Consider the following 144,179-nt stretch of genomic DNA (forward strand, 5'->3'; position numbering starts at 1 on the left):
AGTTTCCATTGCCTTTTTAAGCAGATTTCCTGACAGTTGAAAACTTGACAGTTTTTCTTTATTTAGACATGACAGTGTAGAGAGAGAGAGACATTGAATTGCTATGTTATGTATTCTGAACCTGGTATAAACAGCTGCTGTGATGTGGTTGGTTGGTTGGTTATTAACTCATTTACTGACAGAATTGATTCTCGCTGCGTTTAGCTTCTGCCACGTCTTTTCAGCCGGACGTTTTATTTTGAAGACCCCAAATTCACAACCCCTGAACCGTTAGGCTAACTTTAGCCGTGATATTTTTTTATAAGTCACCTGAAACGTTAATATTGTAACCGCAAGGCAGCATTATGAGCCGTGAACATCACCGTCAAAATCAAAGTCGTCCTTGGCATGTCAAGCTCTTACCATGTAGTGGCATGAGCTGTGATTGGTCCACCATTTATTGATATTCTTGAAGTTTACTGTAGATGTATCTGTTTTTTCCCCGCACGCACGCGCACACACGCACGTGCTCTCACACACACACACACACACACACACACACACACACACACACACACACACACACACACACACACACACACACACACACACACACACACACACACACTCCAATTCTATTACCCCTCTAGCAAGAAAGAAAGAAGCCCAAAGCCCGCCCTCAGAGCTCAGGGGGCTTCGGGCTCCTCCCTCCTCCTCCCTGCAAGGGAGGACTCGTCGCCCCGCCGCCAGCTTCCACAACGACCGATAATAACAACACAGAGCCGTCTCCAGAAGGAACTGAGTCTGACACAGGTACAACATTTGAACAAAGACCCTTTTCATAATACACAAATTATGTCTGCCATAATAATCTCTAATACCCAATCTATCTGTATCTGAGTTATTGAGTTATATACATTTCTCTATTTTCTGCTGCTTGTACAGTATATAATGTATCGTATAGCACCGAAGTCTGACGTCAATATCGTTTGAGGGCGCAAATCCACGGGTTCATGTACTTTTTTATTTGCATTGTAATCCCCATAGGGTTTTTTTTAGATCGCCTCATATAAGAACTGTGTTTGAAAAATAAACATTTAATCCCGGCCGTTTCACTCATATGGATATGAAGAATCAACTGACTGAGGGAAAACGCTATTGTTACTGCTACTGAATTAGTTACATTTTCGCTAGAAACAGACTGTATCATATCTGAGTCGCAAACAATACAGAGACACCTCCCTGACAATAACGCAGAGACAGCTTCTTTATTTTTGGACCACAATGCTTATATACTTATGCTTATACTTCCGTGAACCAGGGGAATCGAGGGGATGAGGACTTAGGCGTTAGGACTTCGGAGCTCTATTACATTCTATTCTATTTTGTTCTGTGTTGTTTCTAAGGTTGCTTGCTAGATCTGGACGCTAGTAACTCTACCTCAGTGGCTCCGAACAGCTTCAAGCCCACAGCCAGCTCTGACCTGTGGGGAGACTTTGATTCAGCGACCGAACAGTGAAAGAAGATGACGGGAGATTCTCTTTTCGTTTTCCTCACCTCTCTTGTCTTTTCTATGAATTGATTTAGTGCTTTTTAAAAATTATCATTCCAATTGTGGGTACCCACCACCCAGTAGGTATATACGTCTCTTCCAGAATCATCTAAAAACCAGTTTTCTTTCTGTGCAGTTCTGTTCTTCAGACTCCCACAACGCCTTTCTCCCGAACAACACCTTTGCGCCACATTCCACTGGACTGCACAGTCCACTCCCATCCCTGCCTCGTGCACCACGTCCCCTAAATCAGTGGTTCTCAACCTTTTCAGCCAGTGCCACCCTGAGAAGCACTTGGAATGTAGGAGTTGAGGCATTTAATTTAGTTTGACTCAGTTAGATATTTTGAAAATAGCTGATCTACAAGCTCACTTGCCCCCCCCCCCCCCCCCTGGGGGTCCCGGCCCACAGGTTGAGAACCACTGCCCCTAAATGTTATACTTTTCTTAATGGACGTGTGTGTGGCAGGGAGGTGACACCTTCAGCCATTTATAATTGCATATCACGTATTTTAGTTTCCATAACTAGACATGCTGGTAATTATGGAGACATTTCCTCCAGGAAAACCATAGGTCATACCCTCCGCCGCACCTTGGCACACTCCATCCACACCGCTCTCCTCTCTCTCTCTCTCTCTCTCTCTCTCTCTCTCTCTCTCTCTCTCTCTCTCTCTCTCTCTCTCTCTCTCTCTACACCTTTTTCCATCCGTCCATCTACTACCTCCTTCTCTCCGTCGCACAAGCTTCCATTTCTCCACTTTCCCCCCATTCCATCTTTTTCATTCACGCCTTGCCCGGGTGCCCCCCCCGCCCCACCCACATCCCTGTTTTTTTACATTTGATTTCCTAACAACCAGATCACTGAGAGGGTGAAGACTGAGGGCTAATCGTAAAAAGATGATCCCTTGGGGACATATAATGAAACTAATAATAATAATCATATGAATTAATTTATGTACAGAGAATATTTATTGTATTATGTATATAGTGTCAGTAGATTTATTGTCCTTGGTGTGTGTGTGTGTGTGTGTGTGTGTGTGTGTGTGTGTGTGTGTGTGTGTGTGTGTGTGTGTGTGTGCGCACGGGTGTGTGTCGTAGCTCATTTTCCTCCAAATCTAATTATATATGCACTGACCGGCGATGCCAGTCTGCCTGTCTAGGTGGTTACACATTTCTAATGGCAAAACTTATTATATGAATATGCTTTAGCCTTTAGGTGAAGGTTGCAGCCACTCAAATCCATCCTCTCACTATGGTCGCCTACTGTATGTTAGCCCGGCTAGATATTAGTGCTATCTGGCACACTCTAGTGTTATCATCTGGAACTGCAGCCCCCATCCTGGTGCAGATCTGCAGAATGATGTGATAGTTGAAAAGGCAGTTGTGAAGATAGATATTTTATTCCTAGCCCTGGGTCAAAGGAACTGGTCACCGTGACACTGTTTTTAGTCACAACCTAATCTGACTGACAGCATGGAGGAATACAGGGGGAGAGAGACAAATAGGCATTTGAGATTTGAGTTGTCTGTCATGGCAATAAAGCCTGTACCGCTAGTCCGCTACCAAAAGCTCACAAAGGCTCATCGTTTGTATAATTACGTGTTGACCTTGATGAGGTCTTTAAGAGCAGCCAGAGTCAGCGAGTGAGAGAGAGAGAGAGAGAGAAAGTCCTTCATCTCAGCCTCTAACCAAACAGAGGGACGATTTAGTTCACGTTATGTCATGTCCTGCTCAGAGGGGTTTGTTGATGCCTGCTGTGACTCAGTGAGTAACCTCAGTTCAACAACCCCTCTCCCTCCCTCACATCTCTTGTGCCCCAGGGGTCGAGTTCACCACCTCTCTGCCCTTTCGGCCGGGTTGCACTACACGGTACATACTACTAGTAGAGGCTTATACCCGTGAGCTAGTTCAAACTACGTATCTTTTAAGATTTACAGTAGCCTTTGTTGTTCTGGCTCATAACAAGATGAGATGCAGAGTTTCAACTCTTTTATGGTGTTTACGAGTTGATACAGTAAAGGGAACGAGTCATACAGTACTTCACACGAGACCTGACAGATGTTTGATTGATGTACAGTATACAGTATGTGGACTGGGCCCAGGTGGCCCCAGTGTGTGTGTGCGTGTGGAGGAGTTGACCACATTCAACCCGGCGTCCATATTTTGGGCATGTCATAAGCAAAACGTTCGAAAATAAATGTCAGATCTATAAGGTCACAACGCCTCGTATCGTGACGCGTTCGTTGTGACCCTGCAGATCGCCGGTTTTCATGCACCGCCGCCGTACGACTAAGATAACTATAATATAGATCTTAAGTGGTTAACTCATGTCGGTCAATGTTGGTTTGCTGTAGAACCACATAATTATGTTATGTCCCCATTGGTGTTACTTGTTAATTACACTGTATATGTGTATGTAAATGTATATGTAAATTAAAATCTAACGATAAATAATATAAACAGACGTCTCCTATATAGCAACCAGTGAAGTGTGGTGGCTGTTTTCTTTCTCCATCGAGGAATGAGTGTGGATATGATGAACAATTGATTATAACAAAACAGGTTTTTATTAGATATGCAAAGTGCACATAGTGATACTTGTAATAATTGCATTGTCAACAAGTGTTTTACAGATCATACATAGTACTCAGTACTGTAATACAGCGGTGGGTGGCTTCCATTATATATCTGTCATGACCACCAAATGTATAAAATTGGAAAGTCTTTGAATCTTTAAAGTATAGATTACCATGGGGCCAAATGTGAGCAGAATTGTTTCTACACGCAAGTCATGGAAGTACAGATGTCCTGCCCTCGCTGTTAATCGCGTAATGACTTTTACAGAGCATAATAACTTCATTTTAACGTAACAATTTGCCGTTTCCTTTTGGCTTTTACAATGCTGTGCTTCACCATTCACATGATTCCACCCAAAAACACTTACATGGAAACATAGCTAGCGAGGTGACGCATCAGAGAGGCTATGGGTTGATTCCTACAGAACACTTAATGGATCGTAAACTATGAAAGATATGATCTGTGTCCTACTAAGTCACTCTGAGCAAAGGCTGATCACACCCTCGACGCTCGCAGACACACAGAGAGAAGAACAGACTAATGCAAGATCTGAGAGATGCTGTATGACTCACAACTCTGGAGAGGGAGCGTGTGTGAGTGTGTGACTGCATACATGTGCTTGCACGCGCATGCACGTGTATTTGTTAGTGTGCATGTGCATGTGTATGTGAACATGCATTGCATATGCATGTGTGAGTGTGCATGCAAAGTATGGATACCGGTATGTTTGTGTGTGTGTGTGTGTGTGTGTGTGTGTATGTGCATGAGCACCAGGTGCTGAGCAGTGGATTTATGGTGTTATGGGCTGTTTTTATGACGACGCCCCGGGGTCACGGGGTCACGTCTCCAAGGGACTCCTGCTCCATCGCTGACCGCCCGCCTCAACTCCGCCATCTTGGCCCCATCAGGCCTTGTTTGCCCAGGGTTTGGGGTTGCTACGGAGATTGCGGCAGCGTTTCTTATGGGTTGACCTCTGGAGGCGCTTGGGCCATCCTGAACGCTCTCTGCACAGCTCAGCTGGAACGGAACGGAGTGGAGGAGGGAAGACAAGGTTTCTCTGTGCACTGCACACACATTTACACTATGTACTTTATGACACTTTGGGTATGTCAGTTCAGACTGGCAGCCCAAATCAGATCTTTGGCTTATATCTGGATTGGTTTGATCAAGTCCAAACAGAAAAAGAATGCATGAAATCTATCATTTTAAAATCAGATTTGTACCGTAAGTGTTTTTCTTTTTGTATTTATTTATAAGACCCATCAGATCCTGTGTCTAGGTGATGCATGACCTTTGACATGATCTAAATGTCCCAATAGAAGAGCATGGAGACAAAATACAACCACCCCAACTGACTGTATTTTCTTAATGCAATATAACTATTGCATTCAAATAAAGTTACACAGTGCTGCTTTAATAGACATTTACCGGTAGTTCATTTATCTTGTCTTATTGGTTTGCTCACCTCTGCGGTACTCCTCATCTTGGCACACTGTCCTTGTACAGATCTCATTGTTGACGACGTAGACACGAGAGAGGCTGAGGGCACAATGCGGAAACACATCACATGAACTCACGAGAGAGAAACCTACAAACGTAAGTGCTTCATTTGAAGCTCAAAGCAAACCTACTATAATTATGTCTTTGTTGCAAACTGGAAACTGAGCTTGAAACATGGCTGGAACGTACAAACTACAGTAGAAAGTGCATATAGTGGCATACCTCCAAAATCAATCATCATGACTTATCCACCTGATAATTTTTCATAGGGGGACCATCAGATAATGGGCCCCTGGGCCACTGACATCCAAATTTGGGCTCATCTAAATTAGCAAGAAATAGGGTTTTTTATGTTTATTTTCAGTTGTCCCAGCCAGGTAAGGCCTAACACTAGTAACACAATCAAAGTGTTATTATTATGCTATTGTATGAATGAGAGGGCTCCATTTAGATACATCGGAGTAGATAACATAATAACATTGTTATCTACCCCAATTTATCTAAATGGACGCCCACATTGTAATTAAAGCGTGGACATTAGAACATCTAATGTTGTTTTTACACTTTCTTTTTTGATTCCTCCCTCTGGAAGCCTTATGGATAAACTGAGGGTTTAAACACTTGCAGTAATGTATCATGATGGCTTGGGACTTTTGGGCTTCTTTTTTGACTTGAATGAATAAGCCCATTGTCTGACAAAAAGTGCTGCAAACCTCGTCACTGTTATTAACTTTGCGCAACCTCAATTTGGACCTTCGCCATGACCTTGACTTAAGAAGAATAAACTGAAATGAAAGAATTAAAGCACGGGTGGGCCGCTATAAAAGTCGATAAAAAGGCAGGCCTGTCCTGTTTTATGCGAACATAGTCTGAATTTGCCTGTGGTTGCCTCAACCTACAACCTATTAAAGTCTGGTGACGTGAGGTTAACAACCTATAGACCATTGGCACTTCAGTAGCATCAGCATAGATGAGTCACAGGGGGAGGTGTAGGTGTTTTTCATAGGACATGACACTGAAGACAGACATCACCTGTAGAGGCAGAGACCACCAATAATTCTCTTCATGGGCTGGTGAATAGAGTACATCCTGGTGCATGGATACATCTCCTCCCTGCAGTCTGGTAGAGATCATAACAACACAGCAGGAGTACTGAATGACAATGACAAAAGTACCCAGAAGGATATTTGGCTACAGCACACATGCAGCGAGAAAAATAAGTCAAACCTCGATGGCTCCCCACACTATTTTCTACGGCCCTCCATCTACTCTACTGCAATCTACAACTAATACTAACAGTTGTCATGGTGTAGATATAAGCAATCTAGATAGATGTACATTTAAATAACTTTGTGCGTAATTGTTCCCCCTAATCACTGGGGAACGTAGAAGCAAGCATGATTGATGAAAAGACTTGAGACCCCCCCCCCCCCCCCCCCACAAGTTCAGCCACTCACTGTTTGGTGGTTCATTGGTAGATACCACAGCATCATCTACAGACGGAGAAAACACCAGTTCAGCTTGGAAACACATCAGTGTCTGAGTCTGTACCACAAAACTAGAGAATTACAGTACATAAAAAAAATATATACACACACACACACACACACACACACACACACACACACACACACACACACACACACACACACACACACACACAAATTTCCAAATGGTCAAGTAATAAATTGTATAGTAGTATTAACCACTTTCCCCCTCTCATCCCTATTTTGGGAAGGTTCTACGCGGAAATGTTCAAAATCTTTCAGATATTTCAGAAGATACTTGACCTACAAGCTCAAAACACATAACAATGCAGCATGTTGTGAACTTATAGATTGGCTAATTTTCCTAAATATAAAATGAGGTTAAAATAAACAAAAATAAACACGATTTTTTTGTGTCATGCAAGTCAACATTATTGTCTTGATTTAAGGGCGGTGTTACCATACCGGTCTCCTGCGCTTGGACCACAGCTGTGAGACCTGTAGGAGAGAGAACCACATCAATGGAGGTCTGTTTCAAAAGTGTTAAAAAACCCACACACATGTAACTCAAATATACTCCAGTCTAGGGATGGGAGGGATTGCCGGTCTACGGGCCAAAGGGTCTCTGTTCATGATGTATATGTGATCTGGCATGTGCCCATTGATTACTTTAGTCTTAAGGCCTATTCATACTCCAGTTGTAGGTGATAAGGTGACCTCAAGGTGACTCACTTATCACCGCGGCGTGACGTCATGTTGTACAGTAGTTTTCAGTGGTCACCTTATCACCTAAAACTGGAGTATGAATATGCCTAGTAGTATGAATATAACCTGTACTACTGTATAGGTTAGTTGGGGTTGCTGTTGGGCATCTAGTCTGTTTTTTGTTTTGTTTTGTTTTCAACATTTCAAGGAAGCCATTAATTGGTTTCCAACTATAATTCACCAAATCTGTGTGTGTGTGTGTGTGTGTGTGTGTGTGTGTGTGTGTGTGTGTGTGTGTGTGTGTGTGCGTGCGTGCGTGCGTGCGTGCGTGTGTGCGTGTGTGCGTGTGTGTGTGTGTGTGTGTGTTTGTAACTCTGTGGTCAAACTGTTTCTCATATGACCCTGAGGTGTACAGTATCGAATATGGCAATTCAGATACACCAACAGTTTCTGAGAACCGAAAAGCCACAGATATCTGTTTGTCTGGGGTCTGAGGAGAACACACAACGTTGAATGTCAAATAAAGATGGCAAACACAGCTTTACAATATGTCTCATTTTAGTTTGGCCTATCAGTGGCCACTTTGGACACAAATAACATGGCAGCCAAGTTCCAACATCTTTGACTTCATTACCCAAGAGTCTCTGCAAGCAAGGATGCGCTGTGATTGGCCAGTCTTCGCTTTGATGCCAGTATGAAACTCTAATTCTGCAGAACTGAACTGCACTTCCTGGGAAATCTGTTAGTGTGTGGAAAGATTTAGGCTAGCTCCACAAACCAAGATTTGGATGTTGGATTGCAGTTAAACGGTGAGTTAAGTGTCAAAGTCAAACTGTTTCTAACAGTTTGTGCCTCCAGGGCTAACCTAAATCAAACGGTACAGAATGTTTGTGTTTTGTTTTGTTTGTTACTGCCTGCACAGAGTGCAAAACACTGATGTTGGCCTACAAAGCAACCATACAAACCACCCCCATATCTTAAAAGTCTGATCCAAACCTATTTCTATGTATTTGTAGTATTACCGTGTGTTCTTGCTTACTGTAAATTAGTCTGGATTAAGAGTGTCTGCTGAATGCCTAAATTGTAAATTGTTTGTCTCCTCGGAAAGTGTGAATAATATATTTACCAACGTCATTCTGTTACTCTTCTATCATATTTGCCATTTACCAGCATAGCAGTGGTTGCCTGACAACCAACTAGCCAGTGACCCTCCGGTCTATGGGACCTAGAATCAATTAAACGGGATGATTTGTGTTCTCTGTTTGGCAGGGTTACCGTGGAGACCGCAGAGAAGCAGGACCACTGGAAAGGTGCCCATATCCTCCGCTGACTTGTAGACGGGGTCGAGTTTTTATGAGCTGGAGAGGGAAAACCGGAGAAGAAACCCAAATTGGTATGATTTCACACAGAGGAACTGTTCAATATCCTGTCTCCATATTTTTTTAAATACTGTTTACATTTCCTTTTGACACAGTGCGTGTGAATGTGAGCCAAGTGTTCCTCACAGTTCTGGGTGACCGGGATGTTTCCCCTCACCCAGAGCGAGTCCGCTGACATGAAAACACTTAAAGAGTAAATGTAGACTTTGTTTTGAATGCTTCCTTAATCACATGAACCCTCCTAGCGTCCATACTCTGGGTATGTTGGCTTGCAATAGGCGATTTGGTGAACAATCGGCCAATATAGGTGAACATTCAGCGAAAATAGTCAATCTACCAGCTCTGAGCTACGTGTTTTTTTTGGGGGGGAAGATATTTGGTATTGATGGGGAAATGGAAATGGACAAGACGAATTATAGAGCCCTGGGGGTTTACGTTTCTGTTATCCAACAACTGCGTGTGTTTTTGTTTTGAGTTCACCTTGAGGCTCAAATTGAAGTTGGACATTTGTTATGGGGGAACAGGACAATATGCTCACAAGTTCAACATCAAGGCTACTTAATGAACACAGACAGATCTTTCTTTCTTTCACTTTACCTTTGCACTTGAATTTCAACTAAACTAAAATAAGCTATAGCTTTAGGTTACTCTATCGTCTTGATTTATGTTCGTCTCAGACTGTAAACATATTGAGGAATATTGTGTAATAATGAACAAAACAAAGTCTTAAAACTTTCCCCTGTACGTCCATTCCTCTCTCTCCCCCTCTCTCCGTCCCTCCCTCCCTGCATCATTCCTCTTGTGATGTGTCAATGTAACTTTGGCGTCCAAGGCGTGACTTCTCTCAAAAGAATGTGTTATTTTTTGTACCCTGTTGTAACAGCCCACTGCCACCACCCCTCCGTCCATACACTTTCCAGTTTTTCTCTCTTTATTTTTTTTAATAAATCGTTTTCCTAATAGTTACTGGCCCATACAGACTGGTCATAATTTACGACCATATCTCCTGTCCTTGATGACGGCCGGTCATGGTTCTTCTGAAGAAATGTTGAATTGGCGGGTGTGGCCTGCGTGGTACCAGGCATGGTTTGATCTGAGTGCCAGATTGACATGTTTTTCACTCTCTATTGTTACTGTACGCATGCCATTGCATATCGCATCACTCCAGACTTTCACATCATAACATCCACATTCCCACCTTCACATTTCACAAGCCAAAAGACATAGATCCGGAAAACACAAACAAAATGTAATCCACCAACGCGCCGCAGCTCATGATATGTTCATCACACCTCAGTGAAAGCTACTCCCTCATCAATGTGTTTTATATAAGTCGATGATCTTTTTCCAATTGCAGATGTTCAGTCCTGCGATTCTGTGTGTGTGATATGTGAACAAAAAAGAAAATAAGTATAATCATTTCATACTCACACAACCTTTTGCTGTCGTACAAAATCCTCTATGGTTTTATGAATCTTCTCTTCTCTCCTTTCCTCTCCTTTCCTTTCCTTTCTTGTCTTCTCTCCTCCAACCCCCCCCCCCCCTCTCCCCTCCCTCCATGTCCTCCTCCTACTCCTGTCCTCCTTGACATCATATTATTTTGCTCTCCTCCCATGAGTCTGGGAGAAATTTAGGGAGCAGCAAAAATCTGTTAAGTTATGTTAAGTTTTTTTCTCTCTCTCTCTCTCTCTCTCTCTCTCTCTCTCTCTCTCTCTCTCCATCTCTCTCTCCCTCCCCCCCCCTCTCCCTCTCCGATTCCCACACCCGCCGTTTGCAGTCACATGAAGCATAAACTGTGTATTTTTCAGTGACTTTGATGTCTCTCTGGTGTTGGCCAAGTCTCTTTAATCTTAATGGGACCACCTGGTTAAATTACATAAAAACTTGACCAGCCATTTTAATAAGCATCTGTGCACAGTGTCTGATTACCGCACACACAGATTACCCCTGGTTGTTTTGGAAAGGCACCGCACCGCTCATCAAAGTGACTTTTTCTCTCGGTGAAACAGTTGTGCTGTGTTCTGTTCGGCTGCACAAAACATTGTGCTTCATGAAAAACGTATAATCGTACAAATCATGTGTATATATATTATTGCTGCATGACAAATCCACCCCACATATTTGGTCTTAATATAGACATGGAAGAAGATGGCCATCTTGATGGCTATCACTCAACTCTCAAAAGGCCCCATACGTCACAAACTCAGTTTAATATAGGCTCGAGTGGCTCTAAAATATGGAATTCTCTGCCTTTACATCTGTGGGAGTTGTCTTATCTTCAATTCAAGAAGGTTCTAAAATCACTAAAAATATATATACAGTATATATGGACAAATCAACAAGACAACAGCAGAACAAATCACATTAAAATCTAAGTTACAAAACAGGTTAAATTGGCAGATCGTCAGGGAAGTATATTTTTTTGTAATTGTAATAGATCTGAATATTTAATGTAGTTTTTGTCCTGTGACTAGTATACAGATGTTCTTGGAGAATGCCACTTCTTAAGTTCCCGGGTTTTTTTTAGGCATTCTCCTTCACATGTATTATTGACTTTGTGTAACATTTATTCATTTTTTGTAAGTGAAATATAAACAAACAAACAAACCAACTCCCCCACAACAACATGGAGACCACAAGATCAAAGCAGACGACTGAGATTAGTAAATCAAAGGAAACATTTTACTGCTCAGCACAGCACAGCATGCAATGACTGCAATGCTTCATGTTCACCAGCAGATGGAATAATGCACATCGAAAACACACTATTTTCTTTAGAAGGCCTTGTTGCCATTCAGGGTTTCAAGGGGGCAGTAGGTTAGATGCGGGTCACAAATAAATACAGGGTGTATTTATTTGACATTAAATTGCATTAAACATGGTTATATAATTTAAAAGAAGTAAGAACACACCCGGAACATGATTTTCAATTACAATTCTACAAATTTCAGTTATTATAAAACCCACTTGTAATTTGATGTCTGTGCCAAATGCCGAACCTTCTTCTCATTGGCCCTCATTGGTTATCTAATTCAGGTTTTGTTCTGTTGTTTTCCTCCAAATGTCTATGTTGGTTGTTTTTCTACCATTTTTCTTTTAGGACAAACACAAATATCTGTACAATACAAAAAAGAAAAGGAAAAGAAAAGCAAGAAAATAGAACTTCACAATTCTGTGTTAGTGTTGAAAATATTACACCATTAATATTTTCATGAGCTCAGAGAGAGAGAGAGAGAGAGAGATAGAGAGAGGGAGAAAGTTTTTCCTCACAATCACATCACATCAAAAATCACACCCGTGTGAAGTGAGGGGCGCTCTTATCATTGTACATCATCATGACATCATGTAAAATAGTCCATTCGTTGTCAATGGGAATTTAATGTTCGTGTAGGCAAAAGCTGGACAAAAACCCTAGCAACTATACTTCACAAGCAGGCAGCAACTGCCAACCAGCACCCTGCATTTTCTCAAGAACATGCACATTCAATAAAAGTTGACTGCGGTTTTCATACATTTGGACAGCAGTGCATTTTTGTTGCCATTCCCACTGTCTAACAAAAAGGCTATTTTCCTCCTGTGATTCTGTCATCACCACCAATGATTCATAGTCCAGAGTCCAGACACACTTTTTTTGCACTATACTGCTGGGTAATCTACTATTTTCACTTTTGTTTGTTGTTGTTGTTGTAGTAGTAGTAGTAGTAGGCTACAGTAGCCTACATTATGTAGCTTTAAAACCCTTATTATAATTTTTTTTGTTGATCTCCATGTTTGAGCCGAATCTAGGGGGAAGTGGAGCTAGGTCAGAGAAGCTCCCTCTGACGTTGTGCCCATGGGTGTCTCTCACCTTAGAGTAGCAGTTTGACAGGTACTGATCCTCTGAGTATTTTGAAGACGAGACCCATATTGCAAGTTTCTGTACTCGCTCTGTCTTCGTCTATCATGAGCCCATCTCAGCCGTCTCATCAGTTTGTTTTGAGAGGTCTGTAGTTTTGTTTTAGTGAAGATTGTTATTGAACTATGAAGTACAAGGATAGTCAAAATGGCACTGGGGACCCGCACCCTGTCCCTGACCTCTCAGTCTCAGGTAACCACAAGGGCTGCAAGCTTGTAATCGAGATATACTATAAGATATTTGTCCGGAAATATTTGACACAGCCTACACTCACTGCCACACTGAAGGTATGCTGGTTGAGCAGAGGACACCCTAACCACAAGGCCACTGACCTGGTAATGAAGATATACCGTTCTCTATAAAATAACACTATTTGTCTCAAAATAACATTTTACATAGTCTACACTGCCACACTGGAGGTATGCTGGTTGAGCAAAGGACACCCTAACCACAAGGCCACTGACCTGGTAATGAAGATACCCGTTCTCTATAAAATAACACTATTTGTCTCAATAACATTTTACACAGTCTACACTGCCACACTGGAGGTATGCTGGTTGAGCAAAGGACACCCTAACCACAAGGCCATTGACCTAGCTGGTAATCGAGATCAGATACATGAATGACATTGACAAGTAGGTCGGTATAGCTCTACTCCCTGGTAAGCGGGGTACAATTCTGCTAGATTTTGCCCCCGTCATCTATCTAAGATCTGGACATGTACTTAAGAACATGTCCACAAACATTAAAATATCTCCGCCAGGCCGGAACGGCCAGGGGTGCAGCGGATTATGTTTTTGCCAAATCGGCCTCAATGTTCAATACCGTCCGAGTGGGACAGCAAGGCGGGAGTCTCGCACGACTGAACAGTCTACAAGTAAAATGGTGTTGTGATTGGGGACTGCCCATAATTCCGACATTCTATAACTCCAACTACGTGGCTTCACGTGTGGTTATAGGGTTAGGGACAGGGTTCGTAATGCAGCGAGTCGGACCAATGCGCCGTCGGACTAATGACACAGCACCGTTGTGATTGAGAGAAGACTTTTGATATATAACGACCGGTCCAAACAACCTGGGTACATTGGACAGCTGAGGCTTGTTGTGGCATGAAGAACACGACTGTATATAACGTTGCTTGTCTTCATCTTCCCAGACATATCAGAACCGTCTGTCCGTTGCCACAACAGGCTCGGTTGTTTACCACTGCTTCTGCATATGTGACCACAGCATGTGGAGTTTCTGCGTTTGCGGAATGCTCTGGAAAGCCTGATTATCTCAATAGAGTTGTTTCCGATGCCCAATTATTTAAAACTCTTGCAGCTTATAATAGAAACGTATGGTTAGTGTAGTGTGTGATGCTACCATATTTCCAAATCATTCAAGATTTGAAATGTCCTGTAAACTGATCCCAGTTTTTGTCGGAAGCATTTGAAAATTGTCTGAGCCAATAAACTGTCTTGAAACTCTAATGGAAATACAACTCCTGTCTGTCTCAGACAGGGTCTCTTTGCCCCAGCCACTCCTAACATGCCTTTCCACCTCAACGCAGTCCCATGGCTACACAGTACACACCTGTTGAGTGGCATGGTTGCCATCCTGCCACTTCATTCATCAGCACATTATTCACCTGTTGCTCCTTCACTCAACAGCTTGACTCATTCATGTTATCGTGTGTTTCCGTTTTTGGCCCCCAGGCCTTTAAGTTCCTAGTGTGGTCGGTGGTTCTGGTTCCTGTCCCAGATTTTGCTCTTTAGCCTGCTTCGTGTTTTGACCTTGTTGCTAGATTTTGGATTATTGGATTATTGCCTGCTCCCTTGAATGTGTTTGCCTGCTTGGACTGCCTTGTAGGTTCTGATCCCTGTGTGCCTCACTTTTTTGTTGCCTTGTCATGCACTTAGTGAAGTGACACACACTTTGTGATGTGACAAGGCAACAAAAATGTGAGGCAATAAATGGTTGCCTGTATATGTTGTTAACTTCAGTTATTAGATTTTTTTATTACATTTTTATTACCATTTGTGGATATTTAGTTGAAAGATTAAAGCACTATATTCTATACTCCTTGCTCAGTATGTTCAGTAACGGGAGTCTCCCTGTCTCTGAACCTCTTTAATAAACAGAAAATACATTTTCAGGGGGGTTGCAATGTTTCAGCCAATGAGGAGAGAGTACCGTACTCATTTATCATCTTAAATTCTGTACAGTTCCTGTTCCAATTTTGTCTGCTCATTTCTTTATGTCACAGTTTCACTTGTTTTAATCTGTATCCTGTGCGAGTTCCCTCTCCTGATTGAATACAATTGCTATTCCTGACCATAATTTAGCAATTTCTTTCTTTCATCTTTAATTTCTTTCAAAAAACTATATTTAACTCCACAGCTTACCCCTCCTGGCTTACTGGTGTCCACTGTCCACGCGTGACTGAGTGGCCACACAATGTCATCATCCAGTATGGAGACGAGTCAGACGACACAACGGTGATGGGCTGGATGGCCGATGACGACGACACCCACAGGGACGACGTCGCATCACTGACACTGTCGGAACAACCTCGCTCTCAACGTCAAGGAGCACGCCCCTATCATCATCGACGGCGTTGCAGTGGAAAGGGTAAGTGACTTCCTTAATTGGCATACACGTCATTTAGGACATTCAATTATGGTAATAAATCTCTTCCAGGCCTTCCAGTTATAGTTTTTTGTCATATCTGACTTTCTGACAAACACCCCTTGCAACCTTTTGTTTACAAGGCCTAAAAGCCACACAATTAAATCGTTAATCGCAATTACTTATATGACAATTAAACTGTCAAGTATAATTTGATAATCGTGACAGCCCGAGTCATAGACCCCGAGGTGTGCAGTGCCGACAGACCAACGGTTTCCAAGTGCTGAAAAATGATGAATCTGTGCTTCATCATCGGGTCTGGTGAGGACCAACAAATTCAAATTGGTTGTTGGTTGGCCAACACAAACCGTCAGCTTTACGGCTTACCGCTTTGCCAGTATCCCGATTGGCCAACCCGACTCGTCTGGCTAACTGATTGGTCGAGCTTCGCGTAACGTTTGTGCCGCATAAGTGACAGCGAATAGAATGGAACGGAGAGTAGTAGAATGACATAGGGGAAGAATGTGATGCCAGTCGGGAATAAATGCCATCATACACACTATGACCTCCTCTGTCAACAAGACAGACTAAAATACTACAGACTAAAAGACAAATACTCAAATATTATTGTAAAAACGATTTAATAAATCACACCCGTGTGAAGTGAGGGGCGCTAACTCTTAACTCTTAAGTCTAACTCTTAAATGCCATTAACAATAAAGAGACAATATGACGTAATGAGGGACAATATGACGTAAATTTTCCCTTCATTGTCAATTGCGTTTTTAAAACAAACATTGAACTAAAAACTTACTAAAACTAAAATTATTAAAAAACAGTATAAAAAACATTATAGATAATTGTATGAATAACTGAAAAAAAAGGTTAGGTCTACTGCATTGAGACTGATTATTATGTGTTCTTGTTGAGCGGTGCAGCCGCTCCTATGCACAGCTTTGTGTGTATGTCCATTTAAGCAGGGAATGCTTGTAGTGTGCATGGAATGTGATCGGTGCCTTTCATCATGATGAAAGGCACCGCTGTGATTTTTGTTATACATTTTTGCTTTCTTATTTCATTTTTTACTTAACCGTAGTCTACTTTGGTAATGCGCTACATGAATAAATTAATGTAAAACAACATAGCCTTCCACTATGCAATTATATGCAATAATGCACATCAAAGTGCAGCAGTGGCTGAAACAATCATCACGATCATAACTCATATTTCTTGAGCTTGATCTCAGCCAACCTTTGTGTTGAAAAGCATCTTTTCATAGGAGACCGTTATAGCTGCACAGAGAGGGGAAGAAACCTGACGCTGCTTGAGTATCTGTGAACCGTACCAATATAAATATTGTCACGCACACACGCACGCGCACACGCACAGAGCCACTGACAACAAGACTGTATAGCTGCCACGGCACGCACACTGCAGTTCAAGAGGGGGAACACTCATCAACCCCTTGGCATATCGCCGGGGCTACAACATAGTCTCCGGTGGAGGGTGAGGGGTGGAGGGGGAGGGGTGAGTGACGGATGAGTTGCCCTAACAAGGTCGGCCGTGTAAGGCTGATGACAACTTGACATATGGACCAAGGGGGTTAAAGGCGTCGGGAGGTGGGGGGGGAGGGGGGCGTCAGGAGAGAGGAGCAGGACGGTCCCGCCAAGGAGCACTAAGAGGGGATTGAAAACGGACAGAGGGAGAAGGAAGGGAATGAAGGAATGCAGCTGAAGCAGAATGAGAAGATAGGCATGCCAGATTGTAAACACATGATCATCTCTAGACTTGTTTATCGGCTGGAAGGCAATAACGCATCTTTACAACGATCGTTTCCTACCACCACGGCCAGCCCCCAACAGCACGCTCTCTCCACATGACCTCCTCTTCACCCCGACACACTCCCTCGTCCCCTCCCAGCCTGTCGCTTTTCTGAGCTATTTCTTGCCCCTTTCCACTTTCATTCTAAAGTATTCTGTACTGCACACTGCACTGCACTGCACTACACTGCACTGCACTGCACTGCACTGCACTGCACTGCACTACTGCAGCGCACGCACAGCAGCAGCCATGCTATTCCGACGGACACGCACTCGCTCAATCCAAATGCACGGCCTTCATAAACTGGATCAAATGGCACGTTGCGCCAACTTGCGCGCATGGCAGCATAATGTTCCGCTCCTAACAATGGCCTTTTCCTAATCCTGCTGTAGCAATGAAACTACAGCTGAAACGAGGCTGGGGGCAATTTACTTTACCGTCTACACACAGAGAGGGCAGAGCAGAGATACACTTATCATCAGGCCATGATGACCCCAGGCCCAGTGCTTTGCTTGGTAGCTCGGGAGATCCATTTCCAATGCTGGGCCATCCGAGCCATTCTTGCTCCACTCCAGGCATGATCCATCTTTCTTTTTACGTGTCTGTCTGTCATTCTCAGAGCCTGTTTCATCCATCTATCTATCTCTATTTTCACATCGCTTCCATTTCGTTTACCTGCTTTTCCCCCACATGACATAACTGATATTATATCCATAACACCTGCTGTGAGCCTATCAGTCGCTAGTCTTATGTCTTGGACTCTTGGTTGCTCTGGTGTGCTGTGTTTAACCACTTCACTGGACTTGGTACGGCGGAAACTTGCCCTGCCCTTGCTGCTGTGGTCAGTGTGAGGTGAGCGGCAAGTTGCAAAAAAAAAAAAACAAGGCATTCTACAGTAGCTGGCTAACATATTGAGCTAGCTGACTGCCTGGGTAGATATCAATGAAGTATAGTGCTTATACCGAATACTGGAAAGCTCGCCTCAACACACAGTAACCCGCCCGGGCGTACAGTCGGTGGACATGCTCAGCCTGGTAATCCTACACGTAACACAAGTAAACTATGCTTAAACAGTTAAACCGGTGATAAAACCGGTGATAAAACCTAACCCTATTCCTAAACTTAGCCCCAGTAAAACTATGCCTAACCCTAAACTTATTTATATAATACAAATACAAGAATACAAGAACCGCCCCACCAGAGCGGCAAGCAGTCTGCGTGAGGTCGGTGGAAAAAATGAGCATACCCAGTTGAGATCTGATGTTTCTGCCATGCAAATGTATCTATTTAGCCTATTAAAAAAAAAGAATGTAGTCCTGACTCCTGAGTGTACCAATTGTACAAATGTGGTCACACAGTGTTCATTCTGTGTGTGACGGGTACAGACGGTGTGTGTGGTCGTTCACCATGTCCCATCATCCACTCTGGCTGCGCGTTGAAAGGTCAGAGGGGTCAAAGTTGAATTTGGTTGAAGAGTGGTGACAGTGGAAATGGCTAGTGCCAGAAGTCCCAATCACGGCTTACCTTTTTGATCTACAACCCAAACTTCTTTATAACATTCCGAAGCTTAAGGCGAGACACCCCAGGTGAATAGGGAAAAAAAGTTAAATAATAGCTATCACAATGAAACTTCTCCAGTTGATTACTTATATTAAAACTAAGATTTTTTGTATTACAAGTTTTCTGAAATTATATGTTTAAATATGCAAATTATGCATTATATGCGCTAATTTGCATACATTTCGGGACGATAAATCTGAAGATCGGATAAAGCCAGGTTCAAAATTATCATTTCATTTTGTTGACACATTAGAGACAAAGAAAATTACACATGGGATTTTTGATATCTCTAATTATCACTCCACAAATCAGAAAATAGTGTCAACAGGCATAAAAAACCCAATTTTCGGCATTTTTTTGGTATAAAATGTGATGTAAATCAGGCTGTGAATGATATATCAACAAATCCATGTGTAAATGTCTGCGGAATATAGTTAGGAATAAGACTGGAAAGTTTGGTGTATGTGAGTTCAACTGAAGTGGAGATTCTTTGTCCCAAGTATGAGGAAAACTCATTTTGAGAAAACGGCCTTTAAAGATTTGTATTGTAAAATTCCAAAACGTTTTATTTGAAGCCACTATTTTGAGACAACATATCTCATCCAAACCTTGGCAACAACATATAATGGCATATATCATTGGAAAGGTCTGGACCTCAAGCTGACTGTGGTCTGATCCAAATATGGTCACTTCCTTTGTACCAACAACCAATCATGAAAATAGAGATGGTGGCTTTTCACCCCGAAAAACGAGCTGTCATTGGCTAAAATAAACTATCCAACTAAACATCTAAATCTGTATTTTGAATGTGTATTTTGCTTTAGTTTGAAAGAAAACATGTTTAGGAAGCAAAATAGCAAAAAAAAAAAAAAGAAGAAAAATCATGATTTCACCTGGGGTGTCTCACCTTAATCTACATATGAAGTGGGTTCTGGTTTTCAGATTTGTGGAGGCCGGGAGCTGGTTTCTTTCTCAGCTATTGGAATATACATAACGAATCCGATATCCCTTTAACTGTAAGTGGGTCAGTTCCTTGGTCCCTGAGATGGGCAGATGGCGGTTCATGGGTCTTCATATACTGTAGTGTAGACAGCTCCCTCAGTCTGCATGCCTATAGCCGGCGACAGTCCATCTAACCACCTGTCTCTGTGTCTCTGTACTAGTCTAACTAACACTCAGTGATTCTCACCTTCTGTACCCTTCTAAACTTTTGCAAGTTGCTGTGCTACTATTGCACTGCGATGCGCTCCACTGGTAGGAATTGTGCATAAAATGTGTTTTTTTGTGTTGCAAAAGGCCCTTTCAGATCTATGTATAGAACATATAAAACACCAGACACTAGTCGTTCAGCAGTCTGAAGCGTCCGTCTAAATATCATGCTACAGTATCAAAATCACATTATTAACATTTATAGTTGAGAGAAAAAAACGAATCTATAAAACAACATGAAACATCTGAGAGACGCATACGGGTATTTCGTGGCTTGGCCGAATCCGCCATTCCTTCGCCTGGTGAAACAACAAGGGAATCATGTGACGTTGATACCCTTCCCCTATTCGCTCATACTATTACACAACGTACATGTAGGCAGAAGAATACTGTAAAAGTTTTTGGTTTTCTATACTTGACATTGTAGCAAGTTCTAGCAACAATAAAGAAAAAGAAAAGGCTGTAAATTCAGTAATCAATTATAGCACGCACTGAGGTGCCTTTGTGCTGTATGTCTCTCTCTCTCTTTCTCTCTACATATATACTATATAAATATATCATAAGCCTAGTTGCCTTTTGGAAGGCAGTCTTTAGCTTTTTGGTCCAGGCCTCGAGTCTGCAGAACCGTTTGCCAGACAGTAGCAGCTGAAACAGTCCAGGAATGGAATGACTAGGGTCCTTGGTAATCCTAGAGATTATACCCTAGAGAGATTACAGTTGCTGTCATTGTACAGTGCTAAACAGACATTAATTGAAGACGCAATCGATGCAGGATTGTTTATGATCTCCACTTAGTCCAGTTATGTCCTGTTTCTCCAGGTTGCATCATCAACTCTTTGTCCTTGCAGGCTCTCACTTAGATTTGCACCTCAATCAGCATCGTGCCATCTGCCGACGATCCATTGTTGTGTTTCCATCTGCCAGGTCCAACCCATGTCACCGCAAAACACCCACCTGTCCACCCGCTCTCTCATGTTTACTGGAAATAATGGTATCCCGAACAACAGCAACCAGTCTACAGGGAATATCAAACACAAGCATCTGTCTAAAGTGGGCTAAGAGGTGTTAAGTGAGAAGAGTTTTAATGTAAATGTCACAGAGACGGGCATGTAGTCGGCCGGCTGTTCCTTGCGCACGTAAGCAGTGACCCGAGCGGACAGGAGTGAGACAGAGGGTGAGAGAAGGAGACGTGAGTAAGGAAATATTACTGAAGACAAGGGGATGGGGGGCCAGGGAAGAATGCATGGGTATCAACAAGAAGGCCTTCCAGTTATAGACATGATTACATAAGTCCCCCTTCATGTAAACAGTGATAATTACATCAGAAATATTTTAGTCCCCCAGACAGTAATAACTGCAGTGCTATTGTAGACATTCTTGACATTCTTGATGTATGCACTGTACAGTAGAAGTCATAACTAGAGTAAAGGCGGTTGCACACTGGTGCCTTTGCGGTGTTTTGCGGATCCGAAAGTGGTTCGCTATCACTACGGAAAACTGATTAATTTAAACCCGGTACAAAAAATACTTTATACGGACGAAATATTCGGTGGCAGTGTGCAAATGTGATTGACATAAAGCGAGGTCGATTTTTTTTATTTATTTGCTCTGATATTTGCCCGAAAAAATGCGCAGGTGTGCAAACACCTTGCTTAACCCAACTTAACATATTTTGAGCCCAAGACGTCCACAGACGTCCTGGGAATTCCCGCTATGCAGTGCCAAAGACGTCTGTGGACGTCTAGGCAAAAAAACAAAAAATAATAATGTAAAAAGTGGGCACCCTGGGTCACTATTTTGAAAGTGTTGTGTGGGCACACAATTTGTTAATTGTCACATCACAGGTTTAGAACTTAGAAGTGTGAAAAAGTGCCTGAAATTCTTTTGCCGAATAAACTCTTTTGCAGTTTCAAGAAGGGTGGAAAGAGATCTATAAAGAAGGAAACAGAAAAGCAGATCAGATATCCATATGAGCAGTGTGAGATATAGATACAGTGCATAATACATAAGGTGCATGGCTAAAAATAGCCAATAGAATGAGGCAGTTAAAATAGCAGCAGACATAATAACATCTGTATCATGCCTGGTACGTGAAATTTGCTGACCTCAACCGCAAAGACATGCGTGGTGGGGCGAGCAGACAGCCGGGCGCACCAGCGGATGCGAACAAAACATATGGATGCTGTGTCAACATCAAAGATCATAGCCATCCAAACCATGGCCTGTTTCAGATACTGCCACATGGAAAGTAGCTCCGCAGCGATAAGGCCATTGCCAGCTGTCCAGAAACTTTTGAGTAAAACTCAAAGTTTCAAAAGTAAAATTACATTGCTTAATACTCCCTGTCAGTCAACGGTAAATAGTTACTTTTCATGTCACCCCAAGAAATTGGTAATTGCATCCTTGCATCCTTTTTTTACTTTTAAAAGTTCCTTTTCTTTGAAAAACTGGAGCAGACTCCTTTCTTTTGTTTGTGCAGCCTAAATCCTCAGTGCTGAATTAAGAGAGCAGAGTGTACAAATGGAACAGGCCGGTTTGGTTCCATTTGTACACTTATCAGAGTTAAATTCTGTGTATTCAACGTACTGCATATACGACCCCGGGTAAGAAAAAAAGTCAGCACGCAAATCACGTTATGTGAAACTTGTAACAAGTTACTTTTTGGGAAAGGGTAATTGTAATAATAATAATACTGAATTGGCCTACAGTGGTCTCGCTGCACGCATAGCCAGACAACTATTCCACAATCTCCGAATGCTATATAGTACTGTAGAGTCTCGAACTACAGCTCCCAAGAGCCCAGTAACAGAAGCTGTCTCTGCTGCTCAGACCGGAAAGATATTCGACCAATCACGTCGTGGTGCTCACGGAACTGTAGTCCCGTTGGAAACACAACCGAGACATGTTTGAGTCTCATGGAATTAACACAGACAAAACTAGTGAAAGAAGAATAACGTCAAACTAGCCATCTTAGCTTCAACGCGTTAGTTACTAGCATTAGTAGTTACTAGCAAGGTATTACAGACCAACAATCAGACTATGAAAAACTGATCAAATGCTCCCCCCATAACCTGGCCTTTTTACTTCTTTACACCCCCCTCCCGGACCCACTGCCTGTTTTGAGGTGGAGCCACGGAGGCAGCCTGGATCCAACGACATTAGCTGGCCTGGCGCACATAGATTTTTATAAATTAGGATTAGGAATACAGTGATAACTACAGTAGAACTATTGTACCCCACCTTAATGCATTCATTATGCATATGCATTGTTCCTGCAGACTATACTCTCTTTTGAATGCAGTTCCAGTTTGCATCGTAATAACAATATATTAGAACACAAAACTTGTAGTGTCTCTTTCTTGACCACCTGTTTACGTGACGGGGAAGGCAGGAGAGATGAAAGGAAAGACAAAGGCCCCAAGTGACACGGGAGGAGAGCCAGAAAGAAAGGTCTGCTATCGGATGCCGAGATAGAATGAAAGCGAGAGTGGAGGAGTGCGTAAAAGAGCACGTGCGGGTCGGTGACCCTCCAGATTGTGCCGTAACAGTCATGTGGGCGCCAAGGCGGCCTACATGGCGCTGGAGGTTTTGGAGCTTTGGAGCTTTGGAACTGGGGGACCTGCAGGATAGCGATAGTGCAGGAGAGAGAGGTGATGATGTGAGGGGAGTTTAATAAATGGGCCTGCAGTCTATTTATAAAGCCATCTGGAGTGGTCCTTAGCTGGGGTTAGCGCAGGCCCCACATACGCAACACCCACACGCTACTTATTAGCAAATCGCTACCAGCGGGGCTGCACTCCAGCTCTGATTCTGTGCTCGCAAAAGTTGAGAGGCAATTTGCTTTTACTTTCAGCAGTGCAATCGAGAGGATGTGGAGGCCAACCCTGAACCCTATACTGCAGTAACTAATATTTCTGTTTGTATTCGATTCAAATCAGCAAAGCACAGTGCATTTGCAAGCATGCAACTATGCACTTATAAAGGATACTGATATCAGTTTGAAGAAATGGTATGCTCTACTGTAAAATGTAATTTAATATGGTCACAGTTACAGCTTCACAAACATAATGTATAGACGCAAATATATTTTGAAGGCTTCCACTGGCAAAAACCAATAACCATTACTCAGCATCTATGCGTGCAAGGCCTATCTGATCTCTGAAGAGACAATGGCATGAAGGTAATATTTCAACTTGTACATTGTTCCTTTTGAAAGATTTAGCGCAAGTTGCCCCTCACTAACAGTATGGAGGTCAAACCTGGAAGTTGTGTGTCTGTATAGTCTCTACTAGTGTTTCCCACGTGAGTTGCCAACTTCACGTGTCAGTCAATCATCATATAGTATACAGAAGGTCACATTAACCTTAATTACAGGTCCAGCAAAGTGCAAATAGCAGGTCCGGTCTGTTCGTGGCTTGCGATGTAGGTAGAGCTCTCAGGTTATTGGCCTCAGAGTCTGGAAGAAGTTCACGCAGTATTGGTGTCACTATCACGGTGTATTGTTCAAGCCAATTTTAGATACGGCTCCCTGTTCCAAAGCACCTGTTACCCTGTCAAAAAAGTCATCACGTTTCTTCCATAGCTGCGCATCAGCATTGCAGCAGTGATAGTGTGTTTTGCTTTGGCCTGCTGTGAGACAAATTATTTTATTTGTTGGTTTAGTTTTAATGATGCAACAATTGAGGCAATACGAGTCAATATGACATATTACATCGCCTCTGTCAGGTAGAAATCTTGTATGTCCAAAGCTTTTACTTTTCAGGAAAAGACCCTGTGTTCCAATGTAATTATAATTTGTCACAAGGTGCAGACCTTGTGACAAAATAATAACTTTTCATTGGTTACATTGGTTTCATTGGTCACAAACACTTAAATGCTTACTGTGTCCCGGTAGCTCAGTCGGTAGAGCTCTCGCCTTTGGACCACAAGGTCATGGGCACCATCCCGGGCACCGCCAACTCAGCGTATGAGTAGCACGGCTTCGGTGCGGGAAGTACTGAGAGCTGATGGTAGGTGTGGCGCACCTCCTCAGCAATCCATCTCCCAGGGGTCTAGCACATTGTAACAGGGACAGACTCCTGCGTGTTACCGGCTGATACCGACAATAAGCCACTCCCGTCTCCCAAACTACTTAATGCTTACTATACTAGTCTGCCATGTTTTTAATCTTCTGTAGTTTTTCCACTAAAAGGGGAAAACAAACTAAATCAGCCCATGAAAAAAAGATGACAATACAAGGTTTCTTCCTGACACTGACAAAGACATGGTTGTGCAAGTCAAAGTGTCACGTAAAATAAACCTCTCACCTGAAAACGAAATAAATTAGACTATAATTATGGGCAAAATAAATACATTTTAGTTTTGTTGGTTTTCACAACAAAGTGTCACTGTTGCACACACACGGTAACTCTGTCCTTTCTCAACCGTTTCCGATGCTGGGCGGCTTGCCGGAAGCGGCCCGGCCCCCCTGGGCGCGTTCCTGGGGTCTGGATGTTCCGGGGGGACTCCCCGGAGACCCCCACATTTGGCCACGGTGGAGGAGACCTATAAATGGTATCACCATAATCCAATTGGGACAGAAAGAGACCAGTGACCTGTTTTTTGCGAGCTGAACAAGGAAAACAAGCCTTAAATTTGTAGATGAAGCCCAAAGTGAATTTAAGCTTTTTGCACAAAAGCTTCTTATCCAAAGCGACTTGCAAAGTGCAAGATCAGAGTAAATGGGTGAACCCGTCAGTCAACAGCAGGCCAGGTTGAAGCAGTCAACTAAATAGTCTGCCAAGAAAACAAGTGCTGGCCGCGGTTCAAACAAACCCAACCCGAGGCACTTTACTGCATGGTCATCCCCCCTCTTTTCATGACTTTCTTATAGTTTTGTTCACTGCCCTGTTGAAATGTAGGAAATATTCTTAAATAATGGCATCTGTGGACAAGCATACATACTGTATGTCAAAATAACATAGAGTAAACTAAAGTAAGTTAGCTTTCAAACTGGTGGAAAACGAGGAGTGAAGTGTAGTCCCTTTAGTGCCCCAAAGATCTGAAATTCTGTAGTATTGATCAATCTGCATTGGGCCCTCTTTTCAAGATCATTCACTCTGGTGACCTGGTCTGAATTCTGCACATAAAGTGAACAGCCGTTTCAAACGTATGAGCAGTTAGGTTGGTACAAATTAGTTTATTAAACTTGTAGTTTGACATTCAACCACAGATTCTTACAGACATACAAGTTTGGTTTACAACATTTGCTTTTCTTCAACTATTAACACTTTCCTCTTAGATATGCATTTTAAAGTGCTAGTGGAGCTATTTACAAAAACTGAAAAGTAGTGCATCATGTAACATATAATTATTATGTCATGGTAAATGTAGGAAAACCTTTTACATTTCCTGGGAAATGTGCGCCGTCCGAGTTGGCAAGCCGTGCTGGACGGAATAGGTTATCACAAATTTGTACTCATTGTACACAAAACATTGACGTTCCCCCCCCCCCCCCCCCCCCCGACTCAACTATATTCCTTCCTCCTTAAATATTATTTGGAGAAAGAATCAAGAATATGAATTAATCGATCTGACTTAATTACATTAAAATTAGTAATAAAAAATAAAAAGTGGAATGTAGATTTTTCTGTTGGGAAATGTCTACATTTCTCCTTCCATGCTCTCAAGCCAGCTCTCTTTCCTTCCTTTCAAGCAGTTGCACACCTTTTATAACACTCACACACAGCACACTCCATACATCCATACTCATCTCATACCAGTTTATTTGATTATTGCCTAATTTATTTAATTTAGAATAATACATATATAATTTAAAATGTTTGCCTTGTGTGTGAACTCGAGTGCATGACAAATAATGTAGACATTTCCTCTTTTTCTACATTTACCGTACCATACAGTATATACAATAGATTAGAGATGTCCCGATAAAGTATCGGTATCAGCCCTTATTTGTCATATCGGGTCATATCGGTATCGGTGAATATGCCAGTCTAACCAATGATCCGACACAGGGGTAAGGCATGGTAAATAAAATGTTGGGGCATGCTTTCGAGTTGCCTAAACTGCAAGTGCACATTTGAGCACTGGTATCTGTATCGGTAACACAGAAACTGTGGTGGGATCGGATCGGGAACAAAAAAAAGGGTATCGGGACATCCCTACATTAGATTGTCATGTTATACACAAAACTATGTCAGCAATAGTTTTCATCATCATGTCAAACATATACACTCTGTAAAAAACCCCAAAATATCTTCTGCTACAACACAGTGCAAATAGTACTGATAATGACCTATATATATACTCGTAGAAACGGTTAGTATAATTAAAATATATAGTCTCCGGACGTAAAAACAAACAACAGCATAGTATAACAATACTTGAATGAAGCGCTTTAGCATTATTTATCTCTCTCCTCTTCCCTCCCTCACCAACTCCTTCACCCCGCCCGCCTCTCTTATTTTGCTGGCCTCCTTCTCCGCCTCCTCCTCTTTCCTCCTCTCCTGCTCCTCCGTGGCCGTGGTCCAGGGCCCTCCCAGGTAGCTGAGGATGTCCTCTGGGCTGCCGCGGAGCTTGGGCTCCGGGTGGAGCAGCTCCCGTATCAGAGTCATCGCCAGCGTGCTGAGGCCCTCGAACTGGGAGGGCGGTTTCTCGGGCTCCTCCGCGATCACGAGATCGTCCGTTTCGTCCCCGTCGCCCCCGACCCCCCTCCTCATCCTCCTCTCCTCCGCGTCCCGCTCCCTGTCGGCCTCGCGGCCGAACCACGCCTTGTACCGCCGGTAGCGGAAGTCGTCGCTGGTGCTCTCTCCCCAGGGGAAGCAGCCGGTCAGCAGGGAGTAGACCAGAACTCCCATTGACCAGCTGTCGATGCTGGTCTGTATCGTTATCCACTGCTCCTCCAGCTCTTCCTCCTCCTCCTCCTCCTCATCCGCCTCCTTGTTCTCTTTCTCCTGTTGCCTCTTCTCCCACTCCCTCTGGATCTCCTTGGAGGGCTCCACCTCGGGCGTGCAGAAGGGCGAGTCGTACCAGACGGCGCGCACCTCGGTGCCGACGACTCGCGTCAGGCCGAAGTCACCCAGCTTGACCCAGCGGCAGCGGGGGTCGCACAGGAAGATGTTCTCCGGCTTGATGTCGCGGTGGACGAAGCCCAGGGTGTGGAGGTGAGACACGGCGCCGCTCAGCTGGGACATCACCCTCTGGGCACGGTCGTCCTCTATGCCGTTCTGGAGAGAGAGAGGTAGAGAAGGATGGGGAGAGAGAGAGAGAGAGAGGTACAGTAGAGAGATGAGAAACGTTCCTTCTCTGCTAATTCCAATTTCATTCATTATTTTTAGTTTAATTGTATTCATTAATAATTATGACTCTTGGTTAATCTTCTACCATTCCTCATACAGTAACTCTTGTCCCTTACTGTATATCTGGTCTCTCACATGCACTTTCTATGCGCGCATGCACGCACGCATCCTATTCTTGGTTGGTTGTAATTTAGTTTATTTCGTCACTTTTATGACTGCACTAAATGTTCCATTCCATTGTGCTGCGTTCTGTTCTGTTCCGTACACCAACTCTAGGCCATGTGTCTGCCTGGTTGCCTGCTGCTGGAACTCCCTGCTCCACCTCACGTATGCCACTGAAAGCTGTGAGAGCGATCTGTCCTTATCAGCTCTCTCTTATAAGCTTTACTGGCAGCCAACTCAAACAAAATACAGCGGCACACTATGAGGTGCGGGAGGTCCATAGGGTTCCAGCTAAGGCATCTTATCTTACTCTTAGTAGCTAGTGTTTTTGCTGACAGAGGCAAGAGCACCACAGGACAGAGGGTCCTGTGATTTAGATACGCTTTCTGACGCTCTGCCATCGATAAATCCCCCGGGGATGGGGAAGGGTGTCGAGTTGGATTACAGCAGTGAACCGCAGCTAAGAATGGAATATCCACCTGAACTGAACTGCTTCTGTGTGTTACAGTTAAACGAAAATTACTGCATACTATACAGTTAAATGAGGGTACAGGATTGAATCTTTAAATTAAATCAAATGGTGCATTTATATAGCACCTTTTATCCAAGGCTCTTTACATAGATTGTGCTTTACATTCACCCATTCACACACACATTCATACACCGATGGCGGCGGGAATTAACCATGCAAGGCACCAGCCTGCACATCGGGAGCAATTAGGAGTTAAGTCTCTTGCCAGTTCGGGGTTCGAACTGGCAACCTTGCGGTTACCATCCAGCCACTCTACCCCTGAGCCACCGCCGCCGTCCCTTCTGTTATGTGATATTTAACTAGCTTTAGTTCTGGGATGAATGGGAATCTATACTGCACAAGCTTCTATTCTGCTCAGACTTCACAACGCGCGCACGCGCACGCACGCGCGCACACACACACACACGCACGCACGCACGCGCGCGCGCGCGCACACACACACACACACACACACACATGTGTGTGCATTAAGAGCCTATCGTCCCCCTCATGATTAAAGCCCTAACGACCACACCAGAGGGTCGCCATGCAACTCCTTGCAACATGGAACTCCTTGCTAGTAATCATTATTCCCAATGGCAGTCGCAAGGAGTTGCATTGGTGAGGTTTGTTTTGTTGCAAGGAGTTGCGAGTAAGTTGCAAGAAGTTGCAGCTGGTGTGGTTTGGGCCTTAGACATGTGGCACTCATGGGGCGCCCGCTGGCCAAGTGGTCCAGGTGCATGCCACATATAGGCTTTGGCTTTGGTCTCTCCACTTGCACCCCATTAGACCGTTATCACGCCATCGAATGGGTCCAGTATGGCCATACTGGCATACTCACTGTTTCAGTATGTCATTATCACCGATTGAGACGGGTGATAATGTCACTGATGTCCTGACGGAGGCGCGCCGTGTCTGGTGGCCTTGAGCCACGTGAGGCACCACAGAGCGAGGCGCCTTGCTGAGCGAGTCGCCTTGCTGAGCGTTGCGAAGGCCACCAGACCCGACTCAGAGTTACGAGTTAAGTCCCGATAGGCAGAGAATAGTATATATTAGTAGCCCCTAGTTTCCATGTGCCGACAAGAGTTGGAAATTCCAGTATGCCAGTATGGCCATACTGGCCCCATTCGATGGTGTGATAACGGCCATGCTGGCCCCATTCAATGGTATGATAACGGTCGAATCCGCTTCTCTCTCTCCCTCTTTCCTGTCCATCTTCACTTGATACTATCAATGGGCCGCTCCATGGGGCCTACACACACGTGTGGTGCTGTCACTTGCCCCGTTCACGATGACGTTGTAGAGGTCTCCGTAGAGGCCGGCCTGCTGCGCGAACACGTAGTAGGTGGGGGTGGAGTAGAAGATGCCCAGGGCGCGGGTCAGCGAGGGATGGGTGCAGTAGGACAGGGAGAGGTTGTATTCACGCAGGAAGGAGAAGAGGGAGGTGGATTTCCGCGGGGCGAACTTCAGAGCCATGGGAGTCCCTGCAGGGTGGGGTGAGAGACGCCACTGTTCTTATATCGGCAAGCGAGTAACTTGAGCTTCACGCCAAACCTTCACGTCAAAGGATAAGCCGTCTACACCAAGGTTTATCTGTACTGTAACTATTTGTCTATAGTATATACTGTATGTATATGTCCCACAAAAGCAGACCAATCATGCCTGTCTGGTCGTGTCTTACATGTCTGGTCAGAGTAAGTCTTAGGGTAGTAAAAATACGGTATGTGCACTCCACAAAACGGCACTGAAGTTAACGATTTGTTCGCCAGCCAAACCGAACACTTGCATTGTGACAATCTAGTGATTTGATATCGCTAAAGATTGGACAAGGAGCCCACTCACACACTGTCTTGTGTAGACTCACATTTGCGAATGTTGATAAAGTCACAATGACTGTAGGTAGGCTGACCCCGAGGACATACCCGAGCTCAAAAGGGGTCAACGTAAATTCCGTCGATGGAGAAAAATTGTCATCATCAAGAGAATGTGACGGCAATCCGTCATTGACGCTGTGAACCAATATATCTTCCCCTTAGGGAAGGATGCGAGTGCATTAGCCGTCCCTGAAGATGCAGAGGCTACACCCCCTGCGTTGCGTGCAGCAACCCTATCCCCAAGAATGTAGTAAAGAACTTGGTTACAGCAACACTGGCGCTAAAGGTTAAGTGAGCACTATATAAAGACAGACACATCTACGCTGCCAACTCAACTCATTAGAGCTCTCGCATGTACACAGTATAAAACTCCTGCAATGTAGACCCGACCGCAATGTACTCTTCTACAGCTTCATTTGGTTTATAGTGTACACTCTCTATGAGTTATATGTGGATGCATTGACACTGAGAGGACCTTAGTGTGCTGCTCTTGCATGGACAGGAAACCTGAAACATCTAAATGCACTGTGGTGGGCAGATAGAATGACACTCCGATTAATTAACGAGATTCTTAATTGACAACTGATTACGAGGGTGCAATTCAAGCCGGATCCTTAATGTTGGATCTGTATTCCACCTGCGTTCCCCCTTCCGCCAGTCCCCTACACCAGGGGTTCTCAACCCCTGGACCCCCCTGGGTCCCCAAATTATTAAAAGAAAAAAAAACGTTTTCTTTTCTATTTTTGGAAAATGGAAATTAAGAGTTTACATTATAGTATGCATACACCTTCCCTAATGATTATATCTGGTTTCAGTATTTATTTATGGTGTATTGTCTCTATTATTAAGGTTATTGTAGCAGTCAATTTATATTAGTGGTCGGGAGGGGGTGGGGCGGGGGTCCCGAGACATTGCCAAAGCATTTCCGGGGGTCCCCGGCGAAAAACGTTGAGAACCTTGACTCCTGAGCATTGGTCCTTGCACAAACGGTTCTTGCTTGAATATTGCTTTAACTGTTAACATGCCATATCTCATGTTCATGCTACAGTATACAAACTTTCACCCACCTCTCTTCTTGTGCAAGGCGAGCATGACCTTGCCGTACGAGCCCTCCCCGAGCTTCTTGACCAACTTGAAGTGTTCGGAGGTGACCAGGCTGGCCAGAGACTGGGATGAGAGGAAGCACAGCTCATCCAGTTCCTCGGCTCCGGGCTGCACACACACACGCACACGCACACACACACACACGCACACACGCACACACACACACACACACGCACACACGCACACACACACACACACACACACACACACACACACACACACACACACACACACACACACAAAATCACTGTCAGATTCAGATTATGTAACGATGCTGTTACTGTACATCAAACGGAATACATAATCTCTAGCACATTTGACGACCACGTTGACATCTGTGAGAGGGTTTGGGTTTTGCAGAACATTGTAACGTTACGATCCATGTCACTCACCACACGCTTACTGACAAGTTGTGTCATGAACATCGCGCGTTTCATTTCAGAATGCAAATATAAATTCCATTCAGTGTGGGTTACGGTGCCAATGCGTATACAGTGTCAGGCTGGCAAAGTATGAGGAAGTGGCCTTTTCTTGAACCAATGAAGCCCTATTTTATGTATTCTTTGATGTACAAAAATAATGAAAGTAGCTGAAAATAGACAATCTATAATGTCACAACGTCTAGAGATAGAGATAGAGATATACTTTATTAGTCTCCCGAGGAAGAAATTTGTCTTAGACAAAGGGCTCGCATGCAAGCGTAACCCTAGTCCATGTCGCCACAGTGCAGCGCCAAATACATCTTTCTTGCATCATAGAATGATATCATAGCGATGAGCTTATAGATACAATGCAGTTGTGTCAATTAGAATACTTGTTCGATAGCGTTGTATTCATCAAAATAAGCTCGACTGGACTGGTGGGTTCAACCAAAGGCTGACAACATTATAGACATTAACTGAATTAACACTATCTGCAGGTCTAGCATATGACCTCGGCCATTCTCCATTGTCTGGGATGAATGGATGATGAAGGTGATGAGCTGATGTCTTATCTGAGCAAACAGAACATGTCGTCCTGTCATTTGATTCCCTATGTATAGTACCCCACTGTGTGTATGTACAGCATGCAATTTCTATAACGCACATCCTTGCTGACTTTCTTTTGAACTTGATCCCCTGCCACATACCACCGCAGGAGGGGGGGCACGGTGTGAACACGGTCCCAGCAAGGATCACAAATTATGAGATAGATCACAAAGCTTTAGCTTATTTTTACCTTTGACCTTCTGTATACTGTACACGTACAGTACAAGTTACATAAGAGAGCATATACATGTACTGTAGGTGTCAACCGGTTCGATTTTAGTTTAAATTACACTGTAGGGTCACCGTCGACAGAAAAGGAGAGCGATCCCCTGTCGAGGAGGTGTAGTTGACAGCTCTGGCTGGGTCACTGACATCTGCTTGAGCAAAAGGTTTTCTTTTAAAGTAAATACTTTTATTCTTTAAATGAGATTCATTGAAGATAATAGTCGTAGTTTCCGACCATAAACGATGCCGACTCGCGATCCGGCGGCGTTACACCCATGACCCGCCGGGCAGCGCCCGGGAAACCAAAGTCTTTGGGTTCCGGGGGGAGTATGGTTGCAAAGCTGAAACTTAAAGGAATTGACCGAAGGGCACCACCAGGAGTGGAGCCTGCGGCTTATTTTGATTCAACACGGGAAGCTCACCCGGCCCGGACATGGAAAGGATTGACAGATTGATAGCTCTTTCTCGATTCTGTGGGTGGTGGTGCATGGCCGTTCTTAGTTGGTGGAGTGATTTGTCTGGTTGATTCCAATAACGAACGAGACTCAGGCTTGTTAATTGTTCTCCATAGTTAATTGAAGACTACGAAGGATATCCCAGAACCTTCTATGAGCTGAAACTTTCCAGAACCCTCAAAGTTGAGTTCAGTGAATTAAGTACAAAGGACCCCAATGGAAACAAGTCATAGGCTTTCTTGTGTTTAAATTCCTCTTATCAGACTTTGTATTGAACTGTACTTTCCTGTGCTCTTTGTTTCCAGTATACAACTGTGGAGGTACGTCATAAATATGGCAACCTTCCCCGTGTTTCTTCACTAGTCCAATTCAGAAGAACACAGTTTTCCGGCCACTGCTACAGAGCTGACAATGAGGTTATATCTTCCCTTCTTCTCTGGAGTCCTGCCTCAAAGCAGACCAGAGGTAGAAAATTGTCGTACCCTGATGTCATCGCTAGGGACATATGCATCAGTAAGCAGGACCTGGGGATGGTAATGAAGGACCGGGAAGTCTGGCGTGGCATTGTGAAATCCATGATCTCGACCGTGGTCTAAAAATTATGATGACGTCATAAAAAACTACAAAGTAGCAAAACTACAAGCTCACACCACATTGTACAACTACTGACTCCTGGTACCCAGAACTCAAGTCCTCCTGAGCAGGGCCCATATAAGGACTTATCTGGAACTCAGCCGTAGCGTATTGAAACAAATAGAAACTGTGAAATATGTTGCGCGTCATGGTACAGCTCACTTAGTTCTTGTAGTCGAACAGACCCATAACCATAATAGACCTGAATCAGGTCTTCCAGGACATCCATCCATCAACAAACACTGGCAGACTTGATGAGTGATCAGGCTGTGTACAGCCGTCTGTCATTTGTGTCTTGCCACTTGACAAAGCCGTGCATGACATGTGGAGCCAAGAATAAGGTTGCAGGTTTAAAGTTGTCTGAATGCGTTGCCTGGTACGAATAACAGCGAGGCAGTTGCATCATGTCAAACAGAGCTGATGACGAGCATGTCAAACTCAATGGCAGACGGAAGGATTGATATTTCTCTAGAGACATGACATTCCAGAATTAGATTTCTTTCTTTCTACATTATTCAGCAGTTGGTTCTGATCAAGCAAAATGATTGGCCGAACTGTTTGTGTTATCGTGCGATAACATTCACAGCTAAGAGTTGTTAGAAAAGTGTGTGGCACTGGAGAATAGAATGAACTCAAATCAGTGGCGTGATATCTGGCGTGATATCTGTCTAAACGTTCTCTAACTGATTATTGTTGTTAATGTTAAAGAGCTCGAACTATACACATTCTGTAATCATTGCTATAGTAGAGTGTTCATTCAGACAATGGGTTCCCAGCAAAGATTGAGCGAGAACACTAAAATCGAAGCTGATAAATATGTTCTCTCTCCTGATTGTATGAAACTTGTAACCCACTTGAAAATATATTTTCTGTTCACTAAAGAGCTGTTACTGAGCATGTTCTAATATAGAGCTTTTTACAAATGTTTGGTTTCAACCAAACAATATTACTTACAGTGCCTTTTAGTTGACAGAATTATGTACAGTAGAATACTTGAGGTATAAATCATCAAAATTAATACATTTTGATGATTTATGGCACACGCCTTCAACTTGTGCCTGTGGTCCTATGAAGTTTATCTTTGCCTATTTTCAATATTCACCAGTTTTGACTGAATGTTCGCCTATTACGATGTGCCCAGAATAGGGATGCTAAAATACATGCAGTGGTTAGATTAAATATTGCCTATTTGAAAAGGTATGATTGATTGATGGCATGAAATAATAGTTTTTTTTGGGGGGTACTGCAAAATTAATGTTCCAAACTTTGTTCACAAAATAGTACTGTTTTACAGTAATCTATCTCCCAGGGGTCTTTAATATTACTAATTGTAAAGAGGATAGACTATCTCGTTGCTTGGCTGATACCAAACGAGCCACTTACTGACCTGACCTGACCTGCTTGCTTACTTACAGATATAGTACTTACTTACATACATACAGTGCTTGCTTGCTTACTTACTTACTTATTGAGTGATATATAAGTAAATAACTGTTGCTTTCTTGCAACCACATCTTACCAGGAAATGACCTGGTCTTTTCCTTAATTTGCTTTAAAGAAAGAAAACAAAAAAAGTAATATAAGAAAAAACATAGTGAAACTGGACAAGTGAGTTTACACAAATCTATAATTTGTTCAATGGATACAGATAATAATATAAATTACTTTTATTCCAAGCAAATACAACACATTGAATCACTTCAGTATATGAATCAAAAATCTGTTCCCTTCACACAATGCTTCTGATGCAGAGCTCTAGCTATGATTATTACATTTTTAACTGTTAAAACCTGCCAATTTCACACCCCAATAATTCCATTACACAGTGCCTATTACACAATGTCCTGGACTGCAGGATTATTATTTAATCATAATGGTAACTGGAACTCCGAGTAGATGGGCTGTGTTTAAAAAAAGAGTTCCCAGATTTTATTAAGAGCTGTGAGGGAGCTAATCTAATTAGCACGGACCCAACAAATCCTCACGGTTCTGTGCACCAATCAAAGCATGGCTATCATCACTAGAATTTAGCAACAACAAATGTGAAAATGGAATCACAATTATCACAATAGCATCCAATTACGCTCTTGGCAAAAAAAACACATTTACAGTTTGATGCCTTAGCTTAAATCCTCATCTCTATTGCGTTACCCCACTGGGACATGATCACATGCATTTGTTTTTCAAGTATTTGTGTTTTATGATAATATGATGCAGTTGCAATATCATTTTGAAGTCGGTTCAACTCATGTCAGTGAGAGACTATAAGGACAAGGTCATTTCGTGTGTTAGTATAAAGTTTGCATGTTGGATTTGTGCATGTAGCCTTCTGTATGTATTTGAGACTAGAATTCAGTTGTATACTTGCTGGGATTTTAGTTTGTTAGTGGAGGGACAGAAAATACTGTCAAGCAAGCCATCAGAATGCCAATATGTTAGTTTATTAAGTATGTATTTTTGTGTACTGGTGGTGGTGACTGATATGTCAAGGTTTATACTCACTGTCATTTTAACAGTTTTCTTGGTGTCTGGGTCTCTGCTCACTGTGCCTCGGTTCTTGGCAGCATCTAACCAAAGCCTTGTCAAAGGACAGCTACAGCCCCTCTACACTCAAAGTCCTTGGCTGTAGTTGCCGGTTAAGCTCAAAGAGAATAGTTTGTGTCTTCACTGTCTTGGCTCTGCAGGTCCATGCAGTGATACAGCAGCTTTATAGCAGAGATGGACACATGTGTCTCTTTCTCAGGAGACCTGAGCGGTGACTGTGACTGTGCCTATAGCCCGCTCACTCACTCACTCTTGCTTGCTCCCGCCCTCTAGCACTCTCGCCAACTCTCATAATCACTTGAGTCTGTTTTACCAGCTGTAAGGTATGTCAAAAATCTCTCCCTCACGCTCCCTCTCTGTCTCTGTCTCTCTCTCTCTCTCTCTCTCTCTCTCTCTCTCTCTCTCTCTCTCTCCATCTCTCTCCCCCTCTCTCTGTCTGTCTCTCTCACTGTACCCTGCTCTCTCTCCCTCCTGCAATACAGGGTTAATGTCCCCAATAATATCCGACACTGTCATTCAGACTGTCTCTGTTAACTTGTCGCTTTCCTGCAGGCACCCATTAACTCCTTCACTTCCCTAATTTCTACACAGCCCTCATTCCTCTCTCTCCTCGCTAATCCTGACTAATTCAAATGCCTCTCTCTACTCTGCCCCATCTCAGTTACATCTCAGTGGCTCTCAAACGTTTTCATTTCAAGGAACGGCATAATTCGGAGAGAGAGAAAGTTACATTCAATTAATGAGCTTTAATAATATCAACTAGAGAGGTGCATGTTGGGCACTGGCCTACTTGGAACGATGCAAGTTGTAAATTCATGCCCCTGCACCCAGTTATTATGTCTGTGTCCCTTATATGCCCATATATGGAGTTATTTGTCAGGCATGCCAAAATATGCATGTCTATGCAGATGTCAGAATACCATTTTGATGTCCGAACAGGCCAGCTCTACAGTATATGCCTGGGCAGGGGACCTCCGACCTACATGTATATCCAGACCCCGGGCAGAGGCTTTTGTGCTGGTTCTGGTCAGCCGGCGATCCGACGGACTTGATTGACACCGGGCACTGCACTCCCTGTGGTGGTGTGGAACGCATGTGTCGATGTGTTGAAGTCGGTGCAGGGCGAACGGTTCTCGAGTTACGTGGATTACAAACGTACACACAGAGACGTTGTGCATTTATCTAAGATCGATCTTGTTCTGTTAAATAACCCATTCTGACCTGAGATCAGATTCATACGAGGTTTCCACGGGACACACACTGGTCTGATTAACCCATTCTGACCTGAGATCAGATTCTAAAAATGTCAGTCGTTCTTCGAATTTTTCAAAAATAGCAGACCTACAAGCTCGTATCGCGCCACTCGGTGGCGCGATATGAGCTTGTAGATCTGCTATTTTTCAATAGCTAAAGCATAACACGATGCTGACACCAAAATGGGTGCCCGGTCAGAATGGGTTAAATAAAGGAGATTGCTCTGCATTATCTGGTGGACCATTAATCAGAATGTGCGTCAATTTTCAAAATGCACAAACACAAAATGATTTTGTGTGGGCAGTTCATTCATACTTCATGCATAGGAGTGAAGGCTCTGTTGGGAATCAACCACATGACAGTAGGTTCATGGAGTATGAGGCCATTAACGCATACTCCATTGACAGGTCCTTAATCATAGCGGCTGTAATCCTACACTGTCCATACACCGAGGAAAGCCTTTGGCCCAAAATGCCTGTACTCGGTGTACTGCATGCATGCTGCTTTTATATCGCCCTACTATAGCCTAAAAAAACAAAATCAAGTATTTTTGGATGCCTCTTTCTTGCTTTGGGATGATGATGATAGTTAGGTCATATACGTAGATGCATGCTGCAATCGAAGTGCGAAAAGCTGACATTTTCGCCTTTTTCGGTCAGAATCTGTTTTATTTGTCAGCTCACACAGTTTTACAGGTGTAAAGCGCGTAAAGCAATGGGTGAAATTCTTGTTTTCCGTGCACGCTCCATCTTTTTGTAGTATTCCGTGAGAAGAGTGAGTCACTGTTTTATCAGTCGTCCTAATACTGCACATACTGTACTCTTTGATTTTACAAAGACTGAGAGTTACGTGGCATCACACATATAAATTGATTATTTAAACACTTACGTATAGGGTTTATAGAATTAAACCGCATCTACTTATTCGACCTCATTTTTTCTCAACCCCCCCCTCCCACACACACACACACACACACACACACACACACACACACACACACACACACACAGTCACACACTTACCAAATTCTTTCTCTACAAGCTCACACTGTGTTATACTTTAAATCATATACCCTCTGGGTTCCAAATGGACCCTTACAGGTCTGTAACTCTGAGAGTGTACAAATGGAACCAAATTGACCCATTAGGTGTTCCTAAAGGTTTGAGAACCACTGGTATACAGTAGGCCAACATGGACCATCATATTTTACAGTATTGGAGGACTGATTGGAGGGCACGCATGTTTTCAGTACGGTGTTTCATCCTGATACAGCAGGTCAAGTCCACTTTGGGCTAACCACATGTGATGACAGCCAAAGAAAACTCAGCACATTAGCCGAACATCACACGCAACATGGAGCAGGGACTAAAGCCTTTTTGAGAAGAGCAAACATGTTTGTCTGCATTACAACACGCTCCGATTGAGTCTGGATCATCTAAATGGTTACCGCTGACAGCCTGGGGGTGCTCACCAATCTGACTGGAACTATATACGCAGTGGCCCCTGACCCTAGGAGGAGATCCACTTGGAAGACACTTCGATATAGGGGATTAAGCAACTAGTCGACTAGTAAACTAGTAAATCCACTAGTCGACCTTGTTGGTACGAGTTGACTAGTTGATAAGAAAAAGAAAATATACGTTTATTTTTTATTTATTTTCACCGATTTTGTAGGCCTCAAGATCAGGTTATAGTCACCAATGTGCACAGTTTTTAAATGTACAATTTAAACTAGGCAACTAGTCAACTAGTAAAAATGACTAGAAGTGAATGCCCTACTTCGATATTGCACCTGCGACAGCAAAATAGCTTCAAATACTGTTTGGTGTCTGAATACCATAGCATGGATTATTATCTATTTACATGCATGCTTTCATCATGTCTCTGCCAAGCATCATGCACATGTTATTTCTTCTTTTGTCATTGTGTGTAAAGCAACAAATACACCAGATTCACATCTGAGTCAACTTCTTCTGTGACCTTTATGAAATCAGCAGCAGCCAACAACCTTGAAAGTAAAATAAATCTACGTCATATTATTTGCATTATGCTTACTCAATAAGACGCTAATGCCATAATGCATTTACCGTATGCATTTAAATGCATTGCATTAGTCGAGGAATTGCCTAAATATGGTTATCACAGGGCTTTTAGAGAGCATGAGGCACACAAATTGTTAAGTCATCCTGTTTCTCTTCCTTCCTTATTTTCTGCTCTCACGTTTAAAGAGATACCACATCTACAAGCCAACAACGCATCACATTACAGCACGTTGTGAGCTTGTAGATCAACTATTTCTGCTATTCGTAGTACGAAGAAATATACAGAGCTCGTATATGGTTAATTGGTTCATTCTGCTGTCCAGCAGAGGACACCTTTTATGAGCTCTAGTCTGACTTTTACAACTCTTTTGGATATAAGATACAAATCTCTTTCTCTGAGCCGAGACCCTCTTTAACTCAAATCCGCCACCTTCTCTCTGTCCAAAAGCCCTGACCTGCATCCTGCCCCTTTCCAACTTAGAGCGCATTATACCCTATCACCACTGAGTGACAAAACTAACAGCTGAAACCCTGCCTCGCAGAGCACGCCCCCCACACTGTGCACCGCATGCGCCGTGTGCGCCGTGCCAGCTTTTCAGTTTCCTAGTTAGTGCCAGATGCCGCACCGGGGCAGGGAGACTTTCTCCATCTCCCTCGGCCCCCGACACCCTCCTCTTCTTTCTGTCCACTCGGATGGATTTCCCCTGATGCGACATACTACGGCACTATTATTGCCAGAGGCCTCTCAGGCCTGTTATGTAACGCAAACATGGACAGCCATGGCGACTAGGCCCCGGCCAGCACTCAGGTTTCCACAGCTGCTTGTGGGGTTTGCGGGGCCCGGCCACTGGCCGCTTCCATGTTTGTATACCCGTGGGGCGTCTTGGGGCCCCTAGGTCCCTGCTGTGGCAACCTGCTCGCCCACGCTTAAAACGCTAACAACAAACACAACTAAGTGGATGTCCGGGCAACTCTGCTTTCATTCACAAACATGCATGCATGGCCTGCAGAAACATACACGTGTTGTGTACAGTATGTGACACATATACTGTAGAAACACAGATATGGTATGCATGCATTTATGAATGGCCATCACAGTTGCAGATGTATAGTATATACACAGCGGATGTATGCAGTCACAAATACACACAACGCTGCAGTATGTAAGCACATTACGAATAGACAGGCCACGAATATGAAAAACAAATACACATACCGTAGGTTACTATAGAGACGTACACATGTGGGCATGGACACACACGCGCACGCGCACACACAGTTGCTGACAGGTACGGAGGAGATACATTACATACTTCTCTGCTTTTCAGTGATTCTGCTGTTTTTTGGTCACCGAATACTTGTAATGACAACGCTGTCACCTACAAGAGCTTCTCCTCTGTCCGCTGTCATGAAAGAGAAGAACATGGCAGATATGTATCCTGTACGTCTTAATTGCACTGCAGCAGGGTTGTCGCAATGAACTATCATCAAGTTATTTATTTACCACCTTATGCCCAATCTAACCTATTATTAATGCCTATTAATAAATGTTCTGAGAATAATGCAAACAATAATAAACTGATTGTCCAACACTTTGCAATGATTCAGAATCTATAACCTTATAGGTATGGCCACATCTGTGAGTTTTTATCTGGATTTCCATGTTGTGTAACGCGAGGATGACTTTCAAAACTGTACAAGGCATGAGTCTACAGTTTCAGGTCATTGAGATGTCTATCTTTTTTTTTGCAGTAGATAAACTTTGTCAAAGAAGCTAATTATAATTATCGTCTCGACAGCAAACAGAGATTGAATTCAGAGATCAGTTTTCACACCGTACCTGGTGCTACAAACATTGGGGATGCAAAATGGCAGATCTAAAAGCTCACAACACGTGGCAATGTGCTGAAATGTGATCTTGTAGATTGGCTATTTTCTGCAAAGATATTTAGTCTATAGCAAAATTAGGAGGGAACTTGGCTAGTATAGAAACCTTGTGAAAGTGGTTAAAAGGACAAGAAAGCAAATACATCTGCAGTACTATTATGAAATAACGATGCATGAACCTTCTATGCATGTGTTGTACAACATACTACATACTGTATATAAGCACAGGATAAGATATAGCCATGGTCTGTTTCCCATGGAGAATGTTGCATCTCACTACCTCCTTGTGCTCTCCCCACTTTCTTTTTTGTAGGTTTTCTCCCGATTTACTTATTGCAGATTCCCCATGTGTACTGGACACCTGGGAGGCTGGGGAGGATGTACTCAAAACTGTTTCATGTCAAGGACGTCCAAATTAAAATACTGTATATTTGGCCCCAGACCCCCATGAGAAAGTATTTTGTGCCAGGAACCCGTCTGGGACCTGTCAGTCAATACATACAGCCTACATATACTAGGTTTAAAGTGACTAAACTGATTTTTGATGGATTTGCTATATTCACTGTGAAACACACACACACACACACACACACACACACACACACACACACACACACACACACCAGCAGCTTCTTTTCACCTTACTGCGAGGGGTTTCACTGGGAGGCCGTAACATGTGTGGAGGTTCATGCTGTCTCTCCCAGGACACAATCCTCAGCCTGCGCAGCTTCCCACCCAACACTGACAAAATGTGTCGGCCCCCGTGGAATTAAATACGGGTGTCTGCGGTGGGTGAGTGTTTTACCTCTACACACTCGTACTTTGTGTCTTTTTTTTAATGAGTCAAGTCGAGTCAAGTCAGGCCAGATACTATCAAACAAAAAAGTTTTATTAATAACCTTACATCAAACCACACAGTCAATCATACAGTATAGTATACTGTATGATTGACTGTGTGGTTTGATGTAAGGTTATTAATACAACTTTTTGTTTGTTATATTTATAGTTTCAAACACAAAGATTCATGATATGTTGTTTATGCATATGCATTTTGTCAATAAAGATTCCAGTCAATGAATCACTCTTCAGGCATAGTACAATTCCCTGCTTGATGGCAGTTGAGTTGCTTTTTTGGTTCAATATTCAGTCATTGTGTTTCAGTAAACCGCCCTCTAACAAAGCTGGTGTGATGGCCGGGTGTGTGTAATGGAAATGTGCTTTGTTTGTTAGTGGAAGAGCCAGCTCAGTGTCATTATGTTTCCTTATAATCACAAGACATAATAAATGCCTCCACAACAGAGGAACACGGGCCCAGTAGTAAAATAGTTTGTTTGTACAAAGTAGCACTGCCTGCCATGGCACCATGCCTCCCACAGGGAGCGCAGGCCAAGATAAAAGGATAAATAGAAGCATGATAAATCGGAGCGCTTGTAACACACATGCATGCCATCTGTTACAGTGTCGCTCTGGTCCACGGGGGCTTAACACATTGTATTTATGTTTCCACTGAGGACTGATGGAATTGACACCAGAGCTATAGTTGGAGGCTGCCTCTTTGTGGAGGGTTTATGCTACAGCATGCATGGCTCTTGTCCAATGGTTCTCCTCTCAAACTTAAAAATGACATGGTCTCCCCTTAACTCTGACAGTATACAAATTGACCAATTTTGTTCCATTTGTACACTTGTAAGGATCAATTTAGAACCCCCCTAAGGAGGAGGAGTATTGGGGCCACTTGCTTTCTGAAGGTTGTGCAGGCTTCATGTACAGTTATGTATAGCTGGGAGTTAGCTTAATTCATAAGAGATCGCCACTATGTCTAATATTACACCTTGAAAGTGTTTGGGGGAAATGGATTAGGAATCAGATGACCTACAGTATGTCTGGAGAGACAGTGTCTGCTTCTGGAAATCCCACTGGGAAAAACAAAGAGACAGACTCAGAGACTCAACCTGTGGGCCAGGGCCCACTGGTGGGCTGTGAGAGTATTGCAGGTGTGCCCCCAAATAATTGACAAATTATATAACGTTACATTAATACTTTATTTTATTACTGTATTAACAAATACATGTTAACAAACCTTGATTCTTTGCTCTGAAAATGTATGCAGCACTCCCACACGGACCACTGTGGTCAGCAGGAAACTAAGCCAAATAATATATTATAATATTGCTGTGTTCTGAATAGCACATACAAGGACAATATCTGTCTGTAATGATATAAGAGTTTAAAGCCAGATATTTAAAGTAACTCTCAATCTTAGATCAACAAAGCAAGCAAGAGGTGCTTTCAGCCAACTTCGCAACATCTGGAAGTCCAAACTATTTATTATAACCTCAAAACTAAGATCAGAGAAATGTTGTTGTCTTCCACAGAGCTTCTAACAGAAAATCTACAACATATTTTGGCCAAATAAGTCTCAAATTAGGAACTTTATTAAGACCACCCTGAGAGAAAGAAATGCAGGTTAAGATGGCTCGGTCATGTGTTCAGGAGAGGATGCCTAACGAAAGTTACCCAAAGTTGCCTCGAGATGGACCCCAATTGGGGAAAAAAAGAGGGGAAGACCAAAGAACAGGTGAAGGACTGATGTTGGAACTGAAGGAGATGCGGGTCTTTCCTGGGACAGACCAAAGCATGAGACAGGCTTCAGTGGCAGACTGGCAGTGTAGCCTATGATTGTGACCTTATGCCCTAACCGGGACGAAGAGGATAAGTAGGTAAATAATCTTTGTAGAGATTTTCTTTTGATCTTTTTTAGGCATTTTTTGTTTCTTTTGACTTTTCTTTGAGTGATATGCAAGATCTCGTCCCTCCCGGCTACCCAGGTCTCCATAATAGCACAGAATGGAATGTTGGTGCGTAACCGCTCTGTGTAGTGTAACTTCTTGAGAATACAACTAAAATCAATTGAACTGACGACCAAGGGATATTGGGATTATGTGGTCCATGCAAACTGATTCTGGTCATAAGGCTATAGGCTAATACAAAACATGATGAGAAATTAAAATTGTTCTAATTTAACGGATAACCTATACAATATCCATTATGCGATCGCAGACCAACATATCGAGTTGCATGTCTGGAGGAATCTTAAAGTTGATTTACAGAAGATTCTAATCAGAACAGTGTTAATAGTTTGCAGAACATTGCCAACTATAACTATTGTAGGCTAGTGTGTGCAGTCTCTCTGTGTGTGTGTGTGTGTGTGGTTGTTCAGGCCTTATATTTTATGTCCTCAACTTGTGTGGTTTAATTGGTCCCCAAGACCAGACGTTGACAGTGTTTCTCAAGTGGGGTCCGCCCCGCAATGAAGGTTGACACATTCATTTCAAGCTTGTAGATCTGCTTTTTAGATTAGATTGCGGTCCGCAGCGAATACACAATTTTAGTACAGTACAGTACAGTACAGTACAGTACAGTACAGTGTGCAATGTTTCTGCTCTGGGGTCATGTCTTGCACAGAAACGGAAGCGGAAGTTCGGCCATCTCCTCCTCCTCGTACCATTCAAGCTACAACAGGGTCAGTACACACTTCATTGAAACATTTATTATGTTACGTGTGGACGCTGAGGCGACGCTGTCGCTCGTAATTCGCAAGTAGACGTTCCGCTTTGCTCTCGCGCAGGGAGCGTCGCTGTGTGGGCTTCTAGGATCCGACAGTAAACGTTTTGTTGCTGCTTGATGGTTAGCATCAACTAGCCTGCTAACTGCTAGCAGGCAACCTAGGACCAAGTTACCAAGGAGATGATCGTGACGTCACAAACGATCGCCGTATCTAGCAGAAAAAATGTTCCAGATTCCTTCATTGGCATGAACAAAAACCGTGAAGTTGTCATCGCTGATAATTTACATGATATGAAATGTTATCAAACACATGTTCGAAAATAACCACAAAAAATAGCATATCTACACATCAACACATGCATCATTATGTGACATGTACATTGTGTGCTTGCTGCTTGATTGATTGATTGAAATATTTATTAACATTTTGCAGAATTACAGTACATTTCAAGCACAACTCAATAAAAAAAAACTGTTAACTGTGAGTGGACGACCCAATAAAGCACTACACTTTGTTAGTTTACAAGAGGGTCCACCAATTGTTCAATTCATCATATTTTTATTTTATTTTTTGATCTGCCGTTATGTCTGTTTTGTCTCAGATTAATTTGAGCTATTATTGCAATGGTTTTCAACCAGTGGTCCGGGATCTTTGAAAATGAAACCAAATCGTTTGATTTCATTTTACGCTCTAGTCTCAAGAGTTAGATTATTGTTAAACATCTGCATCACTTAATTTACAAGAAGTCCACACAATTATAGAATGTAAAATATTGTGTATTTCGATCAACGGTTTCCTGTTATCTAATGGTACCAAAAGGCTAAATCTCATTGAATGGTGGTCCGTGGTTCAAATGCCAAATTAAATGAATAGTGGGCCTTAATTGAAAAGGGTTGAAAACCACTGGAATAGAACAACAGTGCAGTGCAACTTTGTGCTCTCATCTGGGATGCACAGTAACGGTAACAGTTATCTGATTTCCTGTTTTTGGCTATATAGAAGCTGTGTACAGTATCATACAGTCCAAATGTTATGATGAAATGGACAAGGTGGACCCTGTTGTGTAGTGCTTTATTGGGTCGTCCACTCACAGTTAACAGTTTTTGTATTGAGTTCTGAGTTATTTGAAACGTACTGTAATTCTGCAAACTGTTAATATATTTCAATCAATGAATCAACATGTGTAGTCAGCATTGCGCCTCTCATTGCATACAGCCTGAAATTAACAGAAACTACAGTACAGGGGTACACACACACTTTCGTTTTTAGTGACGTAGCCGTGGCATCCTTGGTGCGGTTAGTTGCAGGCAGCGTTAGCAGGGCTGCTCTCAGCCTCTCTATGAACGTTAGCAAAGTGATTGATTCTGTGGTTCACGTTGACAGGTAAAAAAAAACCCTCCACGAATGGCTTCTTGTTGCTTTGATTCTGTGCTGCTGGGGAAACGAAACGAGTATAGCGACAGTTTGTGTTTGTTGTTGGCCTCAGTGTTTAGTGTGCTTTCCAAGTAACGTTACTTCCACTTGTGCATGTACTTTGTGTGTGCCCAGCCCTTCTCTCTCTCTCTCTCTCTCTCTCTCTCTCTCCTCCACCCTGGTCTGGAGGATGTGTTGTAAATACTGTATTACGTCTGGGCAGCTGGGCTGAGAATGGAGGAGTTGCACGCTATAACGCTATAGCTATCTGTCATTTCCACATGACAGCTGAATGGTAACATGCTGTAACGTTCCTGTCTTAATTGCTCAAAAAGTCGCTGCTAAAGCGTTATATACTCCGATTGCTGCACGTACAGTTGGCAGTTATTATGTTTTCCTTTTTTTGTGTTTTTTAGACATTATGACTTAATAAACGCTGTGTTTAATTGTCGGGTTGCTGACTTGCTAGTTTCGCCGGGCCAGCCTCCTCCTGTCTGCTAACTTTGTGACAGAAAGCTGCTCTCTGTCTATCTGTATCTAACATTAGCTTTTGACAGGCTAACTGGGCGGGGGTCTCTTGTTCATGGGGTGTTGTTTATCTCTCTGCTGGTGATAGGAGAGAACGTGCTAGACTTTGTTTAGTGCCCACTGTTTTACATACTAACTAGTTGGTTGTGCCCTAGGCTTAGATATTCATGTATTTTACGAGTCACTGTCTGGGCGTGTGAAGTATATAATATTGATATTGCTCAACTATATATGTAGCCAACTTGGCTAACGTGAAATCACCAGGCAGTCACTAGTCATGACTTGTTGCATGTTGTCTTGACTTAAGACAAGCGTCACAGTGCTGTTGGTTTTTCATGTTCAAGGTTCAACATTGCATTGTACATTATATACACGGTGTACTGTACAGTACGATTATTTGGTTTTATGTAACTAACACCAATAATAAGCGCAAAAGTAATTAAAGATAGCAGCATTCATTCATCAAAAATAATTAATATCTACATTAGTCATAACACATTTTGGTAGTGCTCGAAGGTGCTGTGTACATAGGTCCTACTTCTAAATAATATGATCCATATATGTATGTTTGCACTGCGCAGTCTGTGTAAGTAATAAGTATGTATATGCTTATATAATGGGTGTGTTGATTTATTGTGTGCATATAGTGTACTATAGTCTATGCTGTGTCATGTAAGTATCATGTATCATATGTGTGCTGTTTTTAAATGTACATTTCTGTGTGGATATTTGAAAGTTTTAAAGTGTTTCTTTGGTTTGTCATTAGTGTGTCAAATAATTCAGTAAAGTATTAAGTAATGAGACGAAAGCAACTTGGATATAACCTACAAGTTGCAATTATCTCCATTGACAGTCCTGCAACATTACATATGCAATTATGCAGGACGTTCTTTTAACGAGCGCTCCCTAGAAACAGAAATGCGCCCAGGGCCATAACGTGTCAGAGACACCAAGGATAAACCAAACTGTCCAGGTGCAATATTGGTCAGTTTATGGTTGTTTAATACAATAAGAAAAGCATTTTCAATGGAGGGAAATGCAACTTGGAGGTTATGGACACTCTCTGTAGCGTGTGACTAGAATCTATATGAATGAACACTGCTGAGTTGGACCCTAGCATTTATATTCTGGGGAAACAGAATACTTAGTAAAACTAACTAACACTTGGTAAACTAAGTATTTTAGTATTTTAAGTATGTTAAGTGGTTCATCTTTTACTAAGACATGTAAGACCAAGTGGGTCGTGATATTTGACCTATTGTTTTCATAGATGTCTTTCAGGATTGAATTTGAGAGAGATTTGGGTCAATGAGTCAACCAAGAAATGACAGTAACGGGGTTAGCCACTTTCAACCCGTCATCCCTATTTTGGACATGTCATTGCCGTATGTGAAGTGTGAACATTTGCAAAAAATGTGAAAATACCCTGGCTATTTTATTTTGGCCGCTTGTAGGCAACGCGGCTCAAGCGTGTCCCTTATCTGCAACAGTAACAGAGGAGGCGTATCTGAACTTTGGTACAGTGTCTTTGGAGTCTCAGAGCTGACTTTTGGATCGGTTATCACCTCGTGTTATGTAATGCAACTTGGTCTCATATTAGTTTGACATGTCTTCCTTCACACATGGGTGCTGCAGCTGCACCTCATGGGTGTGTTTTGATTTTATGAGATTTCTGCTCTCTGTGAGTTTGTCTGGCTTTATCTAAAGAGACGTCTGAGCATGGACAAGTTGTCCTGTTCACACTCACTTTGAGATCATGGATGTAGTATTTTACTAACATTCACTTGAATGTGAGAAAGTTGCATGTTTCAGTGCAGCAATTAAGTGTGCTGTAATGGTGGTTCTTCTACAACTGTGTGGTTTTTTTCTGCCTGCAACATATTGTGCAAATGGCAATGAACAAGAACCACATCCTCCTCCTCCTTGCAACCAAACGGCTGTGAGTAGACCCATGAAGACGCATGTAGTTACAAGCAACCTTTGCATTGAACTAATTTAATCACTTTGGTCGACTTGCGTCTACATGGGTCTACTCGCAACAAGGACATCACACACCGCTGGGACGAACGCTAAAACTGGTTTGTTGCGACTCGACTCGACCCATTTGTGTGATTTGGGCTTTACCTATGCATGGTAGTCCTACATTAAATATCATAGAACACTGCTTCGCAACCAGTGGTTCAAGCAACAAGTGTTTCTTTGTGTGTCTAATTTGCTAGTATTTACACAGCACAGCCGTTCTCAGCCTCTGACATGACGTCTCAATGTGTCTCAACTCTCAACAGTTTTGTCCCAATAAACCTGAGCTTCTGCGTCCCAATGTCGCCACGGGGAGAAACCGGCTGAGACAGAGCACTCCGTGAACGAGTGGAGCTCGGACAATAGAGGCTGAGACGCCCAGGAGAGGAGAGGAGAGAAGCCCCCCTCGACCCCGCATCGCTCTTGTGTGTAACAGGTGTGCATGGCACTCTCTCTTGCTCTGAGCCTCTCTTGATGCCAAGTACTGTATGTGTTTGAGTTTGATGATCTGCAGAGCCTGCCGTTTTTCACACCTCTCACTCTCTCTCTCACACACACACACACACACACACACACACACACACACACACACACACACACACACACACACACACACACACACACACACACACACACAGCCAGCCATTCATTGTCTCTCAAGGTCTCTTTTTGTTGCCAACTCCCACTCTTTCTTTTTCACTTCTAGAGCCAGTCTTCTCTCCTTTTCTATTTCCTCTCTCTCTCCCTCTCTCTTTCTCTCTATGCGCCAACCACCTCTGTCTGCAGCCCTCTTGTTAGTATTAACGGTGTTCTTTGCCCTGTGGTTATTTGCTTTGTACTGTATTAACTATGTTTTACAACAACCCTGTACCCACCCCCCGTCAGATTACAGCGAACCCGACAGCCAGACGGTTGCCATGTCGACCTCATCGCTACGGCGACAAGTGAAGAACATCGTCCACAACTACTCAGAGGCTGAAATCAAGGTTGTAGCTGTCTTCCCTTATCGTAGTGCTACTTATTCATATCAAGGATCCCCAAATTGCCACACATTTGGCAGCCAGGGGCCCCCAAACGAGATTTGTGTAAATTTCAATATTTTCCTTTTTATTATATATTTTTCGAACTGTGAGCTTGTACATCTGCTATTTTTGAATAGCCAACGTATAAAATATGGCTAAAAGGGGTTAATATGATTGTGACGCTGTATTACCAAATTTTGCTGGGGACCCCCTGCAGATCTACAAGCTCACCACGAGTCACGAATGTGACACGTGGCGGTGAGCTTGTATATTTGCTATTTGCTGCACGGTCGCAACACCAGCATGCAAGTACAAATGAGGCTTTAACCAGCACACCTGACGCCCAGTAGCGGCCCCACTCCCTGATACCACCTTGTAGCAGTGGTGCATAGTTGGGTTTGTTTGCACAAGGATAAACCATGGAAGCAGAGTGATTACAAACCACAGGAATGAAAAGAGAGTGAGAGACAGAGAGCGCGAGAAAAACATGTTTAGTAAATAGTGCGAGATGAAAAGCTTTTGAAAAAAAAAAAAGCTTTAAACAAACCCTAGAAAGAAATGAACCGAGCACAACAAAGTCCCCAAAATGATTTGGATGAGAGAAGAACAACAATAACGGCTGGTTTATACCCCGCTGTGTGCCGGTGTCGCTCGCCCCAGTCGTCCGAAATAACCGATCTGCAAGCTCGCTGTTTGTTGCATCTCAAGCTGGTGGATTGACAATATTGTTTGGTAGGCGATACCACTGTATGACGAAGTACATAGATTCAGTTATTCAGCATTATATGTGTGTACAAACGGTGTAGAACAATGTATGTGAACTCCCACATCCAGGATATCTACTTTAATGAAACTATTGGAATGCAAAAGACTCCCCTCCACTCCCCCTTTATGTCTGCACATAATCTAATCGTGTTATCTATTTATCACACCATGACTCTGTCTTTATCTCTCCTCCTCTCTCTCTCTCTCTCTTCTATCTGTCTGTCCCCCCCTCTCTCAGTTCAGTTCAATTAAATTAAATACAAAGAGGCGTTACTGGCATGGAAACTTTGGAAAGCATACATTTGCAATTTTGCATTGCCAAAGCAAGTGTCAAATAAAACAGACCAAACATTTACAGTTAAGGATATAGCCTAACTATAGTAAACAAAATGTATAAACAGAGCAGTGTAACATTTCAACTTTGCAGTGAAGTCTGTGTGTCCATTTCTCGCCAGCCTGTTTTCTCATTGATTTTTTGCAATAGAATATCGGTATCGATGGCTCAGCGTGTGTACGATTTGTAACAAAATATCTGCCTTAGTACCACAACAGGGACACCAGTCTGAAAGTGGTTAAAGCGTCCACCAAATGGCTTCTGTCATGGATAGGAAATGATGAAAGTTTATCCCCACTGTTTACCTGCAAATTAAATGTCCTTTTATGGGACATTTATGACTTGCTTAGAATAATATTGACTGAGCAATGCATGTGTCCCTGGCTGTGCTGTCCAGGTTCGAGAGGCAACATCTAACGATCCATGGGGCCCCAGCAGCTCTCTGATGTCAGAAATTGCAGATCTGACTTACAACGTTGTGGCCTTCTCTGAGATCATGAGCATGGTGTGGAAACGTCTCAATGACCACGGCAAGAACTGGAGACATGTGTATAAGGTGTGTATGCAATAGTGAACCTGGAGACAGAGTGTGAGTCAGGATAATGGTAAATGGTGCATTTATATAGCGCCTTTATTCAATGCGCTTTACATAGATTGTGCATTGTACATTCACCCATTCACACACACATTCATACACCGATGGCGGCGGAAACCATGCAAGGCACGAATCAGCACATCGGGAGCAATTAGGGGTTCAGTGACATCTATACAAGGAAATACCCCTGCATGATGGAGAATACAAATACAAATGATACTTTAGGAAAATACAGATATACGCAGCCAGGAACAGTGCTGTGCAACTGTGTGGTTTAAAGAACCTGTGCCCTAAAGTGGTATGGCGATCAGTTGGGTGGTGCACACGCATGTAGCCTATCTGCACGTGACCGTCGTGACGTGTATTACAGAACTACTTAATGGTATTTTGGGTCGGTGTTTTGTAATAATTTAAAAGAAATAGCGGATTTGTCACGGACCTGGTGACGAGGCGGACGCGGTATGTTGGCTTCACCGGAAATCAACCAACCGCCGGCTTGCAAGGGCTTCTGGGAAACTGAGTCTAATGCAAAGTGAACGAGGGTGTAGGGACAATCTTAGCTCGCTTTTCTCTTTGTATATGACCCGGATCACGGAAGTGGCTTTTTTGTCGGCTCAATAACAAATCATTGGAGTGTTTTCAAGCGGATTTTCATGGATCAAAGGCTCAAATACTTGGGCGTATGCTCCAAAGGTAATTAAACAATCCCGGCAGTCTCGGTATATGTCATATATTAATTTAAAGCCCTCAAAGTGTTAAGTTCAACAAGATCTCCCTGTTAAATTCTTGCCACTTGTGAATTAATTTCATGACCGTTGAACATATAATGTCTGTTGTTCACTGCTTTGTGTTTGGGGTGTGTTTGGGAGCAGGCTATGACACTTATGGAATACCTGATTAAGACGGGCTCAGAGCGGGTCGCACAGCAGTGTCGAGAGAATATCTACGCAGTCCAGACGCTCAAGGACTTCCAGTACATAGACAGAGATGGCAAAGACCAGGTACACACACACACACACACACACACACACACACACACACACACACACACACACACACACACACAATGACTGAGCAAAGAGCACAGGCCCACATTGTCAAACGTGCCACTCGGGTCTCATTCAAGGTTGCTTTTACAATGTCTCTGTCTGAACTCTTGTACAAATACAACAATGAAAGTGGCCACTGGCACTGATACATTTCTTTATTGGTTGTTATCACCGAGGCTACGTGCCAAAGTGGTAACAATTACTACACTGCCAAATGGGGTTATCTGCACAAGAAAAAGACAAAGAACGGGTACAATTGTGTTTGTCATTTTGTTACTATCGGACAGAAACCTTGTATAGCGTCGTGCAATGGTCACGATGGCACAGTTGGTAGTGCTGTCGCCTCACAGCTAGAAGGTCCTGGGTTCGATTCCCACTCGGGACGCTGTGGGCGCTGGCGGCGTGTTTCCTCCTCCGCGTCATCAGTGCCCATACCCGGAGGCGGGGTTGGCAAAAGGGCCTGTCTGTGTGCAGTTTTTATGTTCTCCCCGTGTCCCCTAGGGTAGGTACCCTCACAAAAAACATGCAGTAATCCTGGTCACTAAACTGCCTCCCCCTGGCCAGCCGGGGCGCCTGATGGAGGGGAAAGGAACTGTTTGGAATAACGTGTTTCCTTCCACGCGCTACGTCCAACCAGGGAAACTCCCCCCTGTCAGGTGTAAAGGAGCAACTTGGACACTCGGGCATGAAGGAAGCATGAGTTCAAGTCCGTTGCTCTCCCCTTGTCCCCCATATATGGGGACTAGGTTGGTGGAGGGTGTGTAGAGCCCAGGATCACATTAGATGATTGACACAGGGGTAAAAAATGGGTTACAAAATCGTGGGATAAAAAATATATTTAATAATGGTCACGAAAATAACACATCTACAAGCTCACACTTCACATTGTGAGCTAGTAGTTTGGCTACTTTCACTACTGTAACTGTTTACTAAATTCCGTAAGTTATGTGGGTTTTTAATCGCTGAATCAATGGAAAGTAATGAAAGGATTGTGAACTACATGAATAACTACATTGGATTCGTTAAAACAGTGGTTCTCAAATTGGATTCTAGGGACCCCCTCTTTTTAGGAGGAGGTCTAGAATGGAATGGACCCTTACAAGTCTGTAACTCTGACAGTATACAAATAACAGGTCCATTTGGCTCCATTTGTATACTGTCAGAGTTGAGAGTAAACTTTGAGAACCATTGCATTAGAACACGGTTAACTGTTTTAGACATACGTACAAGGTTTCCAAACGTTTTCTTTCAAAGAAATGAAATAAAATCCTGTGCGTTGGATTGTCCTTCATCATGTGTGCTCTCTGTCCAGGGGGTGAACGTGCGAGAGAAAGCCAAACAACTGGTGACGCTGCTGAAGGACGAGGAGAGACTACGAGAGGAGAGGATCCATGCCCTCAAAACCAAAGAGAAGATGGCGCAGACCTCCAGTGGTGAGAGAGACCACTGCATTCATATTAGTAAACAGAAAATACTTTTCTGATAGGCTCCAGTTACACCAGTGTTAACACCTGTCTCCAGTATACTTACCTACATATCTCATTAGATACGGTACTCATTTAAAAAAATCCCCACTAGTTTAAATTACGATCTAAATTGCCTGACACCTTTTTCTTGCATACAGTAGTTGGGAGTACTGTATGTGTATTCAAGACAGTTTTTATCTATCGTTTTTAAATCATTATCCAAATGCGGATATGCATATATCCGACTTTGGACATGGTTTGGGTAAACCGATCTTCATTGCAACACTGGGTTCACTTACACCTGAATTATTTCCGTGTAGCATGATCCAGTTTCAATCCAAAGACACAGGAGTCGAGTTAGAATGCATTTTAGTTTCAAGTATTGGTGTACGCTACTAATCCAACAAGTATAGACTCTGCTATAACACAAAAATAGTAAACATGTTGTCCCCCAACAGGGATGTACTGTAGTTGTTATGACAATAGTTTCAATGTAGGCGACTTCAACACTGCAGCAGGAACATTAATTAAACACACACTTTACTTGAGTATTACATTTTAGACCCCCCTCTAGCGGCACAAAGTCAACGTTGCTGCGTGACGAACAAGCAAACACACAGAACCACAGACGTCCCCACACGTTGCATCACTGTGAAGGACAATTAGGACTTATTTTAACCACAGGAATGTCATAATAGGTGAACATTTCTGCAGAAATAACCGATCCGCAAGCTCACAATGCATCATGTCCGACAGTGACAGACACGTGGCGGGTTTATATGACGTACAGTATATTGTTGTTAAAAAAACAATACTTTGGCTGTGTCCAGAATCACATTTCACTCATGGTGTCCGAATGTATAGTCATAATTACTATACCCTATAGTGCAGTGGTTCTCAAACTGTTTTGGCTCATGGAGGGGAGTAATTTTTCCAAATACCCCCTCATCCTCGCAGCACCGATAAGCATATACTTACAACCACATGTGTACATTTAGATGCCATTGGAACTATTTGTATCAAAATCATTCATAGTCATAAATGGAAACCACTGATTGAATAAAATGACTATTGGCGCATGATTCGTATTGTAGAATACAATATGAATCATAGTCATTTTATTTAAATTGATTGTGTGCAGAACCTGACGGCACACTTTCCAATTAGATAAACTATTGTAATTGTACAGCATAAAAATAAAATCTGTGAATTATTCCGCGGACCCCCTGGCTATGCCACTTTGTGGCTATAGTGGACTGATCCCACAGTGCATTGTGAAAGGTAGAGTACAACCGATGGGCACTATCACAAACCTTATATACACCACAATGTGCCGAAAGAAATAGAGTAGTACTAGTGTCTGGAATGTTTTGTTATATTTTGTGTTCACTATGTAATCCTCCACATAGAGTGCCCTTAGGGAATAGGAAGTGGTCAGAGTCATGTGTTTGTGTATATCATCATGACTGTTGGACAGAAATCTTGTAGTACGTCCAGAATCGTTTTCAGTTGAGAACCTGTGTTCCAATGGGCCCAGTGCAGTTATTGTTTAGTCACAAGCTCTTGCAATTTGTATTGGTTAAATTTGTATCAATATAAGAGATCTTGAATGAACAAGAAGGTGGCCGCACACACCAATAGCCAGAGTACCAATAATTTTGTATCAAACCCGCAGACAGAATTAACCACTTCCATTTTTCACTTTCAAGCTCACAACGTGACCCGAGCTTGTAGGCTCTGTGGGACACTCTCGTACGACGAAGTAGTGTATTCATTTATTGCAGTGGTTCTCAACCAGTGGTCCTTGAGGGGGTTCTGGGTGGTCCCCAGCTAAATGGTTCTTAACCAGTGGTCCTTGAGGGGGTTCTGGGTGGTCCCCAGCTAAATGGTTCTTAACCAGTGGTCCTTGAGGGGGTTCTGGGTGGTCCCCAGCTAAATGGTTCTTAACCAGTGGTCCTTGAGGGGGTTCTGGGTGGTCCCCAGCTAAATGGTTCTTAACCAGTGGTCCTTGAGGGGGTTCTGGGTGGTCCCCAGCTAAATGGTTCTTAACCAGTGGTCCTTGAGGGGGTTCTGGGTGGTCCCCAGCTAAATGGTTCTTAACCAGTGGTCCTTGAGGGGGTTCTGGGTGGTCCCCAGCTAAATGGTTCTTAACCAGTGGTCCTTGAGGGGGTTCTGGGTGGTCCCCAGCTAAATGGTTCTTAACCAGTGGTCCTTGAGGGGGTTCTGGGTGGTCCCCAGCTAAATGGTTCTTAACCAGTGGTCCTTGAGGGGGTTCTGGGTGGTCCCCAGCTAAATGGTTCTTAACCAGTGGTCCTTGAGGGGGTTCTGGGTGGTTCCCAGCTAAATGAGGGAGAGTTGGGTAACAAAATGAAATGGACCCTTATTAGATCCTTAACTCTTGTGAGTGTAAAATGAAACCAATTTTTATTTTTATTTTACTCTCTCAGGAGTTAAATAATTGTTAGACATCTGCAGACCTCATTTACATGAGGTCTACACAATTAGAGAATGTAGAATAATTGTTATTTTGATCGACGTTTGCCTGTTATCTTCTTATCCAACAATAACAAAATATTCTACGTTTTGGATCTGAGAGGTTAAATCTCATCAAATGGTGGTCTGTGGCTCAAATGCCGAAATAAATAATGGTCCTTGATCCAAAAATGCCGCAGCTCGCTTGGTCTTCAACCAGCCAAAATTCTCACACGTCTCCCCCCTTTTCCGCTCCCGGTCGCTGCCCGCACAGAATACAAAACTCTGATGCTGGCATTCAAAGCAACCAAAGGTATGGCTCCCCCATATCTTGCAAGTATGATCGAACCCTACAAACCCTCCCGCTCACTCAGATCAGCCAACGCAGGGAAGCTGGAAGTACCTACCTTCACTAAAAACGCCGGGACAACGCTCCACACGTCCCAAACTCTTCTCCCTTCTGGCTCCAAAACTATGGAATGCACTTCCCATTACAATCAGAACTGCAGCCTCACTCCCAATCTTCCGCCGTAGTCTGAAAACCCACCTTTTCAGACTCCATCATGGCCCGTAGCACTTACCCTAGCCCCTTAGATAGCACTTTATGTTGACTTAGATAGCATTTAATACAGACTTATAGCATGTTACGTAGACAGCACTAGAATCGCTTTTTATGTAACCATAGCACTTTATAGTATGTATAGTATAGTATAGTATAGTATAGTATAGTATAGTATAGTATAGTATAGTATAGTATAGTATAGTTTATATGTATAGTTTCATTATATGTTCATTATATAGAACTACTTTTTATGTAGGTGATGCATTGCCATGCTTTTTGTTCTTGCTTATTGTAAATCGCTCTGGATTAAGAGCGTCTGCTAAATGCCTAAATTGTAATTGTAAATTGTAAAAAGGTTGAAAACCACTGATTTATTGGAAACAACAGAGTTTAAATACGGAGATATATGCATTTTGCCTGACAGCGACGATGAGGGCTTTTGTTTTTCTTCTCCCAGCATCCTCGGCGCCCACAGCTCCTGGCCTCGGGGGCAGCCTATCACAGGGCTCCCAGTCTGGAGGGGCGGACCCGGAGCAGGCCTGGCCACAGAGCTCCGGAGAGGAGGATCTGCAGCTGCAACTGGCATTGGCCATGAGCAAAGAAGAGGCGGAACAGGTAGCACAAAACAGCCTATCGGAGCACAGTCGGGGCCAGAGTCCAACTGGTAGTAGGGCTGCACAATATGACCTAAAAGAAAAAGTGCTATTGCAGTATTGTTTTAACACAAATCTGTGTAAGTTACAATGTGTAGGGGTCTAAATCTATTCTGTAGCACATTGTGTTGTCTTTAAAATATTGCTAATATAAAAAGTCTTGTGAGCACACTATCGTAAGCTCATGGTTTATTTATTGGGACAGAATACCTATTAGTACCTATATTAGTTTACACTTTGCTGACCCACACCTCTGATGCTGTTTGAATATCTAAACATTTCATCTTCAAGGTCATACATCTTAATCTTTCTGCAGCTCCTCCATAGTTGAATCTCACCTTAAACGTTGTCATTTTGTGTGTGAACGTCAGCGTGAGCTCCAGTTTGTGGCCTTACGTATTATTTTCCTTAGCTGTGGAATGATATTGAATAGTACAAAGACCTTACTTGGACTCCATATCCATGATATGCGGTTAATAATATACCACACCTAACAGCTCAAATCTAATAGGATTTAACCAACCACTTTTATAATTCAAGAACAAAGGGTATTGTGCAGCCCTATAACAGATTATGGCAGCCACTTCCTTAGGACCAAGCTGTGATTTGTAGTTCTCATGAACTTGAGCTACACAGAGAGGGCGGTGTCTGTGTGAGCTTGTTATATTTACTGCATTAACCAGTGGGCTTTGCATTCACCATTTGACCCCTGACCTCCCCCAGACTGACATGGCCCCTCTGGAGGACGTAGAGCTCCGCTATGCGCTCACACTCAGCAAGGAGATACACCAAAAGGTCAGGGGGTCGTAGGGCGTGGCCAACCCGCCGGCCAACCAGCCGTCACCTATCTTATCTGTCTGCCAATTGGAATCCTGTCAGGCAGCGCATCATCAAGTATCAACCAATCAAAGACAGAATTAATGTTTCATTGTTTTCCCTTTCATCATAACAATGAGTTTGGTTTGACTTCTCCATTAAGTTGCTCTTTCGACTGCGCACTGTAATTCTCTGGAAATTTACCACGCTACCCATAATCCTTCACCTTCCTACAGTGTATTTACACTCAAAGAGCATTGTAATGGAACACACTTTGTTCTTCAATCCTTTGTCAGCAGTGTATTCAGTCCAAATTGTGCATGACCATAATTGACCAAACTGAAGACTGAGTAATTTGTAAGCTATTTACCTCTTTTCCTCCCCATAATTACTCCTGACAGCATGCCTCAAATTATAGGCCACAGAAACGACCTGACTACTCCACCTGTTGTTGTGATCTCCCACTGGGTGTACAGGACGCAGGGGGAGAACCTGCAGGAGCTGCTATAAGCAGTGTTGTTTTTGGAAGCACATTTTGTCTCTTCAATAGTTTTCATTTAGTTTCAGTCTCATTTTAGTGTTAGTCTAGTTTTAGTCGACTAAATATCATAAGATTTTAGTCGAATAAATCTACAGTTGATTTAGTAGACTAAAATGCATTTTGGTGGGTCTCGATGCCATCGTTTAATTTAGTTTCCATTTAGTTTTCGTCAGTGAAAAAAACGTAGTCGACGAAAATTGTCTTAGTTTTAGTCAACGAAATCAACACTGGCTAGCCAGACCGTTATATTATGTAACCAGAGTCCCGAGTTATTTCCCCTTAGCCTCCTTGTGGGGGCTCATCGCTGGCAGGTGAGCCAGTAGGAACAGCTTTGGCACTGGCAACACACAAACGTGTGGCGAGGATTCATTAGCAATTATAAAAAAAACGACGAGTTCGATTAGTTCATTCCTTTAGTTGGGGTTAAGGAGAGGGAGACCTTGAGTACAATGAAAGGTGGGGAAAGGCTTCTTACTCCTGCTTTTTATGAATGGAAGTGAACCGACTAGTCAGGATTTGAGAGCTGGCGGTCATGATGTTCTCAAACTGCAGGTTCACTCTCTTTTTTTTTTCTTCCATCCTTAAAGTTTCAGACTTTAAGATGGGTGACTGATCGTGAACTCTCCCTGACTCTTCTTTCTTTTTGGCCGCCTGGCGTGCTCTCTGAGGATCTCCCTGCATCTGTCTCGTTTTGACGACGTCATGTCTGTGTGATTGGCAGGAGGAGCGACTGCGTCGAGGTGATGACCTGAGATTGCAGATGGCACTGGAGGAGAGCAGGAGGGCCAAGCTGGCGGCCGCCAAGCCTGAGGAGGTGAGTGTGTGTGTGTGCATACAGTACGTGGGGAACGAGCAGGCGAATCATCAGATGTGATTAATTCTATTTGCTATTTTTGAGGGGATGGGACATAGCTCCGCTACATGCACGTGCCCGATGCATGCGTTGAGAGAGATGGGCAGCAAAACTTGTGGCTTATTTATAACTTTTAATGTTTTCAGATACATATTTTAGCGTGATGATTAAGTTTAAAAAGAGTAATACACAGTCTAGAGTCTGAGATAAAAAACGGAGTAGTTCTGTAATCAAAACCAGCTGTGTTGGAGGAACACACAGCGATGGGAATAAAGCAGGTGAATGAAATCAAGATACATTTGTATTTGTGCAAGTCTCGACACGTCATCACGCAGCACGTTTTTGTTCAATGGAAGTAATTACATTTTGATTTTATGGACTTTTAATATGAAAATACAATGTTTGTTTTGGCATAGACTGTTAATAATGCCCATATGACCACGGATATGCTCTAAAAGTGTGAAAAAAAGTTTCCTTCATTTCCCTACGTCTTTAAACTGTTCAGTTGGATTAACTGCTGCACCCCTAGTCAGAGTATTAGTTTGTTATACTGTATGTTTACTTCTCACTAATCACTGTGTGTTAGTTTCACATCCTTTCTCCTTCCGTACTTTCTGCCTCTTACATCATTCTGCATTTCCCCTTTAGAAATAGAAGCTATGCACGTGACATCATCATCATACACGGAAGTTATGCGGGTAGGCCTACAGAGTGGCAAAAAAACTACTTTCTGGCCTTGACAGCCCGTGCATCCAAACAGAAAAGTCCTATCTGATTGCGTTAAATGACGTTAAACTCACTTTGCCACTCACTTTATGCATGCGCATACCCTAGTATATATATACAGTATATATATAGTCTAATCTATAGTGACCCCAGTGTTTAATTAGCTGTGCATGTGTAATATGTATTTGTATTGTGCTAGTGGTGTAGTGTGTAATATCTGTCTGTCTCCGGTAGTGAACGTGAACAAACGACACATTGTACTCCTACCCCAGGGGGCTGCTCTGATGGAGCTGAGCGCCGTTGACCCGTGGGGCGCCTCAGCCGCCGCCGCCGCCTCGGGGGGCTCAGCGGGCCCTTCGCCACCACCCACAGTCCCCGTCGTCCCCTCTGTCTCCGGCCCCTGGGGCCAGGCCAGCACAGACCCCTGGGGGGCAGCCTCGCCCACGTCCCCGCCCATCCCGGACCCCTGGGGCGGGGGCGCCCCGCCCACGATAGCCCATCCCCCAGATCCCTGGGGAGAGGGCGCCCACAGAGTTAACCACGTAGATCCCTGGGGGTCCTCAGGTCAGCGGGCTGTCTGCTTTCTCTCTTCTTGAACGTGAGCTTTTTTTTTACAGGTCGCCTGTTTCTGCTTTGTTTGGAGAGTGAAGCAAATCGATGCTAGCTGGATAGAATGGCGGGACAACATTCGCCAAGAGGGTTTCGAACCTGCAACGTCACACTTTTCCACCGCAGGTCCAATTGTATCTTCTCAAGTCTAGCCAATCAGGCCACACTGTTAGATATCAAAGTGAGGGTAGAGCAAATGTGGAAAGAAAGAAACGCAACCACTGAAACCACTTTGAAACCACTATATGGCTTATGATGGAGCATAAATTAGCATGAGAACGTTTCAGTGAAAATATGAACATAGTCGGCATGCTGATAAAATAAAAATAAAAAGTTATACAGTTTTGTTGCTCACATCGTCATTAATCATAAACAGTAATGGTGACCGCCGACTCTTGAAAAGTTAAATAAGATTATATTTTATAGCCATAATTCGTGGAGACCATTACCTTATTACCTTATTTCCCCCGGTCATTCTCTGTCATGTCTCCATGCTGTCATGTCGTAGCATCCTCTCTGAAGCTCTCATCCCGAGGAAAGCAAGCATGCTGAATCCATTCTTCCCTCCTTGTCTAAACCAGGGGCTTTTGTCCTCTTGTTTCCACTCAGGACTGACTGTAGCTTTATCTCTCTCTCTCCCCTTGACTCTTGTGCCTTGTTCTTTATTACACTGGTTCACAAACCTTTTCATGTTAAGGACCCGCAAATGTCTGTTGGGGGCGTGGAGGCCCATCTGAAAAAATATTTAAATTATTTTAAGATTTCTTGAAAATAGCAGCTCTACAAGCTAACAATGTGCCACGCTGTGAGCCTGTAGATTGGCTTTTTTCAATGAGTTAAACGGATTTGGATGTTAACACATTTTGCTGGGGAACCCCTGGAACCCCCTCAAGGACCCCTGGGGGGTTCCCAGGCCCAGACCCACTCTGAGAACCTATGCTTTATTACACCCAGCTATGGGGTCTGGAAACCCCATAAATGAATTCAGATTTGACCTCCGTGTTGTTGTTGGGTTCCATCACTCGGTACACTAGCTTTTTGCCGATTTTATGAAATCCAAACCCTACTGTAGTCATTTACATTTTTGTAAGTCACACATTTGCCTTTGTAGGCCAACCTGAAAACGATGACAGGCTTTTTTTAGGCGAGATTCAATGAAGGTTGGTTAGAGAGAGAGAGAGACGGGGAGAGAGAGAGAAGTCCATCCACGCCATGCCTCCTGTTCCATTCTGTGTACCATGAATTGTACCTGTAAGGTGTTCTGTTAATCCTCCCCCTCCCCTCCCCCCCCCCCTGCGTCTCCTCCTCCCCCTCCCCTCCTCATGTAGCTGTGACCCCCCCAAGTGCTGACCCCTGGGGCCCCCCAGTGCCCCCCAGCACCTCCTCCTCAGGGGGGCCAGTAGACCCCTGGTCAGGGGACGGGGTCATCCTTGCCTCTGACCCTCTCACCTCAGACATCTGGAGTCTGACACACACTAACGGCACAGGTACATTCACACTTACAAGGCTACAGTATATGGACACACACACACACACTGATTACGCACAAGTACTCATTGTTCAATGCACATACCGGTAATTAATATAAATGTTTCATCATGATGGAATCCCACACAAAAACACTATTGATGTTAAAAGTTAGAAGTTCACACATGGCAGACAGCCGTAGATTTGTCATGTGCCTGAACCAGCACAACAGCTTGTCTTGTCTTCATTTCATCCTCCATCAGTGTGACTAATGGCGGCCGTACGAAATCGGTGACTAATAGTATTCTGTGACCCAAGCGGTTGCTGTGGCTCAGCAACACACATACGCACGGTACACTTCTAACTGGCAATGACTTCTCTTTTGTTTCATTCTCTACTGAGGGTAGGCTACAAAATGATTGTTTTCAGACTGTAAATCGTATTCCCGTTTCCCCACAATTGCCATCTTAATATTTCACTCGACTCTGTGACAATAAACGACCTCAAACACCAACTAGGGGTGTGCAAGGGTTGATTTCCCGTATCCGACTCATGTTTTGTGAATCTGATAACTATGAGTATTACGAATTATGTTCTGTTGTAAGTAGGATAGCCATTTATAAGCTTTCGGCTTCTGCCTATTCCCTTTGATCACTTTGATTCATTGTTGTAAAATTTGTATTTGAAACTAAAAGAGGATAAAATAAACTAAACTAAACTAAACAATATGACCATATTAAATTGCGAAAAATTAATGTCTACATAATACTCGCAAAAGAGAACAGATCTATAAGCTTACCACACGTGATGTTACAGGTTGTTAGCTTGCGGATCTGTAATTTCTTTCTCATACGTGCATTTAAAGATCCCTCCCCTTTTTTACAGCGTGACTTTAGTTTATTTGGCAGTGTAGCAGCAATGATGACAACACAAGACATGAGTTGGACTGGATTTCTTTTTTTTTTTTTTTTTGTTAGTTCAGTGATTCTGAACCTTTTTAATTTCATGGATCCCCAGTTTGATATTAGGCAACAGATGACCATTTATTTATGTACAGTCTTTACACTCCAATAGCTACACTGTAAAATCCTCAGTGTTTGTTTACAAATGGAACCACATGGACCCATAATCCTCAGTTATCCTTGAATACAATTTTTTATTGTTACCTTGTAGGGCTTCTTTTTTACCTTGTTTGTTACCCATACATTTTTCTAAACAATTATTGTACTTTGATGTTACTATTCATTCAACTTGCTATATTGTCTTAAAACCCCTACGGTGAAATAGAATCATAATAGATTGTGGATTGTGTTCCTGTTGAGAGAAGATATTTTAGCAATATTGCTCACCGGCTGTAACACAGTAACCACGCAACACAGAGATATAGTCACAGAATTTGTCACCAATTTTGTGAAAAGTAGTTAATCATTATGAGAGTCCATGTGTACAAAATGTCTTTATGCCTGTGTCCATGTTATTTCTGTCCATGTTATTTCTGTCCATGCCATTGATTCTTTTCTTATTTTTATCTTAATTTTATTGATTATTTTTCGATTCATCAAATTATTATAATTGTAATATACAACTAATCGACACAAGTTTATAATTGAATACACCTTTTAGTCCACTAAACCACTAAATTGACCTGCAATTGAGTCGTCAAATTATTGGCTTGGGAAAGCGACAAACCTTCTCTTCAAGGGGGTTGTGTAAACGATATAATTTAAGTAAGTTTATTTATTTATCTATCTCTCTATTTATCTCTCCCTCTTATCCATCTCTCCGTCTATCGCTGTATGGCAATGCACATTAATCAACAAGTCAGTTTTCACATCCATGTACTGTAAACGGGCCAGAGTTAGCCAGAAGCTAATTTTCATCTGTAGTCCCTCCCTGAGCAGGTTGTTAAAGTGGTGATAGTGGAAGTGGAAGTATCCATATACAAAAACAAGACAAAGACAGTCTAATATGAGAAGTGACAGCACAGTGACAAATGGAGCTCTTAGGTGTAAAAATGTAGTGTAAAAATAGGGATCTATTTTTTTTCTTCTTCTTAAAAACGATTATTATTTCATTAAAATCTATCGCCTCTAACTGTGTCCCCCTCAGGAGACGCAGAGCGACGGGGCTCGTCGGCGACGGCGGCGGACAGCACGGGCTCCCCGGTGCCCTTCGACCTGTCCTCCCTGGGCTCGTCGCTTCCCGTCCGCAAGACCCCGGAGTCGTTCCTGGGCCCCAACGCGGCGCTGGTGGACCTGGACTCCCTTCTGTCGTCTAAACCCAAGCCCAAACAGCCTCCGCCGCCCTCCATCATCTCCTCCTCCTCCGCACACAACCCTTTCCTCCAGAACACAGGTCAGTTTCGCCGACTGAAGTGTAATCGGATACGGATCGCTGCAATGTGAAAGCATTGAATACAGTTGAATGAAGTGTACTCGGGTGCGGGGACCAGGCAATCGTATTCGGGAACAGTTTCAATCAAACAGGCTCAATCAAACAGGCTCAGAGTGAATCTGCCCTAAGACCATGACAAAAAATGTTTGTCGACTACCTTTTTTCGAACGAATAAAAACTAAGCTACGATGACTAAAACTAAGAATAAATATATTGACAATTGTGTCAACAAATCAAAGCTAGACTAAAATGTTGGGGAGAGACTAATAAATATTAAACTAAACAGAATTTTATCCAAAAGAAGATTAAAACGAAATGAAAATTTGCTGTCAAAATCAACACTGGTCAGTTGGCAGTGTTGAGCTAAAGTGATGCTCAACCTTTCGAATTACAAGGACCCCCAGTTTGATATCCATTTCCATATATATATGGAATATATCCATCATCCATGTTCTGAAAACTTAGGTTAGGATTTATACTGCGTTTTCTTTTTTTTAAATCTGCCTCAGGTCTAAATGGGTTAAAAGTGGTTTTGAAAAGACTCACAGGAAGTGAAACTAAATAGAAATACAGGCTTAGTTTCAGGCTCTTCAAAAGCCTACAGTCTACTGAAATAGGAAATTGACAATTTGACACATTTGATGACATCCAGACAGTGTATTACTCATTTGAAACCTAAACAGGACGCTAAAATATGTCTTGTCTGAATCTATCTGAAATCATTATAGGTTACCGGTATATAAAATGCCCCCAAAAGCCATTGCAGTCCGACTTTAAGATCCCACAGCACTAACCTCCACTCCCTCCCCCATCCAGGCTCATCTCCTGTCCCTTGCATGGCAGTGACTCCGGGCAGCACCATCTCCAGCAGGGGCGTTTCGCCGACGCCCCCGGCCTCCTCCAACCCGTTCGGCGTGGCCACCCCCATGCCATCCATCTCACCGTCATCGCTGGGCCTTAGTGGGCTCCGCACCAGCCCCGTGCCCCCCAACGCCATGCTGGGGATGGGCATGGGTGGTCCCATGGGCATGGGCATGGGCATGGGCGCTCCGGGAATGGGCCTGGGCATGATGCAGGCCAGCCCCATGGGAATGCCCTACGGCGGGCTCTCGCCCATGGCTCCCCCGGGCTCGTCTCTGCTCATGGGGCCTGTAGGAGGGGCGCCGCCCCCTCAGCTGATTTTGGGGGGGCCGTCGGTAGTGGGCGGGGTGATGGGAGCCACCGGAGGTGGGACGACGGGAGCGAGCACGAATCCGTTTCTTCTCTGAGGATGTTTTCACCCCCTCCCCTCCCCCCACCCAAGCGCCATTTCCATCTCTCCTGTGATTACCCCCCCCCCTCGACCTGTGCTCTCCTCTACACAAACAATTTATGTGTCCAAAAAAAGAAAGAAATGCGCTTACATCTCTATATTTAAAAGGAAAACAAAAATTACATTTTCAGTTTTTTTTTCTTTCTCATTACAATTGTTTTTCAGTTCCAAAGAATTTCAATTTAAAACAAAGAAAAAAACTAAACAAACAAAAAATACTCATATTTGGTTCCCTTTTCATTTCAGAGTGGGATGTAGCGGGGCAAGAAAAATCTATTTATTGGTTTGTTTTAATTTTTCACTTCCCCCCCCCCCCCCCCCCCCCCCCCCCGGTTTCTTCATGTTGTGTTTCTGGGTGTGTGGTTGTTTTCTGTTTTTTCTCTTCCTTTGTTCCGGTCCCATCTGAGATTTAAGTGTCACTGTTCTGATGTCACTGCACTGAAACAGAGAGAGCTGCAGGACAGACGGACGGACGGACGGACGGAGAGGGACACGTCATAGCCACTATACCAGTTGCTCTCAAACATTTTAATTTCAAGGACCCCCATAACTTTGAGAGTGAACAAATGGAGCCAAATTTCCATTTGTGCACTCTCAGAGTTGCAGACCTGTAAGGGTCCATTTGGAACCCCCTCAAGGAACCATGAGGGTCCCTGGACCCCACTTTTAGAACCGCCGCGAACTACACGGAAATTGAAACGGACACAAACGCTCTCCTTCCTGCCTCTGCCCCTGGGTTTGTCTTATTACAAACCCAGTTGTCTTACGACGACAAGAAACACTGAGAACGAGCGCAAGGATTCTTTCTTTCTAATACATGAACTCCTGACTGATGTCTGGACTGAAATAAGGAAGCGGGACGGGATGAAAAAAAGAACACTTATTAGCATTTTCAGACACAATATGGTCCAAACTATTTCACTTTATTTTAATTTTTTATTTAATCTTAAACGTAATTTATTTCCTTCTCCACGTCTGGCAAAGAGTAAAGCGAGGATGAAGGTCAAATCAAATGCAAAGCCATTTAAATCAAACGTTTTAAAAAGAAACTTTTTTTTCTCTCTCTTTTTTTTTTGCCTGATTGCCATAGAAATCGGACAATGGAGAAGCTAGTACCCTCTGCCGCCGATGCCCTGGCACGGGAGGGGTGTACACAAGCGACTGATGCCTGATTTATATTTCGTCTCCCGACGAAAGGAGCACATCTACAAGCTCCTGTAGATCTTGCAGATGTGCTTCCGCTTGGCACGCGACAACGTCGTATGACGGAGCATAACATTATGAATGAGACTATGACGCTTATTTGCGTGTAGGCCCAATCCGCCGTAGCGCAAATGCCTGTTTCCATGTGTATATGTATGTACTGTACTGTATGTATCCGTTTCCCACTTCTCTGTGGCCTGTCTTTTTTTTGTTTTTGTTTTAGCGAACCTGATTTTGTTTTTTGTTCGTTTCATTCAGCTTTTTTTTTTATTTTGTCGTCGCTCATACGTAACGTCAGGATTTCAAATGAGGTGTTAGAATGGTCTCGCATTTCTCTGCCAATCATGTTTCACACATATTTTTTTTTATTAATCGAAAGCATTAGTATTGTTTTTGTTTTGTTTATCACTCGTCACACACTCACACACACACACACAGGGATCCCAGATACATAGGAACATCCCTCGGCACCACTGTCCCTCTCATTTCAGCCTTTTTTCCTTCAAGGAAAGGAAAGAACTACGCTACTTTAAAGAAAAACAAAGACAATTATTTCAATGAATGAATGACGTGGAAAAAAGAAGCCCAACAGGGACTCAATGACATGCTTCATGCTGTTTATTTTAATTTAGTTTAATGAATTTATCGTTTATTTTATATATCAACGAAAAAGAAATATCTCTTTTATTGGGTAAGGTAAAATTTTGTGTGGTGTTAACTGTGACAACATTCACATTTGAAAAGTAAAATGGAAAAAAATATTTAAAAAAAAATGAAATAATAAAAAAAGAAATCCACAAAGGATAAATGTGTGGATTTGTTTCATGCTTGCTCCTTTTTAGTTCTCAAATTCCTATGTATATTTTTCATAGCTCAAAATGTAATTTTATTGCAAATCATTGCCTCATCTGCTGTAGAACAATAATTGTGCATTCAACAGTTTTGCACACGGACTTGGAACTTTGCATTACCATGAAATGACCCTATATGTTGAGTGCAGGGTTCTATTCGCTGGGGGGGATCGTGGAGGAAATCACGCCTCTGCTTTTGATATCCCCCCTCTGGTCGTTCATTTCTATGGCCTTTGGGGATATGTTTTATCCCTGCTGCTTCTGGTCCGAATGAATTAAACACATGGCGTTTCCTTTTGGGAAATGTGGACTATGTTTGATATTTATGTTTGATAATATCACAATTTAACAATTTAATTAAAAACATGTTAACCACATTAACATTTTCTAAATGTTTCCTTTTTTTCCCCCCAAATAGCGGAAATATAGAAGATCACAAAGTGTTGCAATGCATTGTGAGCTTGTAGATCGTCTATTTTCCCTATTTCAGTCATATTATGATGAAATATACAGGGCGTAAGTGGTTATGATTTTTTTTTCCAAATTGAATCCTAATTTTGAAACAGTCGAATGTATTCCTTAATCCTTTGTGTTTTAATCTGTGACTACCTGCCGAAGCGCCTCACAATCCAGAGTTCTGCAGCCAGTGGCCCCTATCCAAGATCCAGACCAGAGATGTAGACCCCCACACCCAATTCAAATGTAAGCTTTATTTTTATTGTATTATGTAATGCTTATATAATTTTGAAAACATCTCTTCTGTATTGGATAATTATGTAATTAACCTACTTCCCTGTTTATTATTATACGTAGCATATGAATATGAGGCCCTGTCACATCTGGCCCTGTCATGTTTCCATGGTGCCTTGGTTGTCACAGGGCCTCACAGCCCTGTGACATACTGACCATGATAGACATAATACTGACCATGATGCTGACATGATACTGACACACTGACCAGGATGCCGACATGATATTGACCATGATAGACATAATACTGACCATGATGCTGACATGATACTGACATACTGACCATGATGCCGACATATTGACCAAAATAGACATAATACTGACCATGAGGCTGACATGATACTGACCATGATGCCGACATGATATTGACCATGATGGACATAATACTGACCATGATACAGACATCATACTGAGCATGATGCTGACATACTGACCATGATACTGACCATGATGCTGACATACTGTACAGACATAATACTGACCATGATACTCGGTTGTAAAAAAAAAAATGTCTGTCACAAACTACCCCATGCACAACTGAAGCCCACGAGTCAACCCTAGTCAGCCCCAGACCTTTTTGCGCATTCCGTGTTTGATGTAAACATCAAACAAGTGACACATTTACAGAACCTCAGAGAAAGACCAAAGAACCAAACTCATATATTTGTACAGTTTATTGTCTCTTGCGAATAAACGAGAATGAGCATAAACAAAGAAAAATAACACTACCAAAGAACGGAACAGAGCAGATTTCTACCGAAGATGCTTAAAAACATGCTTTTAATGGAGCATTTCACCCATAACACGTGTGAACTGTACTTCACTACCCTCAGTGATTCTCCAAGAGAGATTTTTGCGTTGACAGAAATGACATACATAGCAGTATAGGCAATCCCTCTTTGGGCCCAGAGCCATGTAAAGAGAGTCGTGACTGACAACTAAAGTCTGAAATGCTAGAACATCATGCAATTCAGTACAGTAGATGTACTGGCATGTTAACATGATTCCAGACGTGATGTTAATATACAATCTGATTCATTTAAATTTTCAAAGTGCATCTGTATTGCATATCCACCTTGTGCCTTGTGGCACAGAAGGCCTTATTAAAAGTGCATCACAAACATCTATTCTGCTCCAGCTCTACCACTGCACTGCTAGTGTTTGCTGCTAACTTCCGGGAAGTATTAAAAGACTCCACGATCTGCTATTTCTGTAAAAAAAAGAAGTCAACTATTGGTGTAGCAACTGTCTTTACATGGCTGAAGCGGTGGTATTTAGTTTAGTGTCTATATTTCACCAATATGTATTGAACACAGCAGCGTCCAAAATTAACTGACACTCAAGGCAAATGCCACAGTTAGGGCTGGGCTATATGGACAAAATGATCACATTGCTTTTGGCCACCTTGACATTGTGACGATAATATCGTATTGTGATGAAAACATCAAATTTATTTTTCTAAACTTTTCTTTTTAAATGTCTAAAATCATAAAATAAGATTTATGCCAAATCACAGCATTACGATACCCCAAATCCCAGACAATATATCACAATATCGACATATTGCCCAACCCTAGTGTCAGTGCTACATGGTAGTGTGTAGCTTCATTCATACTGTACTGTATGTGTGAGATTATGTGCAGAAGAAGTTATTTTCCCCATTGGTGAAATGTCCCTTCACCTCGCCCTCAAATACACAAATACCAGAAATAATACTACTACACCATTCAGTCATAGATAATGTATAATAGCCGAGCTTCAAAAGGCACAACGGCAAGGCAGCTGATGCATTGACTTTTAGTGTAACGTGGCAGTTTTCATCAAGTGTCACTGTGGTAAAATTACAGTCGAGGATTGATCCTCAGGAAACAGAAAGTTAGTTGATAAAGCGGATTGGTAGGGTCTGTGTGGCGACGGTCGACTTCTTGAATGGAACGTCCCGCATGGTTATTTCTGTATAGGACAGTGGTTCTCAAAGGGAACCTTGAGGGAGTCCCAGGGGGTCCTTAGCTAAAGAATTAATAGTTGGGAACCAAATGGATGCATTCTAATGAAAAGGTTTGAGAACCACTGGTGTAGGCTGGCCCCCCTCGGCCGCTGTTAGCCAATCAGCGAATCCCAGTCAAAGTCGTCCTGGATCTCCTCGCTGTTGCTGTGCAGGTGTTTGAGAGGAGGGCGTTGTCTGGGCTGCTGGGGTGGGATCCCAGCTGACACGAGAGGGGAGAGAAAATAGAAGAGGAAAGGACATTTTTGAGCAAATTGATCATTTATTTTAGGGCTGCAACTATTAATAATTATATATATTTTTTTAATTAATTGAATAAGCGAGAAGCACTTTTTATAATTTTTTTAATACATCAACGAATTGACACGGAAAAAGTCCAAATCGATTAGTCTAAGCATGTTTTGCCAATTATCTCAAATCTCATTTATATAGCGCCTTTATCCAAGGTGCATTACATTCACCCATTCACACACATTCATACACTGATGTACGAAACCATGAAACCATGCAAGGCACCAATCGGGAGCAATTAGCGGCGTTAAACTCACTTTGCCACTCACTTTATGCATGCGCATACCCAGAGATGGGCAGTATTTGAAATACGTATTTGAAATACTTTTTTGTATTTTGTAATTTGTATTTCGCTGGGATGGAAGAAATGAGATGTATTTTGTATTTAGATACATTTTTTGACCCAGTATTTGTATTTTGTATCAAAATAGATTTTCAATGTATTTTGCCCATCTCTGCGCATACCCTCTATACCAATTAGCTGTTCAGTCTCTCAAGGACACTTCGGCAATCGGCAGTAACTCTGGGGGAGACCGGGATCGAAATGGGAACCTTCCGGTTCCCATGGGGCCACTCTACCTCCTGAGCCACTGCTGCCCATGGCCCACCGGGCCCGGACTGAGGGTCACAGTAGTGTAGGTCCTACCTGTGGTGTGTCCAGGCTGTGTTATCTGAGGCCTCTGGAGGCCGACTCCTCCCTGGGAGTACGGGTTCCTTCTGAACCCTGGGGGCTGCTGAGCTCCATTGGAGGTGGGGACGGTGGATGGGTAGGACAGCGGTGAGGGGTGCGTGAGGCTGGCCAGGGTAGGGGGAGCGGACCCCAAGGAATGGAAGCCCAGTCCCGGGAGGAGGGCCAATGGGGAGTTGTTCCCGGAGGATGGACCAATCATGCCCTTCTGAGTGAAGAAGCGGTTCAGCGAATCACACAGGGAGGTGAACACGGCCGGCTCCAGCGCCCAATCACAGACCTCGGCCTGGCGCATGCTTGCCAGCAGGTCTTGAAGCAGAAGAAATAAAAGGTTAAGAACAGTTGTAAAATGTTTACAGGCGGATAGGTGACACACATGAGCAGTGGATATTTAAAAAACTCTGAAACTGCCTGAAAGCTACAATTTGTAATTGACCGGGGTCCCCCAGGGCTCTATACTAGTCTATACTTCTTTTAACCTTGAGTCTACAACAAATAATTGAACAGAAACTAGTGGATCTACAAGCTCGCAACGCGTGCACTACTCTGCTATTTCCTCAGGATGTGCGCCCCAGAATAAGGATGCTAGGGGTTCATGTGGTCATTAGAATGGTTTAATGAGATTTAGGAATGACACTGTCCCCATAATGGACACGAGATGACATACAGTGACTGACCTGGGTAACTGGACAGGTCAATGTTGGCCCAGTCCAGGTTGGTGGCAATCCGGATGCTCTCCTTCAGTGAGTCTGTGTTACTGAACCAGTCAGCTGGTAATGCTACAGGAGGGACAAAAAAACGTCACGTTCAACGTTGTGCTTCATGGCTCATTTTCGTACATACTCTCATATTAGATTCACTCCATTTACCATGTTTGCTGCACAGGAAAGGGACACAGTACTCTATGGACTAAGCCAGGGTGGAACAGTTAATCATTAAACATAGAAATGTGTAAGAAAATAATAGGTTTTAGATCATCAACCCCCCAACCTTTTCTTATAGCTTGGAGCGCAGTCTGTGGGGAAAATAGCATTGCGCCGCCGTGATCGCGCCAGACCACACCTAATTTTAAGACGAACACACACACATGTGCAAAATCGGCGCAAGATCATTTGGTATCTCGAAGACGCAGAACACAAGGCATGCGCGACAGATGCGCTGGGCGCTAAGCAGCATTGTGCCATCAGCCTAGTTAGAGTAAAGATAGGTTATGCTGTACATGTCAATAACTATGACACTCACTGTACTGAGGAGGGCGCTCTGTCTCAGTAGGGGCTGGATGTTGTGCTGGGGTACTCAGGACAGGTGGGGGGTGAGGGGACATGGGTAACAGGGTGGGGGTGTGCAGAGGGGTAATGTCATTGCTCAGTGCCCCCTGTGGAATCACATCCGCTGCAACAAAAAAACAACGTTTTATGTATATCATAAATATAAATACTGTATACTACATTTATATTGCAGTATCGACCCATGTTGCAAGAAAGTTAAATGGAAAATGGTTTCAGAGTCGGATATAGTAAGGATTTGCAGAGTTGGTGATCGAATTACACCAATCAGTAATTTGATCACCAATCAGGCCGGGACTGAACCATAGGCGGATAACACACTGTCATTCTGTTTGTCAGGTACCAGCATGTACCAAACTGAGCACAATGCCAAAGATTAGCATCTGACCTTTATTTCTCTAATACATTCTCACATTACATTACAAACAGGGAAGAAGAGGAAAGTAGACTCAAAGCAGACTGAATATCCTTACGCACGCGACACGACACACAGGAAGGGACTTACATTGTGAGCTCCCCCTCTCTCGCATGGTCTTGAAAAAGGATTTGAAGGATGCATACAGGTCCGGCATGTTGAGCTCATCGAAGGTGAAGCGGCTCGCGGGGTCGGTGGAGGGCTGGGACGAAACGGCCAGAGAAGCGACAGACGTGGGAAAGTTGGACTGAGGAGGAAGATGGTGATGAGGAGGAGGAGGAAGAAGAGGGGAGGCGACAGTGATGGAAGGCACAGGGTGAAGGCCGGGGCCCGAGGCAGTGGAAACAAGCATGGGGAGCGAGTTGATAGGAGGGGAGAAAGTGTGGACGTACACGGGGAGGGACGGAGGGGACAAAGAGGGAGAGTGGACAGAGGCCTGGGGCATGGGGTATTGAAGATGATGGGGAGGAGTGGGATTGATGGACGGATGAGCGCTGGGCATAACAGGGCCTGCGTACGGTGTGTACGGTGTGTAGGGCGATCTCTGTTGCAAGACACAAGGAAAGAAAGAATCAATGGAATTTGGCATCGACAGGGTTAACGGTGCCGGAGATTAGCTGTACACAGATGGACGGACACACACACACACACACACACACACACACACACGGACACGGACACACACACGCACACGGACGGAGTGCAAAACATACTCTCTCCCCATGCCTTCGGCCTGGTGAAGACAATAAAAAGTACATGAACCTGTGGACTTAGCGCCCTCTTAACGATATTGACGTCAGACTTGGGGTGCTCTATACAACAAGGCTAGGCATGTCCCCGTAGATCCCGTACTGAAGGTTTCCAATTATGTTGATGCGGGTTCAATGGTGTAGAAGGTAATTGTAGACATGGGATACAGGTACTTAGCATGGTTGTCATCATAGCAACAAGACAGAGCTAGCAAAACACCTTTGTTTTTAAATGCAGTTGAGTAAAATGAATGACAGATAGACAGTCCCTTCCTTCCCGGGGCTCTTACATAGTCACGAGGTGAAAGATGGTGTCTTCGCCAATTAGATTTTGTTGCTGCTGCTCGGGTATTTGCTACTAGTACATTTGCACATAATGTAGAATTTGTCCCCCGCCTCCTAGGAGCAGTGGATGCAGAGTTATCATCCCACTTTTTTCCCCCCACGCAATCACAATGCCTTGTCAACATTTCACTCCACGGTTCGTAACGGACGTTTACAGTCAGACGGGTAGGACACGGCCACAAATATACACCCCAAAAAACACAAAGGACACGTTCATAAATGAACACATTGATTCGAATAGATCGGAGGGTGTACCTTGCACGGAGGAGGAGACAGGCAGACATGATGGGGGGATTGTTGTTGGAGGGCTCCCAGCGACAGTGCCCTAGGATAGGGGTCATACTGTGGCTGGAGGGCCCCCGGTGACACTGCCTTATGCTGGGCGTCATACTGAGATGCTGGATGTGACTGTAGGGGAGAAAGGCCTCTCTCTGCATGTGTCACTGGCACCTAATGAATCATGAAACGGGCCGACAAACTATTATTTAACCCCATTTTGGGGAGGAACCCCTTTTGGTGTTAGCATTATGCTATGCTTTAGCTATTGAAAAATAGCAGACCTACAAGCTCATAGCGCACCACTCGGTGGCGGCGCGCTACGAGCTTGTAGGTCTGCTATTTTTTTTAAATCGAAGAACGACTGACATAGAAACAGCTTTTTTAGAAAACTGTCAGGATGTAGAAGACATTTTTAGAATCTGACCTCAGGTCAAAATGGGTTAACCACCGTCCTAAAACCTATACTTTGTTGATTTGGGTTTCCCCATGGTTCTGTACTTCCCTCTAACAAAAATTGCCAATGTACAAGCTGACAACACGATTTTTTGCAAATCTGCACTGATCTCATTAAATGACCCCTATAAAATCCTCAAGGCTGAAATCCGTCCCCAGGACTGAGTACTTTAAGCCCTGTGTTCTTATTACATGCCCATACTAGGGATCGTTATATGGTTCATGTGGTTAACTTAGAGTAACCGTCGTGATTTCAAACTGAACAGTTGCCAAGAGGAACAGCAGCCATATATGAACTCTGTCAAACACAGCTCTAAATTTAGGACCGCAACTAAACTAATTTCTGCTTTTCATCACAATATATCAAACGTAATCATCTCAATTTTATTTGATTGTATTTAATTAGCAGCATCAGTTACAGTCCTAATGACCAGCAGGGGATCTCTTCTTCAACAGAGACCCGGCCATGAGAGCAGCACTATGGCAAACGACACTCTCTTTTTCTGCTTATCTGTATTTATCATTTCGATGTTACTGTGTTAACCCATTGCAATGCACTGTGAGCTTGTAGATCTGCTATTTTTACACAGAATGTTTGCCCCTGAATAGGGACGCTAGGGTTCATGTGGTTAAGTAACATTTAGCGTGAGAATTGAGCTTAAAGACATACATTCTGTCCTTCCTCCGAGTCTTCTGGATAGGGACGTTTGGAAGCCCTCACTTGACTGGCCTCTTCCGGTCCATCCATTGTCCAATAGGAACCCTGCAAATACAACTACTTTTCAGCTTCATGTCATGTTATGCTTACCAGTCAGCTACTAAAATACATTTGTATATTCATGATACATTCAGCATAATATTTTCACCTTGCCGGGATCACTCTGTGGCCGAGGAACTTTACGGAAACATTTGTTGAGCGACAAGTTGTGTCGGATAGAGTTCTGTTGACATGAAGATTTAAGTTACATAAAGATGCAGCTCTCACACTGACATGGACGCAAGGCGTCCAATGCTGTCCATGTCAAAGATATATATTTTTGAGAAAACAGAACAAAACAAACTTTAAGAATTTACTAGTGCACACAAAATGTCATGAACTCATTCTCTAATGACTTGAACAGCTACGCAGAAGCCTGTTACTTTTCTGTAATTTTCCTATGCATAAGAAATGTTGTACAGGTGTGAAGAGCCCACCTTCCACCCACGGCCTGCTCGGCTGTAGTAGGAGAAGGTGTCACTGATCCAGGTGTAGATGTCGTTCAGGCTCAACTTCCTCTCAGGCGCAGAGGCTATGGCCATGGCGATGAGGGTGGCATAGCTGTGGGGAGGCTTCCCTTTGGAGTTTGAGGGAGACGGGGCCGGAACGGAGGGCAGGAATTCTGCTCTTTCCCTCCCTCTGTCCTTCTTCTTGTCTCGCTCCCCTCCTCCCCTCTCTTTCCCCGAACGAAGGCTGCTGACTCCCAGCTGTGGCAGCCAGTCTATGCTGGTCAAACTGGAGTCCAGTTCAGAAGACATGTTGTCCTCTCTGTGCGGGGGGCCTAGGGGAAGTCAGAGGTGGCACCACAAGTTCAACACAAGTTCCCCCAATCTGTCAGTCTTCTTTTGTGCCTGTAATGTAACACTGACAGCCGCTCTGTTGGTGTAACCCCAGCCAGCGTTGTTTACAAGCCTGTGTGCCTCAGCCCTCAAAGAGACTTTGCGCTGCACTTGAAACATTCCATTCACAGGAGAAGAAGTTAGAACAAAGTGTCAGTGTATGCGTGTCTGAATATTCAAGGTTGTGCGTAATTGCACCGCAAGGCTATGCGCTCATCGTTTCTGAGGAAGACGGGAGTCGTTGGCCTTACCTCTCTCTCTGCGAGTCACTCACTCCAGGCCTGAGGCCTCAATCTGTGTTAATATTTGATGTTGTCATCAGATGTTGCACGGCTGTCGTCTCCAAACTGCTCTCCTTCGCTGGTCTTTGTCCACCTTCAGATTCGTCTGCTTCCCAGTGTGCGGAACCGCCTCGGGCCTCCTACCATGCTTTCACTTTCACAAAGTTTGTTTTACTTTGGGATTAACATGAAGGAAAACTTATCGCAGGACTGCTTCCTTTTTCTCTCTCTCTCTTCCCCTCCCTCTCTCTCCCCGTCTGTCTCACTCTCCTCCCCTCCTCCCTGCCTGTCCCATAACGTCACCCACTCCTCCCCCTCTATGACATCAGCCCTCACTGCCCCGCCTCCAGGGGTTGTGGACACACCCTTCTTGCTTCAGAGGGAGAAGTTCCTGAAACTCCCTCCTCCCTCGCTGCTGCTGGCCTGCAAACATAACCAACATAGCAGCAATTCAGAGGAACACGGTCCAGAATTTAAACATGAAACCGGTTGAAGAACAACCTGATACGAACCCACATAGAACTGTTAACTCCCTCCCTCTCAGATCCTTATCCTGACCGTACCCACACCAAACGGACACCTGCACTCAACCATATCTAAACTATTGCCTAAACGTAACCATTTTGTTTTACTTCATGCCTAAACTTAAATCGGCATTACGTAACTTTCATCTGCTACCCATGATTCGAACCCGGGCCCCCCATGTGGCTGAGCTAATACAACAAGCCCATTAGGGCAGAGGATATATTGTCTATAGAAGAGGTAGATCACCTCCAACCATCATAGTATATTAACATAATCTACCATTCAGAATTAAGGTTAAAATAAAATGGATTCACTAATAGTTATGGTATAATCTAATACATGAACATAATCTTTAATTGTATAGCCCAGACATACCGATTCGACTTCTAATTCAGACGTTGCCCCCACTGCGATTGATGACGCAGGGCAGTGGAGGGCCCAACCACATGAGAGATTATATACCTTACATGGCACCGTGAGTATTGATACTGCCAAGTTCAGCCATCGCCAATAAATGGTCAAATAAGAACAAGGGGCAAGACTTCAAATAGCAGCATAATTTTATTGCTCTAGTTGTACAGACAGTGTGTACTGACTTTGTGTATGGCAAAGGGAATAACAGAACGGGGAGGTGGTGGTGGTGGTCTCTCTCTCTCTCTCTCTCTCTCACTACAGCGAGCTGAAGAAGGTTGTCAGGCCCGTGTCAGGAGACGGATGAGTCAGCAGCTTCTGGATCTGTCACAGAGTTATAATACCACACATTAGTAAGCATATTGCATATATGCATATTATTTCGCTTTCACTTAGCAGACACCTGGCTTGATCACTTGCAACCTGGTGTCCATGTTTGGGGTCATTATACAGAAAATGTACACATGATTATGTCCTCAAAAATAGCTAAATAGCTTTCACGTTTCCTCACACGACGAAGTATTGCATACTGCAAGTGGTTAATGAACAAGCAAACTGCTGTGGCGTGTAAGCTTGCATGAGTACGGCTAAAAAGAATGAATCATTATTTGGCAAGGTATTGTGATCTTTACTAGGAAGCATCTTCATCTACCTTTGGGTGACAGAATTACATTGTGTTACAATTTGTACCTATATACAATATTCTATATACAATATTCATATAATATACAGTACATCAATATCACCAAATATGACAATATTCACATGTTCGCCCCACAAACAGGGAGGCTGGGGGTTCATTATGGTTGTGTAGTGCGAATAGGCCGGGTATAAATAAGCACCTCCTTGAAGTTGGGGTGCTTGGCGTCTTGAACCAGCTGCAGCAGCACAGCCTCCGTAGTGGTGAGGAACGCTCCACTCTGCTTCAGCCTGGACAAGGCGAACAGGCGGTCCGTCTGGCTGCACACATGGAAGAACGTCACACGTTCATTATTTGAGACAATCGATGTTACGTGCCACGTAGGTAGGTTTCTCTGTATTCCTCCCCTGTCTCTCCTTCCCTCTCCCCTCTTTCATTCTCTACAGGTCTGAGGTGCATAACCACCAGTGTGGCTGACTCCAGCAGCCCTCATCGGCCAGCCTCTGATTCCCTGGCTCCGCCTTCAACCAATCATACTCACCTGTGCCCTATAAAAGGGCTGTGTTGGGCTCAGTGCATGCTCTCTCTCTTCACCAACATCAGTTTGTTTATTAACCTAGAGAAACCTTGCTGTTGTTGTTCTCCTACTATATCTAGTGTGTACACCCTGCCTTGGGACAATTAGCTTTTTGTATACCGGTAATCGTCGTACGTCCACGTTGAAAAACTGTGGAAATAGCTGATCTACATACAAGCTCAAAACCAGTTTTCACCCTTCATATAAAGTATAAGGTTATCACATTATGTGAGTTATTTGTCATTATCTTCCCTGTGCTCCTTTTGTTTACAAAGTCTAAAAGCCAAACAGAAATGTAATTTTTATTCATAACGTTCCAAAGTTCTATTACATGTATTTATTATTTATCTTATCTCAAGTTACAAAGCACTTTGTAACCTTGTTTTGAAATGAACTTTACAAATATAAAGTGTATCATAATTATCTAGTTCCAAATCAATAGCAACCAAATAATATAATGCATTTATATTTATTTGCAATAAGACCGTGCCACTTACTAAAAATGTATCCTTTTATTTTCAACTGAAAAACATGATGCAACACTGTCTATCTACCTATTTACTATACAGTATACAGTATAAAAAAAAGATAACCCCTGCATAATATACTAATACAATTTATACAACTTGTAGTACAGAAGAAATATTAATGATTGATATACCTTCTGGAGGAGACGGCGTCAGCCACAATGTGAACCTCTATTCCCTTCTCCAGCAGGTCAAAGGTGGTGCACTGAATTAAGCACAATGGAGCAGAGGTCAGGAGGAGGGGCGTCTTGTTCCACCACTCAAACACTAACCTCAATATAAGTTAAACATTTCTGATGCTCTGTCTCCTCAACTCAGTGAAATAAGGTTCAACTCTCAGATCACCAGCATTATCTTCTCAGTGATTATTCTATGGATAACATTTTCGACTAATCGAATAAATCGAGACGCAACGTGTCTACAAATTGACACGATAGAAATTCTGTATTTAAGAATTCTGAATTCATTAGTTAGATTCATACTTTGTCATACAAAAAAGGTGTCATGCTAAAACAGCATATGAGGGTGGGATCTCACCGCTATGCAGGCCTGTGCCTCTATTCCACACAGGATGGCCTGTTTGGGGTTGCCCAGGGCCGCCAGCTCCTTCTCCACGTCCTCTATCATCATGGTGAACCTGGTCTTAGCGTGGGCCTTCAGGTCCCCTGCTCCTAGCTCAGGTACCGTGGGGCCCAGGCCCTTAGGGTACTGTTCTGTTACAATGGCTGGGATGGCCAAAGCACGACTGGCCTGTAGGCGGGGAAGAAACGTTTACATGATTTAATTCATGACAATCTCTGGTCATCCAAGCAAGCAAGGGAGAAGTATGAGCATGGAGGATTTACATTTTTAAATGTTGCCGTTTCGGTTCAGTGAAAGATCGATTAAATTCAATTCAAAAGGTGCTTTATTGGCATAAGAAAACGTTTACACTTGTCAAAGCAAGTGTCAAAATATAATAAAACCGTTATATACAGTTGGAGGGGGTACAGCATTGGGTAAACAGAGCTATGTCACATTGCATCGTTATATACATGTTATATATACACACATACAGGATATAAAGCTTTTTGAAACATAAAAAATATATTTAATCAAATTACAAGAAAGGAAAACTTAAATATTGTACTTTTTTGTAACTTGTAACTCAAATGTAATCTTATACTCCTGTCTGTGTGTGTGTGTGTGTGTGTGTGTGTGTGTGTGTGTGTGTGTGTGTGTGTGTGTGTGTGTGTGTGTGTGTGTGCTTCATCTTACCTGGAGCAACCTGGCAGCATTGCTGACGATGTTGGTGAACTGGAAGATGTTGGGTCTGAACTTCTCCTGCATGTCACATAGCAGCAGCACGGAGCCTTTAGTGGAGAGCCTGCCGATGCCAGCCACTGGAACAAACACAATCACTTCACATGAACACTGTGTCCTATCTCATTGGTGTTCCTTACAGGTAAGGCCCTGGATTCTGTCTTCTGCCATCATAATTATTGTGGATAAGTAACAAACGTGTTAATCAAGTATTCAGTCAATCATCAAATATTTGAGATGTTTGTTAAATAAGGCAAATAAATAGAACAGCTCAGTAAGTTTAGAATATGTACTGTAAAGCAGCCATTAAAACCACATTTCATATCAAAATATCAATATAAATGCTAGCCCTGAAACATGACTGCCATGATGATTATGGTTCATGACTCTCGTATGGTTCATGACTCTCGTATGAATACGAGAGTCATGAACCATGGCTATATAAATGCATTGCCCAGTGCAATTAACAATATTCTTTTTCGTTTTAATTAGATTTTAGATGTAATTTCTTCCCTTCACTGAACTGAAAGATCAACTGAACGTACTTGCTGTCACCTGGTGGTCTGTCTGATGAGAGGACTGAGTGCCACTTCAACTGGCAGGTGAAAGTGTATTGATCTCTACTGAACATGTGACGACCCTTGAAAACAGGTGAAAAGGTGAATGTCCTGTCACTGCTCACATGCTGTTGCAGATTGATTGACAGCTTACGTGCATGCGTTTATTGATAACAAAACAACAAAACAAACCATCGGCGATGTCAACTAATAAACAAGACAGTCAACCTGTGTCTCAATCTGAACCTTTTGAAATGCATGCGTATGAAAGGCTAAGCCACCACAAGTAACTGACCAAGTCTAGCAGTCCACCTTCACCGTCCACAACCTCTCACACACACACAAGTTGCTCAGTTCGACCCTCGACCACTGACGACCAGTGGCACTGGTTGGCTTCCACGGTAAACACACCCCATACATTTGTTAAACCAATCGGTAAAAACGTTTATTTGCCATAAACCAATAGTATCTCTTGTTTTCTCTACTGGTGTGCTCTAGCGCCCGCCTACTCTGAAAACCCCGTGTCCGGTGTGTGCAGCAGTGTTATTGTCCCCCGCTACCACACAAATGCACAATCGAAACCCACAGCCGCGCCAGTCAGTCGCTTAGAATAAAACATAAAGGACACACCAAACTAATTATTCCAATATCTGCTTGAGGAAATTAGCCAGATTCATGAATTGTATCTTGGTCAGAACAATAACACGTGAACGGAAACGGAACATGTTTTAGGCGGGCTCTACACCGGATCTGCAACCTGAAAACGATTTCAGTCATTGTTGCCATGTCTTGCTTATTATAAGCTACTTTCAGCTTTTTTTCTATTTTTGCAAATATTGGGGTCACCTGTTATGAAGCCTTTCCACCTAGGCATAAAGGTGGTTGCACACTGGACACGTTTTTCAGAAAACCGATGGATAAACGCAGCTAAAATTCCAAAAAACGCGCTCTGTGTGCAGGGAGTGGGACCTTAATGATTAGGCCTATATTTGCAAAATTGCACATCAATAATACATTACTTTGTTCTCGATCCATATAGCCTACTGTATCATATGAAGCTGACCAACCTCGACATTACCGAGTCCCGACTCTTCACCATCTGGATCTCCATACATAGAGAGGACGACACATCACTCTGACCTCACATTAACAGATGCAATTAACAACGCACCCAGGTATCTCCAACTATAAATCATCAGAATGTACTGTCAAGACCTTTAATATTGAACAAATGACGCTCCCCAGGACTGCATCACTCTACATGACAGACCTCTTCAAACTCCACTTTCAACTTCAAGACCTTTGACCTTCAGTAGAAGATCTGGATCATCAAGCCATACGATACGAGCCAAGGTATCTGACCTTACCCCAGATACCTGCTTAGACTTAGAGCCTTAGTAGTTAGTTAGTACCATTACCATATATGTCTGCTACACTCCCAGGTCTTGCAACCTATACCTTTACTAGCTTCATTAATTCCAATTACACGTGTTAAAAGTTTCTAATCAGACACCACTGTGGTGGGTCGTTGGGTGACGTCCTAATCCTAGCCTTTAAACACTTTATGTTTCTAAAGTGTAGTTGCTTATTTAGGCTTGTTTAGGTTGTTTAAATTTAAACCTGCAGCACATTTCAATGTCAAGGACCCCCACATTTTTCCAAGGACCCGGTCCCTACATCTAAAATATTTTGTACCACCCCCACCATTATCACCATACCTCACTTTAAAATAGCTGATCTACAATCAGGACTTGTTTTCATAGACCTGGTTGCTTACTTCTCTCACACAATCTGGCAACACTCCAATTCCAGCGCAGCAGCTGATGTGAAGATGTCTGACGCAGAGTCCCCGACAGAAGCACAGAAAGAGGAGCCTTCTGCCCCACAGGCTCTACCGGACGATTCCACAAGTGATGAAAAGAAAAAAAGTAAGAAACTATAAATGTTTAAAAAACGGTTGAATGCTCATTAGAATTCAGACTGTTCAGACAGATCTGTTTATGAAAACTGCTGCACTATTCTACTTCCGCATACTAGTATGACGTAGAAGGTATTGAGGGGTGTTGTAGCCAATGGAATGGGGAGACATTTCTTAAACAGCCAATGAACTACCAGTAATCTACCCATACTTCCTGGAATAAGGCCCACCCCCTTACAGTGTGGTGCCTAACGTTTACGGTTTTGTAATTTGTATGTGAAAACATGAAAGGCTAATGGTGAGTGATATTCATCCTTCTACACTTTAGTTTCTTCTTCTTCTTGTTGTTCATCATGTGATATAAAATAAATAAGAGTAGGATTGGATGCTTGGATTAGTTTGGTATTCCTGTCAACAACAGCAGCCTACGCCCTCTTTATTCTGGCATGTTTATTTTGAGTTGCAGAACTTGCAGAAGTTTAAATTTGCAGGAGCAACATCGTTAAACTTTCTTTTAAACATAATAAAGAAGTCAACAAGATATCATATGGATTGAGTCTGATTCCTTAACCTGGTCTGGACATACAGTATGAGACAGGCACACTACACAGTAAAAAATAAGAGCAGAGCACACATTAGCAACTGACTGAGTCTATTATTCAAGGCACATAATAAGTCTGCAGTCTAGTTTCTGATTGTGTCATAAATTAATGTACTATAAATTTAGGACTAAAATACTGGATAATGTATTTTAATAACTGGCTAAGAACAGACTGTAAGCGTGTGCTTGTGTGTGCACAATTGCATATCGGACTGTTGCCTCTTGCAATTTCCAAATGCTTTCATCGTACAGTAGATGGTTCTGTTATGACTTCTCCTCTGCATGTTGTAGTATTTATAGGGTTCTGTTATGACTTCTCCTCTGCATGCTGTAGTATTTAGATGGTTCTGTTATGACTTCTCCTCTGCATGCTGTAGTATTTAGAGGGTTCTGTTATGACTTCTCCTCTGCATGCTGTAGTATTTAGATGGTTCTGTTATGACTTCTCCTCTGGATGCTGTAGTGTTTAGATGGTTCTGTTATGACTTCTCCTCTGCATGTTGTAGTATTTAGATGGTTCTGTTAAGACTTCTCCTCTGCATGCTGTAGTGATGGTTCTGTTAAGACTTCTCCTCTGGATGCTGTAGTATTTAGAATAGTCTGGAGCAACGGAAGAGCTGTCATGAGTAAACTTTAAAGCGGAAGTGGAGCCTTTACAGTCGTGCACATTTATCCTAATATAAATAGAAATCATCTAAGCATATATAGCTTGTTGCTTAGCAGAAAAGGAAATAAATAAGCTCTAAAGATATTTTTAAATATATTTTTGTGAACGGAAATGGCAGCTTCCTTACACAGATTTCGAGAGCTGTAGTTCCAGACTCTATATAGCATTCGGCTTTCGGAGATTGTGGAATAGTTGTCTGGCTACACAAAACTAACAATTGCACATGATACACTTGTCTTCCTGTCTCTTCAGTTGACGTGCTGTTGAAGGCGGTGGGAGACACACCCATCATGAAGACCAAGAAATGGTCCGTGGAGAGGGGGAGGACAGTTCAGTCTCTGTCCCAGTTCATCGCTCGCTTCCTCAAACTGGATGCCAGCGAGCAACTGGTGAGGCCTCGGTTCAGACCTGAATCCCTACTGAACAATGATGTTGTTGCCGTCAGGCAGAGTCATCTTTATTTTAAGTTAGCATCGAAAGTGTCCTTTGACTCCACACTGAACCCCCCCCTGATGAGCAGGTTGGTGCCTTGCATGGTTTCCGCTGCCATGTGTCAGTGAATGTAATGCTCAATCTATGTAAAGCGCTTCTAAGTGCACCATTTACCATTTATCTCCATATTTTAGCTTTTTTCCCCTCCATATGCCTTACGTCAGGGGTTTTCAACTGATTGTGATCCAGGGACCACCACCTTGACTAAGAATTAACCTGGGGACCACTGTTGTGTTGCAATGGGATATGGGCTAAGATTAGTGCTTTTGTAACACTTTCTATGGAATGCATGCCATGTCTATACAGATTCTCAAACGATGGTCCACGGACTTAACTGATATACAGTACTGACACGTGTGGCCCTATCTTGGGCGTGCCTTAACCTTTATCCCTAAACCTTTTTGCCATATTTTACTATCTTGAAAAATATTTAAAAATAGTTCAACTAGCCGATCTACATCCACACATTATGATCTTGTAGATCGGCTATTTCAACTATTTGAATAGTAGTAATAATAGTAATAATACGTGTGAGATATAGCACATGATGACATGATTATTATGGGCACATTTCCTAATAATGATGACTTAATCAGGTAACTGGTAGGCTTCACTTACCCTTCTTGAGATTCTAACTGCATTTTCTGTGGAATTTCAACCTCAGACTTCCCTGTAATTCTGATAACATTGACGGTGACGCACTTCCACGGAACAGTGCACAAAGGTTAGTGCACTGTTCCGTGGAAGAGAATACAAAATCTTCACTTTCCTACATTACTAAATGCATGGTCAGGGACCACATGAAATACCTTCACGGACCACCAGTGGTCCACGGACCACCTGTTGAAAACCCCTTACGTGATCATACAGCATCACACAAACGGGTCTGCAAGCTCGAAATGGTTTGAGCTTGTCGTTTTTTTCAATTTGAAACCTGAAAAGTAACTGTTTTAGACATGAGGTTTCCACCCGACAGGAGATTTTTTTTTATTTCTTGATGGTTATTGCTTTCACAAATCACAAGATACCATACAGTAGATCCATGCTACAAAAACTGTACAAAGAAAAATAATGGTTCCTGAACAAACTCCAGAATTAATCACACAAAAGTAGTACATTCTATTCTATTCAGAATCACATAGTCCTCTCTCATCCTCTCTTTCAGTTTATTTATGTGAACCAGTCCTTCTCTCCCTCACCTGATCAAGAAGTTGGCGTTCTTTTTGAAGTGAGTATGTCAACTTTGTCCTGAACTAAGGTGAAATCCAGGTATACGTAATGAACTGGTTAGTGTGTCTACATAAAGATAATTTGAGCAATTACTATAAACTTTTATGACTATATAAAATACCTGATGATAATGTTTCAAGGGGAGGGGAATCAAGGCAATGAGGCTCTGATTGGGCTGAAACACTAGGGGCTAGTGATCTTTTGAGGCCAGATGTAATTTCCTGGGGTCTAGTAGGACTAGTAAATAATAAAAAAGAAATCGCTATAACCTTTTTGTAAAAAATAAATACATATTTAGCCCCATTATCAAATGCTCTCGCCCCTCTGTCAAAAATAGCTAAAATTGCTAAAACGAAAGAAAGCAGCCAATGAAAAAACACTCATCTTACTTTCTCTAATACCAACAACTTGAACCTTGGTTGAAAATAACTAAAGTTGTCCTTTAAGCAACTGATTAATGTTCCCAATGTTCTCATTTCAAGTGCTTCGGTCTCCTTATTTGACCACGTCTATCCACGGTAACGGGACATCTTTGCGCTGCATAAAATATGGCTTCTCCGTCGCCACCTCAATATGGAGAGTGGAGAAATGTGTGAATAATATTCAGACAGTTTAGTTTCTGTATGCCCAAGTTTGTGTTTACCATACAGTACTTCAGGGCAGTCTTGTGGATAGTTGGCCAGCAGATGGCAGGATAAGGGAGCAGCTCCATTTGAAACTAATTTCTTGCTTAAAGAAAGCTCCAGGGACCACACTGACTGGCTAAACTAAACCTCTGTCATCCATCTGTGGTACTGAAGTTAAATACTACATAGCCATTTTATGTCAAATACTGAAGACTGATCACTTTCTCTCAGTTTAGGTTAGGGATTCAGCAGGCCTTACTGATAAAATAACTGATATCCTTCTCTCCTTGTCTTTCTTGCAGTGTTTTGGCAGCGATGGCAAACTGATTCTACATTATTGTAAATCTCAAGCCTGGGGTTGACTATTATTTTTGACCATTCCTGTGCTCCCTATACTGTACCTCCCTCTTTTCTTAACTTCATCCACACGCCTTTGTTGTTTTCCTTCAAGTTTTTTTTTATGTACATAATAATGTAAATAAATAGTTGTGACTACATAAACCTTGACTCTGTAGCCTACATATGCTGTGGAGTGAACATTTAAACGTAACGTCGATGGCGGATTTGTGTTGATTGGTAGGGGTGACACGAGGACGAGGTCAAAGCGCAAACGAACTCCTACTGACGCTGAGGAAATAATTACTTTAAACATGTTTAAGTCTCATTAATGACAATAACTTAATAATAACTTAATAAAATAAAGTTGAACACCTTTCCAAAAATGTACAAAGATAGCATCACAGTGCGACATATTGTGCATCAGCTATTTTTATCGTATGGCGAAGTATATACTGTAGGGCTTTAGAGTGGTTAATGATATATGAAGCCCTGCACACTAGCTGGGGGTAAAGTTTGAGTGATGGACGTAGGATGAGGTGTGAGGTAGGTTGGATGGAAAAATACAGCCTTGTGGCTACGAATGTGCAGCCTTTGTCTTATTTTTCCTTTTTTACTGCCTTAGGCCAGCACCTCACCAACACTGGTGTCATGCGCCCTTTCCTGTTTTGTCTACCAGAAACTTAAGGATCTACAGGGACACTGGTCAGTGGTGGAGAGAGAGAGAGAGAGGAACTACAGTAACAGATGGAGTTACAGTAGGATTACATGAGTCAGGATGGTGTGCCATGAATTCCCAGGAAAGACGGAAAGGAAATGGGAGTGAAATGGTATATGCAGGCAGTCACTCAAATCCCAGCCCTGCAATTCAATTCCATCCGACCCTGGGGGGGATAAAGAGACGGGGCTGTCACGAGAGGAAGGAGTCACGGATGCTCACTCCGATGGTGGGAGGTGAGTGACCAGAGAGGGGAGGGCAGTGAGGGAGAAAGCCCCAGCGCTCAAGATGGGAGTATTAAATTAAGACTTTCCTACAAGTGAAGTGGTTTAGGATTAAAGGGTCTTGATCAGCCACAGAAGTCTTCAAAAAGCCACCGAAGTACAGAATGGGAAGGAATGGTGAGACAGTCTTTGTTTTATCAGTTAATGATAGATTATTTACTACTGTATTAATTAAGCACTATATTTGTATACTGGAAGATGATTTGGGTGAGTGTCTTTAAAACAATTGGGGAGAGTTTGAGACATTTTGAGCATGTAATTGGTTCTCTTTTACAGTAATGGAGGTAATTGAAACAGTTTATTGCCATATAGATGACTTTTTAATCACATAGTTTACATTTTGTCCTATGATCATCAGAGAAAAAAATGTGTTTTGATAATTAAGACATGCCTAAAGTAGGGTCACCAGGGTCACAGTGGTTAAGGACAAACGTGCAGCTGGAGCAACATAAAAGAACATATACTTCTTATTCGGCCCAGGTTTCTGCTTCTGTGGAAATTGATTGTTTTAATCCTTTAAAAGTTTAATTTTCAGTGACATAACACACTGTGTCATCTCCGAGAGCCTGCTTCAATAATACTATTATTTCAGGAGTATAGGTAGAACTTCTCAGCTCACAAAATGTTGTCCTGCCTTGGCCAAGTTTACTTAACTGTGTATTTGATCCAAAGGCAAAACACATTCTCAGAAACAGGGGAATTAATTGAAAGGCTTTGGTCTGAATTAAAAAGTGTCGATGGGAGTTATACTGTATTAACAGAAGTATGATTTTTTTTAAACGTATTCGTAACATTATTGTTGCATCACAGGTTTACAAGTGTAAGGAAGTACAGTAGGTGAAATACTTTTTTTCCCACGCACGAAAATAAATTGTGCTGTGATGAAAGAAATATTCATAACAGACAATCGAGCTACCATATGTTTTCCAAAGCAGCCATTGTTCAGTGTGTGTTACTGTGTGTGTGTGTGTGTGTGTGCGCAGTATTTTGGGGAGCTGTACACTGTCATACACCAAAATATACTGTAAATTAGGCTTTAACATAATGATTTATTGTATCACATACATCCTCATCCTATGGAGAGAGTGAGATATCAAGCATTTGTTTCACACCCAAATGCACCTAAAACAGTAGCCCCGCTCGGAACCCTACGTACCCTTTGCCTTTGTTTACACGTAAAGTGTAGTGTAAACAAACTGTACGTAGGGTTCCGAGCGGGGCTACTAAAACAGATGAATGCAGATTTACAGGGATTACTAGCATAGCTACATTTAATGTAAACCCTGGGTTTATCCATAATTTCATCAAAAAAGTAATCCCTTGTTTCCTCCTTCCATCTTTAAGGACATCTTTAAGTCCATCTCGACTTAAAGAGTTGGAGTAGAAGTGGTGGATATACAATAGCATGAGAGATGATTTACTGCTCTCAGGAAGATGACTGATGATGATGATGATCCGACTCTCAGGGGTATGTAATGTATTGACTGTGCCAGTGTTTCTCACACTTAGGGTGGTGCCAAAGATATTATGACCCTTTCTAATGTCTGTACTTGTTAAGGCCATGCATGTTGTTACATACATGTTACATTACGACTCCCACCATAGCCATGGTTCACATGACGCATGTGACAGTCATGTTTCAGGGTTACTCCAACTGTTATGTGAAGTACGAGTGAAGTAGGATTTCAACTTTTGTTCGATACACTTATTGATACAAGTAAGACGCGCAAACGCGGGAAGCGAACGCAGCTCGTACATATTTGGGTTTTTTTAAGATTTATTTTTAAGTTATTATTTTTTTAAGTTAAGTTATTTTTAAGTTAAGTTTTTAACTTAGCGCTAATTTGGAAATAAATAAAAGTTATGATAAATAAAATCCGAAGTCGTTCAGATGTGGTTGTCCATGCAGAACCGCAGATCCATCTGATATGCCCTTACAGTATATACAGTAGGCATGGAGATCCAGTTCTCCAGAACCGCACGTGGAGTATACTGTTGTCATAGACTGGCCTAGACTCCATATTTGGGCATGCCTGACACAGTATTCCATTGTACAGGTAACGGGTTGAGAGGGACATGCATTTCCAACTTGCATCTGAACTTGTTGAAGCCGGTCTTGTTGAAATCAACGCAGCAACTTTGATTTGAATGGTAGTCAATTTGCAAGCCAATCAGGATAAAAAATATAAAGCATTGAAGAATTGACATTCTCAAGTAAAGTAAAAGTACTTCAAATTTGTACTTGAATCATAGTACAGTATTTGATTAAATGTACTTGGTTTATTATTATTTGGTCTGATCAGACTCGTCTAAATCCACAACAGTTTTGTTCACTTCCCTGCTCCCATCTGTTTGTTTGCCACATATATCAACTAATAATCTTCTCTTTCCTCCTCTTCTCTTTTAATCTCTCACGAGGCCTCTGTCCACTGTTCTTGTGATCTTCTCCTCTGTGTTGTTACATCACCACCATCTCCCAATTATTATATCATCTCCCAAACATCTGCCCTCTCCTTGCCATCCAATCTGAACCTGTTAGCACTGGGCAGTAAAGCTGTGATCACATTGCCTAATACATCTCTGTTAGTTTCCACAATTAATAATGAACAGTTCCATAACTGATCATCAACAGTTTATTATTGCCACACCTTTTTGAAGGATTTGATTTTTAGAATACCTGCTGTTGTTACAGAATTGTCAACATGTTGATGAATTATGATAATGTGCAAAAGTCTATTTATTTTGTTTGCCAAATAGTCCAGACTAACTAATAATTGTCATTGGTAACCACAAATCCAACAACTATCTAACAACATAATCTGGATTATTATGTCTGCCATGACAGCGCAACCTTTAGTGACAGCATCTCAACTTCAACTTTATTGTCACGTCACAAGTTTACAGGTGTAAAAGAGTGCTTATAATTCTTTGTACAAGCTCCCAACGTTTAGCAATTTCAAGGAAAGAGTCATGAAGGTAGAAGGAGAATACAGAAATAAACAAGGGAAGCGAAGTTGGATAAGAGAACACAAAGTCTGTTATAAAATATCAAATATGTGTAAGATGCATGGTCAAAATGGAAATATATGAGGCAAAAAGGCTTCTCATGAAGTAGAGAATCATTTGGAGCAGATATAACAACAATTTATAAATCATACATTTGTAAATCAAATGTATGCATACGTGATACGTTATATTGCCGCCAGGGCAGCAGCAGTGTTATTTTATAGTCCTATATAAAGTGATAATGCCTGCGTCATCTGCACCTGTTGTCTCTACCAACCCTATGTAGAACCCCATTCCCTTTGGTTAATTGGTTCCCATCTCTTTGACCTCTGTCGGCCATGTTGGATCGCATGTCACGTCGTTCTCGTTCCCTGCTGTCCCTGTCCCTGACCTCTCTGGCCCTGTCTCTGTCCATCCTGGCTATCTGCACGTCCTACTGGACGGAGGGGACGCACAAGGTGGTGAAGCCCCTCTGCCTGTCTCCTGTGAAGATGAAGAACTGTGGACAGAACAACAGTGAGCCTTACACCACAGGTATCGTCTTTTAGCTCTCCCAGCAGTGGCGTGCACAGATAGACACTAGGGGGTGCTAGAGCACCACCTGCCCTTGTGTGCAATGTGCCCGTTTGAAAACCCCCCCTGGCCATATTGTGTTTTGTACAGTGTACAGTATGTGGATCATGGTGACATTGATCAATTCTTGATTCAAAGCTTCGAATACATTATTATTTAGGCCTATGCCCCAAAATCTATAAATCTCACACTATCAAGACAACCGGACGGTTCCACGTGCTGCACAAGGTGCCCTATTTTCACTTGAGCACCTGCTCCTCTAAATGTCTGTGCACGCCACTGTCTCCCAGCATTATCCTGCTACCCTATCCTGCTACCCTAATAGACAGGGGTACATGAGCACCTGGCCGTTCATTCGTGCTCTATCTCCGACCAAGCCACACTTCCACCACACATCTCTCTATCTCTATGCAAAATAAAACCTGCACACTCCCACAAAAGACATAGACTACATTGCATTCGCCAAAAATGTCTTCTTTACTGTTTAAATATTACTTTTCTGAAACACGCTATTCTTGCTCAACCTCAACAGCCTACGTCAGAATCGTCATGTTGGCGTCTACTACGCCAACTACGTTCACTTAATGGGGCCAGTCCTTCACAGTGACACACGCGTTAGATCAACCACGCGACCGGGATGGTTTCTACCCCTCAATGTCGTGCCTACTCTACACTGCCATCCGAAGGCCCCTCCCCCTTTCACTGCTCCTGTGTGTGACCTGTGAACTACTCTCTGACTGCACTGTGGCTTGATTTATATGTGCGAGGTTGAAATGTAATGCACATAAATTAATTATAGGTCCAGCAAGCAAATCATGATTGTCTGTTTGTGCTCAATAGGTCACCATCACATTCCGATTTTAGGTGTTGTGTTTTCTATGACATTTATTTGGGCCAGTAGTTTCATATCTATCCTTTTTCCGACCAACACAGAACATGCTAACGGTGTTAGCGCGTTAGCATCCATCTTGCTTTTCATTTATATGTGCGAGGTGGAAATGTAATGCACATAAATTAATTATAGGTCCAGCAAGCAAATCATGATTGTCTGTTTGTGCTCAATAGGTCACCATCACATTCCGATTTTAGGTGTTGTGTTTTGTATGACACTTTGGCCAGTAGTTTCATATCTATCCTTTTTCCTTTGACCAACACAGACCATGCTAACGGTGTTAGCGCGTTAGCATCACACAGCTTACAGCGTCAGTGTTGCATGAATACTTTCAACCATGACAATGCCGACTACTTTTGCTACACACACTTCCCAAGGATTATGGAGATGTCTTTATTTTTTTTTTAAGGTTGAGAAATGAAATAATTATGGTCGTTTCTAATCTCAGCATTTCACAAGAGAAAGACGTGGATGCCTTTCGCTGCGCTGTTGGCGTTGCCATGTCTCATAGAAACAAGTAAATAGGTCTTTAAAAAGAATCCCAAAACAAGCGCATATAACAGGGGTCTGTAACCTATTTTAAATGAAGTGCCATGTTTTTATTTTCTAGATAGTGAGTCAGCCACAAGCTCACATCACAACAATAATCCATGTAATAATCACAATAACAATACTAATAATAATAATCATAATAATCCTGCTACCCTAATAGACAGGGGTACATAAGCACATGGCCGTTTATCCAACAGCTTTCTCCGACCCAACCACACTTTCACCACACATCTCTATATGCAAAATAAATTCGGCACACTCCCAGAATACATATAGGCTACATTTCATTGAAAGAAATGTCTTAATTACTGAATAAATATTACTTTTGTCAACCACGCCATTGTTGCTCAACATCACCAGCCTACGTCAGAATCGTCATGTTGGCGTCTACTACGCCAACTACGTTCACTTATTGGGGCCAGTCCTTCACAGTGACACACGCGTTAGATGAACCACGCGACCGGGATGGTTTCTACCCCTCAATGTCGTGCATTTGCTGCGCCCTTCTAATGCTGCGCCACGCCTACTCTATACTGCTCCATGCGACTCGAACAGCGTCAGCAGCAGCAGCTCCGAGCCTCCGTCAGAAAGGCTGCCCACAGCACTGCACAGCCCCACACCCAAATTAATCGAATGAATGAATAAGGCGCTTATATCGCTATTGCTCAGTGGATGGGACATTTACATTAAAAGCAATCGGATGGACGCGTGGATAACGGCATGGTTGTGTGCAATCGGAGGGAAAGCTTCCATAATCCATATAGCTTCCATGCTAGCTGCTTCAGACACAGGGGAGGGGAGGGAGAAATAGTGCGAAATAGCGCTTATGCAACAATTACCCTAAAACACAAACACCTCAACTCGATGTCATTGTGAATAAGAATTTCGAGCGAAATAATAATTTTTGGAAGGACACTTTCACCCAGTATGAAGCTAAATGTGGAAGCCGTGTGTGTCACACCAAAACGGCTGACCTATAGAATCCTGTAACCAGCCTCTCGCACTGCCTGCGAGTTGGCTCCGTCTAAGGCTCCGTCTTATGAGCAAATTTAGAACTTCCGGTCTGACAGCTAGCAGATTTAAGACATCCGGTTGCTTTCAGAATAAAATAAGATTATTTAATTCGTTAATTAAATAATTTTTACATTACATTATTAGTATTATTATTACATTACAGTTATTGTAAAGACACACATTATGTTTCTGTGTAAAAATAAGTAATTAAATAACATAAAAAAGTTATCTAAATGGATAAATGCTATTCACTGGAGTGCATGGACTTTATAAAGTGGACACTGGACAAAAGACGGCTCCGCCAGGCAACTATCTGGACATACCCACGCGTTTGGGAAGATGTCCTCTACCACCCCACAGTCTCCGCTAAGCGGGAGAGGTGTAAAATTCACAGCAGCAGAGCTTCTACTGGGGTCAATGCAAAAAAATGTACCGTTTCCGGACCCAGAATGGACACTGGACAAAGAGGCCTCCGCGAGGCAACTATCTGGACATACATACGCGTCCGGGGAGATGTCCTCTACCACCCCACAGTCTCCGCTAAGCGGGAGAGGTGTAAAATTCAGAGCAGCAGACCTTCTATTGGGGTCAACACTCAAAAAAGTGCCGTTTCCAGACCCAGAATGGACACTGGACAAAGAGGCCTCCGCGAGGCAACTATCTGGACATACCCACGCGTCCGGGGAGATGTCCTCTACCACCCCACAGTCTCCGCTAAGCGAGAGAGGTGTAAAATTCAGAGCAGCAGAGCTTCTACTGGGGTCAATGCAAAATAAATTACCGTTTCCGGACCCAGACTGGACACTGGACAAAAGACGGCTCCGCGAGGCAACTATCTGGACATACCCACGCGTCCGGGGAGATGTCCTCTACCACCCCACAGTCTCCGCTAAGCGGGAGAGGTGTAAAATTCAGAGCAGCAGACCTTCTATTGGGGTCAACACTCAAAAAAGTGCCGTTTCCAGACCCAGAATGGACACTGGACAAAGAGGCCTCCGCGAGGCAACTATCTGGACATACCCACGCGTCCGGGGAGATGTCCTCTACCACCCCACAGTCTCCGCTAAGCGAGTAAATGGGTGCTTATATTTCTATGTGAAATGTGGTGATGCTGGCATCACAATAGATGCCAGCATCACGCTGCCTCCGTCTAATAAGCACATTTACAACTTCCTGTTTGGAAACCGAAACAGATGCTTCTGACATTTGCCTGTGCGTGCTTAATCGTTGTACTTCTGAACACATTTCCCAAATCTCAGTGATTTATCCACACATCGCTCTGTGTGTGTGTGTGTGTGTGTGTGTGTGTGTGTGTGTGTGTGTGTGTGTGTGTGTGTGTGTGTGTGTGTGTGTCGCGTCGCCCTCCAGCTGCAATTGCGAGTGTGCGCTGTGTGCAGGGCACACTACTGAGTTTAAAACCACAGCTGAAACATGAAGTGGAGTCTGTCAATTCCCGCAATTTCCTTCTTCCCATATTGCGCTGCAACGACACTAGGATTGAGCCCCCCGAAGGGGGGCGAAATTCTAGTATATATTATTTTCTATAGGCCTACTCTTGGGCCCTGTTTATACTTTATGGTATATATACGAGGGCGATGCCAGGTTGAAAGTGGTTAAAGGGGCATTTAAACAAAAATGCTGTTGATGTACTCTGCACATCTATAGGGAATGGCCTGGGCCCTGGGATATCATCCACCCATGCGTGCAAGTCTGTCGCAAGGTAACCTGACTCTGCCAGCTGGGGGCGGTATTGGGTAACCATGTTCCCCAACACAGCATCCATCTGGGATCTCTCAGGGAGTTGTGCTAACGCCGAACCACTCGTGGTTCGAACCAATCAGCGTGAGCTAAGGGCGGGACATGTGCGAAACTGGATGTGACGCTATATAGACACGTCAATATGATTGGTTGTGTTTGCACGCCCACACGGTGATAGACAGACGGTCCATCCAATCATCTACCAAGTATCTTGAAAAAAAGGAACAGCCCTGTCATCGAATTTGCTCCCGAGATCCCAGATCCCAATAAGCTGTGAAACAAATTTGTGTAGCAAGCTTCTTGGATCTGGCAGCGTCAGGTTAGTCGCAAGGGGCCTGAGTTCAATGGCGATTCAGAGAATTTTGTGCTTTACACTTTTAAATTTATTTCCCATTATTCCCATTTCATTAGGGATCACAATTTCTTTCCACTGGCCTTTTTTATGGCCAAGGTTTTCTTGGTTTATGATAGCAGTCATTGTTGTAATTGACACGTTTTCCTTTTAATGGGCCAATCACGCCAAGCATGATAATATAAGTATATAACTAACTATAATAATGATAATTGTGACTGTGAGCATCCACACCGATTATTATGTGGCGTCACTGCTGAGCAGTTTTTGTCCGGCACAAGGCACGTTGTATGGTCACTCTTTCACTCTCCTCATGTACTCTGCAGAGAATCCCACTCCCATTCCGTTCAACAACACGCTGTCTCCGCTCCGGAAGGAGGAACTGGCCAGCATCCGACAGAGACAGCTAGCTAACGCAGTCCACTATGTCTGGGAGACCGGAGAGGACAAGTACGCCTTCAGATACTTTCATACTGGCTTCTGGGAAAGCTGTGAGCAGCACAGCAGTGGTGAGATGTACACACAGTGATCTGCTCACCTCCTTGAATGCTCGGTGTGTAAAAGGGTCTCCATCAGGTTCATGAACTGTGTTTGCAGATTTGTATTTTAGGGACTTTACCTTTAAGCACCCGGCAGAATTCACTCGGAAGTGAATTTATCCTTGAACAAATGTATTATACACACACACACACACACACACACACACACACACACACACACACACACACACACACACACACACACACACACACACACACACACACACGTGAATCTAATGGAGTAGCCCTGCCTGAAGCCCATTTAAGCCTGATATCTACCCTGGCCAAGGCTGGAATTCCTCTTTGGATGAGTGGTAGATGTTTGTTTGGTTTCCCACATGGCAGACACAGGTTTAAAAAATGATTCCCAGGTGTTACATAATTGGCACCATGACCCGGGATGTGAATGGAGTACACCTTCAGTAGAAGTTCATAAGCATAATATCTACCGTGGTCAAGGGGAAGTTCCTTTGAGTGAATGATATATGTTTGGTTTCCCACATACAAACCAAACATCCTTATTTAGTGTTTTAGGCATTATCGAATGCTCTCAAAACAAGTACAACAGGGAGACAAAAATAATTTATAGGCTTAATAAGAGTCATACTGCTCTGACAAATTTCCTGTTGAGATAATATGCATACAGCATAATGAATAGCCATATGCACATATATTATCTTTATCTTTCTTTTTTTCTCTTTCTTTCATTGTTCGTTTTTTTTGTTGGTGTTTCTTCCTCTGTTTGTTTTCCCGTTTGTTTACTGTATTGCAGGTATTGCAGATGAAAAGTGTCGCAGCTTCATAGATCTAACCCCTGAAGAAACACAAGGTAAGTTGAAACCAAAGCTGTCTATTTATGAATGAACTACTGTAGCCATGGACCTGTGCCATATCTTTTAATCAGGTGGATGGTTCCAACGGCAGAATAGTATTTAGTTCTTGTTTTCTGAAAGACTTGTATATCATTGTACAGTCCACATTATTCTTCTTTATTTGACTGTAAAGCCTGATACTGGCATTTGGGTTGCTTTCAGTGGCGTGCAGGCACACAGAAGACTGCTCAGTTTTATGACTATAGTAATGACATAATTGACAAATATATAATGTTGAGCATTGAAATAGTGTCACTTCAAGCTGGATCTATAAGATGTAACGGGAAAAAAGTGTATATACCTCCGTTTCTTTAATTGAAAGTAAGTGTGTGCGTGTGCATGTGCATGTGCATGTGCGTGTGTGTGTGTGTGCGTGCGTGCGCGCGTCTGTCTGTGTGTCTCAGGGGTACTGTGGCTGTCATTGATTTGTGAGTTCACCTACATTGGTCTGCTGGGGATGGGGTTTCTGTTGAACTGCTTGGAGGTGCTGTGTGCTCAAAAGGAGATGTACGCCCTGAAGATCAACTCATTCGCAGCTATCTGCATTGTACTGTCAGGTGAGACCTGCTGCTGTATGCATTATATTCATTGCTCTGCTCTACCTCTTTACTTTTGTTTATCTCATTGCTTTTAGGGCTTCTATCCATTTGAACCGGTTTTGTGTCAGCAACCATAGGAGAAGATTTGACAAAGATTTTTGAATATAGACAAAAAATGTAATAAGTGGGCAAAGTGTAACAACTGTTCCTCATTTTTCTGGGGACCCCCTTGGAACAACCCCAAGGACCCCTGGGGGTCCTCAGGTGACACTTTGAAAGCCATTGTTAATGTATTAAATTGCTTTAGACTACTGAAACCATATAGTGTTCAAGACATTTCTTATGCTTTATTCTTTCCATGGAACTGCATTTTTCTGTATTGTATAAAAATGTACTATTAATTGATTGTGTTTCATCTCTCTCCAGGGCTGGTAGGGATGGTGGCCCACATGATGTTCAGTACAGTGTTTCAGATGACCATCATTGTGGGACCTAAAGACTGGAGGCCAGAGACTTGGGACTATGGCTGGTCTTTTGCGTATGTTGGCTAAGCTTTGACCTTGACATTGAGCTCTTTGATCTGTAGCTTCCCCATCCCTTTTCCCCTCTACAACAAATCTCTTCACAGGCTCTTACAGGCTTGCAACATGTTGTGAGGTTGCATCTCTCTTTACTATTGCCAGCAAAGAGATTTGAAGTTCACCTATTATGATGACATGCCCAGAATAGGGATCTTATCCCATTCTGACCTGAGATCAGATTCTATACGAGGTTTCCATTGGACACACACATGTCTGATGAACCCATTCTGACCTGAGATCAGATTCTAAAAATGTCAGTCGTTCTTCGATTTTTCAAAAATAGCAGACCTACAAGCTCATAGCGCGCCACTCGGTGGCGCGCTATGAGCTTGTAGATCTGCTATTTTTCAATAGCTAAAGCATAACATGATGCTAAGCACCAAAATGGGTTCCCGGTCAGAATGGGTTATAAGGGTTGTTATAGGGATCTTCTATGGTTAAACTTTGTGAAAGCAAAATTCAAGCCTCATATAATGTAGATATAGATAAAATCCTATCCTATATTAAAATTGGCTAATGGGAGGAGGGGTCGGCCTAGCAGACCACGGCCACACCACTCTGACATAACCATAAACAATCCCAATATTCACTTCGCTACTCAGTCTGGACAGTTTGACTACGTAATTGAGTATTTCAATTACGTAGGCAAGTGACTCGAGATGTACCCCCTCTCTCCCAGTTTCCTGTCTCTCTCATTGACTATCAATAAAATGTTAGTATCGGGTGTTTTTGAGTGCTGCTACCAATGTTTTGGTACAGTTACTACTCCCCTCCTCCTCCACCCATGTCTCCTCTCTCCTCCTCCTCGTTAGTCTGGCCTGGGTGTCGTTCAGCTGCTCCATGGGGTCGGCGGTGCTCACGCTCAACTCCTACACCAAGACCGTCATTGAGCTCCGACGCAGACGGATGCTCCGGCTGGAGGAGGCCAGAGCCGCCGCCCTCGTCCCCTCCTATGACGAGGTGGTCCCGGGCAGCAGTCTGTACTCTGTCGGTGGACTGCTGCAGTGTCCAGACGGGATGGTCAACGTCTCTTGGGCGCCGGAGAGCAGCGTGTTCGGAGCGTGGGACATGCCGACGCTGATGTTGGTAGGGGGATGCGGGACCGAGGGCTGCGAAGACTGTGAGAGAGAGATGGATGATATGGAGGAGCCCATGGACAGGGCGGACTCACCCTGTTAGAGGACTCACCCTGTTAGAGGACTCTGATCAAAAGAGTGAAGGTTTCGCATTTTTCAAAACTCTGCTGCTAGATTTGTAGACTCTATAAAGCAGTCAACAGCCAAGGCCCTGCATACATAACAGACTGTCTGCTTGACACACACACACACACACACACACACACACACACACGCACACACACAAAAAGCGACCACAAAAGAGAATAGGAGAGGCAATGTTTTTAGGACGGATTTCTTATCATTCTAACCCTATAGTTTTACCTTTTATCCTTATTTTTATTCTATGTCCTTGATGTTATGCATATTCTGTGTTTTGCCTTGTGTCTGCTTTGTTAATTTATGACTTAATTGTGAAGCATTTGATTTCTGTCCCACATTAACATACGTGGATGACTGTATACTCAAGAAAGACGCAGGAGCACAAAGTACCAACAAACTGGCCAGATGTATGGAGAACAGGGATGACTTGAAGCGACGATGGAGGGTTTGTCTGAGGACGACCTATAGAGTCCTGCCTGTGAAGCACTTTGAACTGCAACTCTGTATGAAAGGTGCTATACATAAAGTGTATTATTACTATTATTACATTTATTATTATTATTACAATTCTGTTCATCCACTGGGGCTTTTCAAAGAGTAAGACAATGACGTTATGCATGCAGCGTCACTGGGTAACTGGGTCACTGGGTAATCCAAACTTCCAAAGACAGAAGGCTTGGTTTAATGCCTGCAGTACCGTTTAGCTCTGCTAGAGGCAGGACTCTAAGAATTACAGTGGCATCAAATTGTTTCCTGTCTTTCTCTGGTAATACCATGCCAAACAGACTGTCACCTAGAGAAAACGTATACAAAACTGTAGTGTATTATATACATCTTATCATATCATCATCATAGTATTTTTCTCTCAGAAATAACATCAGTCGGCCTCATGGTGGCGCCATAACAGCCCACTTTACAATTCGCCTTATAACTCTTGAACCTAGTAAAATCAAAATGTTACTTTCCCTGGATTCCTTGGGTCAAGCCCATTTGTGTCAGGATAGATTTTCCACCATTTTGACTTGATATAGTTCATGGTTTTGGCCCATCATCTGACAGAATAGTCTGTGTATTTGCATACTGGGCCCTGGTTGGTGCCCCAAAACTTGGTGTGGAAAGTCCCTCTTTTATGTCTGGCTTCCAGGTCAGCTGGAAAAGGGCACACTGAGACGTGGGTAAGAGTATGTTAAATTGGACATTTTCATGGTAAAATGTTTGTAAGAGCCATTTCGTTTCTATGCTTTTTGTTTCTATAATTGACATCACAGTCACGGTCAAGGTCAAGGCCAACGCCCTTTCTATATGAGGAAGTGAGCAACAAGGCACAGGTGCTACTGAAGTGAAAGAGGCAACAGTTTGTTGACTATAGAATCTTTAGAACAAAGGCTGTTGAATTTGTCGTTGTTTAAATAACTCAGAAACAACAAAACATTTCAAAGTAAAAAGTTCCAGCATGTGTCTCCATGTAAGCTGAATAATAAAAAGTGTGAATGGAGTTTCTAGGTGAATGTGATTTTTGAGTGCCTATAAAGCTGCCATTGAGCCCCATGTTAAATGTATCAAATTTGAAAGCACTATATTTCTAAAACTATGACACATTTCAAAGATTCCTCTTCAGGCAAACAAAAAAAAAGTTATCCTCGTTTCTCATCATTTTGGACCATGGGCTATAGCCCATATCGTACGGCATACTATAGCACGCCGTTTTTCATCATTTTTGACAAAAATGAAAAAAATAAAAAAACGATGGGTTATAGCCCATGTTTTTTGAATGCGGGGTAGCGCGCCGTTTTTCATCATTTTTGAGGATTTGAAAAAAATTAAAAAATTAAAAAAACGATGGGTTATAGCCCATGTTTTTTGAAATTTTGAAAAAAAAAGTTTTCCATTTCCGCAATTTCCGCAATTTCCATTTGCGTAATTTCCGCAATTTCCGCAATTTCCATTTCCGCAATTTCTCAATTTCCGCAATTTTCATTTCCGCAATTCCGCAATTTCCGCAATTTCCATTTGCGTAATTTCCGCAATTTCCGCAATGGCCATTTGCGTAATTTCCGAAATTGCCGCAATTTCCATTTTTGCAATTTCCGCAATTTTCATTTCCGCAATTCCGCAATTTCCGCAATCTCCGTAATTTCGCAATTTCCGCAATTTTTTTTTAATCAATTAAAAAACAAATGTGAAAATGATGAAAAAATACAACATACTATAGTTCAAAAGGTTAGCTGGACAGGGTTCTTTCTGACATAAGCCCCAACCGTTACATCTCAGGAAACAGGGGGAGAGAGCACCGTCTCCCGATGGTCCTTCCCAGCACCTTGATGTCATGACATGGGACTTGAACCGGCCAACTGTCTGTAGCAGTGGCAACGGGTCAAGCGCTCCACACCATTGAGCCAAGGCACCTTGGGGCATTCAGCAGATGTCTCCTGGTGCTTTTGAGTTTTTATTTTTTATTCAAGAAAGTCAGTGTGCAAAGCATCACAGAGACACATGAATAATGTGGGATTTGAACCGTGGACCTGTGGATCAGAAGTACAGCCACTCATCACACTGAGCTAAGCGCGCAGGGTCCGGCCCATTCCTCTCTGTTATGTCATATGACGAGCATTTAACTTTTAATATCACAATTATTGTAGCTAATCTTTAACTGAATCTGGAAGTATTCCTTTATTAAATGATTCTTCATAGTCTGGAATTGTAACTGATCAATTTTCTTTTGTGACTTTCGCCTTTATTTTATGGAGGGACAGTCAGTGGTGTAAACTTTATTTATATAGCACATTTCATACATAAAATGCAACTCTGTCACATTCTGTCTCTCCCTCAGTCTCCACACTGGCCTCCCATATCCCATTCCAGCACACCCAGTTCCATTTACACACCTGTCAACTACCTAATCAGCCCAGCAGTGAACACTTCTCCAATCAACCTGCTCACTATAAAACTGGACTCAGTACAAACACTCATTGTCAGTTCATAACCTGTGTCACAGATGTCCTGCCTGTTCATGTGTTGACTTTGATGTCATTCTGATTCATGCCTGATTCCTACCTGCATTCCCCTGTGTAAGATATCTCGTAATTCTTTATTAAATACTTTATTATTATACTCTAGTTTGTTGTGACTTTGCTCCTGGGTTCAACTCTGTCTGCATCCTTGACAACTAAAGTACTTCACAAATTAAACTTTATTTATATAGCACATACATAAAATGCAACTCAAAGTACTTCACATGAAAATAAAATAAAAAATAACAAGCAGCGGAATGCCAGAAACAAAAAGTAGGTCAATCTACAATTAGCAAATAAAAATAGCAATACAAAACTAAAACATAAAAAATGGTAAGGAAATTTGTATTGGATAATACATTTTTAATTGATATTATTAGATATTCAACTTTATTGACATTTATAATTAAATTGGTGTCTTTACACTGTAGAATCCATTGTTGTTTGTTTCTGTTGCTTAACTCTGTTGCTTTAACTACATATAAGTGTCTATTTGTTTGTCTCTAAATGTTTTGATGAATTGAACAATGCCCTTTGTTCAATTCATGCCATACTATAGCACGCCGTTTTTCATCATTTTTGAGGATTTGAAGAAAATTCAAAATTTCAAAAAACATGGGTTATAGCCCATCGTTTTTTGAATTTTTGAAAAAAATGTTATCCTCATTTTTCATCATTTTTGAACATGGGCTATAGCCCCTACCGTACGGCATACTATAGCACGCCGTTTTTCATCAATTTTGAGGATTTGAAGAAAATTCAAAATTTCAAAAAACATGGGTTATAGCCCATCGTTTTTTGAATTTTTGAAAAAATGTTATCCTCATTTTTCATCATTTTTGAACATGGGCTATAGCCCCTACCGTACGGCATACTATAGCACGCCGTTTTTCATCATTTTTGAGGATTTGAAGAAAATTCAAAATTTCAAAAAACATGGGTTATAGCCCATCGTTTTTTGAATTTTTGAAAAAAATGTTATCCTCATTTTTCATCATTTTTGAACATGGGCTATAGCCCCTACCGTACGGCATACTATAGCACGCCGTTTTTCATCATTTTTGAGGATTTGAAGAAAATTCAAAATTTCAAAAAACATGGGTTATAGCCCATTGTTTTTTGAATTTTTGAAAAAAATGTTATCCTCATTTTTCATCATTTTTGAACATGGGCTATAGCCCCTACCGTACGGCAAAAAATAACAAGCAGCGGAATGCCAGAAACAAAAAGTAGGTCAATCTACAATTAGCAAATAAAAATAGCAATACAAAACTAAAACATTAAAAATGGTAAGGAAATTTGTATTGGATAATACATTTTAAATTGATATTATTAGATATTAAACTTTATTGACATTTATAATTAAATTGGTGTCTTTACACTGTAGAATCCATTGTTGTTTGTTTCTGTTGCTTAACTCTGTTGCTTTAACTACATATAAGTGTCTATTTGTTTGTCTCTAAATGTTTTGATGAATTGAACAATGCCCTTTGTTCAATTCATGCCATACTATAGCACGCCGTTTTTCATCATTTTTGAGGATTTGAAGAAAATTCAAAATTTCAAAAAACATGGGTTATAGCCCATCGTTTTTTGAATTTTTGAAAAAATGTTATCCTCATTTTTCATCATTTTTGAACATGGGCTATAGCCCCTACCGTACGGCATACTATAGCACGCCGTTTTTCATCATTTTTGAGGATTTGAAGAAAATTCAAAATTTCTAAAAACATGGGTTATAGCCCATCGTTTTTTGAATTTTTGAAAAAAATGTTATCCTCATTTTTCATCATTTTTGAACATGGGCTATAGCCCCTACCGTACGGCATACTATAGCACGCCGTTTTTCATCATTTTTGAGGATTTGAAGAAAATTCAAAATTTCAAAAAACATGGGTTATAGCCCATCGTTTTTTGAATTTTTGAAAAAAATGTTATCCTCATTTTTCATCATTTTTGAACATGGGCTATAGCCCCTACCGTACGGCATACTATAGCACGCCGTTTTTCATCAATTTTGAGGATTTGAAGAAAATTCAAAATTTCAAAAAACATGGGTTATAGCCCATCGTTTTTTGAATTTTTGAAAATTTTTTATCCTCATTTTTCATCATTTTTGAACATGGGCTATAGCCCCTACCGTACGGCATACTATAGCACGCCGTTTTTCATCATTTTTGAGGATTTGAAGAAAATTCAAAATTTCAAAAAACATGGGTTATAGCCCATTGTTTTTTGAATTTTTGAAAAAATGTTATCCTCATTTTTCATCATTTTTGAACATGGGCTATAGCCCCTACCATACGGCATACTATAGCACGCCGTTTTTCATCATTTTTGAGGATTTGAAGAAAATTCAAAATTTCTAAAAACATGGGTTATAGCCCATCGTTTTTTGAATTTTTGAAAAAAATGTTATCCTCATTTTTCATCATTTTTGAACATGGACTATAGCCCTTACCGTACGGCATACTATAGCACGCCGTTTTTCATCATTTTTGAGGATTTGAAGAAAATTCAAAATTTCAAAAAACATGGGTTATAGCCCATCGTTTTTTGAATTTTTGAAAAAAATGTTATCCTCATTTTTCATCATTTTTGAACATGGGCTATAGCCCCTACCGTACGGCATACTATAGCACGCCGTTTTTCATCATTTTTGAGGATTTGAAGAAAATTCAAAATTTCAAAAAACATGGGTTATAGCCCATCGTTTTTTGATTTTTTGAAAAAAATGTTATCCTCATTTTTCATCATTTTTGAACATGGGCTATAGCCCCTACCGTACGGCATACTATAGCACGCTGTTTTTCATCATTTTTGAGGATTTGAAGAAAATTCAAAATTTCAAAAAACATGGGTTATAGCCCATCGTTTTTTGAATTTTTGAAAAAAATGTTATCCTCATTTTTCATCATTTTTGAACATGGGCTATAGCCCCTACCGTACGGCATACTATAGCACGCCGTTTTTCATCATTTTTGAGGATTTGAAGAAAATTCAAAATTTCAAAAAACATGGGTTATAGCCCATCGTTGTTTGAATTTTTGAAAAAAATGTTATCCTCATTTTTCATCATTTTTGAACATGGACTATAGCCCTTACCGTACGGCATACTATAGCACGCCGTTTTTCATCATTTTTGAGGATTTGAAGAAAATTCAAAATTTCAAAAAACATGGGTTATAGCCCATCGTTTTTTGAATTTTTGAAAAAAATGTTATCCTCATTTTTCATCATTTTTGAACATGGGCTATAGCCCCTACCGTACGGCATACTATAGCACGCCGTTTTTCATCATTTTTGAGGATTTGAAGAAAATTCAAAATTTCAAAAAACATGGGTTATAGCCCATCGTTTTTTGATTTTTTGAAAAAAATGTTATCCTCATTTTTCATCATTTTTGAACATGGGCTATAGCCCCTACCGTACGGCATACTATAGCACGCTGTTTTTCATCATTTTTGAGGATTTGAAGAAAATTCAAAATTTCAAAAAACATGGGTTATAGCCCATCGTTTTTTGAATTTTTGAAAAAAATGTTATCCTCATTTTTCATCATTTTTGAACATGGGCTATAGCCCCTACCGTACGGCATACTATAGCACGCCGTTTTTCATCATTTTTGAGGATTTGAAGAAAATTCAAAATTTCAAAAAACATGGGTTATAGCCCATCGTTTTTAGAATTTTTGAAAAAAATGTTATCCTCATTTTTCATCATTTTTGAACATGGGCTATAGCCCCTACCGTACGGCATACTATAGCACGCCGTTTTTCATCATTTTTGAGGATTTGAAGAAAATTCAAAATTTCAAAAAACATGGGTTATAGCCCATCGTTTTTGAATTTTTGAAAAAAATGTTATCCTCATTTTTCATCATTTTTGAACATGGGCTATAGCCCCTACCGTACGGCATACTATAGCACGCCGTTTTTCATCATTTTTGAGGATTTGAAGAAAATTCAAAATTTCAAAAAACATGGGTTATAGCCCATCGTTTTTTGAATTTTTGAAAAAAATGTTATCCTCATTTTTCATCATTTTTGAACATGGGCTATAGCCCCTACCGTACGGCATACTATAGCACGCAGTTTTTCATCATTTTTGAGGATTTGAAGAAAATTCAAAATTTCAAAAACATGGGTTATAGCCCATTGTTTTTTGAATTTTTGAAAAAAATGTTATCCTCATTTTTCATCATTTTTGAACATGGGCTATAGCCCCTACCGTACGGCATACTATAGCACGCCGTTTTTCATCATTTTTGAGGATTTGAAGAAAATTCAAAATTTCAAAAAACATGGGTTATAGCCCATTGTTTTTTGAATTTTTGAAAAAAATGTTATCCTCATTTTTCATCATTTTTGAACATGGGCTATAGCCCCTACCGTACGACATACTATAGCACGCCGTTTTTCATCATTTTTGAGGATTTGAAGAAAATTCAAAATTTCAAAAAACATGGGTTATAGCCCATCGTTTTTTGAATTTTTGAAAAAAATGTTATCCTCATTTTTCATCATTTTTGAACATGGGCTATAGCCCCTACCGTACGGCATACTATAGCACGCCGTTTTTCATCATTTTTGAGGATTTGAAGAAAATTCAAAATTTCAAAAAACATGGGTTATAGCCCATCGTTTTTTGATTTTTTGAAAAAAAATGTTATCCTCATTTTTCATCATTTTTGAACATGGGCTATAGCCCCTACCGTACGGCATACTATAGCACGCTGTTTTTCATCATTTTTGAGGATTTGAAGAAAATTAAAAATTTCAAAAAACATGGGTTATAGCCCATCGTTTTTTGAATTTTTGAAAAAAATGTTATCCTCATTTTTCATCATTTTTGAACATGGGCTATAGCCCCTACCGTACGGCATACTATAGCACGCCGTTTTTCATCATTTTTGAGGATTTGAAGAAAATTCAAAATTTCAAAAAACATGGGTTATAGCCCATCGTTTTTTGAATTTTTGAAAAAAATGTTATCCTCATTTTTCATCATTTTTGAACATGGGCTATAGCCCCTACCGTACGGCATACTATAGCACGCCGTTTTTCATCATTTTTGAGGATTTGAAGAAAATTCAAAATTTCAAAAAACATGGGTTATAGCCCATCGTTTTTGAATTTTTGAAAAAAATGTTATCCTCATTTTTCATCATTTTTGAACATGGGCTATAGCCCCTACCGTACGGCATACTATAGCACGCCGTTTTTCATCATTTTTGAGGATTTGAAGAAAATTCAAAATTTCAAAAAACATGGGTGTTAGCCCATCGTTTTTTGAATTTTTGAAAAAAATGTTATCCTCATTTTTCATCATTTTTGAACATGGGCTATAGCCCCTACCGTACGGCATACTATAGCACGCAGTTTTTCATCATTTTTGAGGATTTGAAGAAAATTCAAAATTTCAAAAACATGGGTTATAGCCCATTGTTTTTTGAATTTTTGAAAAAAATGTTATCCTCATTTTTCATCATTTTTGAACATGGGCTATAGCCCCTACCGTACGGCATACTATAGCACGCCGTTTTTCATCATTTTTGAGGATTTGAAGAAAATTCAAAATTTCAAAAAACATGGGTTATAGCCCATTGTTTTTTGAATTTTTGAAAAAAATGTTATCCTCATTTTTCATCATTTTTGAACATGGGCTATAGCCCCTACCGTACGACATACTATAGCACGCCGTTTTTCATCATTTTTGAGGATTTGAAGAAAATTCAAAATTTCAAAAAACATGGGTTATAGCCCATCGTTTTTTGAATTTTTGAAAAAAATGTTATCCTCATTTTTCATCATTTTTGAACATGGGCTATAGCCCCTACCGTACGGCATACTATAGCACGCCGTTTTTCATCATTTTTGAGGATTTGAAGAAAATTCAAAATTTCAAAAAACATGGGTTATAGCCCATCGTTTTTTGAATTTTTGAAAAAAATGTTATCCTCATTTTTCATCATTTTTGAACATGGGCTATAGCCCCTACCGTACGGCATATTATAGCACGCCGTTTTTCATCATTTTTGAGGATTTGAAGAAAATTCAAAATTTCAAAAAACATTGGTTATAGCCCATTGTTTTTTGAATTTTTGAAAAAAATGTTATCCTCATTTTTCATCATTTTTGAACATGGGCTATAGCCCCTACCGTACGGCATACTATAGCACGCCGTTTTTCATCATTTTTGAGGATTTGAAGAAAATTCAAAATTTCAAAAAACATGGGTTATAGCCCATCGTTTTTTGAATTTTTGAAAAAAATGTTATCCTCATTTTTCATCATTTTTGAACATGGGCTATAGCCCCTACCGTACGGCATACTATAGCACGCCGTTTTTCATCATTTTTGAGGATTTGAAGAAAATTCAAAATTTCAAAAAACATGGGTTATAGCCCATTGTTTTTTGAATTTTTGAAAAAAATGTTATCCTCATTTTTCATCATTTTTGAACATGGGCTATAGCTCCTACCGTACGGCATACTATAGCACGCCGTTTTTCATCATTTTTGAGGATTTGAAGAAAATTCAAAATTTCAAAAAACATGGGTTATAGCCCATCGTTTTTTGAATTTTTGAAAAAAATGTTATCCTCATTTTTCATCATTTTTGAACATGGGCTATAGCCCCTACCGTACGGCATTTGTAAGTGTAAGGCTTAATTGGGTCGTCCACTCACAGTTAACAGTCTTTGTATTGAGTTTGTGCTTGAAATGTAGGCCTACTGTAATTCTGCAAACTGTTAATAAATATTTCAATCAATCAATCAATCAAAATTGACATTTCAACTATTGATCAGACGCTGTGCATTGACGACACCTAGTGGTCATTCATTTTAATTGCATGCATGCAGAGAAATCACAACATTGTGAGACGCACTGGGTCGTTGCCATGTTTTGCCACGGAAACCAGCGACCTGCCTTGTGTAAGTAAGTAAGTACATTTTATTTATAAAGCACCTTTCTTAACAATGTTACAAAGTGCTGTACAGTGACACAATAAAATCAATCATAATTAAAACAGGACAGTACAACAAGCAAATAAGAACAACATAATCAAGTCAAATAAAATCAGAAAAATGTTCCCGAAATAAAAACGTTTTCAGTGGACGAAGCCAGGCTTGATACGAGCAGACGTGGCAACGCGATCGAAACACAGGGGCAATCTCCCGTTGGCCGAGAGGTTGGAACTCACGGGCCAATGGGAGCCTGTGTCGTGTAATTTCTCCCTTTACACTGACTATAATTCTATCTATTTGAGACAGAAACGGCTAAGCAATACGGCAGGCTGTAGGCTGTAGTCAAAAGCACCGGACGAATGAAGGCAGGCAGAGAGTGTTCTGAAGTGTAGTGTAGAGTCGATCATTTTATTGCAACCGAGACCAAGACAGAGAGCTTCGCCATTGTCCCTGAGCCTGGAGCTCAGGGACTCCCTCGTACTGAACCGCTGCCGCGGCCAGTTTAAGACTCCGTAAACCTTGCATTTTACAGGACATATATACAGTGTTTTTGCATAGACACAGATATACGGAGGTGGAGACTGAAACTTTACATACCGGTATTCATCAACATATTGCCACTTGGTAAGCAAAGGTCTCTCCTGGATACAATAGAATGCTAAGTTCCCTATCACACCTGGCCAGGCCAAGCTACTTGACTAAGGCCCACGACACCTTGACTTTAAATATCAAAGACAGGCCTCTGCAGACACAGTGACTGCAGATAGTGACAGTTGACTTATTTAGCATGCCCTTAGCACAGTGACCAAATGTATAAGTCGGACATTTTAACATGGCTTATATATGAATATCATGAAATATAGATACCACACCTGCATGCTTTTGGGCGGCCAATAAGGGCAGGGGTAAAACAGAGAGAATTGTTTCCGGATCCTTAACATCAACTAGCACAGAAAAGCTGTGTTGTATTAACCAGCAGTTAGCTCAGTCTGATGAGTGTCTGTGTTTGTGATCCACAGGTCCAGGGTTCAAATCCCACATTATTCATGTGTCTCTGTGATTCTTTGCTTTGCACACTGACTTTCAGAAGGACAACTTTAAAGCAGCACAGAAATTCCCAATGATTGTGTGCCTCAGTGGACCAACGGATAAGTCAAATGATATCCGTAGTATACCTAGTAGAAGTGTGCCGGTTCGAACCCCGACATACTCAAATCTTTACTGACACTTTGCATTCCACACTAACATCAACTAGCACAGAAAAGCTGTGTTGTAGTAACCAGCACTTAGCTCAGTGTGATGAGTGGCTGTACTTAGTTGTGATCCACAGGTCCACGGTTCAAATCCCACATTATTCATGTGTCTCTGTGATGCTTTGCTTTGCACACTGACTTTCTTGAATAAAAAATAAAAACTCAAAAGCACCAGGAGACATCTGCTGAATGCCCCAAGGTGCCTTGGCTCAATGGTGTGGAGCGCTTGACCCAGTTGCCAGCTTCAGACAGTTGGCCGGTTCAAGTCCCATGTCATGACATCAAGGTGCTGGGAAGGACCATCGGGAGACGGTGCTCTCTCCCCCTGTTTCCTGAAAAGTAACGGTTGGGGGTTATGCCGTACGATATAGGCTATAGCCCACGGTCCAAAATGATGAGAAATGAGGATAACTTTTTTTTTCAAAATTTCAAAAAACATGGGCTATAACCCATCGTTTTTTTTTTTCATTTATTCCGCAATTTCCGCAATTTCCATTTCCACAATTTCCATTTCCGCAATTTCCACAATTTCCATTTCCGCAATTTCCGCAATTTCCATTTCCGCAATTTCCGCAATTTCCATTTCCGCAATTTCGCAATTTCCGCAATTTCCACAATTCCGCAATTTCCGCAATTAGAATTTCCGCAATTTCCGCAATTTCCATTTCCGCAATTTCACGCAATTTCCATTTCCGCAATTTCCGCAATTACCATTTCCGAAATTTCCGCAATTACCATTTCCGCAATTTCCGCAATTACAATTTCCGCAATTTTGCAATTTCCGCGATTTCCATTTGCTGTAAATTTTTGCAATAAATGAAAAAAAAAAAACGATGGGTTATAGCCCATGTTTTTTGAAAATTTGAAAAACGAATAATCCTCGTTTCTCATCATTTTTGGACGGTGGGCTATAGCCTATATCGTACGGCATAACCCCCAACCGTTACTTTTCAGGAAACAGGGGGAGAGAGCACCGTCTCCCGATGGTCCTTCCCAGCACCTTGATGTCATGACATGGGACTTGAACCGGCCAACTGTCTGAAGCTGGCAACTGGGTCAAGCGCTCCACACCATTGAGCCAAGGCACCTTGGGGCATTCAGCAGATGTCTCCTGGTGCTTTTGAGTTTTTATTTTTTATTCAAGAAAGTCAGTGTGCAAAGCAAAGCATCACAGAGACACATGAATAATGTGGGATTTGAACCGTGGACCTGTGGATCACAACTAAGTACAGCCACTCATCACACTGAGCTAAGTGCCACACTGACATGTAAGGTATAACCGGGAACTCATATTTAACCAGCCTTTTAGAATTTAGATGGACATTGAAAATGTTCTTCAGGGGACTTGAACCCTGAATGTCCTGTTTACAAACCCCCGGTTTATCACCTGCGCCACACTGGCATGTAAGGAATTACCGGGAACTCATATTTAACCAGCCTTTTAGAATTTAGATGGACATTGAAAATGTTCTTCAGGGGACTTGAACCCTGAATGTCCTGTTTACAAACCCCCGGTTTATCACCTGCGCCACACTGGCATGTAAGGAATTACCGGGAACTCATATTTAACCAGCCTTTTAGAATTTAGATGGACATTGAAAATGTTCTTCAGGGGACTTGAACCCTGAATGTCCTGTTTACAAACCCCCGGTTTATCACCTGCGCCACACTGGCATGTAAGGTATAACCGGGAACTCATATTTAACAAGCCTTTTAGAATTTAGATGGACATTGAAAATGTTCTTCAGGGGTCCTCCAGCACCTTGATGTCATGACATGGGACTTGAACCGGCCAACTGACTGTAGCAGAGGCAACGGGCCAAGCGCTCCACACCATTACGCCACGGCACCTTTGGGCATTCAGCAGATGTCTCCGGGTGCTTTTGAGTTTTTATTTTTTATTCTAGCCTTGAAAAGTTCAAATTACTGCAGCATTGAGCTGTAGGAGGAACTCCCGATGGTCCTCCAGCACCTTGATGTCATGACATGGGACTTGAACCGGCCAACTGTCTGAAGCTGGCAACTGGGTCAAGCGCTCCACACCATTGAGCCAAGGCACCTTGGGGCATTCAGCAGATGTCTCCTGGTGCTTTTGAGTTTTTATTTTTTATTCAAGAAAGTCAGTGTGCAAAGCAAAGCATCACAGAGACACATGAATAATGTGGGATTTGAACCGTGGACCTGTGGATCACAACTAAGTACAGCCACTCATCACACTGAGCTAAGTGCTGGTTACTACAACACAGCTTTTCTGTGCTAGTTGATGTTAGTGTGGAATGCAAAGTGTCAGTAAAGATTTGAGTATGTCGGGGTTCGAACCGGCACACTTCTACTAGGTATACTGTGCTGCTTTAAAGTTGTCCTTCTGAAAGTCAGTGTGCAAAGCAAAGAATCACAGAGACACATGAATAATGTGGGATTTGAACCCTGGACCTGTGGATCACAAACACAGACACTCATCAGACTGAGCTAACTGCTGGTTAATACAACACAGCTTTTCTGTGCTAGTTGATGTTAAGGATCCGGAAACAATTCTCTCTGTTTTACCCCTGCCCTTATTGGCCGCCCAAAAGCATGCAGGTGTGGTATCTATATTTCATGATATTCATATATAAGCCATGTTAAAATGTCCGACTTATACATTTGGTCACTGTGCTAAGGGCATGCTAAATAAGTCAACTGTCACTATCTGCAGTCACTGTGTCTGCAGAGGCCTGTCTTTGATATTTAAAGTCAAGGTGTCGTGGGCCTTAGTCAAGTAGCTTGGCCTGGCCAGGTGTGATAGGGAACTTAGCATTCTATTGTATCCAGGAGAGACCTTTGCTTACCAAGTGGCAATATGTTGATGAATACCGGTATGTAAAGTTTCAGTCTCCACCTCCGTATATCTGTGTCTATGCAAAAACACTGTATATATGTCCTGTAAAATGCAAGGTTTACGGAGTCTTAAACTGGCCGCGGCAGCGGTTCAGTACGAGGGAGTCCCTGAGCTCCAGGCTCAGGGACAATGGCGAAGCTCTCTGTCTTGGTCTCGGTTGCAATAAAATGATCGACTCTACACTACACTTCAGAACACTCTCTGCCTGCCTTCATTCGTCCGGTGCTTTTGACTACAGCCTACAGCCTGCCGTATTGCTTAGCCGTTTCTGTCTCAAATAGATAGAATTATAGTCAGTGTAAAGGGAGAAATTACACGACACAGGCTCCCATTGGCCCGTGAGTTCCAACCTCTCGGCCAACGGGAGATTGCCCCTGTGTTTCGATCGCGTTGCCACGTCTGCTCGTATCAAGCCTGGCTTCGTCCACTGAAAACGTTTTTATTTCGGGAACATTTTTCTGATTTTATTTGACTTGATTATGTTGTTCTTATTTGCTTGTTGTACTGTCCTGTTTTAATTATGATTGATTTTATTGTGTCACTGTACAGCACTTTGTAACATTGTTAAGAAAGGTGCTTTATAAATAAAATGTACTTACTTACACAAGGCAGGTCGCTGGTTTCCGTGGCAAAACATGGCAACGACCCAGTGCGTCTCACAATGTTGTGATTTCTCTGCATGCATGCAATTAAAATGAATGACCACTAGGTGTCGTCAATGCACAGCGTCTGATCAATAGTTGAAATGTCAATTTTGATTGATTGATTGATTGAAATATTTATTAACAGTTTGCAGAATTACAGTAGGCCTACATTTCAAGCACAAACTCAATACAAAGACTGTTAACTGTGAGTGGACGACCCAATAAAGCTTTACACTTACAAATGCCGTACGGTAGGGGCTATAGCCCATGTTCAAAAATGATGAAAAATGAGGATAACATTTTTTTCAAAAATTCAAAAAACGATGGGCTATAACCCATGTTTTTTGAAATTTTGAATTTTCTTCAAATCCTCAAAAATGATGAAAAACGGCGTGCTATAGTATGCCGTACGGTAGGGGCTATAGCCCATGTTCAAAAATGATGAAAAATGAGGATAATTTTTTTTTCAAAAATTCAAAAAACGATGGGCTATAACCCATGTTTTTTGAAATTTTGAATTTTCTTCAAATCCTCAAAAATGATGAAAAACGGCGTGCTATAGTATGCCGTACGGTAGGGGCTATAGCCCATGTTCAAAAATGATGAAAAATGAGGATAATTTTTTTTTCAAAAATTCAAAAAACAATGGGCTATAACCCATGTTTTTTTGAAATTTTGAATTTTCTTCAAATCCTCAAAAATGATGAAAAACGGCGTGCTATAGTATGCCGTACGGTAGGGGCTATAGCCCATGTTCAAAAATGATGAAAAATGAGGATAACATTTTTTTCAAAAATTCAAAAAACGATGGGCTATAACCCATGTTTTTTGAAATTTTGAATTTTCTTCAAATCCTCAAAAATGATGAAAAACGGCGTGCTATAGTATGCCGTACGGTAGGGGCTATAGCCCATGTTCAAAAATGATGAAAAATGAGGATAACATTTTTTTCAAAAATTCAAAAAACAATGGGCTATAACCCATGTTTTTTGAAATTTTGAATTTTCTTCAAATCCTCAAAAATGATGAAAAACGGCGTGCTATAGTATGCCGTACGGTAGGGGCTATAGCCCATGTTCAAAAATGATGAAAAATGAGGATAACATTTTTTTCAAAAATTCAAAAAACGATGGGCTATAACCCATGTTTTTTGAAATTTTGAAATTTCTTCAAATCCTCAAAAATGATGAAAAACGGCGTGCTATAGTATGCCGTACGGTAGGGGCTATAGCCCATGTTCAAAAATGATGAAAAATGAGGATAACATTTTTTTCAAAAATTCAAAAAACGATGGGCTATAACCCATGTTTTTTGAAATTTTGAATTTTCTTCAAATCCTCAAAAATGATGAAAAACGGCGTGCTATAGTATGCCGTACGGTAGGGGCTATAGCCCATGTTCAAAAATGATGAAAAATGAGGATAACACTTTTTTCAAAAATTCAAAAAACGATGGGCTATAACCCATGTTTTTTGAAATTTTGAATTTTCTTCAAATCCTCAAAAATGATGAAAAACGGCGTGCTATAGTATGCCGTACGGTAGGGGCTATAGCCCATGTTCAAAAATGATGAAAAATGAGGATAACATTTTTTTCAAAAATTCAAAGAAACAATGGGCTATAACCCATGTTTTTTGAAATTTTGAATTTTCTTCAAATCCTCAAAAATGATGAAAAACGGCGTGCTATAGTATGCCGTACGGTAGGGGCTATAGCCCATGTTCAAAAATGATGAAAAATGAGGATAACATTTTTTTCAAAAATTCAAAAAACGATGGGCTATAACCCATGTTTTTTGAAATTTTGAATTTTCTTCAAATCCTCAAAAATGATGAAAAACGGCGTGCTATAGTATGCCGTACGGTAGGGGCTATAGCCCATGTTCAAAAATGATGAAAAATGAGGATAACATTTTTTTCAAAAATTAAAAAAACGATGGGCTATAACCCATGTTTTTTGAAATTTTGAATTTTCTTCAAATCCTCAAAAATGATGAAAAACGGCGTGCTATAGTATGTTGTACGGTAGGGGCTATAGCCCATGTTCAAAAATGATGAAAAATGAGGATAACATTTTTTTCAAAAATTCAAAAAACGATGGGCTATAACCCATGTTTTTTGAAATTTTGAATTTTCTTCAAATCCTCAAAAATGATGAAAAACGGCGTGCTATAGTATGCCGTACGGTAGGGGCTATAGCCCATGTTCAAAAATGATGAAAAATGAGGATAATTTTTTTTTCAAAAATTCAAAAAACGATGGGCTATAACCCATGTTTTTTGAAATTTTGAATTTTCTTCAAATCCTCAAAAATGATGAAAAACGGCGTGCTATAGTATGCCGTACGGTAGGGGCTATAGCCCATGTTCAAAAATGATGAAAAATGAGGATAATTTTTTTTCAAAAATTCAAAAAACAATGGGCTATAACCCATGTTTTTTTGAAATTTTGAATTTTCTTCAAATCCTCAAAAATGATGAAAAACGGCGTGCTATAGTATGCCGTACGGTAGGGGCTATAGCCCATGTTCAAAAATGATGAAAAATGAGGATAACATTTTTTTCAAAAATTCAAAAAACGATGGGCTATAACCCATGTTTTTTGAAATTTTGAATTTTCTTCAAATCCTCAAAAATGATGAAAAACGGCGTGCTATAGTATGCCGTACGGTAGGGGCTATAGCCCATGTTCAAAAATGATGAAAAATGAGGATAACATTTTTTTCAAAAATTCAAAAAACAATGGGCTATAACCCATGTTTTTTGAAATTTTGAATTTTCTTCAAATCCTCAAAAATGATGAAAAACGGCGTGCTATAGTATGCCGTACGGTAGGGGCTATAGCCCATGTTCAAAAATGATGAAAAATTAGGATAACATTTTTTTCAAAAATTCAAAAAACGATGGGCTATAACCCATGTTTTTTGAAATTTTGAAATTTCTTCAAATCCTCAAAAATGATGAAAAATGGCGTGCTATAGTATGCCGTACGGTAGGGGCTATAGCCCATGTTCAAAAATGATGAAAAATGAGGATAACATTTTTTTCAAAAATTCAAAAAACGATGGGCTATAACCCATGTTTTTTGAAATTTTGAATTTTCTTCAAATCCTCAAAAATGATGAAAAACGGCGTGCTATAGTATGCCGTACGGTAGGGGCTATAGCCCATGTTCAAAAATGATGAAAAATGAGGATAACACTTTTTTCAAAAATTCAAAAAACGATGGGCTATAACCCATGTTTTTTGAAATTTTGAATTTTCTTCAAATCCTCAAAAATGATGAAAAACGGCGTGCTATAGTATGCCGTACGGTAGGGGCTATAGCCCATGTTCAAAAATGATGAAAAATGAGGATAACATTTTTTTCAAAAATTCAAAGAAACAATGGGCTATAACCCATGTTTTTTGAAATTTTGAATTTTCTTCAAATCCTCAAAAATGATGAAAAACGGCGTGCTATAGTATGCCGTACGGTAGGGGCTATAGCCCATGTTCAAAAATGATGAAAAATGAGGATAACATTTTTTTCAAAAATTCAAAAAACGATGGGCTATAACCCATGTTTTTTGAAATTTTGAATTTTCTTCAAATCCTCAAAAATGATGAAAAACGGCGTGCTATAGTATGCCGTACGGTAGGGGCTATAGCCCATGTTCAAAAATGATGAAAAATGAGGATAACATTTTTTTCAAAAATTAAAAAAACGATGGGCTATAACCCATGTTTTTTGAAATTTTGAATTTTCTTCAAATCCTCAAAAATGATGAAAAACGGCGTGCTATAGTATGTTGTACGGTAGGGGCTATAGCCCATGTTCAAAAATGATGAAAAATGAGGATAACATTTTTTTCAAAAATTCAAAAAACGATGGGCTATAACCCATGTTTTTTGAAATTTTGAATTTTCTTCAAATCCTCAAAAATGATGAAAAACGGCGTGCTATAGTATGCCGTACGGTAGGGGCTATAGCCCATGTTCAAAAATGATGAAAAATGAGGATAACATTTTTTTCAAAAATTCAAAAAACGATGGGCTATAACCCATGTTTTTTGAAATTTTGAATTTTCTTCAAATCCTCAAAAATGATGAAAAACGGCGTGCTATAGTATGCCGTACGGTAGGGGCTATAGCCCATGTTCAAAAATGATGAAAAATGAGGATAACATTTTTTTCAAAAATTCAAAAAACGATGGGCTATAACCCATGTTTTTTGAAATTTTGAATTTTCTTCAAATCCTCAAAAATTATGAAAAACGGCGTGCTATAGTATGCCGTACGGTAGGGGCTATAGCCCATGTTCAAAAATGATGAAAAATGAGGATAACATTTTTTTCAAAAATTCAAAAAACGATGGGCTATAACCCATGTTTTTTGAAATTTTGAATTTTCTTCAAATCCTCAAAAATGATGAAAAACGGCGTGCTATAGTATGCCGTACGGTAGGGGCTATATCCCATGTTCAAAAATGATGAAAAATTAGGATAATTTTTTTTTCAAAAATTCAAAAAACGATGGGCTATAACCCATGTTTTTTGAAATTTTGAATTTTCTTCAAATCCTCAAAAATGATGAAAAACGGCGTGCTATAGTATGCCGTACGGTAGGGGCTATAGCCCATGTTCAAAAATGATGAAAAATGAGGATAACATTTTTTTCAAAAATTAAAAAAACGATGGGCTATAACCCATGTTTTTTTTAATTTTGAATTTTCTTCAAATCCTCAAAAATGATGAAAAACGGCGTGCTATAGTATGCCGTACGGTAGGGGCTATAGCCCATGTTCAAAAATGATGAAAAATGAGGATAACATTTTTTTCAAAAATTCAAAAAACAATGGGCTATAACCCATGTTTTTTGAAATTTTGAATTTTCTTCAAATCCTCAAAAATGATGAAAAACGGCGTGCTATAGTATGCCGTACGGTAGGGGCTATAGCCCATGTTCAAAAATGATGAAAAATGAGGATAACATTTTTTTCAAAAATTCAAAATACGATGGGCTATAACCCATGTTTTTTGAAATTTTGAACTTTCTTCAAATCCTCAAAAATGATGAAAAACGGCGTGCTATAGTATGCCGTACGGTAGGGGCTATAGCCCATGTTCAAAAATGATGAAAAATGAGGATAACATTTTTTTCAAAAATTAAAAAAACGATGGGCTATAACCCATGTTTTTTTAAATTTTGAATTTTCTTCAAATCCTCAAAAATGATGAAAAACGGCGTGCTATAGTATGCCGTACGGTAGGGGCTATAGCCCATGTTCAAAAATGATGAAAAATGAGGATAACATTTTTTTCAAAAATTCAAAAAACAATGGGCTATAACCCATGTTTTTTGAAATTTTGAATTTTCTTCAAATCCTCAAAAATGATGAAAAACGGCGTGCTATAGTATGCCGTACGGTAGGGGCTATAGCCCATGTTCAAAAATGATGAAAAATGAGGATAACATTTTTTTCAAAAATTCAAAATACGATGGGCTATAACCCATGTTTTTTGAAATTTTGAACTTTCTTCAAATCCTCAAAAATGATGAAAAACGGCGTGCTATAGTATGCCGTACGGTAGGGGCTATAGCCCATGTTCAAAAATGATGAAAAATGAGGATAACATTTTTTTCAAAAATTCAAAAAACGATGGGCTATAACCCATGTTTTTTGAAATTTTGAATTTTCTTCAAATCCTCAAAAATGATGAAAAACGGCGTGCTATAGTATGCCGTACGGTAGGAGCTATAGCCCATGTTCAAAAATGATGAAAAATGAGGATAACATTTTTTTCAAAAATTCAAAAAACGATGGGCTATAACCCATGTTTTTTGAAATTTTGAATTTTCTTCAAATCCTCAAAAATGATGAAAAACGGCGTGCTATAGTATGCCGTACGGTAGGGGCTATAGCCCATGTTCAAAAATGATGAAAAATGAGGATAACATTTTTTTCAAAAATTCAAAAAACGATGGGCTATAACCCATGTTTTTTGAAATTTTGAATTTTTCTTCAAATCCTCAAAAATGATGAAAAACGGCGTGCTATAGTATGCCGTACGGTAGGGGCTATAGCCCATGTTCAAAAATGATGAAAAATGAGGATAACATTTTTTTCAAAAATTCAAAAAAACAATGGGCTAAAACCCATGTTTTTTGAAATTTTGAATTTTCTTCAAATCCTCAAAAATGATGAAAAACGGCGTGCTATAGTATGCCGTACGGTAGGGGCTATAGCCCATGTTCAAAAATGATGAAAAATGAGGATAACATTTTTTTCAAAAATTCAAAAAACGATGGGCTATAACCCATGTTTTTTGAAATTTTGAATTTTCTTCAAATCCTCAAAAATGATGAAAAACGGCGTGCTATAGTATGCCGTACGGTAGGGGCTATAGCCCATGTTCAAAAATGATGAAAAATGAGGATAACATTTTTTTCAAAAATTAAAAAAACGATGGGCTATAACCCATGTTTTTTGAAATTTTGAATTCTCTTCAAATCCTCAAAAATGATGAAAAACGGCGTGCTATAGTATGCCGTACGGTAGGGGCTATAGCCCATGTTCAAAAATGATGAAAAATGAGGATAACATTTTTTTCAAAAATTCAAAAAACGATGGGCTATAACCCATGTTTTTTGAAATTTTGAATTTTCTTCAAATCCTCAAAAATGATGAAAAACGGCGTGCTATAGTATGCCGTACGGTAGGGGCTATAGCCCATGTTCAAAAATGATGAAAAATGAGGTTAACATTTTTTTCAAAAATTCAAAAAACGATGGGCTATAACCCATGTTTTTTGAAATTTTGAATTTTCTTCAAATCCTCAAAAATGATGAAAAACGGCGTGCTATAGTATGCCGTACGGTAGGGGCTATAGCCCATGTTCAAAAATGATGAAAAATTAGGATAACATTTTTTTCAAAAATTCAAAAAACAATGGGCTATAACCCATGTTTTTTGACATTTTTAATTTTCTTCAAATCCTCAAAAATGATGAAAAACGGCGTGCTATAGTATGCCGTACGGTAGGGGCTATAGCCCATGTTCAAAAATGATGAAAAATGAAGATAACATTTTTTTCAAAAATTCAAAAAACGATGGGCTATAACCCATGTTTTTTGAAATTTTGAAATTTCTTCAAATCCTCAAAAATGATGAAAAACGGCGTGCTATAGTATGCCGTACGGTAGGGGCTATAGCCCATGTTCAAAAATGATGAAAAATGAGGATAACATTTTTTTCAAAAAATCAAAAAACGATGGGCTATAACCCATGTTTTTTGAAATTTTGAATTTTCTTCAAATCCTCAAAAATGATGAAAAACGGCGTGCTATAGTATGCCGTACGGTAGGGGCTATAGCCCATGTTCAAAAATGATGAAAAATGAGGATAACATTTTTTTCAAAAATTCAAAAAACGATGGGCTATAACCCATGTTTTTTGAAATTTTGAATTTTCTTCAAATCCTCAAAAATGATGAAAAACGGCGTGCTATAGTATGCCGTACGGTACGAGCTATAGCCCATGTTCAAAAATGATGAAAAATGAGGATAACATTTTTTTCAAAAATTCAAAAAACGATGGGCTATAACCCATGTTTTTTGAAATTTTGAATTTTCTTCAAATCCTCAAAAATGATGAAAAAAACGGCGTGCTATAGTATGCCGTACGGTAGGGGCTATAGCCCATGTTCAAAAATGATGAAAAATGAGGATAACATTTTTTTCAAAAATTCAAAAAACGATGGGCTATAACCCATGTTTTTTGAAATTTTGAATTTTCTTCAAATCCTCAAAAATGATGAAAAACGGCGTGCTATAGTATGCCGTACGGTAGGGGCTATAGCCCATGTTCAAAAATGATGAAAAATGAGGATAACATTTTTTTCAAAAATTCAAAAGCAATGGGCTATAACCCATGTTTTTTGAAAATTTGAATTTTCTTCAAATCCTCAAAAATGATGAAAAACGGCGTGCTATAGTATGCCGTACGGTAGGGGCTATAGCCCATGTTCAAAAATGATGAAAAATGAGGATAACATTTTTTTCAAAAATTCAAAAAACGATGGGCTATAACCCATGTTTTTTGAAATTTTGAATTTTCTTCAAATCCTCAAAAATGATGAAAAACGGCGTGCTATAGTATGCCGTACGGTAGGGGCTATAGCCCATGTTCAAAAATGATGAAAAATGAGGATAACATTTTTTTCAAAAATTCAAAAAACGATGGGCTATAACCCATGTTTTTTGAAATTTTTAATTTTCTTCAAATCCTCAAAAATGATGAAAAACGGCGTGCTATAGTATGCCGTACGGTAGGAGCAATAGCCCATGTTCAAAAATGATGAAAAATGCGGATAACATTTTTTTCAAAAATTCAAAAAACGATGGGCTATATCCCATGTTTTTTGAAATTTTGAATTTTCTTCAAATCCTCAAAAATGATGAAAAACGGCGTGCTATAGTATGCCGTACGGTAGGGGCTATAGCCCATGTTCAAAAATGATGAAAAATGAGGATAATTTTTTTTTCAAAAAACGATGGGCTATAACCCATGTTTTTTGAAATTTTGAATTTTCTTCAAATCCTCAAAAATGATGAAAAACGGCGTGCTATAGTATGCCGTACGGTAGGAGCTATAGCCCATGTTCAAAAATGATGAAAAATGAGGATAACATTTTTTTCAAAAATTCAAAAAACGATGGGCTATAACCCATGTTTTTTGAAATTTTGAATTTTCTTCAAATCCTCAAAAATGATGAAAAACGGCGTGCTATAGTATGCCGTACGGTAGGGGCTATAGCCCATGTTCAAAAATGATGAAAAATGAGGATAACATTTTTTTCAAAAATTCAAAAAACGATGGGCTATAACCCATGTTTTTTGAAATTTTGAATTTTCTTCAAATCCTCAAAAATGATGAAAAACGGCGTGCTATAGTATGCCGTACGGTAGGGGCTATAGCCCATGTTCAAAAATGATGAAAAATGAGGATAACATTTTTTTCAAAAATTCAAAAAACGATGGGCTATAACCCATGTTTTTTGAAATTTTGAATTTTCTTCAAATCCTCAAAAATGATGAAAAACGGCGTGCTATAGTATGCCGTACGGTAGGGGCTATAGCCCATGTTCAAAAATGATGAAAAATGAGGATAACATTTTTTTCAAAAATTCAAAAAACAATGGGCTATAACCCATGTTTTTTGAAATTTTGAATTTTCTTCAAATCCTCAAAAATGATGAAAAACGGCGTGCTATAGTATGCCGTACGGTAGGGGCTATAGCCCATGTTCAAAAATGATGAAAAATGAGGATAACATTTTTTTCAAAAATTCAAAAAACGATGGGCTATAACCCATGTTTTTTGAAATTTTGAATTTTCTTCAAATCCTCAAAAATGATGAAAAACGGCGTGCTATAGTATGCCGTACGGTAGGGGCTATAGCCCATGTTCAAAAATGATGAAAAAATAGGATAACATTTTTTTCAAAAAAATCAAAAAACGATGGGCTATAACCCATGTTTTTTGAAATTTTGAATTTTCTTCAAATCCTCAAAAATGATGAAAAACGGCGTGCTATAGTATGCCGTACGGTAGGAGCTATAGCCCATGTTCAAAAATGATGAAAAATGAGGATAACATTTTTTTCAAAAATTCAAAAAACGATGGGCTATAACCCATGTTTTTTGAAATTTTGAATTTTCTTCAAATCCTCAAAAATGATGAAAAACGGCGTGCTATAGTATGCCGTACGGTAGGGGCTATAGCCCATGTTCAAAAATGATGAAAAATGAGGATAACATTTTTTTCAAAAATTCAAAAAACGATGGGCTATAACCCATGTTTTTTGAAATTTTGAATTTTCTTCAAATCCTCAAAAATGATGAAAAACGGCGTGCTATAGTGTGCCGTACGGTAGGGGCTATAGCCCATGTTCAAAAATGATGAAAAATGAGGATAACATTTTTTTCAAAAATTCAAAAAACAATGGGCTATAACCCATGTTTTTTGAAATTTTGAATTTTCTTCAAATCCTCAAAAATGATGAAAAACGGCGTGCTATAGTATGCCGTACGGTAGGGGCTATAGCCCATGTTCAAAAATGATGAAAAATGAGGATAACATTTTTTTCAAAAATTCAAAAAACGATGGGCTATAACCCATGTTTTTTGAAATTTTGAATTTTCTTCAAATCCTCAAAAATGATGAAAAACGGCGTGCTATAGTATGCCGTACGGTAGGGGCTATAGCCCATGTTCAAAAATGATGAAAAAATAGGATAACATTTTTTTCAAAAAAATCAAAAAACGATGGGCTATAACCCATGTTTTTTGAAATTTTGAATTTTCTTCAAATCCTCAAAAATTATGAAAAACGGCGTGCTATAGTATGCCGTACGGTAGGGGCTATAGCCCATGTTCAAAAATTATGAAAAATGAGGATAACATTTTTTTCAAAAATTCAAAAAACGATGGGCTATAACCCATGTTTTTTGAAATTTTGAATTTTCTTCAAATCCTCAGAAATGATGAAAAACGGCGTGCTATAGTATGCCGTACGGTAGGGGCTATAGCCCATGTTCAAAAATGATGAAAAATGAGGATAACATTTTTTTCAAAAATTCAAAAAACGATGGGCTATAACCCATGTTTTTTGAAATTTTGAATTTTCTTCAAATCCTCAAAAATGATGAAAAACGGCGTGCTATAGTATGCCGTACGGTAGGGGCTATAGCCCATGTTCAAAAATGATGAAAAATGAGGATAACATTTTTTTCAAAAATTCAAAAAACGATGGGCTATAACCCATGTTTTTTGAAATTTTGAATTTTCTTCAAATCCTCAAAAATGATGAAAAACGGCGTGCTATAGTATGCCGTACGGTAGGGGCTATAGCCCATGTTCAAAAATGATGAAAAATGAGGATAACATTTTTTTCAAAAATTCAAAAAACGATGGGCTATAACCCATGTTTTTTGAAATTTTGAATTTTCTTCAAATCCTCAAAAATGATGAAAAACGGCGTGCTATAGTATGCCGTACGGTAGGGGCTATAGCCCATGTTCAAAAATGATGACAAAATAGGATAACATTTTTTTCAAAAAAATCAAAAAACGATGGGCTATAACCCATGTTTTTTGAAATTTTGAATTTTCTTCAAATCCTCAAAAATGATGAAAAACGGCGTGCTATAGTATGCCGTACGGTAGGAGCTATAGCCCATGTTCAAAAATGATGAAAAATGAGGATAACATTTTTTTCAAAAATTCAAAAAACGATGGGCTATAACCCATGTTTTTTGAAATTTTGAAATTTCTTCAAATCCTCAAAAATGATGAAAAACGGCGTGCTATAGTATGCCGTACGGTAGGGGCTATAGCCCATGTTCAAAAATGATGAAAAATGAGGATAACATTTTTTTCAAAAATTCAAAAAACGATGGGCTATAACCCATGTTTTTTGAAATTTTGAATTTTCTTCAAATCCTCAAAAATGATGAAAAACGGCGTGCTATAGTATGCCGTACGGTAGGGGCTATAGCCCATGTTCAAAAATGATGAAAAATGAGGATAACATTTTTTTCAAAAATTCAAAAAACGATGGGCTATAACCCATGTTTTTTGAAATTTTGAATTTTCTTCAAATCCTCAAAAATGATGAAAAACGGCGTGCTATAGTATGCCGTACGGTAGGGGCTATAGCCCATGTTCAAAAATGATGAAAAATGAGGATAACATTTTTTTCAAAAATTCAAAAAAACAATGGGCTATAACCCATGTTTTTTGAAATTTTGAATTTTCTTCAAATCCTCAAAAATGATGAAAAACGGCGTGCTATAGTATGCCGTACGGTAGGGGCTATAGCCCATGTTCAAAAATGATGAAAAATGAGGATAACATTTTTTTCAAAAATTCAAAAAACGATGGGCTATAACCCATGTTTTTTGAAATTTTGAATTTTCTTCAAATCCTCAAAAATGATGAAAAACGGCGTGCTATAGTATGCCGTACGGGAGGGGCTATAGCCCATGATCAAAAATGATGAAAAATGAGGATAACATTTTTTTCAAAAATTCAAAAAACGATGGGCTATAACCCATGTTTTTTGAAATTTTGAATTTTCTTCAAATCCTCAAAAATGATGAAAAACGGCGTGCTATAGTATGCCGTACGGTAGGGGCTATAGCCCATGTTCAAAAATGATGAAAAATGAGGATAACATTTTTTTCAAAAATTCAAAAAACGATGGGCTATAACCCATGTTTTTTGAAATTTTGAATTTTCTTCAAATCCTCAAAAATGATGAAAAACGGCGTGCTATAGTATGCCGTACGGTAGGGGCTATATCCCATGTTCAAAAATGATGAAAAATTAGGATAATTTTTTTTTCAAAAATTCAAAAAACGATGGGCTATAACCCATGTTTTTTGAAATTTTGAATTTTCTTCAAATCCTCAAAAATGATGAAAAACGGCGTGCTATAGTATGCCGTACGGTAGGGGCTATAGCCCATGTTCAAAAATGATGAAAAATGAGGATAACATTTTTTTCAAAAATTAAAAAAACGATGGGCTATAACCCATGTTTTTTTAAATTTTGAATTTTCTTCAAATCCTCAAAAATGATGAAAAACGGCGTGCTATAGTATGCCGTACGGTAGGGGCTATAGCCCATGTTCAAAAATGATGAAAAATGAGGATAACATTTTTTTCAAAAATTCAAAAAACAATGGGCTATAACCCATGTTTTTTGAAATTTTGAATTTTCTTCAAATCCTCAAAAATGATGAAAAACGGCGTGCTATAGTATGCCGTACGGTAGGGGCTATAGCCCATGTTCAAAAATGATGAAAAATGAGGATAACATTTTTTTCAAAAATTCAAAATACGATGGGCTATAACCCATGTTTTTTGAAATTTTGAATTTTCTTCAAATCCTCAAAAATGATGAAAAACGGCGTGCTATAGTATGCCATACGGTAGGAGCTATAGCCCATGTTCAAAAATGATGAAAAATGAGGATAACATTTTTTTCAAAAATTCAAAAAACGATGGGCTATAACCCATGTTTTTTGAAATTTTGAATTTTCTTCAAATCCTCAAAAATGATGAAAAACGGCGTGCTATAGTATGCCGTACGGTAGGGGCTATAGCCCATGTTCAAAAATGATGAAAAATGAGGATAACATTTTTTTCAAAAATTCAAAAAACGATGGGCTATAACCCATGTTTTTTGAAATTTTGAATTTTTCTTCAAATCCTCAAAAATGATGAAAAACGGCGTGCTATAGTATGCCGTACGGTAGGGGCTATAGCCCATGTTCAAAAATGATGAAAAATGAGGATAACATTTTTTTCAAAAATTCAAAAAAACAATGGGCTAAAACCCATGTTTTTTGAAATTTTGAATTTTCTTCAAATCCTCAAAAATGATGAAAAACGGCGTGCTATAGTATGCCGTACGGTAGGGGCTATAGCCCATGTTCAAAAATGATGAAAAATGAGGATAACATTTTTTTCAAAAATTCAAAAAACGATGGGCTATAACCCATGTTTTTTGAAATTTTGAATTTTCTTCAAATCCTCAAAAATGATGAAAAACGGCGTGCTATAGTATGCCGTACGGTAGGGGCTATAGCCCATGTTCAAAAATGATGAAAAATGAGGATAACATTTTTTTCAAAAATTAAAAAAACGATGGGCTATAACCCATGTTTTTTGAAATTTTGAATTTTCTTCAAATCCTCAAAAATGATGAAAAACGGCGTGCTATAGTATGTTGTACGGTAGGGGCTATAGCCCATGTTCAAAAATGATGAAAAATGAGGATAACATTTTTTTCAAAAATTCAAAAAACAATGGGCTATAACCCATGTTTTTTGAAATTTTGAATTTTCTTCAAATCCTCAAAAATGATGAAAAACGGCGTGCTATAGTATGCCGTACGGTAGGGGCTATAGCCCATGTTCAAAAATGATGAAAAATGAGGATAACATTTTTTTCAAAAATTCAAAAAACGATGGGCTATAACCCATGTTTTTTGAAATTTTGAATTTTCTTCAAATCCTCAAAAATGATGAAAAACGGCGTGCTATAGTATGCCGTACGGTAGGGGCTATAGCCCATGTTCAAAAATGATGAAAAATGAGGATAACATTTTTTTCAAAAATTCAAAAAACGATGGGCTATAACCCATGTTTTTTGAAATTTTGAATTTTCTTCAAATCCTCAAAAATGATGAAAAACGGCGTGCTATAGTATGCCGTACGGTAGGGGCTATAGCCCATGTTCAAAAATGATGAAAAATGAGGATAACATTTTTTTCAAAAATTCAAAAAACGATGGGCTATAACCCATGTTTTTTGAAATTTTGAATTTTCTTCAAATCCTCAAAAATGATGAAAAACGGCGTGCTATAGTATGCCGTACGGTAGGGGCTATAGCCCATGTTCAAAAATGATGAAAAATTAGGATAACATTTTTTTCAAAAATTCAAAAAACAATGGGCTATAACCCATGTTTTTTGAAATTTTTAATTTTCTTCAAATCCTCAAAAATGATGAAAAACGGCGTGCTATAGTATGCCGTACGGTAGGGGCTATAGCCCATGTTCAAAAATGATGAAAAATGAAGATAACATTTTTTTCAAAAATTCAAAAAACGATGGGCTATAACCCATGTTTTTTGAAATTTAGAAATTTCTTCAAATCCTCAAAAATGATGAAAAACGGCGTGCTATAGTATGCCGTACGGTAGGGGCTATAGCCCATGTTCAAAAATGATGAAAAATGAGGATAACATTTTTTTCAAAAAATCAAAAAACGATGGGCTATAACCCATGTTTTTTGAAATTTTGAATTTTCTTCAAATCCTCAAAAATGATGAAAAACGGCGTGCTATAGTATGCCGTACGGTAGGGGCTATAGCCCATGTTCAAAAATGATGAAAAATGAGGATAACATTTTTTTCAAAAATTCAAAAAACGATGGGCTATAACCCATGTTTTTTGAAATTTTGAATTTTCTTCAAATCCTCAAAAATGATGAAAAACGGCGTGCTATAGTATGCCGTACGGTAGGAGCTATAGCCCATGTTCAAAAATGATGAAAAATGAGGATAACATTTTTTTCAAAAATTCAAAAAACGATGGGCTATAACCCATGTTTTTTGAAATTTTGAATTTTCTTCAAATCCTCAAAAATGATGAAAAAAACGGCGTGCTATAGTATGCCGTACGGTAGGGGCTATAGCCCATGTTCAAAAATGATGAAAAATGAGGATAACATTTTTTTCAAAAATTCAAAAAACGATGGGCTATAACCCATGTTTTTTGAAATTTTGAATTTTCTTCAAATCCTCAAAAATGATGAAAAACGGCGTGCTATAGTATGCCGTACGGTAGGGGCTATAGCCCATGTTCAAAAATGATGAAAAATGAGGATAACATTTTTTTCAAAAATTCAAAAGCAATGGGCTATAACCCATGTTTTTTGAAAATTTGAATTTTCTTCAAATCCTCAAAAATGATGAAAAACGGCGTGCTATAGTATGCCGTACGGTAGGGGCTATAGCCCATGTTCAAAAATGATGAAAAATGAGGATAACATTTTTTTCAAAAATTCAAAAAACGATGGGCTATAACCCATGTTTTTTGAAATTTTGAATTTTCTTCAAATCCTCAAAAATGATGAAAAACGGCGTGCTATAGTATGCCGTACGGTAGGGGCTATAGCCCATGTTCAAAAATGATGAAAAATGAGGATAACATTTTTTTCAAAAATTCAAAAAACGATGGGCTATAACCCATGTTTTTTGAAATTTTTAATTTTCTTCAAATCCTCAAAAATGATGAAAAACGGCGTGCTATAGTATGCCGTACGGTAGGAGCAATAGCCCATGTTCAAAAATGATGAAAAATGCGGATAACATTTTTTTCAAAAATTCAAAAAACGATGGGCTATATCCCATGTTTTTTGAAATTTTGAATTTTCTTCAAATCCTCAAAAATGATGAAAAACGGCGTGCTATAGTATGCCGTACGGTAGGGGCTATAGCCCATGTTCAAAAATGATGAAAAATGAGGATAATTTTTTTTTCAAAAAACGATGGGCTATAACCCATGTTTTTTGAAATTTTGAATTTTCTTCAAATCCTCAAAAATGATGAAAAACGGCGTGCTATAGTATGCCGTACGGTAGGAGCTATAGCCCATGTTCAAAAATGATGAAAAATGAGGATAACATTTTTTTCAAAAATTCAAAAAACGATGGGCTATAACCCATGTTTTTTGAAATTTTGAATTTTCTTCAAATCCTCAAAAATGATGAAAAACGGCGTGCTATAGTATGCCGTACGGTAGGGGCTATAGCCCATGTTCAAAAATGATGAAAAATGAGGATAACATTTTTTTCAAAAATTCAAAAAACGATGGGCTATAACCCATGTTTTTTGAAATTTTGAATTTTCTTCAAATCCTCAAAAATGATGAAAAACGGCGTGCTATAGTATGCCGTACGGTAGGGGCTATAGCCCATGTTCAAAAATGATGAAAAATGAGGATAACATTTTTTTCAAAAATTCAAAAAACGATGGGCTATAACCCATGTTTTTTGAAATTTTGAATTTTCTTCAAATCCTCAAAAATGATGAAAAACGGCGTGCTATAGTATGCCGTACGGTAGCGGCTATAGCCCATGTTCAAAAAGGATGAAAAATGAGGATAACATTTTTTTCAAAAATTCAAAAAACAATGGGCTATAACCCATGTTTTTTGAAATTTTGAATTTTCTTCAAATCCTCAAAAATGATGAAAAACGGCGTGCTATAGTATGCCGTACGGTAGGGGCTATAGCCCATGTTCAAAAATGATGAGAAAATAGGATAACATTTTTTTCAAAAAAATCAAAAAACGATGGGCTATAACCCATGTTTTTTGAAATTTTGAATTTTCTTCAAATCCTCAAAAATGATGAAAAACGGCGTGCTATAGTATGCCGTACGGTAGGAGCTATAGCCCATGTTCAAAAATGATGAAAAATGAGGATAACATTTTTTTCAAAAATTCAAAAAACGATGGGCTATAACCCATGTTTTTTGAAATTTTGAATTTTCTTCAAATCCTCAAAAATGATGAAAAACGGCGTGCTATAGTATGCCGTACGGTAGGGGCTATAGCCCATGTTCAAAAATGATGAAAAATGAGGATAACATTTTTTTCAAAAATTCAAAAAACGATGGGCTATAACCCATGTTTTTTGAAATTTTGAATTTTCTTCAAATCCTCAAAAATGATGAAAAACGGCGTGCTATAGTATGCCGTACGGTAGGGGCTATAGCCCATGTTCAAAAATGATGAAAAATGAGGATAACATTTTTTTCAAAAAAATCAAAAAACGATGGGCTATAACCCATGTTTTTTGAAATTTTGAATTTTCTTCAAATCCTCAAAAATGATGAAAAACGGCGTGCTATAGTATGCCGTACGGTAGGAGCTATAGCCCATGTTCAAAAATGATGAAAAATGAGGATAACATTTTTTTCAAAAATTCAAAAAACGATGGGCTATAACCCATGTTTTTTGAAATTTTGAATTTTCTTCAAATCCTCAAAAATGATGAAAAACGGCGTGCTATAGTATGCCGTACGGTAGGGGCTATAGCCCATGTTCAAAAATGATGAAAAATGAGGATAACATTTTTTTCAAAAATTCAAAAAACGATGGGCTATAACCCATGTTTTTTGAAATTTTGAATTTTCTTCAAATCCTCAAAAATGATGAAAAACGGCGTGCTATAGTGTGCCGTACGGTAGGGGCTATAGCCCATGTTCAAAAATGATGAAAAATGAGGATAACATTTTTTTCAAAAATTCAAAAAACAATGGGCTATAACCCATGTTTTTTGAAATTTTGAATTTTCTTCAAATCCTCAAAAATGATGAAAAACGGCGTGCTATAGTATGCCGTACGGTAGGGGCTATAGCCCATGTTCAAAAATGATGAAAAATGAGGATAACATTTTTTTCAAAAATTCAAAAAACGATGGGCTATAACCCATGTTTTTTGAAATTTTGAATTTTCTTCAAATCCTCAAAAATGATGAAAAACGGCGTGCTATAGTATGCCGTACGGTAGGGGCTATAGCCCATGTTCAAAAATGATGAAAAAATAGGATAACATTTTTTTCAAAAAAATCAAAAAACGATGGGCTATAACCCATGTTTTTTGAAATTTTGAATTTTCTTCAAATCCTCAAAAATTATGAAAAACGGCGTGCTATAGTATGCCGTACGGTAGGGGCTATAGCCCATGTTCAAAAATTATGAAAAATGAGGATAACATTTTTTTCAAAAATTCAAAAAACGATGGGCTATAACCCATGTTTTTTGAAATTTTGAATTTTCTTCAAATCCTCAGAAATGATGAAAAACGGCGTGCTATAGTATGCCGTACGGTAGGAGCTATAGCCCATGTTCAAAAATGATGAAAAATGAGGATAACATTTTTTTCAAAAATTCAAAAAACGATGGGCTATAACCCATGTTTTTTGAAATTTTGAATTTTCTTCAAATCCTCAAAAATGATGAAAAACGGCGTGCTATAGTATGCCGTACGGTAGGGGCTATAGCCCATGTTCAAAAATGATGAAAAATGAGGATAACATTTTTTTCAAAAATTCAAAAAACGATGGGCTATAACCCATGTTTTTTGAAATTTTGAATTTTCTTCAAATCCTCAAAAATGATGAAAAACGGCGTGCTATAGTATGCCGTACGGTAGGGGCTATAGCCCATGTTCAAAAATGATGAAAAATGAGGATAATATTTTTTTCAAAAATTCAAAAAACGATGGGCTATAACCCATGTTTTTTGAAATTTTGAATTTTCTTCAAATCCTCAAAAATGATGAAAAACGGCGTGCTATAGTATGCCGTACGGTAGGGGCTATAGCCCATGTTCAAAAATGATGAAAAATGAGGATAACATTTTTTTCAAAAATTAAAAAAACGATGGGCTATAACCCATGTTTTTTGAAATTTTGAATTTTCTTCAAATCCTCAAAAATGATGAAAAACGGCGTGCTATAGTATGCCGTACGGTAGGGGCTATAGCCCATGTTCAAAAATGATGAAAAAATAGGATAACATTTTTTTCAAAAAAATCAAAAAACGATGGGCTATAACCCATGTTTTTTGAAATTTTGAATTTTCTTCAAATCCTCAAAAATGATGAAAAACGGCGTGCTATAGTATGCCGTACGGTAGGAGCTATAGCCCATGTTCAAAAATGATGAAAAATGAGGATAACATTTTTTTCAAAAATTCAAAAAACGATGGGCTATAACCCATGTTTTTTGAAATTTTGAATTTTCTTCAAATCCTCAAAAATGATGAAAAACGGCGTGCTATAGTATGCCGTACGGTAGGGGCTATAGCCCATGTTCAAAAATGATGAAAAATGAGGATAACATTTTTTTCAAAAATTCAAAAAACAATGGGCTATAACCCATGTTTTTTGAAATTTTGAATTTTCTTCAAATCCTCAAAAATGATGAAAAACGGCGTGCTATAGTATGCCGTACGGTAGGGGCTATAGCCCATGTTCAAAAATGATGAAAAATGAGGATAACATTTTTTTCAAAAATTCAAAAAACGATGGGCTATAACCCATGTTTTTTGAAATTTTGAATTTTCTTCAAATCCTCAAAAATGATGAAAAACGGCGTGCTATAGTATGCCGTACGGTAGGGGCTATAGCCCATGTTCAAAAATGATGAAAAAATAGGATAACATTTTTTTCAAAAAAATCAAAAAACGATGGGCTATAACCCATGTTTTTTGAAATTTTGAATTTTCTTCAAATCCTCAAAAATGATGAAAAACGGCGTGCTATAGTATGCCGTACGGTAGGGGCTATAGCCCATGTTCAAAAATTATGAAAAATGAGGATAACATTTTTTTCAAAAATTCAAAAAACGATGGGCTATAACCCATGTTTTTTGAAATTTTGAATTTTCTTCAAATCCTCAAAAATGATGAAAAACGGCGTGCTATAGTATGCCGTACGGTAGGAGCTATAGCCCATGTTCAAAAATGATGAAAAATGAGGATAACATTTTTTTCAAAAATTCAAAAAACGATGGGCTATAACCCATGTTTTTTGAAATTTTGAATTTTCTTCAAATCCTCAAAAATGATGAAAAACGGCGTGCTATAGTATGCCGTACGGTAGGGGCTATAGCCCATGTTCAAAAATGATGAAAAATGAGGATAACATTTTTTTCAAAAATTCAAAAAACGATGGGCTATAACCCATGTTTTTTGAAATTTTGAATTTTCTTCAAATCCTCAAAAATGATGAAAAACGGCGTGCTATAGTATGCCGTACGGTAGGGGCTATAGCCCATGTTCAAAAATGATAAAAAATGAGGATAACATTTTTTTCAAAAATTCAAAAAACGATGGGCTATAACCCATGTTTTTTGAAATTTTGAATTTTCTTCAAATCCTCAAAAATGATGAAAAACGGCGTGTTATAGTATGCCGTACGGTAGGGGCTATAGCCCATGTTCAAAAATGATGAAAAATGAGGATAACATTTTTTTCAAAAATTCAAAAAACGATGGGCTATAACCCATGTTTTTTGAAATTTTGAATTTTCTTCAAATCCTCAAAAATGATGAAAAACGGCGTGCTATAGTATGGCATGAATTGAACAAAGGGCATTGTTCAATTCATCAAAACATTTAGAGAAACAAATAGACACTTATATGTAGTTAAAGCAACAGAGTTAAGCAACAGAAACAAACAACAATGGATTCTACAGTGTAAAGACACCAATTTAATTATAAATGTCAAAAAAGTTGAATATCTAATAATATCAATTTAAAATGTATTATCCAATACAAATTTCCTTACCATTTTTAATGTTTTAGTTTTGTATTGCTATTTTTATTTGCTAATTGTAGATTGACCTACTTTTTGTTTCTGGCATTCCGCTGCTTGTTATTTTTTATTTTATTTTCATGTGAAGTACTTTGAGTTGCATTTTATGTATGACATGTGCTATATAAATAAAGTTTAATATGTGAAGTACTTTAGTTGTCAAGGATGCAGACAGAGTTGAACCCAGGAGCAAAGTCACAACAAACTAGAGTATAATAATAAAGTATTTAATAAAGAATTACGAGATATCTTACACAGGGGAATGCAGGTAGGAATCAGGCATGAATCAGAATGACATCAAAGTCAACACATGAACAGGCAGGACATCTGTGACACAGGTTATGAACTGACAATGAGTGTTTGTACTGAGTCCAGTTTTATAGTGAGCAGGTTGATTGGAGAAGTGTTCACTGCTGGGCTGATTAGGTAGTTGACAGGTGTGTAAATGGAACTGGGTGTGCTGGAATGGGATATGGGAGGCCAGTGTGGAGACTGAGGGAGAGACAGAATGTGACAGAGTTGCATTTTATGTATGAAATGTGCTATATAAATAAAGTTTACACCACTGACTGTCCCTCCATATAAAATAAAGGCGAAAGTCACAAAAGAAAATTGATCAGTTACAATTCCAGACTATGAAGAATCATTTAATAAAGGAATACTTCCAGATTCAGTTAAAGATTAGCTACAATAATTGTGATATTAAAAGTTAAATGCTCGTCATATGACATAACAGAGAGGAATGGGCCGGACCCTGCGCGCAAGGGGACAATTTACAATTTTACAATTTAGGCATTTAGCAGACGCTCTTAATCCAGAGCGATTTACATTAAGCAAGAACAAAAGCATGGGAATACATCACATAAAAGCATTTATCATGAAGTGGAAAACAGGAAACAAGAAATGGGTAATACATTTTAAATTGATATTGTAATCACAGATTATCTTCTTGGTGTCTTTGAACTATAATTTGACATTTGATTTAAACATACAAAAGGACAAAAGTGTCATCAAAGCAGGTAATTGAGCAATGCAGGGCCTCGCACCCCATATAGGTCAGCAGAAGCTGGCTAATAGTACTATTACCATCGCTTTTCGTGTTGCTTTGCTTTGTGACACTTGAGTTCATTGCATGTGAATAGGCCTAGACAGTTAAATAAATAAAACAAGAAAAATACTAAAATAGCCAATCTACAATCTGGCTCATATTACATAATTTTCACATTTTGTGCCCATATATGGAGCTGAGTGGACCTGGCCCCTTTTGTGGCCATATATGGAGCTGAGTGATTGCTGATGCAACACACTCCATATTTGGATAGCGGGACAGACACACACACAGACAGACAGACAGACAGACAGACAGACATGATCTGCTAGGTCTCATAGTAAGTGCTCACTGAGTTCGCAATCACTGCGTTCGCAATAATGAGAAGAACCCATTGCAGCTGGGCAGACACCTAAACCTAACCACCCACCCTCTCCCGACCCCCAGCGCACCTCGGACCAATGCTCCTTCGGAGCAATGGTCCGTCGGATCATAGGGTGCTTCCCGCAATGTCCATGTCTATGCCAAAATGAACCAAAAATGTTCCAAATTAAAGTCGATTCCTTGGTGAGACCTGGTTGACGCCACGGTGCCTTTCACTAATTTCCAAACGCCTTGTACGATTTAATAAAAAAATATGAAATATTCACACATAATAAGAAGAACCCATCATCATCATCATCATCCAGCAGCTAGCTAACATGCTAACAGATACTATACATGTCCATAACTAAGCCAAAAATGGACAGAAATGTTCCAAATTAAAATCGTTCCCTTATTGGCCCCTGGAGAAAGCCCTGCTGCCTTTAAATATTTTCCAAACGCCTTGTACGATTTAATAAAAAAATATGAAATATTCACACATAATATTAAGAACCCATCATCATCATCATCATCCAGCAGCTAGCTAACATGCTAACAGATACTACATGTCCATAACTAAGCCAAAAATGGACAGAAATGTTCCAAATTAAAATCGTTCCCTTATTGGCCCCTGGAGAAAGCCCTGCTGCCTTTAAATATTTTCCAAACACCTTGTACGATTTATTAAAATTATGAATACCTCCATCGATCCACCGCACACTGTAACAAGATGGCCGCCGCCGTGCTGTTTTGGAATTACTGAGAGGTAGGGGCGGGACCATGCCCCCATTGGCTCCTGGGTTGGAACCCCAGTTGGAACCAGCCAATGGTAGCCTGCACGATCCGGGCACGCGCGCGCTGGTTACTACAACACAGATTTTCTGTGCTAGTTGATGTTAGTGTGGAATGCAAAGTGTCAGTAAAGATTTGAGTATGTCGGGGTTCGAACCGGCACACTTCTACTAGGTATACTACGGATATCATTTGACTTATCCGTTGGCCCACTGAGGCGCACAATCATGGGGAATTTCTGTGCTGCTTTAAAGTTGTCCTTCTGAAAGTCAGTGTGCAAAGCAAAGCATCACAGAGACACATGAATAATGTGGGATTTGAACCATGGACCTGTGGATCACAAATACAGCCACTCATCACACTGAGCTAACTGCTGGTTACTACAACACAGATTTTCTGTGCTAGTTGATGTTAGTGTGGAATGCAAAGTGTCAGTAAAGATTTGAGTATGTCATTTCGTCATATCCTCAAACGGGTATGGACTATAGTTATAGGATTTATATATGTTTGTCAAATTAAGTGTGATCTTTCTCTGCTGGTTTCATGTCAGTCATTGTTATAGTTTAGCGTCTGATGCTTTAACCCCAGCTAGCACCCCTATTCTGAGTACAGCTGTAACTCAAGTCTGTTTCACTAAGACTAAGTGGTTAAGCACAGGGTCTTAACTATGGTAGTCAGATCAGTCTCAAACTGAATGAATCCCTGGGTACAAGCGTTAGAGGAAGGTATGGTACAGTATGTCGGACTATTGGTACGTCAGACTAACGTATTAGTCCACCCTGAATCCCCACAGGGTGATTCACAAAATCACACGCTCTGGTCATCATGCACACGTTTTAGTCTTTACAGCGTTGGGAGTTTGATGCAGATCTTGTTGTACTGTACAGTATATGACACAGACATGGGTCTGATAAGCCTGACATACATGTCACATGCAGGACACATGGAATCTTCCCAGACACATGGGGTTAGGAAGATTACACAGATTTTGAAACGTCTGCTCTCTCATGTCAAACAGAAGATTATGGGAGTAATCCCAAGTTGGAAGGACAAACAGACCAATGGAACCAGGAGAGATGGAAAGCGGATGGAGCGGTGGGAGATCAGCGATGTGGACGGACGGTCACAGAATGAGTTTGGAAGGATATAGCAGCACATGCCGTCATGCCCTGATGATGGTCCGAGTGACCGAAATGTTTTGTAAGTGAAGACAGTGTGCGGCCAGGACCCTTTTTCCTCTCCGACACACACACACATGAACTATACACAAACCGATTTATTTTTATTTTTTAACGAATGTATCACTATAAATCATTTTGACTTTTTTTTAAAATACACTACAGCCTACACTATTTTCAAATGAGGGATGAAACATATAGTAACACAACCTATAGGCATTTAAAATGATATGCAATTTCTAACGGGCTAAGGCTTCGAAAAGCCCTAATTCCTTCAAATGTACAGTATATGCAGTTGTTGGAGTGTCTAGGCCATCATGCCAAATAATCCTGGATTTTCTGTCTGGTGACAAATACAGTGAGAAAACATGGGTTCATTGGGTTGTCACACGCACCATCGTCAAGAGGATTTCTATCACTCTTCACAACGGTATGCCAGTAGCCCTATACAATACATTGGGTCAAAGGGGAATTTATTGTTGTCCAGGGGATATGGGAAATTAAGACTTGCACCAACACACACATTTGTGACAAAACCTTTAATTAAGCCTTTTCTCATTTTTATACAGTGTTTGTAGTAGATTACTGCACTTTGGTTAAAAATAGTAAGACAATTTCAAGAGGACTGTCCACATAATCTACCAAGCAAATGTATTCTGTCTGTCTTTGAGTCTGTAACAGAATGCATTACTGTAGGCTACATTCATTCTACAAAAGCTGCTCATTTGTAAATAATTTGAGGGGCACCAGCCCCTCCAACCACGTCTGACTTTCGGAATTATGTCATGTGGAAGCCACAAGTCTATGGACTTTTAATGTTTGTTTAGAGCACTTTAAACAAACATTACCAGGCGACCCTCCCTTCACAGTTCACACGAGTGTGACTTTTAATTACAATTACAATTTAAAATGTATTGCAATGACATAAAATAAGCACATACTGTACGCTACTAGAAAACCACGCTTCAGTAACGTACGTACATCAAATAAAACAATGTAGTCATACTGTTAACCTCTGCTTTCTCAAATGGTTTGATAAGGACTGCAATGGAAGTATTTACAGAGAGGGCTAGGGGGAGAGGGGTAGTGAAAAAGGGATTTCGAGAGTACAAAAACAACATTGAAGAGGGTATGTAAGAAGTGGAGGTGAATTTATTGTTTGACTTGTGGTTCATAGGTTATGAGACGCATGGCGCCTTCATTGTCAATCACCCCTGTTATGAACTCTCCTTCTGCCAGTCGCTCTGCGGAGAGACACACACACACACACACACACACACACACACACACACACACACACACACACACACACACACACACATTAATTAATTGATTCATGTTTGATTGAATAAAAAACGTGCAGTGGTTTTAGATTTATCTCTCATATGTTTTTATGGTAGCAACAAATCCATTTGTAAAATAAATATAATTATGTTTTTTATAATCGACTAGGGACGTGCTGACCATCCGGAAATCTGGGAGAACTCCCGAACGGCCTGTCCACCAGGCCGTCCGTTTTAGGAAAAAACTAACAAAAAAACGAAACTAAACTAACTAGAAAAAGTGCCCCTCGGGCCAGGTCAGGTCGTGGCCTCCTGTGGCGCTATGATGGCAATTGGATGATTTGATTTGACACTGTTCCAAAAAAGTGTTTTGGCAAATATCCACCTGTTGGTGGCGCTATAACAGACCAATGTGAAAAGGGTGGGATATATTCCTCAGTGTAGTAGAAAAGTCTGTGAAAGATTTCACGTAAATTGCATGTTGCGTTCATGATTTGATGCTTTTTGTTTCAAAAGGGCCAATCCTGCCAACTTTGAAAGCCAATTAGGATGGAATATGAAATATCGGACAGATCCATCTTGAACACATGACTATAGCGATAGTGTGTAACGATTTGCGGGATTTGTGGACAGAATCTGGAGGAGTAATATAAAAAAAAATGTTTTTCAAAAGTCAGCCTCCTGGTGGCGCTATAACAGTCCGCTCTGGAAATCCTGGGGCAGAGATTCATCATTGGCATCCAGGGAGTGTGTGTGCCGGAGATTAGCTGTTCACGGACGGACGAACACACGGACGGACGGACTGCAAAACATACTCTCCACAACAATTAAGATCTTATGGTATAGGCCTATAATTCTGCCACGCGCCTTTCCCAGGCTGAATTAGAAGCAAAATCACTGTCACCATTCATCGGTTAGTATTTTGGTCCACTACGCCGGAGGGCAAATTTATATTCGGCGCGCAGCCGAAGGGCCTGGCTTTAATGTACTAGCGGTCCCAAAAAACTGGCTGAAGTTGCTGCATGACTGTCATGATTTAGGGCTACCATTGTTCAAGTGGTTATTCTGTTTAAAAAGTTTTCTATCAAGTTAATTTACCATGTGTCAATGTACTTGAAACTAAGGAATTGAAACTATGTTACTTACCATTGTCCTTCTTGTTGAAGTAAGACCACAGCTTATCGGCTCTCTTTTCTGGATTGTTCTCATCTGCGGGTAACTTGCACTGCTCTTCCTTAGGAATCAGCTTAAATATGGCCTGCATGGTATATACATTTATAAATAAATCAGGTATTCAAAACAGATTACATAACAAAAGTAACACACACACACTCTGATTTTGTATCATCATTTCATGTTGGAAAACAAAAACATATTAGATAAAATGTGCAATGATAGCTCGTTTACTCAGATAATTTAACAAATGTATGACTGCTGACTAGTTTCTTAAGCTCTTAAGTTATATTATTACTATTATTATTATGACAATTATTATTATTTTTACTTTTAATTGACAATCTGTTACTGTTTATGAGCAAACAATATGTACACATAAATGCAATAATGTCCTATGGCTATATTTACGTGAAGTTTAGAGCATGCCACTAGAGGGAGACAATGTCACAGTAGCCTTGGCTGTTACCTAAGTGGTCCTTGACCTCTCCTTGATCATTGAGGCTGAGCCCTTAAATCCTTGTGTATGTTCCAGTAACCCTAGCCCCATATGTGACCTCAGTCCCTATGCTCATTCTGTAGCTCCGAGATGAAGTCCCACCGAGTTCGCGTTCCACTGCGTTTCAGAACCGGCGCATGGTTTCCACTAGGAACGTTGCTTACCCTTTTCTGCACATCGTATCCAAAAAGTGTCCGATAATT

At 40.8% G+C, this 144,179-nt stretch overlaps 9 protein-coding genes across 13 annotated transcripts in view; 4 read left to right on the top strand and 5 right to left on the bottom strand.

The window, feature by feature from the left end:
• LOC308318015 (adaptin ear-binding coat-associated protein 1-like) overlaps positions 1-2,155 on the top strand; it is an 8,464-nt gene extending 6,309 nt beyond the window's left edge. The window contains exons 6-7 of the mRNA XM_080767369.1: positions 630-792; positions 1,386-2,155. Coding sequence (XP_080623495.1) covers positions 630-792; positions 1,386-1,498 — 276 coding nt within the window. The 3' untranslated portion in view covers positions 1,499-2,155. The remainder of the gene's footprint in view (positions 1-629; positions 793-1,385) is intronic.
• A 1,919-nt stretch (positions 2,156-4,074) lies between these two features.
• On the bottom strand, positions 4,075-10,718 carry mfap5 (microfibril associated protein 5). 2 transcript variants are annotated; one of them, XM_080767656.1, is made up of 7 exons: positions 10,615-10,718; positions 9,075-9,157; positions 7,560-7,592; positions 7,065-7,100; positions 6,640-6,727; positions 5,573-5,646; positions 4,075-5,124 (listed from the first exon to the last, which is right to left on the bottom strand). In XM_080767656.1, the coding sequence occupies exons 2-7, from the start codon at positions 9,115-9,117 to the stop codon at positions 5,012-5,014; spliced, it is 387 nt and encodes a 128-aa protein (XP_080623782.1). In that variant the 5' UTR covers positions 9,118-9,157; positions 10,615-10,718; the 3' UTR covers positions 4,075-5,011. The 2 variants fall into 2 exon arrangements, with proteins under 2 accessions (XP_080623782.1, XP_080623781.1); XM_080767655.1 differs by having other exon boundaries at positions 10,610-10,718.
• A 15,097-nt stretch (positions 10,719-25,815) lies between these two features.
• On the bottom strand, positions 25,816-37,440 carry sbk3 (SH3 domain binding kinase family, member 3). Its single transcript, XM_080767850.1, has 4 exons — positions 37,065-37,440; positions 32,185-32,329; positions 30,525-30,727; positions 25,816-28,498 (listed from the first exon to the last, which is right to left on the bottom strand). Exons 1-4 carry the CDS (start codon positions 37,068-37,070, stop codon positions 27,680-27,682), a joined length of 1,173 nt encoding a protein of 390 aa, XP_080623976.1. The 5' UTR covers positions 37,071-37,440; the 3' UTR covers positions 25,816-27,679.
• An 8,313-nt stretch (positions 37,441-45,753) lies between these two features.
• epn1a (epsin 1a) lies at positions 45,754-69,449 on the top strand. 3 transcript variants are annotated; one of them, XM_080768159.1, is made up of 12 exons: positions 45,754-45,812; positions 50,084-50,253; positions 50,703-50,803; positions 52,336-52,494; positions 53,406-53,534; positions 54,895-55,015; positions 58,540-58,697; positions 60,814-60,906; positions 61,944-62,235; positions 63,609-63,767; positions 65,857-66,102; positions 66,958-69,449. In XM_080768159.1, exons 3-12 carry the CDS (start codon positions 50,735-50,737, stop codon positions 67,407-67,409), a joined length of 1,878 nt encoding a protein of 625 aa, XP_080624285.1. In that variant the 5' UTR covers positions 45,754-45,812; positions 50,084-50,253; positions 50,703-50,734; the 3' UTR covers positions 67,410-69,449. The 3 variants fall into 3 exon arrangements, with proteins under 3 accessions (XP_080624285.1, XP_080624287.1, XP_080624286.1); XM_080768161.1 differs by lacking the exon at positions 45,754-45,812 and adding an exon at positions 47,192-47,240; XM_080768160.1 differs by lacking the exon at positions 45,754-45,812 and adding an exon at positions 47,250-47,565.
• A 1,464-nt stretch (positions 69,450-70,913) lies between these two features.
• Positions 70,914-78,895, bottom strand: foxj2 (forkhead box J2). Its single transcript, XM_080768948.1, has 10 exons — positions 78,616-78,895; positions 77,963-78,306; positions 77,635-77,709; positions 77,439-77,531; positions 76,292-76,486; positions 75,033-75,486; positions 74,484-74,633; positions 73,919-74,020; positions 73,200-73,550; positions 70,914-72,464 (listed from the first exon to the last, which is right to left on the bottom strand). Exons 2-10 carry the CDS (start codon positions 78,281-78,283, stop codon positions 72,358-72,360), a joined length of 1,848 nt encoding a protein of 615 aa, XP_080625074.1. The 5' UTR covers positions 78,284-78,306; positions 78,616-78,895; the 3' UTR covers positions 70,914-72,357.
• An 817-nt stretch (positions 78,896-79,712) lies between these two features.
• isoc2 (isochorismatase domain containing 2) lies at positions 79,713-83,552 on the bottom strand. 2 transcript variants are annotated; one of them, XM_080767599.1, is made up of 7 exons: positions 83,480-83,552; positions 83,173-83,267; positions 82,583-82,707; positions 81,863-82,075; positions 81,460-81,530; positions 80,424-80,541; positions 79,713-79,905 (listed from the first exon to the last, which is right to left on the bottom strand). In XM_080767599.1, coding segments are annotated over exons 2-7 (594 nt in total). In that variant the 5' UTR covers positions 83,174-83,267; positions 83,480-83,552; the 3' UTR covers positions 79,713-79,839. The 2 variants fall into 2 exon arrangements, with proteins under 2 accessions (XP_080623725.1, XP_080623726.1); XM_080767600.1 differs by having other exon boundaries at positions 83,173-83,250; positions 83,480-83,534.
• Positions 83,553-84,430: 878 nt separating this feature from the next.
• Positions 84,431-89,210, top strand: atg12 (ATG12 autophagy related 12 homolog). Its single transcript, XM_080768102.1, has 5 exons — positions 84,431-84,537; positions 84,997-85,112; positions 86,623-86,759; positions 88,028-88,090; positions 89,021-89,210. The coding sequence occupies exons 2-5, from the start codon at positions 85,016-85,018 to the stop codon at positions 89,078-89,080; spliced, it is 357 nt and encodes a 118-aa protein (XP_080624228.1). The 5' UTR covers positions 84,431-84,537; positions 84,997-85,015; the 3' UTR covers positions 89,081-89,210.
• Positions 89,211-93,400: 4,190 nt separating this feature from the next.
• On the top strand, positions 93,401-101,913 carry LOC308318058 (germ cell-specific gene 1-like protein; the record flags this gene model as incomplete). The annotated part of the gene is made up of 6 exons (XM_080767430.1): positions 93,401-93,596; positions 98,530-98,712; positions 99,524-99,571; positions 100,019-100,171; positions 100,580-100,691; positions 101,547-101,913. 6 exons carry the CDS (start codon positions 93,401-93,403, stop codon positions 101,911-101,913), a joined length of 1,059 nt encoding a protein of 352 aa, XP_080623556.1.
• A 39,834-nt stretch (positions 101,914-141,747) lies between these two features.
• rcvrn2 (recoverin 2) overlaps positions 141,748-144,179 on the bottom strand; it is a 9,632-nt gene continuing 7,200 nt past the window's right edge. The window contains exons 3-4 of the mRNA XM_080769033.1: positions 143,451-143,562; positions 141,748-142,265 (exon numbers count right to left, since the gene is read on the bottom strand). Of these exons, the coding sequence (XP_080625159.1) occupies positions 142,174-142,265; positions 143,451-143,562 (204 nt within the window). The 3' untranslated portion in view covers positions 141,748-142,173. The remainder of the gene's footprint in view (positions 142,266-143,450; positions 143,563-144,179) is intronic.

The sequence above is a fragment of the Protomyctophum bolini genome (assembly GCF_963924005.1).
Source record: "Protomyctophum bolini genome assembly, chromosome: 7".
Classification (NCBI taxonomy): domain Eukaryota; kingdom Metazoa; phylum Chordata; class Actinopteri; order Myctophiformes; family Myctophidae; genus Protomyctophum; species Protomyctophum bolini.

Excerpts from the sequence above, each read along its gene's own strand:
- epn1a (XM_080768159.1), top strand. The coding sequence starts at position 50,735 with ATGTCGACCTCATCGCTACGGCGACAAGTGAAGAACATCGTCCACAAC. Across the intron at positions 50,804-52,335 it reads ACTCAGAGGCTGAAATCAAG|GTTCGAGAGGCAACATCTAA; the intron begins GTTGTAGCTGTC and ends TGTGCTGTCCAG. Across the intron at positions 58,698-60,813 it reads GCAAAGAAGAGGCGGAACAG|GAGGAGCGACTGCGTCGAGG; the intron begins GTAGCACAAAAC and ends TGTGATTGGCAG.
- mfap5 (XM_080767656.1), bottom strand. The coding sequence starts at position 9,117 with ATGGGCACCTTTCCAGTGGTCCTGCTTCTCTGCGGTCTCCACG. Across the intron at positions 7,593-9,074 it reads GCTTCTCTGCGGTCTCCACG|GTCTCACAGCTGTGGTCCAA; the intron begins GTAACCCTGCCA and ends TCTCTCCTACAG. Across the intron at positions 7,101-7,559 it reads GGTCCAAGCGCAGGAGACCG|ATGATGCTGTGGTATCTACC; the intron begins GTATGGTAACAC and ends CTCCGTCTGTAG.
- sbk3 (XM_080767850.1), bottom strand. Across the intron at positions 30,728-32,184 it reads CGCCTTGCACAAGAAGAGAG|GGACTCCCATGGCTCTGAAG; the intron begins GTGGGTGAAAGT and ends CCCACCCTGCAG. Across the intron at positions 28,499-30,524 it reads ACAACGTCATCGTGAACGGG|AACGGCATAGAGGACGACCG; the intron begins GCAAGTGACAGC and ends CTCTCTCTCCAG.
- foxj2 (XM_080768948.1), bottom strand. The coding sequence starts at position 78,283 with ATGTCTTCTGAACTGGACTCCAGTTTGACCAGCATAGACTGGCTGCCA. Across the intron at positions 76,487-77,438 it reads ACTCGGAGGAAGGACAGAAT|GTGCCAGTGACACATGCAGA; the intron begins GTATGTCTTTAA and ends ATGATTCATTAG. Across the intron at positions 75,487-76,291 it reads TGTCTCCTCCTCCGTGCAAG|AGATCGCCCTACACACCGTA; the intron begins GTACACCCTCCG and ends GTCTTGCAACAG.
- isoc2 (XM_080767599.1), bottom strand. Across the intron at positions 82,076-82,582 it reads ATGCTGCCAGGTTGCTCCAG|GCCAGTCGTGCTTTGGCCAT; the intron begins GTAAGATGAAGC and ends CCCCGCCTACAG. Across the intron at positions 81,531-81,862 it reads AGGCACAGGCCTGCATAGCG|TGCACCACCTTTGACCTGCT; the intron begins GTGAGATCCCAC and ends TGCTTAATTCAG.
- atg12 (XM_080768102.1), top strand. The coding sequence starts at position 85,016 with ATGTCTGACGCAGAGTCCCCGACAGAAGCACAGAAAGAGGAGCCTTCT. Across the intron at positions 86,760-88,027 it reads TGGATGCCAGCGAGCAACTG|TTTATTTATGTGAACCAGTC; the intron begins GTGAGGCCTCGG and ends CCTCTCTTTCAG. Across the intron at positions 88,091-89,020 it reads AAGTTGGCGTTCTTTTTGAA|TGTTTTGGCAGCGATGGCAA; the intron begins GTGAGTATGTCA and ends TCTTTCTTGCAG.